The sequence below is a fragment of the Platalea leucorodia genome (assembly GCF_965183815.1).
Source record: "Platalea leucorodia genome assembly, chromosome: 8".
Classification (NCBI taxonomy): Eukaryota; Metazoa; Chordata; class Aves; order Pelecaniformes; family Threskiornithidae; genus Platalea; species Platalea leucorodia.
Window position 1 is genome coordinate 11423481 of NC_138830.1, and position 125395 is coordinate 11548875.

General features: G+C 41.5%; 4 protein-coding genes across 18 annotated transcripts; 3 read left to right on the top strand and 1 right to left on the bottom strand.

The window, feature by feature from the left end:
- Positions 1-411: 411 nt before the first annotated feature.
- ABCC5 (ATP binding cassette subfamily C member 5) lies at positions 412-54163 on the top strand. Of its 11 annotated transcripts, none has more exons than XR_014229055.1 (32): positions 412-500; positions 1900-2074; positions 18185-18345; positions 18590-18745; positions 19514-19661; positions 24336-24569; positions 24682-24855; positions 26204-26351; positions 26866-27014; positions 27663-27770; positions 29559-29909; positions 31411-31482; positions 31614-31738; positions 32358-32430; positions 32999-33202; positions 33879-34022; positions 35835-35937; positions 36650-36834; positions 37922-38068; positions 38414-38543; positions 39098-39251; positions 39398-39526; positions 40917-41103; positions 42430-42519; positions 44846-45035; positions 45775-45934; positions 46383-46461; positions 47358-47471; positions 48529-48693; positions 49406-49489; positions 52085-53189; positions 53811-54161. XR_014229055.1 is itself a non-coding variant. In XM_082320341.1 (32 exons), the coding sequence occupies exons 3-32, from the start codon at positions 1946-1948 to the stop codon at positions 52142-52144; spliced, it is 4353 nt and encodes a 1450-aa protein (XP_082176467.1). In that variant the 5' UTR covers positions 427-500; positions 1290-1496; positions 1900-1945; the 3' UTR covers positions 52145-54163. The 11 variants fall into 11 exon arrangements, 9 of the variants coding, with proteins under 9 accessions (XP_082176465.1, XP_082176468.1, XP_082176469.1 ...); XM_082320341.1 differs by adding an exon at positions 1290-1496 and having other exon boundaries at positions 427-500; positions 52085-54163; XM_082320339.1 differs by having other exon boundaries at positions 52085-54163.
- Positions 54164-54855: 692 nt separating this feature from the next.
- RNPEPL1 (arginyl aminopeptidase like 1) lies at positions 54856-76066 on the top strand. The gene is made up of 11 exons (XM_082320348.1): positions 54856-55751; positions 62876-63016; positions 63684-63835; positions 64275-64391; positions 65599-65834; positions 68176-68289; positions 69335-69447; positions 70397-70505; positions 71960-72187; positions 72492-72634; positions 73315-76066. Exons 1-11 carry the CDS (start codon positions 55035-55037, stop codon positions 73585-73587), a joined length of 2343 nt encoding a protein of 780 aa, XP_082176474.1. The 5' UTR covers positions 54856-55034; the 3' UTR covers positions 73588-76066.
- Positions 73819-95680, top strand: CAPN10 (calpain 10). Of its 5 annotated transcripts, XM_082320351.1 has the most exons (18): positions 73819-73906; positions 77263-80126; positions 80212-80376; positions 81107-81186; positions 81272-81479; positions 82846-82977; positions 83220-83416; positions 84604-84821; positions 85374-85515; positions 87030-87196; positions 87757-88040; positions 88521-88723; positions 90819-90871; positions 90989-91074; positions 92165-92364; positions 92958-93003; positions 94836-94861; positions 95080-95680. In XM_082320351.1, exons 5-18 carry the CDS (start codon positions 81336-81338, stop codon positions 95156-95158), a joined length of 1977 nt encoding a protein of 658 aa, XP_082176477.1. In that variant the 5' UTR covers positions 73819-73906; positions 77263-80126; positions 80212-80376; positions 81107-81186; positions 81272-81335; the 3' UTR covers positions 95159-95680. The 5 variants fall into 5 exon arrangements, with proteins under 5 accessions (XP_082176477.1, XP_082176475.1, XP_082176479.1 ...); XM_082320349.1 differs by having other exon boundaries at positions 90819-91074; XM_082320353.1 differs by lacking the exons at positions 92958-93003; positions 94836-94861; positions 95080-95680 and adding an exon at positions 92747-92893 and having other exon boundaries at positions 90819-91074.
- A 1213-nt stretch (positions 95681-96893) lies between these two features.
- LOC309594637 (cytochrome P450 2J2-like) lies at positions 96894-106557 on the bottom strand (the record flags this gene model as incomplete). Its single annotated transcript, XM_082320839.1, has 9 exons — positions 96894-97072; positions 98874-99015; positions 99878-100065; positions 100723-100864; positions 101099-101272; positions 102823-102983; positions 104470-104619; positions 105156-105318; positions 106387-106557. The coding sequence occupies 9 exons, from the start codon at positions 106555-106557 to the stop codon at positions 96894-96896; spliced, it is 1470 nt and encodes a 489-aa protein (XP_082176965.1).
- Between the last annotated feature and the right edge of the window lie 18838 nt (positions 106558-125395).

Consider the following 125395-nt stretch of genomic DNA (forward strand, 5'->3'; position numbering starts at 1 on the left):
CGGGCGGCCCGGCCCCGTCCTCCCCGCACTGCAAAGGGGCGCACGGTTGCTGCATTGCGCTGCATTGCACCGCGTTGCGTCGCGCTACGTTGCAATGTGTTGCACCGCATTGCCTTCGCGTTACAGCGCGCTGCATCCCACCGCTGCCGCGCTGCCCGGGGCGGGGGGGGGGCGGGGGGCGAACGTTCCAGACCCCCCAGGCTGCGGCACGAGCGGCGGGAAGGGACCGGGCGGGGCACGGCTGGGAGGGGCGGCCCAGCGGAGGTGGCCCGCGCGGGGTCTTCTGGGAAATGTAGTTCGCAGGCCGCAAGTCAGCAGGCGGCCGGGGCGGAGGCGCGGACTACATTTCCCGTGGGGCGTCGCGAAGGAACGGGCACGGCGGCCCCCGCCCTCCTCCCCGCGCAGGCGCGGTGGGGAGGCAGGAACCGCTATAAGGGATGTTGTTTGGCTTCGCGGCCGCTGAGTGGAGAAGCCGCAGCGGGGGCAGTCGCCGGGCGGAGGTGAGCGGCGGCCGCCCCGCCCGTTACCGGGGGCGGGTGTTGAGGTGGGGGTGGGAAGCGACCCTTTGTGTGGGTGAGGGGGGCCGCCGCGCGGCCGAGGAGGCGGCTTTGCCGCCCCCGCCCCCTTTCCCGTGAGGAGGCCGGTCGAGCGGCGCCCCCCCCCCCCCCCCCCCCCGTGAGGAGGGCTGCGCTGTGCCCCCTCCCGCCGGCAGCTCGGGGCCATCGCTGTCCGTCCCAGCCCGGCTGGAGCGGGGGGATCCCTCCCTCAGTGGGGAGGGCCTCTCTTGGTTACGCCGGTGGGGGGGGGAATAGGGGAGGGGGGGACTCCCCTCCGCCCTCCCCCCCCCCCCCCCCCCCCCGCCTTGGGTCGCCTGGGAGGTGGCGGGCGGGTCGGGGGAGGCTGGCTCGCATCCCTGCTGCAGGAGGGACGCAGAGCCGGCAGGGTGCAGCAGCCCCGGGACCTGCCGCTCTGCAGCAGCCCCGGGGTCGGGGAGCAGCGCCCGGCCCTGCAGGGCGGGGGGCGGCCGGTGGCCGGCGCTGGCTGCGGGCGGGCTGCGCTGGGGGGCCGGTGTCAGCCGATGGGGGAAGGAGGCCGTGGCTGGTGGCAGCCCAGTGCACCGAGCCCAACCTGCTGATGCAGGTTCTGACTAACGTAACTTAATCAGGCTTGTTCCGTCGTGTTAGTTTAAGGCAAGTGACGGAATGCAATAAAGCAGAGTTATAAAACAAAGTCTTGTAGCGGGAGGCGATTTTCTTTTCGGGACTCTGATTCTCCTTCTGACCTTACAGTGCAATCTGATAGGTTGAAGGAAAACCTGCAGCGCTGAAGATGTGACTCCTTCCCATGCATGTTCGTACTTAATGATAGCTCAAGCCTACGGAGTATGCCAGTAATACTATAGAGAAGGAATATATCTTTCTCTAGAGCATGTGTGGAATGACTAATTTTATCGTGTGATATCTCTAGAGAGATCAGTTTTGCAAAACTTTGTACTGGTAAGTTGTCGGATCTGTGCGACTTCAGATGCTAACAAAAGATTTCAGGGATCTGATCATCCAAGTCCAGTTTCTCAAGGTTTCAGCTAAATGCTGTAGGTATTGCTTTAATCTGTCAGATTGCATAATCGTATTCCAGAGTTCTAAGGGAGGAAGTATGACAGTACTCTAGTGCATTGAGAGTCATTGTACTATTTGGTTACCTCAGGGTATGTTTAAACTAGTTCAGGGGAAGTTAGTCTTGTGTGTTTCCAAAGTCACATTATTACAGTCCTGTTGTAATAAAACTTTTGTAATGGCTTTCTGATTTTTATTTCAAAAACAAATTTTAAAAATAAATGACTGAAAGGAAGTGGTGGGTTGGGTATAGCACATAATGAACTGGAACTTAATTATTTTTCAGATATTTGAGGTGAAAATACACGTGTAAACCCTGGCGTTTACAGAAGATGAAAGACATCGACATAGGAAAAGAGTACATTATACCCAGTCCTGGGTATAGAAGTGTGAGGGAGAGAGCCAACTCGGTGCAGCATGAAGAGCAGGAAGGGTCAAAATTTCAGCATGCTAAACATAAGGTCAGTTTATTTTTTCATTCTCTGTGTTGCAGTCTGTGTTTATTAAATTACATGCAGCAGCAGCCTTTTTGCTGTGCCAGCTCTATATAATTCACTGCATTGAAGGTCAATAATGAATATTCCCTTTTGTTTGGAAGAGGTCATTCCAAGGGGTACTGTAGCTCTCTTAGTAACAAGTCTGAGCACCTATTAAGCGTTTTTCACTTTTAAATGTGGCTTTTTAGTAATATTTGAACAAAACAGACTTTTTTTTTTCTGGTATTCAAATCTTGATGTGAATCCAGGAAATGCTTTAAGCTTTTGTACTTAAGAGAACCATTACAACCAAGTAAGAACAGTGAAGAGCTCAGCACAAATCATGCACCATTCAGTGCTGGCAGCTGAAAAAACTCTTAATCATGCTATGTTTTTCTCAAGGATTAATTTTCTAAAGCAGATGTCTAGCTTGCTCTAGTAGCAAGACTTACTTTTTTTCCCCTCAGATGGAAGTAATCTGTATTGAATACTGTTCCTTGTGCATCTGTGTATTTAACATGGTGAGGTGCAGTCATAATTACTTCTAGTATAATTTGAGAGCTGTGTTTTGAAATAACCACTGGCTTAGAGCTTGCATGCCATTGTTCTGAGCTTCTAATTTTTAGAGCTTGTTCTCACTGAAAAGAATGCATATACCGAGTGCTATAGGGCAAAAAAATGCTCAGATAAATGGAAACACCCACACTGGTGAAAGATATGGTCTGAAACTAATAACCTGTACAAGTTGAAGATGATTAAAAATATTAGCTGCACTGAAATATTTTCTTGCATGTCCTGCTCTTAACCTTTCCTAAAATACTAATGTAGAACTTCCTGAAGCCAAACAAATAAAGTAAATACTGCCTATGTCTGACTTTTGCAATGACAAGGTGCTTGCAAATGTGTTGCTGGGCATTCCATACAGATTGCCTTTGACAGCCCTGGTGTGAGAGGGTTGGAGATGGGGAAACTCACCTTATTTGTATGGAGAAATTGTGAAGACTGTTTTTAAAGGCTTAACTTTTGCTGCATTATACTAGACATTGAGATACTATGTACATCAGATAAGGCTTACCTTGTTTTGCTGGGGCTAAAAGGGTTTTGCCAGGTGTTTTTTATGTGGGCTAGCAGTGCTGCACTGCTGTTTTTTTGAGATTGGAGTGATCTGCTCTGCAGCAGGCTGAGCGCAGTTTGCACTTGCAGGCCCTGCAGCTCCTAGTGTCCCTACAGGCTCTATGACTCAGCAGACTATTGCTGACAGCCTTCAGAGGAAGGCAGTGTCTGATGCATTAAAGCAGGCACTGATGCAGAACTAAGAGACCTCTGGAGTCACAGTGCAGCTTCTTAATGGCATTTATTATGTTGATGTCATGGGCTTGCTGTCTACTTGTCACCATCCAGTAGCAAATCTGCTCTGTCACATCACTGGTGACAACAGTGGTGCTGTTGGTGGACAGCTTTGTTTCCTGACCAGTGGCAGTGGAGTTAAGCAGTAATCATAGCATGTTATCTCTGCCCGTTGGTCTGCATCATCTAATCGTGTTGATGCCTGGTTTAACTTTTGAGGACAAAATCCTGAGTTTACTTCTAAACCTTTTAAATGAATGAAATCAATCAAACCAGCATATTTGCCTTTTTCTGATGGCTGAAAGTGAGCCAAGTCCTGCACATCCGTACAGCATGGCATTAAAATCTCTAACTTTGAGGCAGCTTTAGGTCAGCTTAACTCTCTTGCTGCGGTCTTGTTTACCCTTCTACCTCGAACATTTGATTTGCTGCCTACAACTACAGGGTAGTAGACCCAGATAACTGATTGCTAAACAGAGATTCTGTAAAATTTGTGATTACTGATGCAAGAAAATGGCTTACCCCAGTTCTTACCTGGAACTTTATCTGTTTTGGTTTCTTTGAGTAGAGGAATGAATGTAACTTATCTTGCTGATGGAATTGGCTAGTTCTGACAGATGGGTACTGTGACATTTTACTTGCTTAGTGATCTTGTTCAGTATGCCAGGGTTGAGTTAATTTTTAGCTCAAATGTTGGTACCCTTTCTGTTTTGCTAGCCTTATAGCTTGGATGTATACAAGTCATCAACAAATTCAGAGCTGTTTGTGTTTCTGCATGTCAGTGAGATTAAATCCTGCTTACTTGCAAAATACTGAGGTTAAGTAAAAGGAGCTGTATTCATAACACCTTATCTAAGTTGCACGTTCATGTTTGTGTGTACCAAGCTTTTTCCTTCCTAGTTGAAACAAGCTCTGGTTTCAGCAGCATTCTTGGCCTTATCGCTTGTTGGGATGCTTTATACTTTTGGTAACAGGGATAAGCAAAGAATTCTCTTTCATAAGGCTGAGCTTTGCCTGTTTGGTCAAGCGCTTCCTCTCTGCCTGTAACAACAGGGTAGAAGCTGTAGCTCAACTGTTAAGAAAACTGTTTCAAGGGGAGAGAAGGGACTGTGTCCTTTACTACTTTATCCTTTATGAAACCTGGGATTGGGTCAGATGCCTAAGACGGCTTACTGGGTACATGTTGGCATGGCTGGTGATGGAACACAATGGAGGGCTGATGTGATGAGGAAGGGTAGGACCACAGTGGTTCAAATAGAGGAACCTGGAACTCTGTCATTTGAACAACAGAGTGCAGCGTACCATCAGTAGAGATTTTGGGACTCTCAAATGTCTTGTAGAAGACCTAGCTCTGGATTTGAACTAGCTTGACCAGAAAATGACCAAGCTGTAAGTATGATCTGTATTGCAAGTAACAGGCTGCAAGCAGATTAAGGCTGTTATTTCACCATTAACTTCAGATCTTTGTGGAAGGTGGGTTTGGGACTGTTTTATGGCAGACTTATACTGCATGAGGTAGACTTCTTGCTAACATGTTGTATAGGTACCTCATACCTTGTAGAGCAAGGTAGAACTGTGTAGGAAGATACAGGAACATGCTGCCTCTGGTAGTCACGGACCACTGGTTAATGGCCAGTGGTGATGACCACTTCTGGTGGGGCTACAGGTACGTTTGGCTGATCAATAACATGACTCATTGGTTTTCCTATTGCCTGTATTGCTGCGTTTTTATACATCCTTCTTGAAGTGGACAAGACTAGTTGCCTGATCAAGATCTTTATAGCTGAAAGACCTTTTTTACTACTGAGCCAAGGCCCCAGAGCCTTTTTGTATGTCTCTTCTCTTCTTTGTGTTCTATAAAGGTTGTATTCAACTTTGTTCTTTCTGTCCTGAAGCCTGGTGTTCAGGTTTCCTGCTGAAAGGATGCTGTAATGGGTGTTCATGACAATAATGAAAAAGAACTTGCAATTCTTTCCTTAGAGGCTTAAACGCTGTTTGGTCACGGCCCGAAAGATCACTTCTTTGAAAGACAGGAGCTTTTCAAATAGGCTTCCTGGAATCATAATTGAAATCATGCTGCAATATAAGTAGGTCTAATTCAGCATTTTCTGGTGCTTAATGGAATGTTGCTATAGAAATTTGGACCTCTGAAATAGGCACTCTGGGACTGAAATTCAAGAAACAATTTTTATTCGGCTTGTGAATGCCTATATTCACCTCATGAATAAGTTTCTGCAGTGTGTTCTTATATCAATTGATTTTTAAGTCTTTGTTGGAGGCCTTAATGTAGCTTACAAAATAGGTTGTTAACTACATGTTCCCAGTGCATAATACCATACTAATTGGGCTTATTGTATGTGGGGGCATGGCTGTTCTGAATGAAGGTAACTTAAAGGTGCACTTGCTACCTAGCACTGTAGTCCGTAGTCTTCATCTGTAAGAAGCTGTTATGTTACTAGAGAATAAAAATTAAGAGATGTTTTGAAATATTGATTTATACTTACACCTTTAGAACTTTTTGTTGTTAGAATGCTTGCGTGTCCTTCAAGTTGTATCTGAAGTAATTGTATTTAAAATGACAGATGAGGAAGAGAAATAACTTGTTTTCAAAGTGGTTTTGGAATAGGCTCTTCTCAAATGTAGACTTCATGTTTATTTGATGGAACGGCAAGCGAGTGAGTATTTTGCTCCCCGTTATGTTTGCAACAACAGAAGAGGATGTAGAAGCAGCTTGTTCTCATGATACACAATGCTTGAGAACTCAATTCTTGAAAATCTAGTCCCTGAAATTAACAATGCTAGGGCACTAATTTACAGATTGCACTCTAAGCTGTAATTGGTTCTGACTGGAATGTAGTGTTCAGGATTAGGATCTCGCTGCTGAAGCATAATGATTGCATCTGCAGCATCTGTGGTAAGCCTGAAGTGCATATTGCTGCACTGGAAGACACTGGGCAGTGTGGAACTGTAGAGATTTCTTTAAACATGCAGGAAAAACATGTTTCTAACTTCAGCTATCAGAAGCCCTACTAATACTCCTGTCTTCTCCTTGATCTCTTATTTTTCAGGTTTGTCTCTGACAGCTTTTGCCAAAGACAGCAGAGAAGGTGATCAGAACTTGCTGGAGTTGATGTAAATCCTTCAAGCACTGATCGCTTTGAAGTGATTTATCACTGACTGACTGTCCAATAGTCAGATCAACTCTGCCTCTCAACCTCTCTGGAGCATCTGAAGTGTCTGAACCAACTGCGCTGAGCAACATGTTCAAAAATAGGAATGTGAATGTAGCCTGCGTAGTAGAGCCTTGGCACTCCATGCTTAGAGCAGGCCTTCTAGATAGCTTAACGATAAGCTTTTAGTTGTAGCTGAAGCTGCTGGATGTCTCTGCGTTTTTCCAGAAGACATCATATTTTCATAACTAAACAAACACAGAACTTCAGGAATCACAGCCTCATAGGCTTTTATGGGCTGTAGGTATTCTGAATCAGTTTCTACACAGAAAAGTATTGCTATATGGCTGGCTCAGATTACAGCTAGAAGCTGCAGTAGTTTGAGCTGAGCCAGTCCTCACTGCGTGAGAAGGTGAAACTGTAGTTGACTACTTGATCAAGATGACTGGCAAAGTGCTAGACTCATTTTAATTGCCACCTAGCTGAGCATCTCCAGTGGTGTTGGGCTGCACTAGGAGAGATGTGCAAGAACAGAGCAAACCTGGATGTGTGTGTTCATGTGTTTCTGAAACTCATAACTGCTGCCATCATACTCTGCCTATGGCTACACTTAGCAGCTTGAGGATCTCTTGTCTGTTAATAACAGACTATACACAAGTGCAATCTTACCTTATTTCCTCAGATTATAGCTGCATAGAAGGTGAGGGAGGACTCAGTTTAGGTTGTGTTGCCATAAAACATGTAAAACTGACACAGGTGCAGGTATATAACAATAAATCTGAATTCTTTATAATAATTAAAACCTAGAATTAGAATTTCAGCTTTTGCAGTGTAGTGCATTTCTGTACTCTGCTGCAGTCTGACTGCAAGGAGATACTTATTTCCTGGGGCTGTTTTGATAAAATTGGAAACTAATGCCATTGTATTGTCATTGTTGCTTGAGTCTTCTGTGAAGTAGGAAAGAAAACAGTGTTTGTCCAGTGATCTTTGGAAGCCTTATATAAAAGGCTATGCTAGGTGAGGCATGTTCCTCTATGAATCCTGCTTTGGTGTCTTCTTCCCCTGCTGTGAACAAACTGCTGCAGTGTAAGGCCACTGATGGAGGGAGTAGGTATGATATGTTCTAAAATGAACCAATTCCTACTGACTAACACGTAGTGGATCAGACCTGTTAGTCTCTGTAACATCAGCTCTGAAGGCTAAAAGTCTAATGCTGTAGTTGAGCAGCTGCAGTAGCAGGGAGTTTAGGTGAGTTGATGATTAGACCAGTTCTGCAGATGGTGTCCATAAGACGTGCTGTGTAACTTTACTTTCCTTGTTGGTAAAGTTTTAACTGAACACTATATGGTATATAATGTCATAAGAACAAAGCATGATGCAGAGTCTGCAGCTCTGATACGACTTGTGTGGTGTCTGAACATGTGCAGTATGGTGGTTAGAAACACATTGTGCTAATAAACCTCTAAAATTATGTGGGGGGGTGAATTTCTGTTTCAGAGCAATGGTTTTCCTCCACAGCTCACTATTCTAGAACAAGTGCCTGGAGGCTGGGAGAGAAGCCACTGCTGGTACAAGCCACTGCAGGAGACTTCTGGGAAAAAGCAGCCACCATAATGTGTCATGCTGAGAGGAGGGAGATGGCAGGAAGGAGAGGGTAAACAGAGCCAAGGTCTTAAATATAAAGGAAAGTTAGAAATTAGGAGCATATAAGCCCCCATGCTGAAGGTGGCTAAGGTGAACAGTGCATGAAAGTAAATAACAGCATCCCTCAAACCCAGTTTCAGTGACTTAACTGCCCTGACAGTGCCTAAATATCTGTGAGTGTACCCTTGTTAAAAGCTGTAGAGAATGTTCCTGTTACAAATTTGATGATACTCAACCTTTCTAAGCAGTGTGCAGGAAGGAAAGGAAGGAAGATGGAAACTTTTGCCTTCCTTAGCATTTCTATTTTGGTTTACTATTATGCCATCTACAAGTGTTTAAGGGTTGAGTAGAGAGTGCAGCTGTATCAGGAGCATGTAAAATGCTCTTGGGTTCAATCCTGAGCTATTGTTCTGGAGATTCTTTCAGAAACTTGTCTGAAGATCCTCAGTGTGATCAGCAGAGTTGAAACTCAGGGATAAGCTCACATAATGAGCTCAAGAAGGCCAATCTAGACAAGTGAAGTGCCTACATACTGAAGGCATATTTTTTCTCTAAATGTTAACTACTTTTACTTTTTAAACTTAAATGAAAGCAGAACTTAAATCTGTCTTGTCAGTATTTCTGTTATCTTTGAAAACTTTGAATATGATTAGACTATGTGCAGAAGCAAAGACTCCTGTTGCTTTCTAAAGATGCGTTAATTCCATGATATGCCCAGAGAACTGAATGTATTATCTTGGTTAGAATCCTATCCTGTTGAGTTTTTTTTACCATTGAACTTCTGCTACTAAAGTACTCGCTAACATGACACAAGATCCTTGACTTGTTTTTTGGTGAATGTTTTATGATGATTTTCTAACCACTCTGAAGAAGTGATAGCTCTACCTTGTCTTCCATATATATATATGTATTATCAGCTGAGAAAGGAGCATATCCATCAGCCAGTCACGTATCAAAAGTTTACCTGAAACTTGGAGGGGAGTTAACTGTATCTGAGAAGATTTATAGTAGGAGGAACAAAAAGGCAAAATCCTTCACTGGGCAGAGACATTCTCCAGAGGAACATGGTGTTCTAGCTATTTCATGGCTTCCATTTAAAGTCATCTGTCATCTTTAGTGCACTAACCATCTTTTGTCTAAGTCCTAGCCACATGATAAAACCTTGGATCTGGCCACTTGCCAGTATTGTCTTTGACTACTGTTGGTTGGTGTTCCTTTGTCCAAACCAGATTTGTAAACCAGTCTGCTCACAACCAAAAGTGTGTGAGGAGCAGATTAACCATCAGTAAAGGAAAGCTTCTGGTATCTTTTCCATTGTAGTGTTCCATATTTGTGCTGGAGACATTCTGCCCTGTGGCTGTCTCAGAAACTCAGCGTACAGTTCTAAGAGTTTCTAGAAGGATTTAATGGATCTATCCAAACTACTGGAGGACTTAACTTGCAATGAGTCAAAACACTTATATGCAGGGACTTCTGATACTTTGAGACACTGAGATGGCTATTACTTTTTGAACATTCATATCGTAGTGCTAAGGAATAGTCATTTGCATTCTGAACTGCATACTGTGAACAGGCTGTTCCACAAACAATCTATTTCAGTCCTTTTTGAGGACTAAGGTTACAGTATTTCAAAGTCAACATGTCTGGAGCCCCAAGGTGTTTATTTTGAGTTTACTAGTTCATTTGCCACTTGAGTGGGGTGCCCCTTGCTTTAGGAAGCATGTGTTGGTACAGGAAGGTGAGTTGAATAAAAGCCTGTTATATTAAGCTCGGTAAATGCTGTGGTGTCAAGGCTTCTGCTGTCATTCACTTGTGGTTCCATGCCAGAGAAGTGTGAGTTTAAAAACTCCCTGGATGCTCCTGGTGTTGTACTAAATTGACCTGTGTAGCTTCTGTTGTGACCTAGCTTACACATGGCCTGAGCTGTGGCTGCTCACAGCTTGGATAAGTGCACTCTGCGCTGGGTTAAAAACTGGCTGGACGGCCGAGCCCAGAGAGTGGTGGTTAATGGAGTAAAATCCAGTTGGCAGCCGGTCACGAGTGGTGTTCCCCAGGGCTCAGTATTGGGGCTGGTCCTGTTCAATATCTTCATTGATGATCTGGATGAGGGGATTGAGTGCACCCTCAGTAAGTTTGCAGATGACACCAAGTTGGGTGGAAGTGTCGATCTGCTGGAGGGTAGGAAGGCCCTACAGAGGGACCTGGACAGGCTGGATCATTGGTCTGGGGCCAACTGCATGAGGTTCAACAAGGCTCAGTGCTGGGTCCTGCACTTGGGTCACAACAACCCCATGCAATGCCGCAGTCTTGGGGAGGAGTGGCTGGAGAGCTGCCTGGTGGAAGAGGACCTGGGGGTGTTGGTTGACAGCTGCCTGAACATGAGCCAGCAGTGTGCTCAGGTGGCGAAGAAGGCCAATGGCATCCTGGCTTGTATCAGGAATAGTGTGGCCAGCAGGACCAGGGAGGTGACAGTGCCCCTGTACTTGGCACTGGTGAGGCCGCACCTTGAGTACTGTGTTCAGTTTTGGGCCCCTCACTACAAGAAGGACATGGAGGTGCTGGAGCGTGTCCAGAGGAGGGCAATGAAGTTGGGGAAGGGTCTAGAGAACAAGTCCTATGAGGAGTGGCTGAGGGAGCTGGGGTTGTTCAGTTTGGAGAAGAGGAGGCTCAGGAGAGACCTTATTGCTCTCTACAACTACCCAAAAGGAGGCTGTAGGGAGGTGGGGGTTGGTCTCTTCTCTTGTCCTATTGCTTGTTACTAGGGAGTAAATGGCCTCAGGCTGTGCCAGGGGAAGTTTAGGTTGGATATTAGAAAAAAAACTTCTTCACTGAAAGGGTGGTCAGGCACTGGAACAGGCTGCCCAGGGAAGTGGTTGAGCCCCCATCCCTGGAGGTATTTAGAATCATAGAATCGTCAAGGTTGGAAAAGACCCTTAAGATCATAGAGTCCAACTGTTAACCCAGCACTGCCAAGTCCATCTATACCATGTCCTCAAGCACCACATCTATCTGTTCTTTAAATACCTCTTTAAAAGAGGGTAGATGTGGTGCTTGAGGACATGGTTTAGTGGTGGACTTGGCAGTGCTGGGTTAACGGTTGGACTCGATGCTCTTAAGGGTCTTTTCCAACCTTAATGATTCTATGATATCACTGGAAGAACACCTCCAGCGTATGGCAGGCTGGCTGCATGTGGTTCAGAATGGTAGAGCTTACATGAGCAAGTCAGGGGCCAAATCCTCAGCCTGTGCTGTGCTAGTTTGATCTGTGTAGTGAGCAGTTTGTGTCCCAGCTTTGTGGTCAGAGCATATGTAGGGTGCTAATTCTGTAGGGCAACTTGTAGTTAAGGCTGATCGTTATTTCCAATTCCACAGGACTCTGCTGTTACTGTACTGCTAGCACGCATAAACTACCCAGCTCCAGTGCTGGATGATCCGTGTACAATCTCGGCTCTGAATGAATCCTATGTCCTTTGATTATGAGATCATGAATACTAGCTTTAATGCAAAACAAAAGGCATGGATTTATTTATACCAGAAGCCTAAGCAGGTGCACAGCTGCTTCTCAGATGCAGACACAGCAGTTACTGTTGCAAAATCCTAAAATGAACACTACCTGTCAAACTCTGTGTTTCTTGGATTGCAGAAATAAGAGGATTTGCCTGGGAAGAGTTTAGAACATCTCACCTCAATGCTAACGCTTACCAGAATTCAAGGCCAAGGTCAAATAAGCAATGTTCCTGGAAGAAACTGATATGCCTGTCCTCAGCAAGGACTCTATGTGCATCAAGTAAAAGTGCTCAATATGTGACTAAAATATTCAGGCTCATCACAAACATACATACCCTGATCTTGTTTGGCTACAGAGCCCCAATATTGGTGCCAAGCACTACTGGGAGACTTCTGCTCTAATCTGAGGATGCATAAACTCAGGCTAGCTTTGAAACCATGACGCAAATGCTAATTCAACTTCTGCTAATCCTAGCCCAGAAGGACAACTGCAGAGGTCTTGTGTAATGAAGTCACATATAACAGTGTTAGAGTGAATGGCTGGACTTCAAGCTGTTGAATCTCTGAACTCTTGTGGCAAGTCAGAGCATGCTTCTGAACAGCTAATTCTCTTTTCACTTAAGAGAAATATGGCGCAGCTGCACTTATTCTTGCATTTGGATATATGGTTGGTGCTGTAAAGAGCTGTTCTTCCCTGTAGCAGAAGCTGGGAAGGCAGCAGAGACGTGAACTTTCATTTATGCTCCACTTATCAGGAGGTGGAAGAAATGGAGGCCCTAACTTCTTGACTTGGTTCATTGCAGCAGTCCTGGAAGCTGTAACCATAATTTCTAGGCATCTAAAGCTATCTGGTGGTCTTATCTTGGTGCTGTGTGAATTCAGCTGCACTGTCTGTACTTGGCAATCGATATATGCAGGTGTCTAAAGGATCAATGCCTCCTTCCTCACACCCATTGTCTGTGATCTAGCCCAGTGCCTGCTCCTTGCTGCCTCTCCTTCAGGGAGACAGCTGGTATGGGTGGATGATATGCCAAACTAGTCTTAAACAGGCTCATGTTCTAATCAGGCAGGGTATTATAAAGCATTCTAGCTACAGAGTAGCCTGGGAGTCTAATGCTGCAAATCCCCCTATTAATACTTTTGTAGATTGTGTACTGCATCAAATCTGGTGAAAGGAGAAGAGGAAAATTGCCTTAGTGGAATATAAAGTTCATAGAGCACTTGCTGCTTCACCAAGCAATGGCAGATTTGACAATGTTTGGACCTGCAAACCTATTTAATTTTTAGATGCTCCTGGGTTTGGTGACTTCCAGAAGTCGGGATGACAGTGCTTTAAGGGTTGCTTGTGCTACTTGCAAAAGCAGTGTATAAAACCCATGAGTACTTTCAAGTGGGGTTATGCTTGGAAAGAGGCAGAGAAATTTCTGGGGTTATGCTTGGAAAGACTCGGAGGAATTTCTGGGAAGAAGGATGTAATTACAACTTCAGAGTATCTCTTCCTAGACTTTTGTTTTGTTTTTGGTTTAGTTATCCTTAAGCTAAGTGGAAGAGTTGATCCTATTCTTCCCCAGCCCATACAAGCTAATCACTAATCTTGTTTTGAAACACCAGTCCTTTAATGAAGTCTCTTAAATATTTTAAAATTGCTGTTCATCCCGGAGTTGTAATATGGGGAACACTTTAAGCACTGAGCAGAACTGATGATCATATAATTCTCCTTCTCCCCATATGCCCCCCTAATCCTGATCTCTGTTGTGCTGGTTGGTTAGTTTCCCATTTGCCTCTCCTTACTGGGAACTTGAACAAAGGAGCGAGGAGGCCTGCTGAGCTCTGCCTTCTGAATGCAAGAGGTGGGAGTTCCTGTTCTGCAGTATTGCTAACTCAGAGTTCTTTACTACTTAAATAAAACAATTTTAACTTTATGTAATAGTAAATCAGTCACAGTAGCTTCTGTATTCTGTATGAGCTGCAAGAATTAATAAAAGAAGCCTTTATATATATGCTTGAGTTTCCTGTCGGGTAGCAGTAGAACCAGAAGAGATGCAGCTTCTTCCCTGCAGTGATCTCAGCCCTGGAAGATTTCTGCCTTATGGAAGAGAAGACAATAGTTGTTTGGTGGGTGGGGTTTGGGTCATATGTTGACTATATACACATCAAATTCTTTCTCTGCAAGATGAGTAATGGATGGAAAAATCTATTTTGCTTAGCCTCTAGGCTTGTCTTGTTTTGCTGTTATCATCTGATGGTACAGTTGTCAAGCCAGTAAATTGCTACCTTCTCTGTTAAATGAGAGATTGCCTGTGTGAAAGGCTAGTATTTCACTGTTTGTTTTTGTTGTTGTGTTTTTTTTTCCTCCCCATATACAACACAGCTGCCTCCTTTCTCTTCATCTGCTCCCTGTCCTCAGAAATAAATGCCCATGTTGGCTGCTTAGCAGGTTTTCAGAAGTGTCCTTCTATTTCACATATTTGCGTTTGCTTGCCTTTCTGTGTAATGTTCCTCATGCCCCTCTTGCTTCCTACTGAACTTCTGTCTTGCTTACCTCTGACATCATGTATATTTGACAGCTTTGTAGCTTGGCTCCTAATTTTTCTGTGTTTTCATGGCCTTCTCACATGACCTTGGTATGGGGATTGTGAATTTGGTACTGCTATCTCTAATGAGCAAATCTTTTTCCTTGCCCTTAAACAACTTATTCTCCTCACTTCACCCAGACTTTCTGTCATGACGTGTCTTGAGCCAACCGCGTTGTCTTTCTGGCTCTCACATTACCTTATGTGCTTACTGTTGCTGTGACCACTTAGTTGGACAAGGAAATCACGATAACAGGTGCTGGTAGGGTTTTGTTGCTCTCAAGTTGCAGAAGGTCAGAGGGGGCAGGTGTGCTCTGTGGTAGCAGCACCAGCTGTGCTTCTCTTTCTCTGCCTGTCTGTGAGCTGGCTGCGGAGGTAAAAGAAGACGAGATCATGTGTGTAGTGATACTTCCTCAGTACTCTCCATACTCTCGGGGACTGCCCTCAGGATTAAAAGTTTAACCGTTTTCTTCATCTGTTAATTTTCCCCGTCATCTATTGAATCATATCAGCCTGCACCCATGTGTGCCACAACTTCACAAAATGTGGAGTGCAGAACCATTACCCTCTGTTAGGAGCTGCCTGTGGCTTCAGAGAATCCACCAAATATTAATAAAATGCTGGGTAAATGATTGCTGTTGCCCTCTGTCATGCATTTAATAAGACATGATATGCTTATCCTATGTGAGTTTAGTTCTCCCATTTTTAGTCAATTTATGTATTTGAACTTTACATCATCCTATGACGGAGAATTCTAAATTTAAGTACGCCTTGTGTGAAAAACATTTATTTCACTGAGTGTCCCCAGTTCTTTTGTTGTAAGAACAGTTGGTGATCGTTCCCTAGTTCTCTTCATGATTTTATGGACCTCTCAAATACCTGTACCTTATCTTTATTATTCTCTTCTATCCAACTGAAAAGCCTTAAATTGATGCTTGTGTGGAAGCTGTTCCAATCCCAACTGTTCTCATTGCTTGCAGAAAGTAATTTAAGGTATAATATCCTTTTTGAACTGAAGTGACAGGGGACTGACTCTCGTGTTCAAAAAGGAGGCAAACCCCATTTTTTTTAAGTGGTATGGTAATGCTTCTTGCTTTATTCTTTGTGTCTTCTGTAACAGTTCTTCATTGTCTTTTGGCCTTTTTGATGATGCCGAGTAGCGAGCTGCTGTTTTTCAAGAAATGTCTGAATGATTCCCCCTGCCCCCTCTGGTTAGGGATATCTGATTTAGGCTTGTTTTGTTTCTGTGAACACTTCTTTAGATTTATCAACACCGTGTTGTATCACCTGGTTCGTTGCTTGTATTGGTATGTTAATAATTTGCTGAATTAGAAAAAGTGCTGTCTGATTTCTGTTTGGTAGCACAGCCATGATTTATTAGACGTTTCTTTCAAGAGCAGTGCTGGAGCCTGTTATATCACGTTGCTAATGACTTCTTCAAGCTTTTAGTTTCCAAGAAAACTGTACATGCATGCAGGCAATCAGGGTATCGCCAGTTGATGAACACCTGAAAAAATAGGGATTCAGAAACCTAAATTAATAGTGTTGGGGTTGTTGCTAGTTTTTTGTACTTCTTTTGCTGTAGAACTGCTTAGGAGTCTCATTTCTTCCTGATAAACTCTATGCTTTGAAGATTTTTTTAATGTGACACAGAACTGTATGGTCTTTCTTAGAATCTTAATTGTGCAGTAGTGCGATGCATTTGTTTCTTGATAGTCGTACGTGTGGGATTTTGACAGCCTTGCCAAGATGGAGATGAGCAGTGTGCTCGACTAGGCGTTTGTGCTTATACTTGCCTGTATGGCAAGATGTTATAAAGGCCTTTCAAAGGCAGTGCCCCAGTCTTTTATCAATGCATCTTTTCCACCTTTGCTGAGAGAATTCTATGGAGCAGCTCTGGAGAGTTTAATCATTTTTCACAGTGAGTGTTTAAGAATATTATCTTTTGGCTGCCTAAAAATACAGTATCTTGCAGTTGTGCTTTCTTATTAAAAAGCTATTCTTGTTTGTAAGTGGTGAAAAACTTCTTTTATGCTGACAAATACAGTGGTTTTTGTTTTGGAAGACTTTTTTTTTAACTTATAGGCACTTTTTGTGTGCTCTGAGAAACTGATTCTGCAAATAGCCTGTGGCATCACTTAGAAACAAGCATGTTATCAGCAGTAGGGTGTTTGGGCAGATCTGCCTGGGGCTCTTGCAAAGAGTAACATAGCAAACTAGCTACGAATTCCTCTGCTATAACAGAAAAGCAGTGGTGCAGAACTTTTCTCCACTACTGAGTCCTTTGAGACATCTTTGGCAGGTCCCTTATTAATGCTGATTTGGGTAGATTTAGTAAGGCGGTATTGCCCTTAGTGAGTCAGTAGTTTAATGTAAATTGAGTGAGAAGTCTTAATTCAGATTTCAAGTGTTGCATAGTTTTGAGTCACTCCATATGTGATAATGTTATTTTGTTATTACTTTGCTTATCTTCTTTTGTAATCATAGCTGTAGGTTTTGTGAATAAGTTTTTTGAGATCAGGACTGTGGATTGTTGACAACATGTTTAGGCGCTATTTAAGTACTTTGGTTAAATAAAGGGCAGATTTATGCTATTATAAATTTTCTGTTCTTGTCCTCCACATGAGTGGAAGCGATGTGTCTTAATGTGCTACATGCTTACATGGTAATGTAGTACAGACTAAGTCGCTGGTGGCGTTTCTGACAAATATTACATGATGCAAAGTTAGGAACCAAGTGCTTGCTATCAATACGCGTTTAGTGCTTTGCAGATACTGTGTTTTTAGGAGGCACCTACAGTTGCTGTTTTCAAAGAAGTAAAATAACCTTGCTCTGGGAAGGCAACTAGTAAGGGTAAACATAGTATCTGTTTGTGAGACAGTCAGGAAGATTTTTACCTCAGAACTGCGTTTTTTCCACAAAGTAGCGCCATTTCAAAAAATTAGAATACAAACAGGTAACATGGCACTGCAATAGATGGTCCATTAATTCAGCAGAACCAGTCGTGAGCCCTCTGTGAGTATAGATAGCAAGCTCATCTCCTCAGATAGTTTTGACACCTCTAGCTTCTGATCAAACGGTTTGTTCCAACTCTGCAACATTTTGACTACTCCATATCATTGCTGTTTCCTTTCTCCTTTAGATTAGCATTTAGGTCTGCCTTTCACTAGGCCTGTGGAAAAACTCCTCTGAGATAAGGCTTGCCTTTTAAGTGGTTGTTAGTAAAGTTGCTGAGCCATTGAAAAGCGCGGCTGGGAGCAGAGAAAATTGTCATCTTTGTTCCCTTTAGTTTAGAGAAAAAGCAGGAAACATGATAAAAGAAAGTACAATTCTGCTTAATGCCTATTGGTTTTTTGATCTAATCCAAAGTATTTTTGAAGAAGGGACTTTAGTAGTATTCTGAAGATAATTTGAGTTTTCTGTGGATAAGAATACCTAAATTACACTAAGAGGCTGTAAATTCATCAAGAATATATTTCTTAATTTCACTGCATAAGCCAGTCATTGATTTCCGGAACTGATGTCAAAGGTAGTTGATTTTGTAATTTTTCTCTTTTATTTCCTGTGGCTGGATGCAAGATTAGTCTGGTCCGTCCATTTATCCTTTGAATGCACAGGCACAATACTGGTGTTAATTTATGTTTTACAAATGCAGCAATCTAATGCAGATCTAGAATGTGTGCCTTCCATGTCTTTGCTGCCAGGCTGAAGCCTGTCCTCTAAGACATTTAAATGATAGTGATTGCTGTTGCACAATAATTTGCAGAAGAAAGAGGTGTGAAGTTGCTGGAGTCAGGAGTCATGGACTTTAAACATAGTTTTGAGCTCTGACTCTGCTGTCTTAATTGTAAAAGCAGATTGAATGCCAGGATGCCTTGGAAGCAGCTGCTCGGGCAGAGGGCCTGCCACTGGACACCTCCGTGCATTCCCAGCTCAGAATGCTGGACGAAGAGCATCACAAGGGCAAATACCGCCATGGCCTGAATGTGCTGAAACCCATACGGACTACTTCCAAGTAAGTCTTCAGGCTACAAAAGAACTGATACAGCATTTGCTTTTCAAACCAGTCACAAAGAAGGACTGCAGCTGTAGGTCTGCTGACTGATACTGAAAATGTCAGAATTTGTTTAGCAAGTGTTACTGGCCTGGGCCATTAGGTACTCTGAGTACTTTCAACGAAAGGAGGCTTTGTTTTTCTCAGGGATTTACAATTCTGTTTCCTTTTTCATTTGTTTGTGATTTTTTTTTTTTTCCTTTAGACACCAGCACCCTGTTGATAATGCTGGGCTTTTCTCCTGCATGACCTTCTCCTGGCTCACTCCTTTGGCTCACAGAGCGTACAAGAAAGGGGAATTGTTTATGGATGATGTATGGTCTTTATCAAGGCATGAGTCTTCAGATGTCAACTGTAGAAGGTAGAGACATCTTGTTCCTTATTATTTTCTTGTTTCCTTTTTTTTATTACATTTGTTCACAGGCAATGATGTAGTATTGCCCTAGAAAAGCAGCACTGATATTTTGTTCTGCCTTTTCTCAGAATAGTGAAATTTAGTTTTATCCTTCATAGACCACTTCCTCCTGCTGCACTGTCTCTATACTCTTGCCAGTTTCAGTGAACTTAGAGGATTCTGTCTCCAGGAGTGTTTTGCAATTGTTTTTCTGATTGTGCATGTCTTCAAACTATTTTTTTTTTTTTTTTATTAAAGCAAAGTTCTTTCTCAAGGCTACACTGAAAAAAATCTTGTGCTAAAATAATGAAAACGAATACTGACAGTAGCAAGGTGATTTGATTGAATATGTGTCAGATCTTGTGACCAAGCTAGCCTTTTATGGCTAATGAGAATATTTCTCAGGTTTTGACTCCACAACTCTTCTGTCAGATCAGCAAGGAAAGACTGTGACAAGTCAGTATATTAAGATTGCCAAAGAGACTCCAGCCAAAGCAAAAGGCATTCTGTTTTTCATTCCTCTCTTCTGGAGAAGTAACACAACATAGATATTTCAAGACACAGATATTTCTCTTTACCTCACAGAATGTACCATGTGTTTATTTCTCTTGATATCTAGTAATTTTTGTTGCTCTGAGCTAGGAAGTGCTTGGAATTTTCACAAAGTAGTACCTATGAGAGTGTACTTTCTCTGATGGTGAAAAATTTTTAACACAAGGCTTCTGTTTTTATTAGGCTGGAGAGATTGTGGCAGGAAGAACTGAAAGAAAGTGGGCCTGATGATGCTTCTCTCCGGAGGGTTGTGTGGATTTTCTGCCGCACCAGGCTCATCATTTCCATAGTGTGTCTGATGATCACGCAGCTCGCGGGTTTTAGTGGACCAGTAAGTAATATCCATCCTTTTTTTTAACAACCCCAGAGGGCTCCATCTCATGGCCAACTGTAAAATCTTAAGGTTTCATTGCAGAATCACTTAAATGTTTTGACTAGCTAGAAATTTTGGGGCAAAATTCCAGAGTGATTCAAGAATCCAAGATAGGTTTCCTACAGCTGGTGGATCAGTTGCTGAATACCGAGGCAAGTTCTTGGAGAAGGGAGGGGGAGTTTAGGTATCGTGGAGGAAATGCACACTTGTTTTTTCTCTTTGGTTTTGAGTATAGTTTAAAGTTCTTCCTTAACTGGTATGTGGTCTTTTTGCATAAAAGTCTTATGTGCAGGTCTTTTAATTGTTTTCTTTTTCTTTTTGCAATTCTGTAAATTTATCTTGGAATAAAATTCAGTCTGATAAAACACTAATCTTAGATTATTGGCATTAATAGCACAGTCTTCAAGAAGTGGAACGAAACAATTTTATTAGAGCACGACTTAAAAACTAATGTGAGCAGGTCTCAAGGAGTCTGTGGGTATAGTCTTTGCTGATCCTACAGAGAATGGTCAGACAGGTTTCACATAGAAGTGTTAGAGTATGTTATTGCCTCTAGGAACTGCTGCTGTTTGTTGCTATGGGTCGTTATGAAGATAACAACATATGGGACTTGACATTCACACCATTTTTTTGTCACCTGTTTGTTGCACGTGCTGTGCAGATTTACAGTTGAAATTTTGACTAAATTTATTCTCTACACATTTCCCTTGAGGAGTAGGAGCAGTATTACTGCTAGTAGTACACGTTTCAGTGTGCTGGTAAGCTGAAGGTTCATTTCTTGGGTAAGTACACTTGGGTGCACTGTTAGGTGAAATGTCATTTTAAAATGTTTTCCTGCTTTTAAATGTCTTATCAAAATGATGTTCTGCTTTTTAAGCCTTTTTAAAGTTTGCCTTGTTTCATGTAATATGAATAACAATAAATGTTTCTGTGGTATTGTTTTCTTGGTAATAATTTATAGTAGCTTGTATTATAAAATATACCAACATACTTTGGTAATTAACAATAAATCATGATTAAGGTTTTAACAGCACTAGCTTTCCCCAAGAAGAGCTTCTGTCATTGTTTCACTACAGGGCTTTAGTAGCTGCTTTTATCTTTAGCAAAGAACTTGCAGCAGGGTTGCCCCTAATTTCTGTAGTGTAGTTTTCTCAATTTGTCTCAGCCAAACTGCTGAATGAGAGAGAGTGGGAGGGGAAGGAGAAAAACAAACCAACTTGACTTGGCTGGGGGCTACCGCTGCAACTGACGCTCAATTTGGGTAATTTAAAATTGTCTATAGACATTTGCCCATGTACAGGCAACCGTATTAATTTCTCTGAATAAGGAACAATTCCCTTTTGGTTCCATCATTTGGCATGAAAAATAAGTCTTTACCATCCCTCCTCCCTGTTTTTAAAAATGGCATGCCTCATAGCTATGCCTATGCTGTCTCCTGAGAAGTATCAGTGCTTTCTGGTATTGTTACACCCTTTCAGTCACCTGAAGGTGAAAAGGGAGATCAGGAAAAGCACTTGACATGACCTCATGTATTGGTGAAAATTATAAAAATGGAGTTAAACACTATATTAAACTTCAGAAATTTTAATTGAATGTCTGTGACCTTGAAACACCAGCCAACAGCTGCGGCTTTGCTAATGAGCATTGTGATGGTTATAACTAGAAAGGAGCTGTGAGGTTTATTTTTTGTATCAGGTAGATCCTTCAAGGGTCTTCCTTTTTTTTTTTTTTTTTTTTATTTTGATAAATTCTGCATCTGGCACAGTATCCAAACCCGTAACCTGGTGAGACAGCTGCATGTGTCAGACTGCCTTGTAATAACCATCAGAATGTACTGGTACAGGTGAGATACTATTTATCTCCAGTGAATATTTGCTGCCATTTGATCAGCTACCAAAACTTTCAAGTTTAGATTGAGGAGCAAAGAAGATTTTGATTACTAAACATAATCAGTTTAACTCCAGGTCTGAACAATGTACTTGTTTGCAACTGTTCAGAGCTATTCTTCCTCTTTGGGAGATGGGGAAACTTGCTATCTTAGCGGAGTACAGCTTGACAGTTTGGTCAGTTATTGGAGGGGGGAGTGGTAAGCTATTGGAGGTAAGTTTCCTGGTTTCCCAGTTGGCTCCAGTTGCAGCCTGCCCTGTGCTGTCGCACGCTGGCTGCAGCAGGGACGCCGGCACTGCAGTGGGACCAGTGACAGAAGCTGTTCTTTAGAATTTTCAGGATGGCTGTTTTCTGCGTCAGAATGAGACAGTCCTGCTGGGCAGAGCCAACGCCAAGAGCAAAGGTAAGGTAATGTTTATTCAATGGGAATGCTTAAGACAGCCGAGCAGCTAGTACCAACTACTACGGTAATAGTCACAGGAGTTCGTTTTTCCCCATTAGCTTGAGTTTTAGTTTTTGTACTGTAACTTTCTTGTTTTGTAAATAACTTTATGCTGGATTCTTGTCATTAAACTAGTTTGAATTCAAACAGTATGTGTTCAGATGTAACTGTTAATTCTGTGTGACTTTTTTCCCCTCCCTTTTCAAAATTCTTTAATCTGCTGTTTCCTCTTTTCTTTCTTCCGGGAAAAAAAAAAAAAATGGGGGTATAATGTAAGCTGGTCTCTATTTCATCACGGGAGATGCTGAATCTATAAAATAGTGCTGAAAAATTGCACTAAAAAGTTTTGGGAGGAATGAGACCCCAGGAAACATCTGCTATCTTTATACATCCTCTCTTGGAGACTTTCAGCAATGCTGTGGTGTGCGAGAAAATGCTTGCAGTCTGCGACCATGCTGAGTTACAGCTCGTGAGGAAAAAGGGGGATTTTCACCCCAGTTGCTCAGTGACTCGGTTGCATATGTTGGATTGAATACTGGAAAAAGAAGTCAGTAATCTCCTTAGTAACTGCAAACCAACTGTATGCAGTTGTGGTCCAAACAGTCGATGTAAAACTAAATCGAAATAAGGAGAAAGTTGGAATGCAATAGGTCTGTGAATGTGAGCTCCTCACATTTGTTCAGGGATCGGTATGTAAATTTTCTCAGTGGCCACTCATAGAACCTGATGGACATCTGGCTTTAATTCACACCTGTGAAAAAGAAAGAGCAAAATTATTTACAGCATGTTTCCTTGGTTCTGACGTGCAGAATTATTTTCCTCAGAACAGATGAATTTGATCTCCATTTTTTTTTCTGTTATTTGGTGCTGAGCTATAGCTATCAATACCTTTGCTGAAGTAGTGGGGTTTTGGTTTTTTTCCTCTCTCTTCAAACTATACAGAACTCTTATTTGCAAAACCTGGTGTAGCCAAGAGGACTTCAACGGACTATGATGTGAAAGCCTTCTCAAATATTTTCTTTGGTCTCAGATTTTTTTTTTGTTGCTTTTTATTGTGGGCAAAGGTAATTCTCTGCTCTGTACTAGCATATCAAAAGCACCAGTATCTTAAAGCATCACTTGTTGAAAAGCTCTCTAGGAAATCTTTTGCTGTCTATGAAGCCTTACTGTAGGATACTTTTTAAACCAGATTTCAGAATTTGTGCAGCCTCAGAAGCCTCCTCTGTTGGCACCTGCAAGTTTGACTTCTTTTGGACTTCATGAACAAATACTGTTCTGTTTTTGTATCTTTATAATTTTGTGTGTAGTTTCAAATCTAGTTTATGTTAGAGGCTAAGACTGACTGTTAGATATTAGCTCTTTATAATTATCCTGTATGTGCAGACTGTATGTTTATACAATGCTCTACCTGTTGTACAGTGTTTTTGAGATGTTACCATTTAAGATGGCACTTTATTTCAAATAAAAGCCTATTGTTTCGCAGTCAATAGTATTTAATATTGCTGGTGATTGTGAGTTGTATGGTGTTATATTGTGCCGTTGGACCACAAAGAGCTGGAGGTGGGAATCGATGGTTCTGGGGGCTGTCCTCTTTCTGCAGGTGATGTTTGAAATGTGATTCCTGAGGTAAAGTGTTTATATTTTTGGGGGGAGAGGGTATGGGGAGGGATCGAATGGTTAATTTTTTGTCTTTTTTTTTTCTCCCCTGTCCCCAATGATTTGTGGTATTGCGTACCTTGTGCTTTCTGCTTGTTTTTTTCTTTACTATTAAACTGCTGATGTTTATTTCCAGGAATGTTTTGCAAATGTCCTTCTCACTCTTCCCCTCTACAACTGTAGGTACATTGTTCCTTTTTATCAAATAAGCACGTTTGAAGCAAACCAAAGATAAAATAAAAAAGGTCTTAATGTCACGTAAAGGAATGTTTCTTAATGTGCGCAGATGTATAAGTAGTGACTATATTTTAAAACTCTTCTATATGATAATGCATTGCTTTCAGCTAACTGACAGATTTATGTTAAGTTAGAAGACACGGAGGATTAGAAGCGTGCTGCGAGGAATATGGTTCCAAATTAAACTCTCTCTACTTACTAAATTTGACTCAGTGCTTGGCTCTCAGCAGGGCTTTGTGTTACAGTACTTCTTGTATTGACACCTTTTACTTCTAGAAAGAAGATGCTTTCTATTTCAAACGGCTCTTTTAAAAGCAAAGTAGCCTACTTATTTCTAACTTAACATAAAATTGTTGCATGGTCTTCTGGGATGATGGGGTGTTCATGCAAGCTTGCATTTCTTCCTGTAGGCGTTCGTTGTGAAACATCTTTTGGAGTATACCCAACAGAGTGAATCCAACCTGCAGTACAGCTTGTTTTTAGTTTTTGGCATCTTTATGACGGAAATAGTGCGATCTTGGTCCCTTGCGCTAACCTGGGCTTTGAATTACCGCACGGGGGTTAGACTGCGTGGAGCTATCTTGACAATGGCGTTTAAGAAAATTCTTAAGCTGAAGAACATCAAGGAGAAGTCTCTTGGAGAGGTAAGCTGCAGCGTCGTTTTGGAAATTGCAGTGTGAAAAGGGATATGCAATATATTCCTTTGAGAATGAGCTGGGCCTTAAATCTAAATAATCTGTTATGTGTATTTTTCAGCTCATAAATGTATGTTCCAATGATGGTCAAAGGATGTTTGAAGCTGCAGCAGTTGGCAGTTTGTTGGCTGGGGGCCCTATTGTGGCCATCTTAGGAATGGTTTATAATGTGATTATTCTGGGTCCAACAGGCTTCTTGGGCTCTGCTGTCTTCATCCTTTTCTACCCAGCAATGGTGAGTTGGAAAGAGTTGAGACTTGCTTCATTTTTGTTAGGTCAGACATATGTATAGTTCTGAATAGGAGGTATTGAAATGTGCTAGATTTAGCCCATTTATGGCACTGCATGTTGTTGAAGATGTTTCTAAAGATGGTGTATGAAGCCGAAATTTGGAAACAGGAAGCTTAAAATGATAAAGAAAATTAGAAAATGGAAATAGGAAAGCTGATAGATTTGACTGAGCTAAATATGCATAGCTAAATTAAACTGCAGAACGCTCAGGTGCTTGCGGTTGAGGTTGGAAAGACACGAGGCCTCCAGCTTGTGTACAGGAGCTCAGTGTTGCATGAGCACATCGCTCTTGATTTCAACAAAAGATGTTGAAAAGCACCGCATCTGGGAGAGGGTGTTCTTGATTAGTTACTCCTGCCTCTACTTCTGCTGAGCTGTGAAATAGGCTGGTTCAAGCCAAAATCTTCCTGCCTCTAAAATGCCCTGTAAGGCTGCTGAAGATTTGTTACTGTATTCATAATACAAAGTTTTAAAAGCATGGAGGCTGAATACTCCAAGGTCTGCTTTCATCCAATTTATCTGGCCAACAGTAAGGATTAAAATAATGGGAATTATGTTTTAAAGAGGGGAATGAGGAGTGGAGTATGATCATCTTTTCCAGTTCTTTTCAGCAGCCCTTCTCTATTGATGGGGACTCCAAAAGAGATTGCAGGAGTATGAAGAAGGGCAAGGAGCTGAAAGCTTCCTAAAGTAGTGTGTTGGTTTTGAATTTTTTGAATCCCAGGAATGGGATGAATGTAAGAGTAGCAGATACTTAGAAACATGTGAACAACTAATTATTTTTAGATTGGTTTAGTAAAAATGTTAAAACTGTTTTACCACCTTCATAGCACTGGCATATGGTAGAAATTGACCTGGCTGTGTAAAGTCCAGCTTGCTCTTTTGCCTTGTGGGACCAGGTTAAAAAGTTGGCTAAAATGGGTTCTACTGTTCATTTGCCATGAGGGTCAACTTGGTGTGGCTTTAGGTTAATGTGCTTGGAGCCTTTGTGCTTCAGAAACTTTAACAAATCTGGTACTATTCAACGTTGGTAAAAGAGAACACCTTTTATTTTCACAAATTTTATTCTTGTTGAAACTTACTATCGTGAGTCTAGTGCTCAGTGCAGATGGGGTGGGAGGATATGAATAGTGTTTTCAGCCTGACTTTTATGTTAGAACAACAGTTGCCTTGCCCCATGCCTGAATCCCTTTTTCAGATTCAAAATTGGCTTTCTCTGGTAATTAGGAGTTGAACGTACTTGCTTTTTCCGAGTTGTCATTAATGTTGCATGGTGTTGCCTTTTGTTTCAGATGTTTGTATCACGCCTCACAGCTTATTTCAGAAGAAAATGTGTATCAACAACAGATGAGCGTGTGCAAAAGATGAATGAAGTTCTTAATTACATTAAGTTCATTAAAATGTATGCCTGGGTCAAACCATTTTCTCAGAATGTTCAAAGTGAGTTCACACAATCTGTAAATGTTTCTTTTTGTGCAGATGCCCCATTGCTTAGTACCCTGGTGCACCCTCCTAGCTTGGTACCATAGATGCTGATATATGTGCAGTGTAATAACGCTTTCATCCTTCAGGCTTCCTCTTTGTTATGCACGATGGGTTGGACAAACAGACCTGCTTCTAAAGTTTACCCTTCTAGCATAATGACGTTTGTGGCTTGGCACTAATCTTAAATCTTTAAATTTTGTTCTACTTTTTATCATTTAATAAATGTGCTGGCTGCTCCATTTTTAAATAAAGTAAAAAGACCTCTATTCTTTTGGAGACTTACAGACCGTTATAGTTTGTTCCTCTGTAACTGCACTCTTTATAAGAAGGTATATGATGTGATAAATGCTAAAGTGTAGAGTTAGGCCTCTGTTACTCAGTGGTTATAGTGCTATGGTAGTGTCTGTTGTGTATGTACCCCCCGCCCCAAATCATATTTCAAATGTGGTGCTCCTATTTATATTTCTAGAAATTCGTGAGGAAGAACGTAAAATCTTAGAGCGTGCGGGCTACTTCCAGAGCATCACTGTGGGTGTGGCTCCCATAGTTGTAGTCATTGCCAGCGTGGTGACCTTTTCTGTCCATATGGTCCTTGGCTACGATCTTACAGCAGCTCAGGTAACTTACTGCAGCGTTGAAAATATTCTTTACAATATTGCGACAGTAGCTTTTCTGCTAAGCAATTTCTCGTTATCATATTCTTTGCTTTGTGGCTGTGCCTGTGTGGCCAGGCTGTAGCCTTGCTGAGAGAAGTGAACATCTGATGGGTGTGACAGCAGCAGACGTAGTCTTATATTTTGCACAAAAAGCTCTCGGTGCTGTTTCAGTCCTGACCTTCCCCAGAACAGGTTTTGAGCTGAATGTAAACGAGCGCTCCTGTTTGCTATTCAGATAGGGCATTGGGATTACTGGATGTTCTCATTTTACAGTGTGCTTGGATGCAAAGAGCACAAATGTCTTACAGCAGGATTTGAACTTGGGTCTTCACAAATAATAGGCTAATGCAGAATTTGCTAGCTGCTGCTTTCGGTAGACCTACAAACACTGAAGATGTCTGTCTTGGTCTGTTACAAAGCACTGGAGAAAGCTGGGTAGATCTGCTGTTTTCTGCTGTTCGAGAATATGTTGAATATTTAAGTGATTATTCTTGGACTGTGGGCCTTTTCTATGGCTTTGAATTGCTGCTGTGACATTTCAGTTTTTAGAAGGCTGGAGCTGTTAATATATTGCATCCAAATGTGATTTTCTTTCTTGTCTCATTTTTAGGCATTCACAGTGGTCACTGTCTTTAATTCAATGACTTTTGCTCTAAAAGTAACACCTTTCTCAGTGAAGTCTCTATCTGAGGCATCTGTTTCTGTTGACAGATTTAAGGTAAGCAGTCATTTGGCCTTGCAGTTTTAACTGTAAGTGTGGAGTGTCGTATGTGTATAATAGATGCTAAGGGAACACTTGGAAGAGAATGTTGTTTTAATGGCCGAGGAGTTTTTTTTCTTTGCACTTAGCACTCCAGATTATTAGATTCTGCAAAAGAGATACAAATCTAGTGAAGGAATATTAGAAGTTTAAGATAATACCAACGTGGGAAGCACAATATTCTTATTTAATCATTTTAGGATCTTGATGTCGGCCACTGTAAGAGATAGAATACAGGACTAGACGGCTCACAGTATAATAATTCCTAAACTCCCTTTTAAGACTACCTGCATGAAAAGACAGCGCAACATGTCTGCAATGAAATTTCATGTTTTGCTAATGAAACTCTTTGTGGAAACGTCATGTATTATGTAGGCAGCTTTGCACAAACCAGTAGAGTTTTATTTGTAGTCATGGAAAACTGAGGTTTTATATTTCCAGACCAGATTAAGTGACTGAAACTCCACTATATGAATAAAATACAGTTGTGATCTGATGAAACAGAATCTATAGCAGAAAATTAAAACCTGTATAACAAACAATCCTATCTCATCCTTCAGTCCCTGTGAAGTGAATACACTGTGTTTACTTTAGTATGAACTCAGAGGACAGGCCTTTATTTTGTATTCTCTCTTGAAGACAATAGTGCATTGCACATTGCAGAAATTTCCAAATAGGATTCCATAACCATTAACAGATACATGGACTCTGTGTAGTGCATTCATGAAACAAATCTGGGTGTGAGAGGACTGGGATCTGCCAAATGGCTTTGCAATCCCATTGCTTTTGAGCATTTTTGTTTCATCTTCTGCGTCATCCTAAATCAGGCTTTCTTATATTGAAATGCACTGAAGGGAGCTTTGGGGGGAAGAGAAGGAGAGGGGAAATTGTAATGTCTCCCAGTTTTACTGTAAACAGTGTAATCTGTGCAGGGAGTGTAACACAAGGTGGGGATACTCTAGCATCACAGTAAAAATATAACTGACTTTTTGGCTCTGTAAATCAGTATGAGCTTTCTTATGAATGTATGATTCGGGCAGAGCAATTGCAAGAGTAAATAAGGCTGAGAATTGAGAAGTCTTTAATTGCAAAAGGCTTCTTAGTTCAAAACATAAATTATGTAAGTGGAAAACATTTTATCTTGTAATTAAACTCTGTGAAAAATCTCTTCCTAATCTGTGTTGATTGTAAATACTGATGGATGTGGTGGAAAACATGATACAATGGAATTCATGGCTTACTTCTTATTGTTAAGCAGCCCAAGATATGTCAGCTAAATTTGTGTGAGATGACTTTTTCCCGTTAGAAAAGTTGAAGGGTAAGGGCTGAAATTACAAGTCATTCCATCTCCTTCCACAATGAGTTGGTGTGCAGGACAAATCAGTCACTTTCTCTCAAAGTGACCTCTCCTCTCCAACCCATGTATTCTATTCATGTGTTTTCAATCTGGAAATTACAGAGCTGCAGTTGCAAACTGTGTTAAAAGAATAACCCCCTATCGTATTGCATCCGGAGCATTGCAGTTCTGTAAAAGTCTTGGTGTATCTAAGTGCTTCCACCACATCCAGGAACGACCCGGCCACTTAGCAGGCCTGGAGTTAGTTTACACTAATGAGCTACCTTTTGCTCTTCAGCTTCCTCCTACTATATAGCCTGATGTGTTTTGCTGCGTGAGTGTGCCGTAGGCTTGTCTCCCAGTCTTGATCAGGTGTCTCATCTTTACACCTCTCTCACAACTCCTATCAGAGTTTATTTCTAATGGAAGAGGTTCATATGATAAAGAAAAAACCAGCCAATCCTCACACCGCGATAGAGGTGAAAAATGCTACCTTGGCTTGGGACTTCTCCCACGCCAGCGTCCAGAGCTCACCAAAGTTGACCCCCAAAGTGAAAAAAGACAAGAAAGTCACCAAGGGCAAGAAAGAGAAGATGAAGCTGCAGAATGAGGGACAGCAAGCTGTGCTGGCAGAGCAGAAGGGCCATCTTCTAGTGGACAATGATGACCATCCTAGCCCTGAAGAGGAGAACAAAATCATCCACCTGGTTAACCTTCGGCTTCAGAGGACTCTCTACAACATTGACTTGGAGATAGAAAAGGTAAGAGAAGAAAGGAGGAAATCTGAGCTTTCAAAAGGCCTCAGTTTTAGCCGTCCCTTGGAATACAGCGCTGTGTATTTTTGCATGAAATGGAGCATATTGCTTTTGTGCACTCCTGTAATATCCATGGCAACTGCAGTATCCAGGATGCAGTGTCTGATCTCGATGTAAACAGCTGTGCCATTTTAGCAAACTAGATCTTTGCAAACAGCCTAGGAAACAACTGCAGGTTGTATAGCTTTCACATCTAACTGGTGGTTTTGCTGTTTGTAGCTCTCAGTACAGTATATGAGCCACTAAACTTGAAGAATCAGCAGGGCAGCAGGGCTGTCAGTGGGGTATGGGTGGATGGTGTATTCCTGCAGCCATTTGATAATTTTACAGGGTTTCAGCTGTATTCTGGGTGAACATTTTAGGTGATTCGGTGTTCTAATGGAGCATAACAGTGCTTTTCATTGAAGAATGTGCAATTTTCTTCCTTGAGAATTTTTGTATGGTAGCAGGACACAGAGATTTTCAAGAATTTAGAAGCAGTTGGGGTCCTCATTCCAGGATGGGTAAAAGCATGTAAAATGTCAAAGAAAAAGCATTGAACTTAGTACATGACATCTTATACAAATACAAAAATTTTGCAGTCTGGCAGTTGGATGTTGTAGTAATGGGATCCATGCATTTATTAAGATATTTATGGTAAAATTGTCTCCGGTAGTCATATGAATACAGGGATAGTTTAAACTATTTTAAGCTATAAACTCCCCTATATTTTCAACTTTTGAGAAGGATGCATATAGTTTAAAAATAGCCTTGAAAAAGGAGTACACAGTTACTTGAAAATGTAAAGGCTAGTTTTCTGTCAGAAGTTTGTAAATGAGAGGAGGCCAGCAATGTGTTCCACAAATGGCTATATACCCTTTTTGTCCACTTTACCTTTTTGTACAAAAGGAACAAAAATAGTTTTGACGAATTCATTGTTTAATGTGGATATCAACCCGCCCATTTTATTGCAGAGAAATGCTTCACAGTGACTGGATTCTAGCTAGCCTTTTCTTGATATGTGTTCCTTAGCAAACTGCATCTCATAGGCAAGGAGTTTTACTGGACCCATATATCCTAAATTATGCTTTTCTTTCAGTCTTTCCCTCTTTATACCTTTCCTTACCACTCTCAGAAGCATCTTGGTGCATTCTCTTCAGGCAGGCCTTGGTGCTTTTGGCGGAGTGCAGCATTCTCTGGGCCTGTATCAGGCCCAGTCAAAGGGAAGCTGATCTTAAAATGCATTCATTTTTACCTGTAGAGTTGATTCAGTTTTAGTCCACTGTGGGATAGTATTCAGCCTTTATTATTTGCGAGTTAAAATACTGTCTTGCTTTGTCTGTTATGTCCCTTTTCAGCTGTCATTAATGCCCAACTGTCCCCTCGGAGGTATTAAAGGTAGTCCAAATTCTGAGAGGGATGGAGAATGTAAGAAACGAGTACCAGAATTTATTTTTTTTCTGTCTAGGGAAAACTTGTTGGAATTTGTGGCAGTGTGGGGAGTGGAAAAACTTCACTTATCTCAGCAATTTTAGGACAGGTGAGACATTCTGTTTTGACTACTACTGCTCTTCTCTCTCCTATCTCCTATTTCATTTATTTGTACGCTGTAGAAGAAAGTCTATTCTAAACATTGAATAGCATAATTTCACAGTTTATCTTTAATTTCAGATGACCCTGTTGGAGGGTAGCATTGCAGTAAGTGGAACATTTGCATACGTGGCCCAGCAGGCCTGGATTCTCAATGCTACGCTTCGGGACAACATTCTTTTTGGCAAGGAATATGATGAAGAAAGGTTTGTCAGAACTGTTTGCTGGTTTTCAGGAAAGCTTAGTAATTCTTGGCCCAAGTGTGGGAAAAATCTAATGCAGAGTACACTGCAGTTAAAGCCTATGTATCCTTGTAGAGTCTGTCTTTAAGTCTCATTTAAGAGCCTGCCTCTCTTGCAGGTGGGCACTGTGGCTGATAGCTGTCAGTGCGCCTGTCATTGCCCATTTGTTGTAGTGAGGGCTGTACCTCACGCTGGAGTACTGTCTGATCTCTGTTTTTAGCAGCTGCTGTGGAGCAGCACTGAATTGGCATTTGCTCTTGCTGTCCTGGCCTTGCCTTCTTTAAACACAGCTGCTGTTTGCAATGTACTGGCACCTTCCATGGCCCTCCCCCAGTGGGGGCCTTCCCTGTGGCCTGTGCTAGCTATCCCTGGAGAGAAATTGCCTCCTTACCTTCACTGTACTTCAGAAGTAGGTGTTTAATTATTATCCTCAGTTTCCTCCTGGGAATCCAACGCAGATCATTTGTTTTAGACTGCTGGAATGTCTGCTGTTAGCGTAGAAAGTGAGATAATGCTGTACTAGCTAGATACTTGAGGGGAAAAAAACAAGAGTGTTCTTACTACGTATCTAATTGTTCTTTAGATACAATACGGTGTTGAATGGTTGCTGTCTAAGACCTGACCTAGCCATCCTTCCAAATGGGGACCTGACAGAGGTATAAATTTTGCTTATAGTAAACTAATTAGTAGATGGAGAAAAGTAGAGTTTTGGTTCGGTAGACTAGACTGGAGTGAGGGGAACATCAGTCTGGTATGCATATAAGCCAAGCTGTTGAATGCAGCTTCTTGAGCTGAGCTTATCAATGCAGGCCCTGGGCCATTGAGAGTTGTGTCATGTCTTTGACTCAGATGTTGACAATCTGGGAGTTTTTTATTTTGTTGCAAATTTAGCTGCCTTAACAGGACCTTTTTGAACTCGATTTAAAATAGCTAAGAAAAAAGCATGGCTATGTTAATACAAAAAAAGTAAAATAAGCAAAAAAGTACTGCCACGTTTCAAGCATATTAACCTGGTGTTTGAATGTATAACACATTTCACAAAGAAGTGGACACTTAAACTAGAATATATATATATTAAAACAATATATAATATTATGGGGGGTATGTGTGTACATATATAAATAAAAATATTATGGTCTGCTTCGTTCAGATCACCTCTTGAGCTCTGAATGTCGGTGTTGCATGGTGCTGTAGAAATAAAATAATGGGTGTGTGTCTGTGCAGATTGGTGAACGAGGGGCTAACCTGAGTGGAGGACAGCGTCAGAGAATCAGTCTGGCTCGAGCCCTGTACAGTGACAGGAGCATTTACATCCTTGATGATCCCCTTAGTGCCTTAGATGCTCATGTTGGAAATCACATTTTTAACAGTGCAATAAGGAAGCACCTGAAGTCAAAGACAGTCCTTTTCATCACTCATCAGCTTCAGGTACTACATCTCTCATACTTTCTTTCTTGGACTTTCTTGAAATACTGTTTAGGCAGTTGCCTTCATACTGGAAATTTCTGTGCCCTGACCTGTTACAGCACAGCCCTGTCCGTCTATAGGATGCATGGTTTACGTTTACAAACTAGGTTTGCAAATATGCACGAAGCACAATCTAATTCTTTATTTGATACCAGTGCTGCTTGGTGTCTGGTCTGGACTGGTAACACTTGGCTAAAGAAAATTTACCAGAGAAATAAATACCTTGTTCAAAACCACTTTTGCTAACTTGCTGTAAAGCTAGCTCATCACATCAGAAAAACAAGATTTGGTGTCAATAAATCAGAATGGATGTATTCTGAGATTTTTTTTTTTGCTGTCTTCTGTGCATAGAAATATTAATACTTCGTATATCAGTATTTGCAGTGTTTAAGTATCCTGAATTGTGTCTTCCATAATAGATTGTTTTTGATAGAACGTAAAAACTTTTTATTTGTGTACAGTGAGAGTAATCATGGTGCTCTAGGCAACACAGGACCTTTAAAAATCAGATCTCTGTTACCTCGGAAGAGGTGTGTTGTGTGCAAGTGTCTATAAATTACTGAAAAGGATTGTGTGGGAGTGTGTCTGATTATTGGACATAATGATAAAGACTTGTTCTTACTGCCATTTTCTCCAGTATCTTGTTGACTGTGATGAAGTGATCTTCATGAAAGAAGGCTGCATTACTGAGCGAGGAAGTCATGAGGAACTGATGAATTTAAATGGGGACTATGCAACTATTTTTAATAACCTACAGCTGGGAGAAACACCACATATTGAGGTACTTGTTTCTTTATGTTCAAGTGCTCTGAATGATGACTTTTCTGATGAGATGAGCTAAATGACATAGTTGGAAGACTGGAAAATGGCTTCACATGCTCATGTGTTGATCTGACCAATAGGTTTCCTGTAGAATAATCTGTGCTTTGTTAGCACTTCGTATTTGCAGTCACAGTTCGTCTTTAGGGAATGCGTAGTAGAGAGAACTCTGCCAACGAGCTCATGAGTCAAACATGAAAGTAATGTATCGTCTCCTCTGGTCATGCTCAGAGCAGGAAGCTTGTTGTTTCTTTTATTGTACGCCTCACTTCTTAATTTACCTCCAAATTAGTACAGACCTGGACCAACCAGTGTCTGAAAAAATTCTTACTGGTTTGTTACTTCTTTTTCACATAGGGTGTGACTGAGGCATAGGGAAAGTGATCCAACTTGACAAAAGTTAGATGTGACATTTTTTTGGAAATGTAACTGAAAATGCTTTGTTTTGGGGGGTCTTGAGAAAAAAATTGTTGCTTGACACTGCTTCTGTTATGAAACAATGGCTTGGATTATGAAACAATGCAAAGTTGGATTTGTGCTCTAGTATTTTAGTCGGGGGAAAAATTGTAAATCTAGAAAATAACAAGAACCATTCAGTTGGACATGCAGTTGAATTTTCACAATTTAATTTTTCCTACCTTTCTCCTGTTTGTTTCCTAAAGTTATTCTTTGGAGCAAGCAACTTTACTGCTTTTTATTTGCTGATGATTTACTTTTCTAAGTGTTGTGTGCATTTTCTCTTAATAAGAAGAGATTAAAAAGCACATTAGTAGTTTATTTTTTAAGAGATGAGAGGCTGCTTATTCGCAAGTTGGAGACATGTAAAAAAAAAAAGTTTCTGAAAAGGTGGCATTGTGATAAATATAGAGATATAGAAGGTGCTTGGTGAAATTTTCTCCTGGGAGATGTTAGTGAAAGAAGCAAAAGAATGTAATGCATTGCTCTGCATATCCTTTCTGAGGCATGAAGATTATAGTTCTGCCATTTTAAGATTAATGTAATGACAATTAACATGAGATTCTCCAGTCTACATGCTTGGCTGACCTTCACTGTCTCTCTGTAAACACTAGCTCATGGAAGGAGCATTAATTTGCATTCCCGATGGGATAAGAAGAAATGGATGGTAAAGTTAGATTCTCTGTCGTTTGACATGTGTGAGATATCTCTTCTCACGTGAAGTGTGGGAAGAGGACCCTGAAGGTGCTCTGTAGGGGGTTTCAATTAATGTACGCTGTTTCTGAACAAGTAGTAACTTCCATTTGTGGGAAGATGGCTGGGTTTAGAACAGTAACTGTGTGGGCACTTTAGTGTTTGGACATTTGATTTCTGGAAGACCGAGTTAACCTGACTTTGTCCTTAGAGACATTTCATGAGAGCTTTCCTGAGTGAAGTACTAGGGTGTTTGGGGAAAAAAAGCCTCTTAATAAAATTGTGAGTTATTTTTACAAGGGACAGGGGGGTTGTACGTTTCTCTCAGTAGTAGGGGTCTCATTCCTCTACCATGTAGGCACATAGTGTCACTGATTCTGGAAATTAACCTTGCACACTACCAGTACAGATTGGTAGCGGTTCGGATTAATAGAGGAGGAGAATTTAATCCACCAGAGTTGGCAGTCATCCATAATAACAGCAAAGTTAATATCCTCCTTGATATGGATGCTAAGCTATTGAAAGCCTTTGTCCTTAGGAGGCAGCTTATAAAAAGTTTGGATTCAGATATGAAAATGTCAAAGCAAATTACTCCGGTATGTTTAGTGTCATTGTTTTCCTGCAGATTAATATAAAGAAGAACACAAACAGTTCACTGAAAAGACCCCAGGATAAAAGTACCAAAACAGGGTCTGTGAAGAAGGAGAAAGTTGTAAAGAAGGAAGAGGGTAACTATGTAATCAGATTTCTGGCTGTAATTATTTTATACACCAATAAGCTCGAAACATTTGCTTTCAAAGTGTATTATGAATGTACCTCTCAGGTTTTGAAAGCTGTCTCAAGTCCTGGTCACTCAGCATCGTTGATAGGACACAGGCAGTGGGCAAAGAACATTCATTAATTCATTAAATATGGGTGTCTGCACAATGTTTTTTAAGTTGAATCAGGCTGCTGCTGGTCAGATGCCATCGGCACAAAGGAGCTTGTAGTACCCTGTCTCTCACACCACCTCTCCCTCCTGTCCTAAGAGAGGAATGTGTATAGCTTGGTACTTGCAGAGTCCTAGGCAGAACATGGCATTTATGTATGAAGAATTGGAAGATCTGACCTCTGTTTTGTGGTTCTCTCTGTTTAATGTTAACTTTGAATTTCAGCAGGGTTTAAAAAGCAATAGTGCAGCTGATACCAGCCTAGTATTTAAGTCTGTGCTGATTACGCTTTTTCAGACATACCATGACATGAATGATTCTGCAGAGGAAATGTGACTTTGTGAAAAACTGTTTGAACCATTGAGTTCTACGTATTAAGTAATGTCTGTGTTTCTGAAAGTACTCTGTACAGTTTGAAAATGACTGCAGTTTCATGTGTGTTCACAAACTTACAGAAGTTTCATGGAACAGCTTTCTTTTCCTCACTGCTTCCTCCTCTTTTGTTTCACAGGCCAGTTGGTCCAGTTGGAAGAGAAAGGCAAAGGCTCTGTCCCCTGGTCTGTTTATGGTATCTACATTCAGGCAGCTGGAGGCCCCTTTGCATTCCTCGTCATCATGGCACTGTTTGTGCTGAACGTGGGCAGTACAGCTTTTAGCAACTGGTGGCTGAGTTTCTGGATCAAGCAAGGCAGTGGAGTAAGATAAATAGCTTTTCTACTCTCTTGCATCTAACGGGCAGGGGGTTGCTTTCCTAGAGTAATCCCAAGCAGTCCTGTGAGACCAAATGTTGGTTCCTAATTTAAGCAAGTTGTAAGGCTGCCCAGGAGGTGATCTCGCTAGAGAGCTCATCTCCAAGAATAAGAGAGCTCCACTAATAAGATAGATATAATAGCTCATGTGTTTTTATATTGCCCTCTTGTTCCTTATCTTGGTTAGTCTAAGAAAAGGAAGTGAAAATGTGAAAGGGGCCAACAAGCTGCAGGAGGAATTACTAATTTTAGTGCTGTTTTTTGTTTGAACGTGACCTTACATCTAACAGGATAATCTTGTTAAAGTATATGGCTTTAAGTCAAATGAATTTTGGGAGTTGCTTTGAAGGCTGTGATGACCTGGGATGGTTTGGGACTTTTCCCACTCTAGGGCCTTTGATTGCAAGTCTCATTGCGTTTAAAGATTCAAATATAACTGCAAGATTTTTTGGGGGGAGGAGCGGGGGGAGCAAACTACTAACCTCAGAGAGGAAATAATGAAGTGCAGATGGCCAACAACATTAAAATAAGCAACGAGGTCCTTAAACATACTTAAAGATTAAAAAAAAAAAAAAAGAGAATGAGAATGTACGACAGTGTGACAGTAAAGAATGTACTGCATACTGGCAGAAAATAACAACCATGTTTGATAAGAAGGCAATGTACAACTTATCCAAGGTGAATATTGCTGTGTAACAGGAGTGGTGGTATGCGAGTATCTGGCATTGTTCAGAAGAACACAAGAAATGATAAGCATGAAATGAGAGATTAGGAATCATATGAAGTAGGTATTGTAGTATTTTCAAAGATATTGTAGGAAAAAGGCCAAGGGCAACAAATACAAAACATCAAGTATCTCTGCTAGGGAAAACTTCCTGAAGTATTCAAAGGTCATTGAAGTACTTTATTTAAAGAAGAAATATCAAATATGGTGGGAGGGGACAGAGGACAGTTAAATTCTACCACGTGTAATGTGTACATGCTTAATCCTTGTCTTAAACTAACTCTTCACCGAAACCTTGAATTTTCTGCAGAACACCACCGTGACTTTGGGAAATGATACTGTCATAAGCAACAGTATGAAAGATAACCCTCACATGCATTACTATGCTGGCATCTATGCACTGTCTATGGCAGTTATGTTGATCCTGAAAGCTGTTCGTGGCGTTGTCTTTGTAAAGGTATGTGCCAATGCTGTTGTTTTCCTTATCTCCCCACCTCCTACTTCTGCATATTCCTGTCACTGTGGTTCTTTTGGTCACCTCTCAGGAGAGGCTTTTGAACCAGAGGAAGTCAGATCACGGATTGTGGGGTTTCTGTAAGTCATCTCTTGGGGCTGCACCATGCTTTCTGTTAAACTTCTTCCCAAATTAATAGCTTCCTTCCACTGGTTGGAAGCACAGAATGCAAGAAAAGAACCTTATGGTTGGAGAGAGAAAATGAGCAGAATGTTTTGGTGCCCAGGGGAGGAGCAGTGACAGGAAGGCAAACATTCTTTCATAATGCTACATTTTCTGCATTGTCAGGGAACTCTCAGAGCATCCTCAAGGCTCCATGATGAGCTCTTCCGACGGATTCTGCGTAGCCCCATGAAGTTCTTTGACACTACACCCACTGGGCGGATTCTCAACAGATTTTCCAAAGACATGGATGAAGGTACATCTCACCGTGTGCCCTGTAGATCCCACATTCAGACCTCCCAGTTAACTCCTTAATACTCTCCAGTCTCTTGCTGTTGGGGTCATCGTACCCTATATCCATTGCTAAATGTGTACTTGTAATAGACAAAGCAGGAATTGGGATGTACCTGGGTTATGATTCTAGAAGGCAGGTGATATCTCAAGTCTGGCCGTTCACTTATAAAGAAGAAAATGTGCAGCTGCTTTTATACCTACAGACGGCACATGGACTTTTAGCAGTTAATGCAGGGGGAACCTAGAGTGTCAGGGTGAAGCTGATGTGCAGCAAAGGTGGTAATTGGGTCAGAGTTGCATCAGTGCTATTTCTGCAAATGGGAATAATTGGAAAGACTACTAGAATCTCAGAAGATAAAAGCACGCCTGATGAAAATGTACATTTTTAATTTGAATAAACCATGAGAAATCACTGTCCTTGTCAATGATGATGTACAGCTGGACTGAATTGCTTTATATAGGTCGTTTCAGCTTTCTGTGCTCAAGATCTTCCTCTTTTCCTTCCATCTCTTCCAGTTGATGTTCGTTTGCCATTTCAAGCAGAAATGTTCATCCAGAATGTCATCCTTGTGTTCTTCTGTGTGGGGGTGATTTCTGGGGTTTTCCCCTGGTTCCTGGTGGCAGTGGGGCCCCTCATTGTCCTGTTCACGGTTCTGCATGTTGTGTCTAGGTAAGTGCATCAGCTGCTTTGACTAAAAGTAGGGAGGCTTTGATCTGTTATTAAGGACATAGGGTTCTTCAAATATATATGCATCAATGTAGTGGTTGGCATATGGTGGTTGTACATGTCACTTAAAAGTGCTTCTTTCCTTCCAGAGTATTTATTCGAGAGCTCAAGCGTCTGGACAACATCACACAGTCTCCATTCCTGTCTCACATTACATCTAGCATACAGGGTCTCTCCACAATCCATGCCTACCACAAAGGACAGGAATTTCTGCACAGGTCAGTCTGGATATCCATCTGAGAGTGGTGGAGCACAGGGTGCGACAGGTTTACATTCAGAAAGCTTTATTAATGGGATCTATAGCTGATGGCATACATTGGCTCTAAGAGTGAAAGTTACTTTTCGGGGGAAAAAAATGAGGGAGAACAAGAATGAGAAGGGAAAGGGAAAACTCCCCAGTAGCCAATGGGGAAGAACAGGGATGGGGTCCCAGGTGAATGCCTTCCTCTAGAGTTCTCTGCAGTGCAGCAGGTGGCAACGGTAATGGTGAGGGCAACTTCTTGGCCGTACTTTTTCCCTTGTAGTATATACTTTTCATCAGGTCCTGCTCATGCTTTCTATTGGTTGTTTCTCCTTGTGATGGTATTAGCATTGGTTAGAGCATGCTAAGAAAAACTCAGCGTGCATATTGATGAGCTGTTAGTCTCTGTGCACATGTATAATTGGACAGCATTTATCAAGTATTTAAGTGATTGTTAGCCGCCTTGTTGTGCACTGTATGCTCGGTTTTCTCTAGTATAAACTAAAGTCTGCAAAACAAATGTTAGTGAGCGAAAGTGAAACATTTCTCACGTGAATGGTAGTTGCTCCCCATGAGAACCCGCCATAACAATACGCGGCTTTTGCAGGTGCAAGGTCATGAGACCAACAGCGTGGGAGCACAGGGAAAATTGCCACAGAAGCTCTGGAAAGACACTGCTACACCAGCTTAGATGAAAGGTTGCAGAGGTGCAAATAGCAGTCCCTTAGCGTTGCTGGTGCCAGAGCACTAAGGCACTGCACACACTGTGCAACAGTGATCGGTGTAAAACTGAGCTGCATGATCAGAAAATCTAGTTACTGGCTTTGTGAATCTCTCAAATGTCTCCCCTTAAACATACTTTCTCAGCTCTGCGGTGTCAGGACTGTAAATTAAATGGTTATTGATGTGTTTTAATTAGTGTCACCAGTCACTTAGTGTAACTTTTACACTTGTAGATAAAATAGCACATATTTTTTGCGTATTCTGAAGCACTGCTGCTGTTACCCGTGGAGTAATTACTGCTCAATGTAGCCATTGAACATCCTCTAGGAGGTCTTGCATAGGTGAAGTTGTGGTGAAAGTGTGTGTAATGCCCCTGAATTTTGATTCGCCCCCAGTATAATGCATTGTTGTACACAGAAACTTGGTAGTATGACTTCTGAGAATTTGAGCTAAATAGATATCTGACATTATTCAGGGAAGTTTGTAAACCCTGCTTTCATGGCCTAGTTTGAGACTTTTATGTCAATGACGTACTAGTCTTCTCACTCTGAATTCTGATACTGGAACAGGGGTTTAAGTGGCTCTGCTATTTGTAGAACATCAGGCTCATGGAGGTCTACTAACCTTTCCTGTATTTGTTTCAGGTATCAGGAGCTCCTAGATGACAATCAGGCACCATTTTACCTGTTCAGCTGTGCAATGCGCTGGCTAGCTGTACGGCTGGACATTATCAGCATTGCTCTTATCACAACCACTGGCCTTATGATTGTCTTAATGCATGGCCAGATTCCTCCTGCCTATGCTGGGCTGGCTATCTCATACGCTGTGCAGGTGAGTATGTCCACATACTGTAGTATTCAATTTCTCACTTAATGTAGTTATTGCTAGTAAGTAAAAGTAACACACCATTGAAAACTTCCCTTAATGCACTAGAATGGAAAAAGATACTCTTACCCCTTTTGGTAATGGAGGGGAAAGCAATTCAGAGTCAGGACCTTTTGCTAGCAGCCAAGTTACAAATTATGAGGAGCTAGGTGCTTAAGGCTATTGTTTTGGGGAGCTGCCTCTTTTTAAATGATGAAGTAGAAACCATTTGAGGCTCTTCATATGCTGCATACTGCAATTTTCCTGGATATTTCCGGAAATTGGGTTGACGGTACATCAGACATCTGCCAAACTGATGTCGTAATGTGTTGCCTGCAGTATGTTTTCACAGCGAACAGCATCCAGTGTTGCAGCTGTGCGGCTTAGACTTCAGGGCTCAGAATGCTTGCTATTAGAGCTGTTGTTTGGCCTTTTCTGCCTCCTGGTGGTAGTAAGGTGAAATTACAAAACTTAGGCGGCTAATGTTTAAAGCTGTTCTTGTGGGAAACCTTCCTAAACTGCTGGCTTTCCAAGTGATTAATAAATTATGGTTATTTTAAAATTAACTTTAAACTAAAATTAACTTGCCTTGGGCACCTTAGCTATGTGGTGTCCAATGCCAAGAGTACTTGTATCAAGAATCATAGAATCATTTAAGTTGGAAAAGACCTTTAAGATCATCGAGTCCAACCGTTAACCCAGCACTGCCAAGTCCACCACTAAACCATGTCCTCAAGCACCACGTCTACCCTTCTTTTAAATACCTCCAGGGATGGGGACTCAACCACTTCCCTGGGCAGCCTGTTCCAATGCTTGATAACCCTTTTGGTGAAGAAATTTTTCCTAATATCCGGTCTAAACATCCCCTGGCGCAGCTTGAGGCCATTTCCTCTCATCCTATCACTTGTTACCTGGGAGAAGAGACCGACCCCCACCTCCCTACAGCCTCCTTTCAGGCAGTTGTAGAGAGCGATAAGGTCTCCCCTCAGCCTCCTCTTCTCCAGGCTAAACAACCCCAGCTCCCTCAGCCGCTCCTCACAAGACTTGTGCTCCAGACCCCTCCCCAGCCTCAGTGCTCTTCTCTGGACACGCTTCAGCACCTCGATGTCCTTCTTGTAATGAGGGGCCCAACACTGAACACAGTATTCGAGATGCGGCCTCACCAGTGCCGAGTACAGGGCGATGATCACTTCCCTGGTCCTGCCGGCCACAATATCCATTAGGGCAAATCTCTTAATCCAATAATAAATCACAGCTCTCTAAATTTGTCTTCATTTTCTCCCATCACTCCAGTTAACAGGGTTATTCCAGTTTACAGTCAGACTTGCTTCAGAGACAGAAGCTCGATTCACCTCAGTGGAGAGGATTGATCACTATATCAAGGTAGGACAGTAATACATTCAACTGCCCATTGTAAAATTTCTTGTTGCTTGTTATTTTGCTGGCATAAGAGAAGAGAAAGTCAGCCATAGTCTGCCTTAGTACAGAATGTATGTTTCTGATCTTGTAAACCCATTAATGCATGTACTGCAATACTGCAGAGTGAATTTGGTTTATGAAGCATGTATATGAGCATTGGCAGGATGAGTGGCACAAGAGCTGGTAGGTAACTAAACTTACAGGCATCACTTGCCTGGCATCACTGAAGTTACATAAGGATGCTGAAAGTTTGCTGACGTTCTCAGTAAAGAGTGAAATGTGTGAAAGGGGAATTCAGTACAATATTTTACAGTAAAAGGATGGGGTGTTCTGGCATCCTTCATTCCAAACCTAATGGAACTCTTTCATTTAAACACAGATAACTTTGTTATTTTATCTACATGTAATTCTGCTTCATCCTAAACAGTTTACTTCTTTTTCCACAGCTGTCTCATATAACATATTTCTATATGCTTAAAAAGTCAAGGAATTGCTCTCATTGCAAACATGAGAAGTGTGCTAGGCTAAACATGAGAAATGTGCCAGGCTAAATGCTTAGCAAGCTGCTGTGATTGCTCTGAGTATCTGTAACCCTTTCTTCATACCTAGGATTTGTGTATGCAGAACTGGGCGTAGGCCAGTGGGGAAAGTGTAGCCAGGAGAAAGCCTTCTACTAGGTCTGGTCTTTGAGGTGAAAGGCTTTTTTACTTAATGCATAATAAACATTCCTTCTGAGCTTCGGAGGGAGATATATATCTGTTTGGTAAATCTGGGCTATGTAGTAGTTGATATTTACAGAACTTTTTTTAGGCTGTGGATTTAATACAGAAGAGGGGAAAAAAAAAAATTAAAACTGCCCACTCCCCCAATCCTCTCATGGCATCTAAGTAGAAAACTTCTGTGTATGGAAGACTTGGTGACCACACAAGCTGAGAACTGTGTGCCAAATACTGCCTGGTATCTCTCACTGGGCTGAGATGGGTTTATCACTGTCAGGCCTTCAGTGGCAAAACCACTGGTTGCAGACTGTTTTGGTGTTTTTTTTTTTTTTGTTACTGTCTATCATTTTATATCACTATTAAGCAACACTTTCTGTGATTTTTCTTATTTGCATCTCTAGACAGCCATTTTATTATGAAACTGTAAAACTAGTTTGAATCTAAAGTGAAGGGGTGTGGGTGAGCAGTGAAACACCATGCAGGTTCTGCATCTTGCCAAGTCCCAGGCTTGGCTTCTTTCCGTGCAGGCTCCGAGGTTGCTGTTATGAGCAGCAAACTCGAAGAACTGGAGCACTATCGTAGAAGATCGCTGTTTTTCTCAAACCCTTGGGGTACAATTAATCTGCCTCTAACGAGATGTTGCAGGTGTCCACAATTGGCATAGTCCCTGTGGGATCTCTCTGTAGTCAGTGTAGGAAATGGCTTTCTCCAGAGGACAATTTATAACCCATTCTAAGTGTTTATATTAGAATGAGAAAAATCACACTCCAGAAACACTAGCTTCTTTGTAGTGACAATAAAGGAGTTGACGGGGCCTGGTTCAGTTGGAGATTCTTACTTTGTATGCATTTAAAGTTACATGAGATGAATCCCATGACAGGATTTCTGCCATTCCCTGAGGCTGCTTGTGCCAAATATGGGGAAGTGGCCTTGGCTTCATTGTAAACATGCTATAAAGGCATGTGTTTGGTTTTCACAGGTTCTGCTTTTCTGCTTAATCTGTGAACTCCTTAATGAGGGACTTATTAAAGGGCAGAGAAAAATAGTGAAAGTGAGCCAGCGAGAACTGGCCTGACTGACTCAGTGATTTAATAGAACAGGGGAGAATGAAGAAGAGGAGGAGGAGGGTAGCATTTCTACAATGTGTCACATTCTGTGTCAGAATCAACAGAGGTGACCTTGGCATGGCAGAGCAAATGAGACATGGAAATACAGCAGATTTTGCATCCAGAAGCATCCAGTCTTTGGAGTGCCACAAAACTCAATAGGATTGCACTCATAAATAGTAGGCCCAAAATATATTTTGAATTCCGTTGATGAAAAACATTGTTGTGTAGAAGGACCAATGTCATTATTGAGGCAACAGGAGGGGAACAGCCGTGTGGTCAATGTAACACAGCAAACTTCTGAACCACTGGGCCTGCATCCAGCCACACAGTTCATCACAGAACTGCTGTAAACTGATATGGGCTGAGTCTGCAGGGAAGAACTCCTGCTGAAAGCTGCAACTGATAATTTTCCTTTCTGGTGTTTTGTTTACTGGAAACTGAACTTCTGGTTTTGTTTTAAAGACACTTTCCCTGGAAGCTCCTGCTAGAATTAAGAATAAAACTCCTCCTCTGGACTGGCCACAGGAAGGTGAAGTTGTTTTTGAAAATGCAGAGATGCGGTACCGAGAGAACCTCCCTCTAGTACTTAAAAAAGTGTCCTTTACTATCAAACCGAAGGAAAAGATTGGCATTGTGGGAAGGACAGGCTCAGGTAAGGAAAAACACTAAGCAGAGTTAGATCACTACTTTTACAGAATGGGAATGGAATAGAGCGGGGCAGTCATTGGTTCTCCTCTGTCTTCTCCATGTTTGAATAAGTGTTAATCGCACAGGAGCGGTCCAGCAGTCTGTCAGTGGTGAATTCTGTTCATGTGCATACACAAGTCAGATCCCTGTACACAATAACAAAAACAAGTTTTCATTTAGAGGGATATCCTACTCTGCCTGAGCCAGTATGCTCATAATGTGTAACACCCCAAGCCACTTAGCAGCACAGAATGCTACCTACAACGTGCTCATTGCAGCTTATTTGACTCTCTTGAAACTTTTCTGTACTGATGCTGCAGCCGGGTTTGGCTCTCAGCTACCTCAGAAGTCTGTAACGTGAAGAATCAAAACCCCTGTTTGTGAGAGGACTTAAACCAGCTCCAAAATGTAGTTTCTAAAGAAGCAATTAATATTGCTGTATTTGGTTTATGTGGCAAGGTTTTGGTAGCGGGGGTGGGGCACCACTGCAGGGGTGGCTTCTGTGAGAAGAGATTAGGAGCTGCCCCTACAATTGCTTAGAAGTTTAAATGGTGAACCCCAGCATTTACCAGCATTGTTTGCCAGGACTTTGTGGTATTTTAAAACACTTTTCTTACACGCAGACAGCTTTTAAAATGCTTTCTCATCTCAAAGCTGCTATGACTGTAGAAACACTAGTATTGCTTTTCCTGTCTCATTTTTAGGGAAGTCTTCCCTTGGAATGGCACTCTTTCGTCTGGTTGAACTGTCTGGAGGCTGCATTAAAATTGATGGCGTGAAAATAAATGACATTGGTTTGGCAGATCTTCGCAGCAAACTCTCAATAATTCCTCAGGAACCCGTGCTATTCAGCGGCACTGTGAGGTTAGTGAGACCATAAGAAGGCAAGAAGGAAAAAGAAGGCTACCAGCTTATACTTGAACTCAAATAGGTGCCTGGTGAGACGTTAGTTCTCAGGCATCCTAGCTTCTGTTCTTTTTTTTTTTTTTTTTTTTTTTTTGAAACAAAAAAAGCACAGCTAGATGATTTTAGCTGGCCCAATCCAGAACTGGATGTGATCATCCTGTATGAAAGCCTTGCTTTCTGTTTAGATTTGCTTGAAGTTTTTGTATCTTTGTCTTCCTTCTCTACTCTTTTGTTCTTTGCCTACTCTAACCCCTAGTGTGCTGGGAGCATCTGATTTCCTTGGCAAGGAAATTCTGTCAGTGGAAGGCTAGATGGGAATCATCCATCCGGAAGAATTAGCACACTGCTGTTTTGCCATTCATTACTGAATAAAAATTCTGGTTATGTTTCCTGCTTCCCCCTCCAGATCAAACTTGGATCCTTTCAATCAGTACAGTGAGGAACAAATCTGGGATGCTTTGGACAGAACTCATATGAAGGAGTGTGTAAGTATTATGTGCCCTATGAGATACACGTTTGTGTTTTGGCTTTCAAACCTACGTGTTCTGTTAGTAGCTGCTTCAGAGACCTTTAGATAAAGCTTTTTCTTTGCAAGTTTTCTTGGCTATGCTTTATTTCTAGTAATGAGACTGAATTTTTGGAGAACGTGCCATATTTTGAATGCTTGCTTTTTTAGCATATAGCGTAGCAGAGTGTCGCTTCATCACAGGGACTCCTAGGGTGTTACAGTATTTCACGTGATATTTTTCTGTACGTGCCTTAGGTGTGCGTTCTACATTTACATTTGTGAGTGTAAATGTCACACATGCACATTTATACTGAACTTAAAATCTGCCTTTTGTGAGGCCCTCTGCAGCAAGTCTTACTGCCATGACATTTCCAGTTCTTTTCTTGTAAGTCAGGTGGCATGTATGGCTGTGGTACGTAGGCTGCAGTAATTCCTGCAGGGACTAAGGTCACTCTTTTCTCTTGGTGAGAAAGACTGTCAGGAGATCTCTATTCATGGTGATACGATTTCATATGTGGCATGCTTTTTTCTAGAAATCAAATATTTTGTACTTAAGTCATTCTAAAGTTGCCTGCTGAGAGGATATAGCTCTTCTAGCTTAGTAACTAGTAGTGTTCTCAGGAGCTATCACTGAGTCACGGGTATTTCAACCAGACGGAGCAGGTCTGATGTTGTATTGTTGATTTAGCATTAGTTGCTTGTAACTAATTTCCCCAAAAGAGAGAGGGAGAGATGGTCAGCAAAGTGTGATGAGTATTTTGGAACATGAGCAAAAATCAGATTTGCAGGAGGAGCAACTGTTTGTCTCGTGCCATGGAGATACAAAAATTCTGTGCAATGCTCTAAGATTTTTGCCTCTTCTTTTTCACACAGGTTGCCCAGCTGCCTATGAAACTTGACTCGGAAGTGATGGAAAATGGGGAAAACTTTTCAGTTGGAGAGAGACAGTTACTGTGCATAGCTAGAGCTCTACTGCGTCGTTGCAAAGTGAGCATAGTGCTGAGAGAAATAGCTGGAGATAGCAAACTGATAGCATTGAGCAAGCCTTTTTCGTGCCAGATTCATTCTGTCAGAGGAATCACACCAACGGTTGTTGCAACCCACAGGTGGTATAGGGTTAGAACAACTAGAAAGGCATCTGTAGCCAGCTGCAGAAAGGTATTGCTTGTTAGCGTTAATAACAGTGTGTCAGACTGGCCTAATCATTTATTCAGAGTGTCCTGTTACTGGTAAGCATCAGACTATTTCCTTCTTCCACCTTTTTGTAAATGTCACCCAAGTACTTTCCTTCTACGTGATGTTCCACTAAAACGTAGTCTCCAAGTGGAATTTGGGACCATGCTGTGCCAGTGAAGTTAAGGGTTTTGCAAGAATGGAAGACAAATAATAATTACAGTAAGAAAGGACATTTGGATTGAGATTGATTGAGATTCTGATTTTAACATCCTTTTTTCTTAAACATTGCACACCATAGTTTAAGGTTCCCTCTGCATCTGTTTTAAAGCCAAAGCTACTCAGCAGTAGTTACTGCTCTCTCTGCAGTACCTGCACAGACCAAGTCTGGTTTAGCTTTGACAAGACACCACTCCAAATCAGTTTGTCTCAGTCTGAGAGGAGGGGTAATTCTTTCCAGCATAAGAAAGTTAGTAAGCCTCGTCAGTATTGACTCATTCCAGAAGAACTGTCACCACCAAGGATGTATCAGATTAGTTTACCGGTAAAATTTGTATTTGAGATCTAGCTGCTGAATGTAAAACTGAAAGTAGTGGAAACTTGAGGCCCAGGTCAGAACCCAATCATCTTGTGGCTCTAGGATGTGACCACAAAATGCAAGTGTGATCCATAAGGTAACTTTGTTGAAGGCAATTACATAAAGAAAACTGAAAGGGTGCTTGTAAAACCTACCTCTGTGACCACAGCTCCATAATGATTGCCAGTTGTGACAACTCTTGGTCATGGTAATTCTGCCCACTCTACATATTTCTATGTTCAGGGAGGGAAAGCATTACTATGGGTAACAGCCAGGATTATGTGCTGCTTTCAGATTTTGATACTGGATGAAGCAACAGCTGCTATGGACACAGAGACAGACTTACTGATTCAGGAGACTATCAGAGAGGCATTTGCAGACTGCACTATGTTAACAATTGCTCATCGCCTGCATACGGTACTGGGCTCTGATCGGATCATGGTGCTAACACAAGGACAGGTAAGCAGAAAGACTTTTGTGGCTGGAGTTCCTGTTGCAGTCCGGTGGTGCCATACGTGTGGGCTGAACTGAAGGAACAGCTAGCATTGCAGGGTGGAAAATCCTCTGTGTTCATTCACATCCTTGGTAATAATACTGCAATAGAATCAATTATTGCCTGACCGTGACAAGATCAAAGAGGGCAAAATTTCTTTTGCGCTCCAAGAAAGTACCATAGAGTAACAGTGTCTCTTTTAAAAGTGTTCTTAAAACTCCCTTTGTAGGTTAATTCTGAGATGGGTAATAACGTAAGCATCTCTGCTGGGGCTCAGTGGCAGGTTCCCATTACTTTCATGAAGCCCTGTGCTATCAAACAGGCATGTGAGAGATACTTTACCCACTTTTCAGGCTTCCATGTGGGAGCCATAAGCAGTTAAATCAAATGTAAGAACATTTGGCAAGGCTCTTAAAGGTAGAAAAGGCAAAAAGCCATAGCATCTGCCTCTGTTTGCCAGAGCCACCAGAGGTTGCTTCCTCTGAGAAGGAGCTAGCTTGAAGCATCCCAGGTTACAGTATTTGTGCATAAATGCACGTACTTTCAGCGCTTGTTGTCTCATCTAAAGATTACTGCCATGTTTTGGCTTCTTCACTACCGTGTCACAAGTCCAAGGGGTGGGAATCCATTTTCTGCTGGATTTTACTGACATACTTTACCTGCCTTGTTTGCTTTTAGGTAGTGGAATTCGACACGCCGACTGCCCTTCTGGCCAATGAGAACTCGCGCTTCTATGCTATGTTTGCTGCTGCGGAGAACAAGGTTGCTGTCAAGGGCTAAAATTCAGGGCAAAGTCACTTTAATTTTGGAGAGCTATGCTCCCTGCCTGTGGCAGGCCAGCTCTTCTTCCTCATACTCCTTCAAGCAGATTATTGCCTTTTCATCTTTTAATTTTTAGCACAATGTGTCAAGCCAGAGAGATTTTTAAAACGGTGTCAGAAGAATTCTTCATGTTTTTATTATTGTATTTATTCCATAACCATATTACTAATTTTTTTGTTATTAAATGCACTCTACAAATGGCTCAGGGAGCCATAGTTAAAAATGTATCAGAGGCCTATAATGAAGCTTTATACATGTAGCTATATCTATACATAATTCTGTATATAGCCTATATTTACAGTGGAAATGTAAGCTGTTTATTTTATATTAAAATAAGCACTGTATTAATAACAGTGCATATTCTTTTCTATCATTTTTGTACAGTTTACGGTACCAGAGATCTGGCTTTGTTATCGGACTGTATCAGACACCATTTCGTCTTTTACAGTTGGTCTTTTCCTAGTGCCGGATTTTCTGCGTGTCTGAGTGGAAGTGAAGCTTTGCAATAGTGTCCTTTATTGTCACATCTTTGTCGTCTAGCGCAGGGGAGAAGAGCTCTGTGGTGTAACTCTATTGCATTGTAATTTATCAAAGCTATTTGGAGCATCGCTAATGTTCACCACGGTAGGGGCTGCTGCTTCCCATGATGCTTTCCCAAAGCAGGGTTTTTAGTGATCTCCTGAGTGGAGAACTGCTTCTGGGTCACGTTAAGGCCTCGTATTTTCTCAGTGTCCTGATACAGTATTTCTTACTGTGTCAGCAGGGTTTATTTTAATGCAAGCAAGCCCAAGCTCTTCCTGCTTCGCTGATCTAACACAACCAAAATCTAACTGTTCGTGGAATGATCTGTAACAAATTAATCATAAGGTTCAAATCATACCCTGTATGCTAGCAGGAAAGCCTTTTCAGAGTTGCTTCAGCTGACTGACTCCTTTATCTTGAAGCTGCTAACACTCCTCAGAGGTTTAGGTTGGCTTTCATTGGCATGGGTAACACTAACTCTTTGTTCTGCTCACTTATACTAAGGTTAAACAACATCAATGTTTCCTGTTTCTTTCTTGCACACTTGTTAACGAAACAGTCCCCCACCCCACGTCTTCTGGAACTTTAAACAGGTTCCTGTTGATCAGGATGTAACACTGGTGTAGGACATCGTTTTCTTACTGTAAAGAGACCTACCTCAGGTTACTAGGTCCTGCGTAGTACGTTGCCATGATCACTGTACACCATCCCTGTTGTACGGGACCTGTGGCCCGGGTGGGCACGGTCGCTCCTATAATAGCCGTGACTTATTGAATGGTCAGCGTTGCATGTCTTTGTCAACTTGGACATTTTGTAGCCTTAGCATGTTTGCAAAATGTCTCATCGAGGCAGAAATCTGAAAAGTAAATAAAACTATTTTGGGTTTTGTAAATTTTATTGGCTTAAGTGGTTTGTTTTGGGCACATAAATCACTTCTCACCTTTTGGAGCCCCAAGGGACAGTTTTTGCAGGCTGTTGTGGTTTGGTTTTTTTTTTTTTCTTGTCTATGCACCACGGCCTGATCTTTCTTCCTTCAGAGTGGAAGTGTTTCTTTAAAGGTGTAGTGGGTAATTTTTGTGCCCTCCAGCATGGGGGTGGCTTGCAACTTATGTATGTTTGTGTTGAGTACTACAGGGAGTTATAATTTATAGTGCAAGTATTCAAGCCAAGTAGCAAGGGGGGAGGTCAGATGGAATACAGGAGATCCTTCTTAGGCTCAGATTTTTCCACTCTTTACCTGCAAATGTTACTGTTCATAATGTGACCTGACTGCAAAGTCACAGCAACAAGCATTTCTCCCTACCAATACCACAGGCAGATCATGGCATTAACAGAGCTTAGGACTGTAGCTTGAAGGCAGCACATAAAGCATCGTTTGTTGTAGTTGTTCTTTAAGTCTTGTCCTAAGCAAGAATTAACTAGGACAGATCTTACCCTGCCCACAGGCCTGGACCCGAGCTTACTCTCTGTCAGGGACTGGCCGCCATTTTGCTCAGTGTTACTCAGTTGAAGGAACAGAGTGACTGTACGTTGTGGTTAGGAAAGGGAGAAGTAATGGCCTCTCCCCAGAGAACACCCAGCTAAGTGGGGCGTTCTTTTTTGATCAGAAACTTGAGGACAAAAAGAAACAGGGAAGAGGCACGAGGGAGCAGGGGTGATAGGCCAGAGAGGTAATGCCCTGCTTCTTCCCTAAAGCAGAGCTGGGTAGAATGAAGGCTGAATACCTTCAGGGGAGAGGGAGAGAACATGAAATGCATCTGCCTAAGGCTGTGCTTAAAACAGTTCAGTCAGTTGTCGTGTGCAACTCTGTCAAGGACAGGATTGTCTTGGGCCCCGCAGAACTGAGTTTACCCCACGAACTTCAGTATTTCCCTTGAAGAAAAAGGGCTAATGTACCTAGTTCTCAAGTGCCACTGGGGTCGGAGTGTGGCTTCACTTTGCAGCTAAGGCTGAGCTAATGGCAGTCCGGGCGGAAGGGGAGCCATCCTGATCTTGTCCTCCTTCTTCTTCCAGGCTGGGAGTTCCTTCCACTTTCCCGATGCCAGCACTGGCTCTTGCCTGGTCCAGCAGTGACCCAGTTCAGAAAGCTAACTTGCAGAAAGTTCACCTTCCAAAAGCAGGAATGCTGTACAAAGAAGGAGACAGGAAGGCACACCTGGAAGGGAGGTGAAGTGGGGCTGCTCTTCTCAGTAGGAGCTAACTGTAACACTAGCATAGGTATGAGGAAACTGCACTCAGGATTCACTGCGCCAAACTGCTGCTTCCCAGTTACGCTCTCCTAAAAAGGCGAAAACTTCCCTGCTGCTTCAGCGAGCTGAAATAGCTCAACAAGGGCCTGCGATGGAGCAGGCGAACCGTCACCTGCGGACAGCAGGGATTAGCTCAACCATTTTTGTTAAACCTTAGCTCCAGCATTGTTACTTTGGAATTAAGGAGACGGACTGCCAGAGGGAAATGTTCTTTCTGCTGCAATCACTTATCTGTTTCATTTGGCACTTGTCTCACAGGCAGTACAGAAATATTGCTTCTCACATGGGAAGCAGTAAATTTTTTATTGGCTTTTGTCCTGAACCACAGGAGCAAGCTGAGGCCTGGCCCAGGGCCCTGTCACTGAAGTGGAAGGAAGAAACACCGGTATTTACAAACGAGACTGAAATATCTTTACCTTTGAAGCATTCTACAAGAGGTTGACGATGATGGGAATTTTCAGGAATTGGATCCTGCTTTAGAATTTATAACGTGATATCCCAGAGAAGGCTTCATCCTGCGAGGAGCAGAGTAAGACTGTGGCATGAGGACAGAGGCTTTCCTTAAAGAGATCCTACCCAAAATAGCATGGAGATAACACATCCTTCCTAGTACATTGCAAAGGCTATGGCCCAAGACCAACAGGTGTGCAACCTGAGAGAGATTTGCCTGGGATAATTGGTTTCCTCTATTACCCTCGGGAATTTCAGTTGCATCAGTTTTACTTATTCTGCCCAAATGCATTGAGTGCAGCCGATCCCGATTCGTTATCATAAGCTTAGAGACTCTTAGGGAGAACGTGTTCCTGCTCATCTCATCTATCTGATGAGTGGAAACGTTGCACTTGCTTGGGACTTCAATCAAAACACAGGTAGGATTCTTCTCAAATTACCCAAGGGAGTTAACGTGCAGTTAGGTCGGTGTAATTAAGTCCAAAGTCAGGCCCTGAAGTTGTGCTAGCTTGAGCACCTGAGGAGACTCCACCATCGCCTGCACTGAAGATCAGGCAGGGTCAGACCCCGAGGGGCTGGGGCTGTGGTCTGCGTGTTATCCCTAGACGAAAGCCAGAGGGAGATCGAGGAGTCTCGGTACATCACCGGGAACACAGTTTGAGAAAGCACAGTTATTTTAAAAGGCAAATGGTGTGAGTGAGAGAAGGTATTGGAAGGAAAGGATAAATGCAGAAAATTTGGTTTATAAAAGCAGGACGTGAGAGAAAAGGTGGCAGGACAAAAAGTTTCTCTTAGAAGGGGATTGGGCGAAGGCAAAATCGCTTCTCGAAGGTGCTTCAAAAGAACATACTGAGAAGGTGCAGGGTGGCTGTAACGCCCTCACCAACCAAAGAGCTTTTCTGAATGCTGCCTTGTTATTTTTCACTGCGACTGCAGTGTGTGTTTTACTGTATATAAGCAATCACACAGAAGTTTTCTTTATAGTTCCAGCTTCAGGTCGGTCTAGGATAATACTGTTATTTGTTTTACCCTTGGTTCAGCTGGAGACAGCAGCCAAATTGTGCTGGGGCCACCGCTTCTGCCTCGAGTATGATGGATGCTACAGTGGAAACTCAATTGGGAAATGGTGCAGATGCCGCTGTCGCTAGCGTAAGGCTTGGGAGGCTTTTAGAATGTACCACTACGGGTTCCTTAAACCCACAGCCGTGTAATAAACGTTCCCGTGTCATCCAAAAGCCGTGCCTTGGAGACTCATCAGGTGGCTGAGGCAGGCAAAGCTTAACAGCGAAAATAACGTAGAGAAGCGAAGCGTCAGTGCGCGGGGCAGAGAGATTTCCCGTACGCTGCTCTCGGGCTGCGTGGAGTTCAGATCGCCGCCACTTCCAGCACAGCGTTGCCACACAGAGAAACAAGCGGTTGTGTAAAGATGAGAATTTTGTGGTTTCTGTCCTCTCTGGTTTAGGAAGGCAGCGGTGGGCGGCGTGCCATTGGTTGCCTCCGGAGGGAGGGCTGGGGGAGAGCCGAGCGCGCCGTGCCTGGGCTGGGCTCTGGGGCGCTTTGGGGCGGGGTTGGAGGCCAGCAGCCGGGGGGAGCGCGGGGGGTGCACGGGGTGCGGGCGGAGGGGGCGCTCAGGGCGGGACGGTGGGGGGGGCGCTCAGGGCGGGACGGTGCGCTGGGTGCGAGGAGCGGGGCCGGGGGCAGGGCGGAGGGAGCCACAGGAGGGAGCGGTGGGCTGAGGGGAGCGGCGCCGCGGGAGGCGGCGGGGGCGGCGGGGGCAGCGCTGCCCGCCCGGGGCCGCCCCCGCCTGCGGGGCGGGGGGGGGGGGGGTGCGGGGGTGCGCTCGCGCTTTACGCCGCCCCGTCAGCCCGGGGTGCAGGCGCGCAGTGCTCGCGCGGGAGCCGTTGCACGCTGCGTGCGGGGAAAGGAGTGGGGCGGAGCTCGGGCACGCGGGCGTGCGTGCGAAGCGGCGCGCTTGCGCGGGAAGGCGCGCGGGCGGGGCGGGGCGCGGCGGGGCGGGGCTGCCCTCGAGCGCCCCCGCCGCCCCGCGCGGCGCCGCCTGGCGGCCGTGGCCGCCGCCCGCTGTTCCGGTCCCGGGCCCTGCGCTGCCTCGGCCGGTGCCGCGCGGGGCCTGCGCGGCCCTTTCCCCCCTCCCCGCCCCGGTCGCTCCGGCCGCCGGGGCCTCCCTCCTCCCCGCCCGCCCATGGATTTCACATAGCAGCCGCCGCCTCCGCCGCCGCCTCCTCCTCCTCCTCCGCCGCCGCTCCATGGCGGCTCCGGCTCCGCGGCCGCCCGGCCTCTGCTGCTGCCGCAAAGGGTCCGCGGCCGGGCCGGAGGCGCCGCCGGCCCCGCCGCCGCCTCCCGAGCCGCCGCCGGACGTAGCGTCGGCCTCCAGCTCGCAGCTCTTCAGCCTCCGCCACCTGCACCTGGGGCTGGAGCTGCGGCCCGAGGCGCGGGCGCTGGCGGGCTGCCTGGTGCTGGAGCTCTGCGCCCTGCGGCCGCAGCCCCGCGCCCTGGTGCTGGACGTCCACCCGGCCCTGCGCGTCCTCTCGGCCGCCTACCGCCGCGCCCCGGCGGGGGAAGCGCCCTGCTCCTTCGCCTTCTCGCCCGCCGAGGCCGCCGCCGCCGCCCCGGCCCCGCCGCCCCCGCCGCCGCCGTCGCCGCCGCCGCCCTGCGCGCCGCCCTGCGCCGCCAGCCCGCCCTGCACCGCCACCTTCCTCTCGGCGCCCTGCATCGCCGCCGGCCCGCTGCCCCCCGCCGCCGCCCCGCCGGGGGAGCCGCCCGCCAGCCCCCCGCCCGCCGCCGAGCCGCCGCCGCCGCTGCCCCTCTTCGCCCAGCCGCCCTGCGCCGCCTGCCCGCTCGGCTTCAGGGTGGATCCCTTCACCGACTACGGCTCGTCCCTCACCGTCTCCCTGCCCGCCGCCCTCCAGCCGCACCAGCCCTTCCAGATCATCGTCCGCTACACCACGGCCGACGGCCCCGCCGTGAGTACCGGGCTGCGGGGGGCGGCGGGCGGGATGGGGAGGTGATCGTGGCACTGGTGCGGCCGCACCTCGAATCCTGCGTTCAGTGTTGGGCCCCTCACCACAAGAAGGACATCGAGGTGCTGGAGCGTGGCCAGAGAAGGGCAGCGAGGCTGGGGAAGGGTCCGGATCACAAGTCCGGTGAGGAGCGGCTGAGGGAGCTGGGGTTGTTTAGCCTGGAGAAGAGGAGGCTGAGGGGAGACCTTATCGCTCTCTACAGCTACCTGAAAGGAGGCTGTAGGGAGGTGGGGGTCGGTCTCTTCTCCCAAGTAACAAGTGATAGGACGAGAGGAAACGGCCTCGAGCTGCGCCAGGGAAAGTTTAGGTCGGATATTAGGAAAAATTACTTTACAGAGAGAGTGGTCAGGCATTGGAGCAGACTGCCCAGGGCAGTGGTGCAATCGCAGTCCCTGGAAGTATTCAAAAAATGTGTGGATGTGGTGCTTAGGGACATGGTTTAGAGGTGGACCAGGCAGTTCGGTTAACAGGTTGGACTCGATCATCTCAGAGGTCCTTTCCAACCTTAACGGTTCTGTGAAAAAGTGGGAAACTGAGCGCCGGGGCGGCTGGCGGTGCCCTCCCCTGCCCCCCGCGCCCTTCTGTGGCTGCCCGCCGGGGAAGCGCCCTGGCCCCGCAGTGGGGCTCTTCCACTGTCAGCCCCTCTGGCCTCCCCGGCCCTCCGCTGCCTCTTCCCTCCTCGCCCGACAGCCGCCTGCCTGCTGCTCCGCGGCATCTGTCCCCGCTGCCAGCCCACACCGGCCCGGCCGCCCTCCTTCCTTCCCCTATTGCCCTGGCCCCCAAAGTTTATTCATCCCCCATCACGACGGGTTCGTTTTAAAGTTTTTGGTCCTTTAAGGGCGTTGCCGTTGTTGGCGAGGAGCGTGAAAGTTTGAAAACTCCTGCTTCGACTGAATTCTTCAGGACAAGTTACGTAATCTGCAAATACAGGAGTTTCCCTGTGGGTTTTGCCAGGTGCTTACAAAATCAGGCCTTGCGCACCTAGGCGGACGTTCCAACGAGCCACGGTCAGGAGCTTTGAGAAGAGCAGGGGGAGATTCCGTGTATTCCTAAAAGTTATCTGCTGGAAAAAGGATGAGAAGTGGCCCAAAACACCCATTTCGAGGTGGCCGTGGGAGGTGCTTCCTTGACCGTGTGGATTAGTCGTCTTCAGTAGTGAGATGCTTTGTGAATTCTGTCATTGCTTTTCAACCCCTGGTATTTAGAAGCACTTTGTTTCTGGCCTTTTAGGTGCTGCCTGGCAGATCTTGTGCTTTTAAGAAGTTACGATAGTGAAAATATAAAGTTATCACTGGAATGTCAGTTCTTTTTGCTATTGTATAATCTGTTTGGGCTGGGAATTCAACTAAAATTATTTTTATTATGTGGTTCAGGAACGTGTTTGGAAAAGGAGTGTGTTTTTTTTGAGAGTCTTGCAACTTTGATGCCTCTGTGTTGCCTGATGGAATTGACTCTCAGCCTGCTGGTTCGGTATTGCTGTTGCATTGGTCAAACCCAGTAAATGTGTGGATCTATCTGACTACTACAATCTATTTAACAAGAACAGGAATTGAACATATCGATTTTGTGCAAAATAACCCAGTAGCGAGCATATACTAGGCCTTTCCTTAGGAAAGGAAAGTGTTGCTGAATAGAATGAGTTTGCTGGATCTTTTTCTGTCTGATTTTAATACTACATTGAAGCTCACAGAAGTAACTTCACCCTCAGAATGATCTGGATAGTCTTAATACATTGGCTCACTCGGAATAGTGAGTTCCACGGGAAGATTTTTATTGACAGAAGTTTCCTTTTGTTATATGGTGACCTTTTAACGTGCTGGTCCTTCCCGAAAAGTGCAATAATGAGGTGAAATTCTGGCACTTCTAAAATTCAGATCCACTTGTAAGTGAGGATGATGTTCCTTTTCACCCCTGGACCTCCTGGTTTTAATAATTCCTTGTACAATAGTCTGCTGTAGTTTTTCTGCACTGAAGAGGTACATGGGAGATGTCTCTCAGGGCCCACAGTCTGTTCAGAAGATTCTGTTCTTTCTTTATTTTTTTTTCCCCCAAGATTTTATGAAGAAACCTGTTTCTTTTGTCCACACTATGCCTCATTTATGGTGGGAAGGCTTTAAAGCTCATTTGGTGTTGCTGCGTATTCTATAATAATCATTCTCAGTCTGTCTGAGCCATGCCTCCTGAAGTGCACGATAACATACTTCCCTCCTCTTGAACAAATTGTTTTATTTTAGGCTAGCCTGTGCTTTCTCCTGGGTTTTGCCAGCCCTGTTGCCAAAGGGGCAGCCTCTCCTGCTGTGTGCATGGAGAAGTGATCTCAGATGTAATGGCGTACTGATCTGAGACCTCGGCTTTAGAAATGATCTGAAAGCCGCTGGAAGGTGCAGGGCACCGACTGATGTGATGTTCATTTAGTCTCACCTTGCATTAACACGTTGCCTCCTTGGCCCTGCACGCGACCCGGCGTGAACGTTACGTGGTTGAGGATGCTGGGAGTGGGGTGTTTTTTCCATTCCCTCTGTTGTTTGTCTTGCTTCCCCTGGATCAGACGTGAGCTAGCTATTCTTCATCCTGTCTTTTGAAGTCTTTATTGTACCTTTAACGGCGTGTACTGCTCCAGCTGAAATGAAGCTACAAGGGCTGGTGTCAAAAGGTTATTGATGGTTACAGTGTCAGGGGCATGCGCTGCCCTTTTCAAGCGATACTGAAAAGTAGAAGCAGGCGTGCTCACTGACATAAATCGTACCACGTTTCCGCGCTCACTATTGTAGATTTTGGCTGGCAAAATATTTGTCCTCGAGTAGCACCTGTTCTAGCCCTTCATGTTCAGTACGCTGAACTTTTTTTTTTTTTTTTTGGATCCAAAGTCATTTCGTGCTATTGTAGTGCTATCTGTCGTTGCTGTTTTTCAGCCTAGCGTTGCATTTTAATAGGGATGAGTAACCCATGTGTGTATAAGGGTGAACTGGTTTATACTCGTGTCTAGTACGTTTCCTCGCAGTCCCTTTTCTCTGCATGAGTGAAGCAACTTTACAGTGTTAGACCTCTCTCTTCTAAAAGATATATTTTCTTTGGCCTTTCTCTGAATAGAATCTCTTTAGGTCAGGGTTTATTTTCTATGGGACCCTTAGCATACTTGTGAGACCTATAAAGCAGTAAATTCATGGTACAGTGCAGCACAGACGTGTTGGCAGTAAAATCAGCAGCAAAGATAGTAGTCTGTTTAAAATTGGAAACCTGTTGCCTTGATATACTTGGTTTGAGCCATCTGGATATGTTATTTGACTGCCCCATTATTTCTCATGTGGAGGAAGGAGCCAAGATCTTTGGTTGTTTGATGGACATTGAGAGACAGCTGAGAGATTAAATCTGCCTTTCACAGAGCATTCCAGCTCCCTGTGCTCTTAGGAAACCATATGCTCGGTACGTCACGAATTCGCTTCAGAAGCAAGACTGTCATGAACATTGTGTGTGTCTCCCGGTGTGGGCTGAAGGCACACGCTGATCAGGTGTGTCAGTGACAGGAGTCGTGCTCTTCCTCCCCTTCTTTTCCCTCACCCCTTACTTCTTGGTCTTACAAGTAGTCTTTCAGAAGACTTTTTTTCTCCTTCCCCAGGGAGAAAAATGTGCATCTGTCTCTTACCCACTGTGTCACGCCTCTGATTTGGCAGCGTACATGTTAACACCAGTGCTATTTTCTTTCCATGACAGCCTTAAATGCAAACCCTGCTCTGTGTTCTGGTATAAAAAATGGTAGCACGTCCTCATCTTCAGGATTTAGCAAAAAGGACAGCCTTTTTTGCAGTGCTGGAAACTTCCCCGTCCTTCCGCTAGGTTTGTCCTGATTCCTCGGTCCTCCTAGAGCGACTTGCTGTCCAGGTGTGCCGTGCTCCTGTCACATCCTCTGCATGTCAGATGTGCGGTTTACTTTGTCATCAGATGGAGCAGCCTGTTGTTCTCTAGCCTTCTAGAACAGAAGCTGTGGCGTTGCAGCTCTTCTCGGGAGCTTCATCAATAATGCAGGTAGAAACACGGAGAGATTTAAAATTGACAGAGGCTTAGCTAATTGTCTTTGGCATTTGCTGGATTTGGGTGAAAGATTATAATCTAATTCAATAAAAATTATATTCTTGGCCAGTGCCTTATAAAGTGTGAGCTTCTTTGCAGTGTGTGGGCAGGGGGAAGCCTAGACTGTCCAAAACCTCTGTTCAGCAGAGGAGCTAAGCAAGATTTTTGCTTAAAATACTCCATAAGAACAGCTTTAATATGTGAAACATGAAAAACTAGATAAAAATGATGAGCATTGTAGCATCATGATGATGTCACGTATATTCCCAAAGGGGAGCACAGGAGGGGTTTGGATGTAGAGTAGGTGATATGGCCCCAAGCACCGCTCTGTCCCTGTGTGCTGCTCCACCGCCCGCCCCCAGCACTACCCTGCTCCTTGCACTCCTTTCTGGGATGCTGCTTATACTCATTTTCCCCAGTCCATAGTCCTGCCTCTGTCCGGCAGCATAGCCTGGTCTATTTATATTACAGATCTATTTATATTGTTTCAGGATAACTTTCATCATTGTTCCAAGAGCATCTGGAAAGAGAGACGGAGGCTTGCCATGTAGCTGCAGACATTAGGAAACAGGAGGGAAAAAAATACTTCATCCTCTGCAAAGGTTTTTCTCCCTCTTGGCTTGTGGGGCTGGTGCTTCATTTAGCTTCATCCAAATGTCAGATAGAAGGGGGACTGGTTGAAAAGAAATTGTCCTTAATTTATGGAGTTTCTTGTAAACAAGAATCAACTTCTCAGTCCCCCTTTGCTTCCTGCTTATGTTTTCTTCCTGCGCTGGTCAGGGAGAACTTCCCCTTATCTCTCGGCTCTAAAGACGTCGTCTGTCAACCCTTTTTCCTTCCTACTCTAGTGTTGCAACTTAGGTCTGGTGGTGTCTTATCTCTCTTTGTTAGCCTTTTCTGTCTCTCAAAAAGCAAAGGAAACAGAACCTTTTGCAGGTGAGTCTCTTCAGCAGGGACGACGATACAGACTGTAAGTCAGACTTTTTGTGATACGAGCACAAAACCACTGATCAGAGGAGTGTTTTTCAGTTGGCATTGGGGCAGATCTTTAAAAAATTAATTTTTGCACCTCCTTCCTGGATCATTAGAAAACTACTACCATGGATTAAAACATAGCAGTTGCATTTTTATGTGAATGTTATGTGTTCTCAGGGGAAGCTATTAGTTTCAAACTGTGGGTTTTAATGAGACGTTTATCTCCAAATGCCTTCTGGAATAGTTGTCCCCAGTTCCACAATGTCACATCGCAGAGAAGACATTCATTGCCATGAAATGCAGGTATCCATGGAGTGGAAATCTGTAGCTATGTAGTGCACCTCAGCTGTGACCTGAGAATTTTGCCAGTGATATGCTGAAATGCAGCACGTGGATTTGAATAGTTGTGTAGCCTTAGCCCCCGTGGTGTGAGTGAGGCAGGGTTCGTCAGAAGTCATGCTTTAAGCATGTTTCTGGCCCAACAGGCTTGAAACAGAAGAGAGTAATCTTAAAACAAATTTCAAGAGTGCTGCTCTGAGATTAATATTACTTCTAGATAAAGGTTTTAAATTTTGTAATGCCTCCCACCTAAAAAAACCCCATTTGCCAGTGAAAGTGTGAACCGCTATATGAATAACTGAAAGCTGCTGAGAGTATCTTTCCGTTCCTTACCTTTCACTAATCCCCAGGGGTGCTGCTGAAGTGGATGATTTGAGAGAGGAGCACACTGGCGTCTGAGGAGAAGGGTCTAAAGGCAAGGGAAGAAGATAACAAATAACAACTCTTACAGGACAGAGGGAGAGAGAGAAAACTTTTGACTTCCAGAACACGGAGAGGATAACTAGGAGTCAGAATTGTTATATGTCATTAAAACCAGAGCAGACATAGTACCCAGGCTTCTCTTCTCTAAGGATTTCATTGCTTTCTCTTGAGGACCAGAACTGAACTAGTGTCTGCACTAACTGCTGTTCCCTGAATTCAGATTTATTGGTTGCTTTGATCTAAGAATTCAGCAGACTCGGAAGTTTTATTCCTTGTGCTTGACTGTTCCCAAGACTTCCAGTGGTTCCAACTTTATTGCAAGTCTCACAATATTTGGTATTTTCCGTAAAAGTTCAGCTCCAGAGTTCTAGGATTACAAGAAAATCCTTATTTAAAATTGTTCCTACACTTCAAAGTTGGAGGCGGGGAGCTTGTGAAAGCATGAACATTACATTTGAAACAGAAGAAACAAAAAGGCAAATAACTGCACTTTTTCATGTTATTCTTAATCTGTTCTAATTATTTGCTGAGGGTCTGCCTCATGATTTATTTGCTGTTTGATAATGAAAATTGACGTGCTCGGTGGTGTGTTTTGTTGTTGTTGGTTTTTTTTGGTGACCACCCAGAATCTCCTTATTCTCTCTGTAAAAAGAGGCCTCCAGTGTCATTGACCAGATGTTTCTTACATCTACTAACTTTTTTGCATAGTGTCAAAATGTTTGATGCTTCAGCCAGCAGGGCAGTGTCAGGGTCAGAGATAATGTTGTGTACACTGTTCAGCCTCAGGGTTTTTTGGTTTGTGGGTTTGGTGGTTTTTTTGGCTGTTCCTTTTTTTTTTTTTTTTTTTTTTCTCCAGCTTGTGCTACCTGACCCCCTGACTGCTCCTGTTCATGTTGAATTAAAAACACGGAGATTTTCAGAGTACTCCCTCTGAGAAGAAGGTTGTGTGGATGTTTGTTAGGGACTTGTTATTAACCAAGCAAATCGATACAACAGAAATAGCGAGCGGCTGGAAGACGCTATGTTGTGTGGTACCACTCAGCGTTCAGACAGTGAGAAATTACTCTGAGTAGTCACGGCAAATAAACAGGAGTAGAAAGATGTATTGTTAAGAAATGGAAATGTGCCCCGTGCCAGGTATACATCTGGGGAGCCAAACAGCTCCTCCTCCACAATCCTCTTGATTCCAGGTTTTGTTTTTTGGCAGTTAATCCTTGTGGTTTCCTCCCTTTCCCTCACCTCTTCACATCATGTTTCAACAGATCTGGTGGCTGGATCCAGAACTGACGTATGGCAATGCCAAGCCATTTGTCTTCACGCAGGGCCACTCGGTTTGTAACCGGTCTTTCTTCCCCTGCTTTGACACACCAGCAGTCAAGTGCACCTATTCAGCTACTGTCAAGGTAATGGATACAAATGGTTCATGGCATGCTTAGCTGCTGTTAACTTGTGAAAGCGTAGTTACGTTGTGTGTGGATATGTGATATAAATTATTCATTGTGACAGTGTTATAAAAAAAATACAGGACTTTTTTAGATCCTGTTCTGGTTCTTGGGACAGAATCGGGGTAGTGCCACAAAGGCAACTCTGTTGCTTATCACGCTTGGGTCTTGCCTTTTCCGTTCTCAAGGTTGAAAGAGTAACCATGAAATGGATAGTACGAAAGAGAGAATTTGGCTTGTCGCTTCCAGTAGTGGTTGTTGATGATAATACTCAACTGTATTTTATCAATTCTTGAAAAGAAAAAAACCAAAGTTTTATGAAAGCAGCATCAAATACTGTTGCATTTTGTGTAGATGAAATAATCTGATATGCAGGCACTTTGGAGGCAGCTGGCGTAAGAACCCATGCAATATAGGAGGAGTAATGGTTTTGGTTGGTATGTTTTCACGGGCTGCGTAGATTGTGGTATAAAAACCCCACAGAAATCTTACGTTTTGTGTTATCTAAACGATTGTTTTTAATGTACATCCTCTTAGGCATAGATGAAAAAACCCCAGAGCTATCTGTGGTGTAGTCATTCAGCTGTGATCATCCAGTGAGGTGATGTGTACGATGTTGGTCTTCCAGGCTCCAGCAGGCATACAGGTGTTGATGAGTGCCACCCAAAGTACCTACTTAGAAGAGGAAGGTGTATATCAGTTTTACATGGAATATCCAGTTCCTGCCTACCTGGTGGCCCTGGTGGCAGGAGACCTTATACATGCAGACATAGGTCCGAGGTAAGATTTGCAGTGAGTCGATCTGCTTTTTGTGTCTCTGTGCAGTGCTTCAAGCTGTAAGTGGTAAATACTTTGAGTTGTGGATAAGGGAACAGTTGGGACCACGAGCTGGGAGCTTTCAGAGTTTGAGGTTTAGTTGGGCCTAAAGAACTGCATGGCACTGCACTGGCAAAGGTATTTTCCTCTTTCATAAATGTTGCTTATTGTCTCCTGTAGTCATTACAGCTGCTTGCCTTGTTGCCTTAAGGCGATTTAAGGGATCTTTGATTATCTTTTGTCATGTATCCATAAAGTGTTAGCCTAAAGAAGGCCTGAGTCTGATGTGAGACCTTTTAGCACTGTTACCATACATGGAAGTGTGGTGAGAAGTCAGACTATTTTTTCTAAGAGATAATTCAGTTTGCTGAAGTATCACCTGATGTTTTCTGTTTTCTGACAGGAGCAGAGTGTGGGCAGAGCCTTGCCTGCTGCCAACAGCCATCAGCAAGCTTTCTGGCATGGTCGAGCGCTGGTTGACTGCTGCAGAGAGTCTGTATGGCCCATATATATGGGGAAGGTGAGTTTAATAGAGTCTCTCAGGAATGTTTAATGGGAACAAAATAAAACAATCTTGAGAGATTATCATGCTTTCTCCCTACGCTAGCAATGGCAAGACAAATGAGCCCCTCAACTGGCAGCACTCTAGTAGTTGGAAACAAACTCTGAAGTTTTGTCTCTGCAAGTGGCAGAGAGGACCATGGAGGCACGGTGGTGTTTTGCCTGGTATGGTGGGCAGAACTGCAGGTTTCTAAACAGTGGATCTTCCCTGAGGAGTGAAGGTTTTTCATACTGCAGTGTTTTGTGATGCAAGTCCAACATTGGGCCAGACACCATTTAAAATGTATGGTGGTTTTATTTATTTATCTATTTATTTTTCCATATGGTACTTGACATATGATAGATTTATTGTGGTATGCCTGAGGATGCTGAAAACCTGACTCGGTACAGACTCATTGAGAGTCCTAGTCCCTAAAAACAACATTAATAGTTTCTGAAGTTAAGCTTTACTGTGTATTAAAAGAGAATGTTTTTGAGAGAATGCTTTCATTCTTTGGATGGGAGAAAATGCTTACAAAGGCTTCCTATATTTCTTTGCTAAAGGTAAGCAGGAAGAACATGTTGTTGTTCTTAATTTACAAAATGTTGCTTGAAATAATCTGAGAGCACGGCCCAGTGTGCCAGTGCTGATCATTGGTGGAGAAACTTAGAAAGCAAAACAAACAGTATTGTTATGTTCTGAAGTGGACAGACTAGAGTAATTTTGCTGACACTGCAGGCACACCAAATCAATTAATTCATTCGATGGCTTCTCAGCCTCTCGCTTTCCTGGGAGCCTCTGGGGACTTGACACTGTTTGTGTTAGTGTAGAGTAAACTTAGTGGTTCTGGCTCTCAGATATACAACTTGTGACGAGTTTACGTGTGTGAAGGGAGCATGGTACTTCTGGGAAGTGCTGGATCTGCTACACATGAAAAGAGTGTCTAGTCTTTAGGTCCAAATGTGAGCAGGTCCTTGGCCAACAGAATAAACTCTGTGATCCCCTGATGAGAAGAATTAGGCACCACTGGTGTAGCAAGTTTGTTCCTGAACTCACAAAAAAGTCTTAGAAAAGCCTTCCCTAAAGGACAAAAAAAAAAAAACGTTACTACGTGTGTCTTTTGAAATAGCTGTAATTTACCTATCTCCTTTCTCCTCTCTTCTTTCTTCTCTCTCCCTGATTTTAGATACGATATTGTTTTTCTTCCTCCATCCTTCCCTATTGTTGCCATGGAAAACCCATGCCTGACCTTCATAATCTCTTCCATTCTGGAAAGCGATGAGTTTTTGATCATTGACGTCATTCATGAAGTTGCCCACAGCTGGTTTGGAAACGCAGTCACCAATGCTACATGGGAGGAGATGTGGCTGAGCGAGGGGCTGGCCACATACGCACAGCGCCGGATCACCACCGAGACCTACGGTATAGCTGCAGAAATCCTTCTCCTTGTGCTATGTCTAACCAATAGTTGAGTTGGCTGCATAGAATATTTGCCTTGGCAGCTCAGAAGTCTGTAGGGAGCTGGGTTTCTTTTTTTATTTCTGGAACACACACAGCCCCAAACTTTGCGTTGAACATCATCTTAGATGCTTAGAGTCTGACGTCGTCTTGGCTTTGCGTGGAATCAATACCTGATACAGTAATAGGGGCTTTGAATGAGGTGTGTTAGCACAGCGTTGTAAGGACTTTGTAGGAACTTTGGAACTACTGTTGGGTACCAGGCAGGTGTTCATATGTCAGAGCAAGGTGAGCAGAGGATGCTTCAGAGAAAGATGTAAGAAATCTTATCATGGCTACATTGTGAAATAACTATCCTCTGAACAAGTGTCTTTTTAATCCTGATCAGTTAGTAGCTACCTACTGTTGGAAAGAATGGTGGCAACAGCACTTAGAAGAAAAAAAAAAAAATGTACGCACCTGTGTAGCCGTCTGTTTATCTGCTTCCTGTAGAATTGTAGAACTCTGCTTATATCAGTGAATTTCACAGGTCAATTGCATGGTACTGTCTTTAGAATATATAAGTAGTAAATCGTTCCTATTGCTTTTTCAGTTTAATTGGATTTTTATTGAAGTGAATAATGGGAACATACACTTCTCTAGTTTGTCCTGTTATGTTCTTAAAAGCTTGTACCATGTGTATTCTCACACGTCCGCTGTAAACAATCTTGGAAAAATTCCTGGAAATCTTGGCAGCGAGACTGTTTAGAAGGATGCCTTTGTTTTTATTCATGTATATTTTTTTTGGAGATGAGCTGATGATAATGAGGTTTAGGGAAAGAAGTGCTCTGAGCATATATGGAGATGTTACAATGTATATTATATATCTTTGAAAACTGTTTTATGTTGAGTAATTCTCAGTGGTTAGGACTGTTCTTATAAGTCACGTTATATTGTGCATGGCAATGATATGAACAGGTCAGAAGATACTGACCTGTTCTCTATCCTGTCTTAATCTGTCCCTCTGACATGGGACAAGATCCTTTTGGTATATTCTCTTGAATAGACCTGTTTGTTTCAAGAAGCAATTCTTCAGGAAACTAAGAAATGCCTTTCCCTGTGCCATTCTTTAGTAAGCTCTTTTTGCATTCTGGTTTGTTTCTAAGACAAACATCTGATCTAAATCTTGCCATTTCTGACATAATTTCTGGAGTATCTTCTGCTGTTAATAAAAAGGCATCTTTGTAATGACATTGTTTACAGAAATTGGAGTCCACTGGCTACCACACCTCTTGGATCTTGCTTAATCCTCCTCCCTGTAGCTTGAAGTAATTGCCCTTAACACTAGCTATCCCAGTTCTTGCTTTCCCCTGTGAAGCACATCCACCCCTTTCTCTACCAGTACAGGTTCTTCTCTCTTCCAAATATACCCTGGTTCTTAATTCTCAGTTTGCTTATATCAGATTCCTGTGTGCATACGTCAAGACTCTGAGATGTTATCTATGTAACAAGCCCTATCATTGAAGTTGAAGACTTAGCAAAGAAAGCTGAAGTGTTAATAGTGCTGGATGTTAAGTATCTTCTGAATCTGAAAATCCATTTCCTGCAGCTTTTTACATCTGCAAGGGCATAGGAAAGATCTCTTGACTTGCCAGTGTAATACAGCTACTTTGGCTTGAAAGCGAATGCTCTACACTGCAGTTAGATAGAAGAGAAAGAGTAGCCTACCCAGTCGCAGCTGTAAAAAGTCCTAATGGGTGGAGGGCGAAAACTGTATGATACGATATAGGTAGGATGCTAGATAAAGCTTAAAGATCCACAGGATCTGTAATATACCAACTAAATCTAATCCTTTTCTGTTTTCACCTAAGAGGTGACTTTTGCTAAGTAATGTCCTTGGCACTGAATATGGAACCGCGTGTCTACTGTTCTACCAGTGACGTTACTTTTTTGTAGCACGTGGTTGCTCCTTGGAAGTTACCTGTACAATACTTATTCTAATGCGGCTCTGCTTATCTTGCAAGAACTGATACGATGATGTCAAGGATCTAAACTTTAGCATGGTTTTCATGCTGCTTTGTTTTTCAGTTCAACCTGCTGCATAATTAGAGTGAGTAAATGCACTGTTTTAGGTTCTAACTTTCATTACAAATTGTAAGGATTTTTTTTACACTCAAGTTCCTCCACCATTACGTTACGGTGATTCTGTCTCGCTATTGTGTATTTCACACCTTCAGTAGCTTTTATTCTGTACCCGTGCTAGTTCTGCACAGGTCAGGTTTTGCTAGTCATTTTCCCACAACTAATAAGTTTCTTTCTGGGGTAGGAGCTGCCTTCACATGTTTGGAGACTGCATTCCGCCTTGATGCTCTCCACAGACAGATGAAGCTCCTTGGAGAAGACAACCCGGTCAGCAAGCTTCAGGTTAAACTGGAGCCAGGTATGGCTTTTGGCTGTAGCTGCTGTACACAAAATTTCTGTATATCGATGCTGGAATATAGACCAAAAAAGACTAATTTTTACATATCCTTTATGAAAGAAAGGAAAAAGAAATACTTGTTTGTAAACCAGTCTAAAAGTAAATAAGGAAACTTGCCTTGAAGTTTTCTTCAAAGTTGGCTAACTTATCTTTATAAATATTGTTCTGTTTAAGAACAGAACAGGCACACTGGGTAGAAACAGAGTGTGAAGAACTGCCTTGAAAGCTGTATGGTTTTGAGCTTCTGAATTTGTAAAATGAAGTAATTTCTAATGAAAAATATTTGGAAACGTCAAATAAAAATCCTGTGCTATTAAATGTTCCTCTTTTTATGTGTTCATGTAAGAGCTACATATGTATGCATAAGCCTGCAGATAAATATATGTACTTGCTCGCCTGTTGAGTGAGCTGTACAGAGGCTGTGTGGTTATCTCCTGAGCCAGATGCACGGCTGCAGTCCAGCATCATGTATCTTCTTCATTGATAGTTCTTTAGTTCTGTCGTCACCCTTGGAGGTGTGAAGCAATCTTCAATCTAGATGATATTTAAAACAACCGAAAATGCAAATGCAGATATTGGAACTAAATGGAATGGGAAGGCATGTGTTGGAAGTCTCAAAAAAGGAACAAGTAGTGATTACCTTATATTGATATCTTTACAAATTTGTGGTCTGGTAATTCCCTGAGTTTGGCACTGGAAAAAAAAAAAAGGATTTGTCTTCAAATTCTAGGTGTGTTTTCGGTGACTTCTAATTTGAAGTGACTTGTTCCATTAGGAATTAATACTTAGCTTACAATCATTGATTCCCCCCCCCCCCATCGTGTATGTTTGGACTGCTTCTGTTTAATTTGCTGCAGTAAATTAAATGTACTGACAACAGGCTTGGTTTGTTTTTAAGCCACTGCATCTCCACTGGGTGATCTGTAAGGGGTCTGTATATTTAGAAGGGTTGGAAATTAGTGTCCTCATTACAGTGTCTTCTGACATTGTTGTCTTCTCCTTTCAGGTGTAAATCCTAGTAATTTAATGAACCTCTTCACCTATGAGAAAGGCTACTGCTTTGTTTACTACCTGTCCCAGCTCTGTGGTGACCCAAGACATTTTGACTCCTTCCTAAGAGTGAGTGTGAATAAGCATGTGTTTCTCTTGAGATTTAGAGCTGCTTTTTTTCTTCTCAGGTGTTGTCACTGTGGCTACTTGACAGGGGTAAAGTTGAATACAAGTGATTCTTTCTATGTGTGACAGGTTTTCATTGAGATTTCTCTTAAGTGAATGTGCTCATGCTCTTCTTTCATCTCAGATTCTGAGCTTCTGAGGTGCCAAATACAGAGTAGTAGTATATTTTTGTTACCTCTTGCTCTGTGCTCCAAAGAATTAGAAATCTGTTCCAGCAGAGATTATCTATGACTGGAATGGTGTGACTTCATTCACTACTAAACGGTAACAGCTTGTGGTTTTTTTAGCCAGGGTGACAAAGGGCATGGTTTCCCACATTGGGGCAGGTCTGGTGTCTTGGAGCACATTTGCAAAGCCTATAGAAAATTATGTCAGCTGTTGACTTGTTTTTGAAAGGTGACACAACTCACTGCATTTTCTTTTTGCTCCATGTGTGTGTTTTCATCTCCTCTTCCTACCCATCCCATCTTTCTCTTATCTATAGTTACGTAAGTATGACTTCAGTCCGTAATCCATCAGTGAATAATACAGTGGCCAGCTGTGTTCTGACTTTTCACTAGTGTCAAGTACGAGGAAACCTTCCTGCCCTTGATATGTTAATGTATCTGTGATCTGTATTAGAAAAAAAACCTGTACTCAGCTGTCAATGTATTTGCAGCTACCCAATTTTTTTCTTATTATGGTGCTTTTCCCATCTGGGGGGAGGAGGGAGAATATTTTTCTTGTATTTTTGTGTGTTTTGTTTTTTTTTTTTTTAAACCTTTCAAATACCTGTTCTCATTCATCCATCTCTCTTTTTTTTTTTTATTTTTTTTTTATTGCACGCAGTGGCTCTACATCAAAAGGAAGCTGTCTTTCTCCTAACCATAGTTTATCCTTTTTACTGTTTCAGGCCTACATTGAGAAGTACAAATTTACCAGCGTTGTGGCTCAAGATCTTCTGGATTCCTTCCTCAATTTTTTTCCAGAGCTGAAAGAGCAATGTGTTGAGAGCAAAGCAGGTAGGAAATCTACTTAGTTAACTGTAAACACTGTAGCAAATCTGCATGATAAATTTTGTGCTTGGCTTGGAGGATGCATAAGAAAATGCTAAGGCAAACAAAACCCTTTGGCAACAGCCAGATCTTCGTGATAGAAATGGTTGTGGTGATTTATTGTTACTGCCTCCATGTTGGGGAATGAGAACGTCTTAAATTACTGACAATTTTGGCATTAATCAGCTGAGTGGCCCTTTAGTTAACTTTCTCGTTAACTCATCTTTCGCACTGCAGACAGAATGATCAGTATATGTGAGATTTACACATGTTCAAATGCAAGGAAAAGGTGAACATATTTTGAAATTTCATCTATTTTAATTACAGAAAACATGCTTTGAGAACTGTAGCTTTTCCCAAGGTCCTATCCATGCATATAAAATCTCTTCTGTAATGCTTCACCCTCCCTTATATCCCCTATTTATAGCTGTTGGTGGGTTTTTGAAAGGTCTGTAGTCTATTAGGTGCTTATTAGCCCATTTGCTTGAAGAAATGAGACTAATGTTATCCTGCCGTGTGTCCATCCTTGCGAGTAATTATTGAACCCATTGGTCGGTTTAAACCAGACCAGCAGTGGAGTACAGCTCTTAAGGATACTAGGTTCCTGCAGGCTTTGTGGAAACTGCCTGGGGAGAAATGAAGATGAGTGATCCTACTGTGGGAAAAGCTGCAGCAAGACCTCAGCAGTTGTATGTTTTATTTGGCCCACTGGTTGGCTAATGAGTTAACCACAGCACGGGCTAACTTTTGCCTGGCTAATATTCAGGGGATGCAGGAGAGAGGAGTTTTAGGATAGATGGTGTGGAACGGGGCGTACTGCCAAAGGTTAGGAAAGTGCTGAGGTGGTAAGGGGTCAAGGGGAAGAGCTCTGTTGTAAACCAGGCTCTGCTAGCTCTGCCGCTTGTGGAGAAACTTTTTTTTTGTTGTTTTAGTTATTGATTTGTATAAATAAATTTAAAATTGCTGGTGGGTAGGAGGAGTTTAGTCAGCCCTCTCACCTTTTTTTTCTGTTTTTTTAAACGAAGCAGGTTTTCCCCATATTCTTCAATCTTCCTCAAAATTCTGAGAAAGAGAAATGCATGCACAAAAAAGATCTTATATTAGAACATAGTTTGATCATAGATACTTGTTAGCCTGGCTGTCTTAAGAGCGTGTGTGTTTCTTGTACTTATTCACTGTAGTGCTGAGCTCTAGAAGACTCATGGTTAAATTTGGCAGAGGTGTTGCTGGCACTCCTCCAGATGTAGCGTAGGCTGGCCTGATGAGACTGCCAAGACTGTTATGTCGCTGTAACTATAGGTTGGTCTGACTTGCTATTGTTAGAACCTCTCTTAACTGTGCTAGAAGCAGTCCTGAACCTTGAGGCAGCCAAGCCACCTGCAGAGACTCCTGCTCGACATTTTTGGTGCTCCTCATTCCAGGACTGGAGTTTGAACGTTGGCTCAATGCTACAGGACCTCCGTTAGCTGAGCCGGACTTATCTCAGGGATCCAGTCTAACCAGACCAGTGGAGACGCTCTTCAAACTCTGGACCACAGAGCCTCTGGACTCTGTTGCTGCTGCCAGCAGTGTTGACCTCACTAAATGGAGAACGTTCCAAACCGTGCTTTTCTTGGATAGATTGCTGGATGGGTCACCACTGCCACATGGTGAGTACTCTGTCAGGATAGTAGAAAAGTATTCCTGGAAGAACGAACTGCATTCTAAAGAGCCTCACGCCACACTGACCTTATCATTCACGTAAAGTCAGCTTAGATGGGGCTTTGAGCAACCTGATCTAGTGAAAGATGTCCCTGCCCATGGCAGGAGGGTTGAACCAGGTGATCTTCAAAAGTCCTTTCCAACCCAAACCATTCTATGATTCTGTGATTTTTATGATTCATTATTCTCTGATGGCCCTCAAACTTGACAAAATAGGTCATGGTTCTTTCTCTGTGTATGTGCTCTCTTCAGAGGTGATAAAAAAGCTTTCGGAATGTTACTCCTCTCAGCTGGACTCCATGAATGCAGAAATCCGTATCCGCTGGTTGCAGATTGTAGTCCGAAATGACTACTATCCAGACCTTTACAAAGTCCGTCGCTTCTTGGAAAACCAGGTACTAACTGCTGGATTAAAATCACTGCACCTCTCAGTGCATGAGACATGTGCATGAGACATGCGACGTGAAAGACCTTGGAACTTCTGCTTCCTGGCCAAGTGTAGACCAGGTGTGTTGCGAAGGGGCCGAGCATGGCTCACCTGCTAGCGGGTGGGGAGGAATGGGCAGATGTAATTTGAAATGCCTACGGATAATCTCTGCTTCTCTAGTCTAACTCAATACCCTTGTCCCAGCTCTGCCCGGTGCATTTTTTGTGTTGCTTTGTAGCAGCCCTGGCTTTTCCAGACCAGAAATTTTCACACTACTAAATCATGTGGTTGTTTGAATATTTACACTTCAAGCAAGGCTAGGGCTCATCAAATTCCTTTCAGTAGTCTTTATTGTGCAGGAGCAAAAGGTTAATGCATGTGTTCACTGTGGCCTCTTCTCCTTGGCCTTTTAAAAATAGTTCTGTTATTTGTGGAAATAGCTCAGCCTTAGAGAGCAAATGGTTTTTTATTATCATTCATAAAAATCTTTGCATTAAACTTATGTAGAATAGGCTCGGCTGTCATTTGAAGAAATGTGTTGCTTGTCTCCAGTCTGAAGTCATTCAGGGCTGTTGGAGTGTAGCTGTAGAAGAGCTGAACCTCTTGACTTTTATTGCAGTGATATTATCCGGTTTTCTTTTTTTGCAGATGTCTCGGATGTACACAATTCCACTTTATGAGGACCTTTGCACTGGCACCCTCAAGTCTTTTGCCTTAGAAATTTTTTACCAGACCCAAAACCAGCTGCACCCCAATTTGCGGAAAACCATCCAACAGATCTTATCACAGGGCTTGAATCCACTTCCTGCCATAGACACTACAGCAGTCACTACAGACACACCAGCAATGGTGCTTGAGGACAAAGTCTCAGAGGCCACAAATGGTGCCATTTCACTCAGGGATGTTAATGTGTCTGCTTAGATCACCAGCTCATGCCAGCCATGAAGCTTGAAAATGGGGACAGGAGCAGAGGAAAGATACCACGTGTCGCCTCCTTTCCCTCAGCCCTGCAGCTGCAGTGTGTTGTTGTAACTGGATTTCTCTCCCAAAACGCAAAGCAAATGTGCCTTCAAGGATCCAGCGTGTGACACTGCCAGGTTTCAGAGATCTCCTTCAGCTGTGGGATGGATATTTTGATTCAGTTTATACTGGGCAGGGACTCCTGGGCAGTTGCTTCTCCATGGAAAGTGGATAGTTCCCTTTCCTGAGGCTCTTCTGGATGGTTTCTCCAAGTTTGTTGGTTGGTGGTTTGGTTTTTTTTTTCCTCTTTCTTTTTTTTTTTTTGTCTGAGGCCACTGAGGCATGTCCTAATTGCTGTCTGTACGTTGCTGGGGAGTGTATATGTGTCAAGCTGCCATTATCCTGATATTTGGGCTGAAGTTCTGCAAAGGAGAGACTCAGGAATTGTCAGTGGCAGCAAGCACATTTTCATGTTATGCTCCTTACTGTGACAGAGGTATTATGATTTGGGAGGTAGGGGATTAATGCTTAAATAATTAAGAAACTAATTTTAAATAGCTCCTGTTCCCCCCTGCCCCTAGGTGGCTAAATAATAATAATGCTTTTTATATATATAGAAATATATATATAAAAGAGCAGGGAAACCTTATGATGGATTTGAAATCCTTCTGTAGTTAACCCTACCCTCTCAGTTTTCCCTTTGCACTCAGTGGGACAAGCAATAAAGAAATGTGTAGGCTCAGATTTTCAAAAAAGTTGAATTTAGGTGCCCAAAGGCCATCAATTCTGGTACTAGCTGGATGCCTAAATCTTTTTAACTGTTTTGGCAAGTCTAGCTGCAACCTTTGTTAGTGTGTTAGGATGTGTAGCACATGCATTTGTCGGATGCACCATGTGTCTTCTATTCTGTCCTTTTGGAAGAATTAACAGGACCTTTAATTTAATTTTTTAAAAGATCCCTAGCGTATGTTGGGCCTGTAAGTCAGCCATGGAGATATCCATGCTAAAATTTTACTGCCTTGAATAATGTTTGCCTGAATAACAATTGCCCTGTCATATGATAGTCTGAGGGAAGCGCCCTCTTTCTTGATGTGAAACTTCAGCCCTGCTTTACCCAAGTCTGTTTTCTGACTTGTGGTGGTGGTGGTAAGATGCCATTTCATTTACACGGCATGCTATTTCTCTTGATCACTGGCCAGGCATGCAAGATGGGGAGATGCTCTCTTCTGTCTGCGCCGTTTGGTCTCAGGAAGCTGAGGGCAAAGCATCACTGGGTATTACAGGGCACGGGTGATGGTTCAGAGACTCTGTGCCACATGCTTTTTAACGCGTGGGTAGCTGCGTGCCTCTTGGTGAGCTCCCAGGAAGCATCTCTGAGCTGATGTATCACCAGGATAGAGGACTAGTTTGAATAAAAGGTGAAATACTTGGAAGAGGCTCAGCTAAAGGAGATGTGAGAGAGAATTTGTTAAATACTTTGGGGCAAATTTTAGCCCTGCTATGGGGATCTACATAGCACAGGAAGAGAGGAAATTCAGGAGATTTTTTTTTTTTTTTTTTTCCACCAAAAGAATCTGTTTACACCCATGTGTGGATGGGGACTTAGGTGCTGTTACTGGATCTGCATTTTCTGGCTTTAAATTAATTTGGACTTCACCGTAGCCTTAGCCTGGGCTGAACTGGGATAAAGCAATAATAAACTCAGGCCTCCGTAGTGTTTCATTAGTTTTCGAAATGGGTCATCAACATTGTTGGGCTTCAGAACTCCAAGCTCTGCTCTTTGTTCCTTGAATGGGATTATCTTTTTCATTCTGTTTTGTTTTCCCAGAAAGGATGGAGAATGATGATTTCTGCACAAATCTCTTTCCTTTTTATTTGTTGTTCTATTGAAAGAGATTTGTGCAAGCTGACTTTCCACTTCCTGAGTTGCCGCTGTTGGTGCTGCGTCTCCTGGACCCCACTGCCAGCAGCGGCGGCCTGGCCAAGACCAGTAACCACTAGCATCTGTTGGAATTCCAGGCCTCTGATTTTAACACATTTTATTTTGTGGGAGAATGTATGTGACCCTGGTGGGAATTTTTAATTTACATGGATGCCTTATGATGACTGTCAAATTAAACTAAGCTTTGTGACAAGTGTAGCCTTTTGGGCTGTTTTTCAGCGTTCCTGCTATAGATGTGTGGAAGAGCTGACTTGGTACATTGTTTTGTCCTGTGCTGGGGTGCAGCGTAGAGGGAGTTTGGAAGCTGTTTAAAAGCTGAACAGCAAGAAGTTGGAGAGGTGGCAAAAGCAAATAATCAAAAGTAAACATTATCTATTGTTACTACAACCGACTGAAATACATCAGATCAGCTGCGTATTTGCATATACATGCATCAGAGCAGGGAAATGCTGGCTGAACCTAACAGACTGTTTCCCGATTAAAGAACATGAGATTTAAGTTAGTGTTTCTGCTCTCATCCCTGTGAGATCCCATCAGATGGCTATTTTCATAAGACTTGTTCTCTGAAACACAGAAACAAAGCAAGATTTGTTGAAAGTATTCCATGCATCCTTCTTCAGGTACTTCTGCTCCTCCTGTGAGCAAGGAGTGCATTTTTATTTGGAAGAGACAAAAAATTGGCAGCAAGTTCATGGAGATAAGCCTTCCTTTTGTTGAAACAAAATAAATGAACGCTTCGGGCTACTTTCTGTCTTGATTTGTAGCAGACTTCACATTGACAGGCAAATTAGACTGAGATTAAATAGAAGCTATTTATTTGCCTTATCTTTGGTACGTTCATTTCTGATCTGTTTAAGATTAGTACAGCAAATCAGTTTTATTTAAGCAGATGCCAAGAGATAGGATTATCTTCCTTATTTTGAAAATGAAAGCTATTACTTTATTTCATTGCAGCCTTGAGCAGGGCGACATGGGATCCAGAAATATCACTTGTGGAAAAGCTCTGAAGAGCCAAACCCTTTAATGAAATGGAATATTACTAACTTAATTTTTTAGCATTTCATAGCCACATTGGTTAATACATGAAGTATAATTCTTGTTAGCTACACGTATTACTCTGTTAAGTTTGTATCAGTAATTTTGCTGTCATGATACATTGCAACATCCTAACCATGCACTCCATTAATCAAGAACAATTCTAGCAAGCATCCCAAACATTCTGATTTAACCAGAATTTTCTCATGTTCTCGCACTGCAGTGACCTTGGCCATTGCCTTTTTTGGATAACACAGGGCCTTCTGTACATCTGTACTAAGCACATGTACTGCACAATTCACTTGGGTCAAGTACACTTCTTCAGTCTGTTTTCCCTGTTTGTGTTTGTCCAAAGATAACGCAATATGGTCAACGCTTAAATCACATGACACTTGTTTTCACACTTTACTATAGATTGATAAAAGTTTAAAGTCGTTATGACCACAATATCAGCCTCTGTGTATAAAACAAACCACAGTAGAAATCACAGTGTGAGATTTATCAAGCCACTGTCCTCTGAGACACAGAATTATTTCTCTGTTGGGAGGACTCAATTTAAATGACACTGAATTTACTGAAGGCCCAGGTAGGTTGTTCTCGCTCTTGATTACATACGCTCCCAAAACTGCATACCTAATTTCTAGTTTGGATTTGTCTAGTTTCAGCTTCCAGCTCTTGAAGCTACTGGTTTGTTTGCGAAACATAAACTGCTTACTGTGACTAACCTCTTTCCCATGTAAGTACCTCTTAATTCTTAGAGAAAACGGATTGAGTTGTTTGGTGTCTTGCTGCAAGGTATGTTTTCCATACTTCATGTATTGCTTTAGCTCTGGGGTGGAGCGTGATGTTTCAGCATCCTTTTAAAGTGGAAATTGCTAGAACGGCACACTGTTACTCAAAAATGACCTCAAATGCTGCTGTGTATTCTGCACCAACTTAAAAAGAATTTTTATTAATATTGTGGATTTATCCTGTTCTTTCATTAATTACAACAGTAATTTGGGCACCAGTTAGAACATATCTTCCATGGACTTGGCAACCTTTTCTTTTACAGCTAAAGGGGTGTAGAGAAAAGCTATTCCGTACTCTGGGGGTGACCTTTTCTTTTCACTCTGTACAGAGGGAGACTAGCTGGTTGTGTTAAAACGATTGAGCCTGTGTGAACACCTCCCCTCACTCCTCTATGTGCATGCACCTTCTGTGCTGGAAAACTCAAGTCGTACACCTCTGATTTCTTGTCAAGAGAATTAGGATTATGTTGAACAGAGGTGTGCTCTGTGCCCCACAAGGAAGATGTTCTAATATACTAGAGACAGGTCTCTTTAAAATTTAAGAAATGGCATTAATAGGTTTTGCACAGCATTCCATCCTTTTCCAAAAGCATACTTAGAGGCAGGGTCTTAAGGAAGAGTGGGAGGTGACAGGAAAGGATGGGAGACGGGGTATTCTTCATGCTCTTGTGATTTGGTGGAAAGCATCACCAGGATTAAGTCATAATAACTGTTTGATATTCTGTGTATGACCTAGGGAAGCATCAGCTTTGTGCACTGTTTTGATTTTGTCGTCTTGTACCACCTTGTTCTCGTGTGCTGTGGTAGCCAGCATGGAAGTTTGGAGCTGTGCTCTGCCTCCAGGTGTGCCTGAGGTAACGAGGGAGATCTTTATCTAGCAATGGGAGTCTCCCTCAGGCCAAGCCACTCTGTCTTTCTGGAAGAAGACTGAGTCTGTCCTCCCAGTAGCTGAAGAGAGCACTGTGATACCAGGCTGCTTCTGGCTGGCTGATGAAAACCATCAGCAACTTCTTCCATACCATGCTCTTCTGAGCATAAACCCCAGATACTCCTTCCAAAATCTCCCTTACGCAAAGTGACATTCTGTGCTGCTCCTCTGACACAGCTCCGACACTCTCAGCCTAGTGGTATTGCAGGGACTAAGCCTGTGCCTTCCTAAGCCTGGTACCAGGATCCAAAGAACTGGAAGAGCTCCCCTGTGCAATTTGAACAACTTCCGTGTGTCAGAGTTTGCAGAAACAAACACACAGGTTGGGCCCAGCCACCATTGCTCAGATCGCTTTACCCATCTCCCTGTCCTTGAACCATCTGGAGTTGGAGACAAAAGCGAACGTGAGGTTGATGAAACCCAAAAACTGGAAAATGATCATAAAAATATCAAATACTACTCTGTCAAAGGATAGTCTTCATTCACATGGAAATGAGCTGGCTGTCTTAACTGGATGCAAATCCCTTTGAACTGTTTAAATTTCCGTAGCAACTGGACTCAGCCTCTCGGTGTCTGCTTTCCTCTTTTACAAGGAAACATGAAGCACCTATGTAAATTGCACTGAGCAGCAGATTGACAGAAAAGCAAGTGTCATTTTGTCTTAAAATATTCTCTTCAAGACTGGCTGTCTAAATAGACCTGTCTTTCTGTCTTCAGGAATATTTTAATCCAGCAGGATTGCCAAGAGGCAACAGAGAAAATTCTCTGCTTCTTTTATTCCAAAGAGTTTGGGGTTAATAGAAAAAAACCATCGCCAGCTGCATAATGGATGAATTTGCCCATTTCCAACTTTGCAGTGGGGCAAGAAAAGCATGTCAGATATCTTAGAGACCAAGAAAATGTCCATCTCTTTCCTTCTTCTAATAGCATCATAAGTAAATACTGCTATGTGTTTTAACTACTTCACTGTTCCAGGTTGGATCTACTCTATTTACAGTTAGAGCTCAACATTCATACTGCTTTCTAGAATCTGTCCTTTAATGGAATATATGCAGTTGTGATCTGTGATCGCCGTTTCCTAAAGAAAGCAGCAAGGGTGAAATCACACAGATGAGAGCTTCACTGTTCCTGAGACAGAGGTCTTTTTTTTCCCCTTTCTCTCCCCCAACAGACCTCTCCTGTGTCAGCTCACTTGCAGCCCGTGCAGCTGCAGCTCTCTTGCATGAGCTGTAGACAAGAGGGGTCCTTATTCTTAGTGATGGCAAGGTTTCCTTTGCTCCCGAAAGGGTCAAAACTTGAATGTGAAAAGTCTTGTTTGTTCATTAAATTTGCTGTATGCAGTGGAGAAGCCTTGTGTCTGTACAACGGGCATAAGCAAGGGGCAGAGAACGTGTTTATGGATCAGTTGGTGGTTGCAGGTACCCCTGAGTATTTCGATTCTGCTAAGGCAGAGGTTTGAGAGGAGGATTTCTGCAGTCATTTCTAATAGAAACAAATCAGACCAGTGTTTTCTGTGGATCTCTCTTGTTCTAAGACAACCTCTCTACCCAAGGACCAGGCGATATAACCCTTAGACTCAAACCCATCATTATAGGTGAGTGTGAAAAACAGCTTTTTTTGGTAAGCATCGTGTCCTCTCACGCCAGCTCAGCAGCCTGCTTACTTGACCAGACTTGAACTTCTTGAGAAACACTAATATAAAAGGCCCAAATACAAAAAAGAAAGCAGCCTGCTTCAGTATGCCTTGACCCAGCCCAAAGACCTTGGAACCAGCAGTGGTTTACTCAAGGATGGCCTGCAAGGGGTATTTCTGCGTTTCTTTCCTTTGTCATTGTTCTTCGTTTATAGCACATCAGTATTTTTTAATGTATTTTTTTCTATTTTACTAGGCAGTGGTAGTTATCAAAGTATAAGAAAGGACATCTTTCCTTTGTCAGTTCAGCCCCTGGACAAACTATCCGAAAACGTGATCTTTGCCATTATCTCAGGAAACTGCTTTGCACGGGTCAACAATTTCTCTGACGGTTCCTGTCATAACCTTCATGAAAACAGAGGTTGGTTTCGTTCTCCTCAGCCTCTAAGAGCTGTTCAGGTGACCATTAAGCTTTCCTCCTCCGGCTCTGAGGAGGAGAATTTCCAGTTTCTGCCAGGTTTTCCTGAGCGCCTCAATCCCGGGCCGCCCCGGACCCGGCTCCCCTCAGCGCTGGGCCCGCCCGCCGCGGGGCAGCCTGGGACCTGCCCCTTCCCTGCTCCTCAGGCCGCCGTGGCGCCTCATTGGTGGTGCGTGCGCCACGTGCCCGCCTGCCGCCTTCTCATTGGCCGGCGGCCCAATCCGTTACCTCAGGGCTGGAGTAGAGGTGGTGAGAGAGTGGCCGGCGTTGCCGCGGTAACGGCCGGCCCCGGCATGGCGGCGGGGCGTGCCCGGCGGTGAGGAGATGGCTGGGGTGGGATGGTGAGGGACGGTGATGGGGCAGGACGTCTGTGGAGGTGGCCTGGTTGAGATCCGTTGTGGCGCAGGGTGTCGGGTGGGGGGGTTGGGGGGGGGGGGGGAGGAGGAGGAGGTGTGTGGAGGGGGCATTGTCGGGGCCGGTTGTGAGGAGAGGGGTGTTGGTGGAGGGGTTCTTCTGGGGGGGGGGTGTGTGTGTTAGTGGAGGGGTTCTTCTGGGGAGGGTATGCGTAGAGGGAAGGGGTCTAAGTGGTCTCCTGGGTGTGGGTCTCCTTTTGGGGCCTGCTGTGCTGAGGGACGGTACCCAGGACCCTCTGACACCCCTTTCTCTTTTCCAGCAGAGCGGGGGCTCTCTAGGGTGGTATCAGGTGCTGAAAGAAGCCGGCAATGGAGTGGTTCAAGGTGCTCCGTGGAAAGAGTGAGAGGCTTTCTCTTCCTAAATAAACGTCTTGCTTATTTGTTTCTCAGTTACAGTTCCCGAGTAATGCTCATTTACATTCTAGGTTGGTGTTTGGCAATATAAAGTCATGGAAATAACCGGCAAAGCTACTTAAGATTGTGTTGAAAATGCTGGGAGAGAAAAAGCAATTAATCGCGAAAAGAGACCTTTATGCAGACCCCACGTTTCCAGCCAGTGATACCTCTATATTTTTTGATTATTGTACCCCGCTTGCTCAATTCAGAGGCGAGATATCTTGGTTGAGACCTAAGGTGAGTTTTGAGTTATAAAAGCCTATGGTTTTAGCAGAAGTGGACTTTAAGGTATTTAAATGATTTTTAGCATTGAATGACTGCTTCTGGGTGTTTTTATTGTTTAAAAATACAGAAGTGATAAAACCAATCAATGTATGTCAGTGTTAACAATGTCTATGTTACAGTTTTTAAGTCTGGGTGCTTGTTTGTAGGTTTGATTTAAATCCTGATGTAGAACTTTTGAATTTCTTAGCACTAGTAGAAATTCAGATATTTTATCATAAATATATTTCATTACGGAAATAATATCCATACCAAGTTAAAAATAGCATGATGTTATTCCCAAATTTTTCAATGTATTGTATAACTCTTGAAAACAAATAACTGGATTTTAGAGTTTTTCAGAAGGATATTGCTTTTTTTTTTGCGATTGTTGATTTCTTTGATAACAAGAAAGAAAACTTTTTTAAGGCTGTAACTTGTCATATGACTTGTATTGCTTTTAAAGTTTCAGCTGGGTTTCAGAGCAAGCCACATGAGAGCTAAAAAGTTTAGAATACATTTCTGCAGTACATTCATTTGAAATGAAGTATTTCTGATACTGTCTTTGTGTGGAGGGGGAAAACAGTCTATAAAAATGTAATGGAGAAAAAAAGCCTGTTGTGTTTTAGCAGTATTGTTTTTCTTCCGTGCATCTGGGGATGGCTGTAGAACAGTGACAGAGCTATTGATTATCAGATAGAATTGACAAACAAATGACTTCATGGAGCCCAGTGTGCAACTTTCTGCTTTTGTACCTTACACCTTGATTACTGCTAAGCGCTGATCAGTTAATTTCCATCTCTTGCAGTGTTTACAGGTGAGAGAAGAACCATTTTAAAAACTTACTTTCAGATCTCATTAAGTGTTCAGAACTTTGCATTTGAAATTAATTCTTGCTACCAAGTAATTTATTTTTATTTGCCCTAGGGAAGGTTTTTCTCTTACGCAAATTTGGAGATTTTCGTAACTTGGGATGTGCAGTGCAATGTGATTGGCACCTGTTCCATCACACTTGATCATACATTCCAGCAAGGAGCTGATGAATTTTGTTGTCTTTCACTTATTGGTGCCTCTGCTAAGGTTGCACCTGATGGTGACATTTGCGTACTAAAATCCATGTGGGAACTAGATTTGCTTCACACAAAGTACCTGCAAAATAGCCACAAGGCAGTAATTTGTTATTGTGTGCTTAGGCTGTGTCTGAAGAGTAAATGTTCTAGAGGTAAAAATGTCTGTGTTTTGTGAGAGGTCTCTGGAGCCCTCCTGTTTTCTGAAACGCAGACTTCCTTAGACTATCCTACAGGATTTGGCTTTATCTCAACTCCCGTTCTTTTAATTTTAGGATATTTGTTCTACTCCTCGGTTATTTTCAAACAATCCGCAGGATGTGCAAGTGAAACAAGGGATTTTGGGAGATTGTTGGTTCCTGTGTGCCTGTGTTGCTTTGCAGAAGAGTAAATACCTACTGAATAAGGTATAGAGAAGTTTCTCGTTTTGTATTTCAGAAGTTTTCTTCACCTGATTTACATTTGTATATTGCTCTTGAATCCCAGGCCTCAAAACTGAGTATCAGTTTTGTTATGCTTAGTTTTACTGTTTTTGTTGTGACTTTTTTCCCTGTTATTATTACAAACAGTTAATATTTAGCATATTTTAAACTGGTTTTGTTTTAAAAAAAAATCATTATTTGTCTTGATTTTGGCTTTTGTCATCTAGGTAATCCCTCCAGGTCAGCCCAGCTGGACAGATGAGTCATATCAAGGCTGTTTCACTTGTCGAGTCTGGCAGTTTGGGCACTGGGTGGAAGTGACCATCGACGATCGTTTGCCTTGCCTTGGTGGTAAACTCTGCTTTTCCCAGTGTCAGACAGAGGATTTGTTTTGGCTTCCACTGCTGGAAAAAGCTTATGCAAAGTATGTGAACACTGGTATCGAGGGGAGTAAAGGGAGGTACTATGCTTGTATACCTTCTGCTTACTTATTTTATCTGACTGCTTTGGGCATAGATCTGTGTATTGTTCAATGTAAAGTACAACGGCTGCTGGCTTTCCCATACTGGGTTGTGCAGAAGTCACTCTTTAAACTGTAGATCTGCAAGGTGTGCTTCTAGTTGCATATGAGGTAAGATAGTCTTAGGGAGAGAATTAAGATGAAAAGTAAGAGCTGCAGTGACTTACCAGGATTCAAATGACGTTCATTAAGTCACTATCCATTGGTCATCTAATTTATTAAAGGGAAATATTTTATTAGTGCAGCTGAGGGCTCAGTGAAAAGCAGCAAGCATGCAAATATTTTCATGGAAAGCAACAACATTACCTAAGTTTATGCTAGTTGAGGCTCTGGCCGTATGAGTTTCACTGCTGCTTTTGCTTAATTTGATAGTTTATTATTTTGAGAAGAAACAACCATATTGTTGATGTGTTTGAAAATGCAGCTATTTTATGTTTTATGACATATCCATCAAAATGCTGCCCAGACAGACAAAACAATTTGCAGACAGTGCACTGGTAAGATAGACATCAAATGTCCAAAAGAACTTGGACGACAGATTGTGTGGTTGCCAGCAGAGGGCAGAAAAAGACTTTAAGTATGAAGTAATTCAACTGTAGATATGTTGAGCAGTCGTTGTGAAGCAGCAATGGCATGTTAAAGCTTCTCTGTAGGTTTGAAGGTAATATTCTTTCTTTGTTTTCTGTGGAGTCTTACCATTCTATCTTGTCGTATCATTCTATTATAGTCTTGATTTCTTTTGCTATCTTTTGCATCCGCTGCATCAGGTAGGGTAGTCTCTTGATTTACTTAAATTGTTGAAGGACCTGCTACTCTGGTTCTTTGTGCAGCACGAACAAAGAATAATTGAAGAAGAAATGTTATTTATTTGTACAGAATGCAGTCAGTATATCGGAAAGATGATGTAGTGCACAGATAATAAGGTACAAATGACTAGTACTAGACTAGAGCGGTTTCTATATAGGATGGAATGAATTGTAATAAACTTCCCATGTACAAGTACATAAGAACCATGTTTCTTTAGTTCTGCTGTTTCTAGAAACGTTCTTGGGGGTTTTTTTTGTTTCTTTTTTTTTTTTTTTTTTTAATAGAGTGCACGGATCTTATGAACAGTTGTGGGCAGGACAGGTGGCAGATGCTTTGGTTGATCTGACTGGAGGAATTGCTGAAAGATGGACCCTGAAAGGCCCTGGAAGAAACGTGGAGAAAGAGAAGACTGGCATGGTTTTGGAGAAAGCAGTGTTTAGAAGATTAATGAATCTCAAGGAACAGTGCGTGATAAGCTGCTCAGTCCTCAATTCCAGACAAGGTAATAGTAAAATTCTAGACATTTTAAAAGTAAATGTCTCTATTTAACAGGGTTCAGAGCACAAACAGCCAGCAAATGCATAGTGCTGATTCTAGTACCATATGAGTTTCATGGTGCAATTTTATATAAACTTGGATAAGTAAAGATTTAAGGATGTTGTTGAGTTCAGGATGGAGGATGCTTTTGAGGAGTGCTTTTTACATTAGGTGCTAATATGGTCAGTTCTCAAAAACAAACGCACACCCCTCACCGCCCCGAAAAAACACCTAAAAACCAACCTTAAAAACCCCAATGAATTTCAGCACTGAGAATTTGTAGATGTTTGAGATCAAGTAGTGAGTTAATACGCTTTAAAATTTTCATTTATTTTATTTCTATATAGTCACAACTAAAATGAACTGTTTGAGGCTTTGTATGCTGTTTTTTACTGATTTAAAAACAATTTTCTTTTATCTCAAAATTGCCTTCTTTCACAGGATAGTTTAGTGTCATTCGTTGTAAAATATGGAGCAGGTCCTTTTGCTTACTTTTAAATGCTTTTTTTCTATTCAGGTGCAAGTGAACTCGGAGAATTTCATGCCTTTATTGTGATAGACATGTTGAATCTGTCTGAAGTGTCAGGCAAGGAAATCTGCCTACTACGAATACGAAATCCTTGGGGGAGGCGGTGCTGGAGAGGTCCCTGGTGTGAGGGGTAAGTTTATTTTCATTTGGAAAATCATTTGTGAAAGTTCTGAAGCACAAAGCATAGCTATGTATTGCAAAGGTGAATATTGCTGATAGGCAATAGCAGAGGAGAGGGACTTCAGTTTGTATGCAATCCTTTAGAGACTTCAGTAGTTCACATAGCTCGTTGGTTCTAAGGCTAGTAGGCTAGGCATTTTGATCTATTAGTTCTGGTAATTAAATTTTTTTAATAACAAATATTTCTTTTGTTTATCAAAGCTTCATATCTTTTCGTAGAGATAAACTTAAGATGTTGGTTTATTTTCTGTCTCTGATTTTTGTTCTGCAATTGACGTAAGTATCATTGCTCGTAAGATGTTTGTGACTTTTAAGTAGTCACTCGGCTTTACTCGGCTCTTCTCATTTGATCTTGTCTCCGTTGCAGAAGACAAGCAAAGGAGTATGTATAAAACAAAATACAGCAGAAGGAAGGATGCTTACATTTTTTGCTTGTGTGCTCTCATTTCTGTAGATTAATATGAGTAGGAGAAGCTGGAATCAAGTCAATATAAAGAAGAGATCTGTTTTAAAGGAAATGCAGAGATATGCTTAGCAGTTCATATAGCAAAATAACAAGAATGAAAGGGCAGACCCGACTGGCTTATTTTGACAAGTGTTAGCATATTTAGACTGCACAAAAGAACATGCAATTCTTGACCCAAGGAGCAAGTTTTCAGCATTAAAATGTGGTAACAATATGATCGTGTTAATAAACATTTTAGAGAAATAGGTTTTTTTTTTCCCATGAGTTAAAAAGTTGGCTTCATCACTTCAATTGAGACTTAAGATGGTTTTTGCTTTTGGCAGAGTTTTGGTTATACACTTGGTCTCTTGTAGTTTCTTTGCCAAACAATAAGTTGCCATGTAGTTGCAAGGTAATATTTCACTGAGTGGCCTTAGAGCCCTGTTTTATTCGAGTGCAGAACTGTTCTTTGTTGTTAGTGAAACAATCAAAAATGTTGTAAGTACTAGCTTTTAACGGGCCCTAAATAATGAGGTGTTTAAATTCTTGGTTTATCATGACTTAGCCAGCAGATTCATGGGGATAACCGGCTACTTTGTACCAACAGTCATTTTTGATGTTCACTATACAGAATTAAAATTCTTTCAGAACAGTCACTGTGCAGCTTGTTTTACTTTTTTTGTCACTATTTTTAACAACGGTTAAAAATCTTTATTTTGCTCTCACACTTGGGACTGTCCTGCCTGTTGTAAGCAAAGTAGCTATTTCACCTAGAAGCATGCTGCTGTATCCTATCTAGTGTTAGGTTGTTTCAAAGTTTTCTTTGGTATGTTGTGATTGATACTTTCTATTATCCCTCTCACTCACTAGCAACATGTGTGCAGAAATATTCAATGCAAGTATTTCACAATAAAATGAAGAAACCTCTTATTGTCCTGCTCCATAGGATATTTGATAGAACAGTGTTGTGGAACTTTATTGGGCAAAGAACTAAACGTTGACTTTTGTCTTATGTGCAGCGGTCAAGGATGGAGCCAGCTAGATCCAGCAGTTGCCTCAGAACTGCTCTCACAGATCCAAGAGGGAGAATTCTGGGTTGATGAAGAGGAATTTTTCAGGGAATTTGATGAGATTACCATGGGATTTCCAGTCAATGAGGAAGGACAACTTCAGAGCCTCTATACAGGTGTGGTATGAGAAAACATCTTTTTCGTACAAGTAACATTATGTCAATGGGAGGGACTGATTTGAATTGCAAATGCATGCAACTAGACCATAAGGTCTCTTTCTCAGCCTTTCCCTCTCCTTTAGACCCATATGCCCTTTCTGTCTCTACTAGGAAGAATAGAGGGACAAGAGGAAATTGAAGATCTTTAGAGGAGTCTTTGATATTTCTCCACGATCTAGTTACTTGCTAGTTGGTTGAGAGATTAGTGTTCTCTATCTATAAGGCTGCTGTTCTGGACAGCCTTGTGACTTTTTTTTTTTTTTTAATGGGAGATAAACTTCAGATTTCTAGAAACAGTGTCTTGCTGTAAAAATCATGTCATCAATCTGACATTACCAGCTGTGACATTCATTTTCATGCCTCTCAAAATCTTGGTCATGATTATCTGCTTGGAGAAGGTGTCAGGGCTACAACAGCATGTTTTCTTGGGCTGGGGGATCTCTGCCATATATCTGTTGTATAAAATTAAGTAGCCTCTGGTGTCTGAAATCCGCACCGTGTTTTTCTTATTTTGTTAGAGAAAGTGCTGTATCACTCGCAGAATCTTTTTGGATCCTGGGTGAGAGGCCAGTCTGCAGGTGGCTGCCGTAACAACAGCAGCTTCCCTACCAACCCTAAGTTCTGGCTGAGAGTCTGTGAAAAGAGTGAGGTGTGCATTGCTCTGCTGCAGAAACATAGGAAATACAGTGCTGACTGGGCCGGAAGAATTCAAAATCTGACTCACTTAGCAGAGGAAAATCTATCTTTGACTGACGGTGTACAGGGGAAGAATTATCAGGCTGTGGGATTGCATGTCTGGAAGGTAATACGGGAGTGACGTTTTTCTTTTTGCAAATAGAAGTTTTAAAGCATTACTGAAACATCTGAGTAAAATCATTCATTTCCTACTGCAGCGATATGATTCAACACATTTTACATCTCTGGTTTACGTTAGAATGATCCTGTTTATCTCACAATGCAGTTACTGTCTGTACAAACTATTAGTGGACTAGTACTTTCTTCTTATCGTTGAGTGCCACGTAGCAGAACTTTTGGGACTGTTCCAAACTACTGCATGACATTTCAGGCTGATTATTTGATGACTATTCCTAAATTTACTCCTCCTGAATATTAACTCTTCCTACTCCTCTTTGATGTTCAGCTTATCTGCTGATACTCTCCTCCTTGTTTCCTTTTGTAAATGTACACATGTTTAAAAATGTTTTAAACAATATTTGATTGTTTTTATTAAAAACTCCTTATTTTTCCTAAAACACCGCACATCATTATGCATCTATTCTAGGTGGAGAAGAAACGATTTAACCTTCCAAAGACCCTCTCTGCTCCTCCAGTTGTAGGTACCGTCTGCCATTCCTATGACAGAGAAGTGCATGTATGCTGTGACCTTTCGCCTGGGTTTTATCTTGTTATTCCCAGCACTTTTCTGAAAGATGCAGTAGGGAATTTCTTGCTTCGTGTATTTTCAACGGGAAGGATCTCTCTCAGGTAGGTTTAACACAAAACAAAAAATTTCTTCCAGTCGTTGTTGACATAAACAAATATATGAAGTATAGCACTAAGTGTAAATGTTCAAAATGTTTTGAAGGGTTGTGCAGAGTACCAAGTAACAGCACTTGTTTTGTCTTTGAATTCATGTAAGTAGTGATCTATCTCCTTGTTTTTTTCATGAAGCTGCTACTACCTCTTGTTAAAATATCAGTCAGAAGCAGTCAGATGAGTAGCATCTTGACTTTAAACGGCAGCCCAGTGTTTTGAGAAAGTGTGTGTTTTGTAAAAGAACTGAATAGGTTTGTGCAGAACATGTTTCTCAATATGTGGAAGTTCTTTCTTAATGTCTGGAAAAAATGAAGATGTGCCACAGAAGTTAAAAGCAGCTGTTATTGCAATCAGCGACAGAAAAGGACAGCAATATATTATCATATATGCTGGAAAACACATACTAACAGATTGTTATTAGTGAGCAGTACAGTTTCAAATGCAAATGGAGTGTCAGCAGTGGACTCGGATGACATAATGCTCACGGCTCATCTTTCCTGGACAGGTGTGGAAAATAGGACTGATGTTTATGCTGTCTTCTTTAGCTGAATGAAGAATTGTTTTTTGAATTAAAGCATTCAACACTGACAATACAGCTGAACTTCTTAATTGTGAAGGCCTCAAGAAGTTTACCAGCATTATGATAAAATTCTTGGAAGGATCACCTGCATATTGTGTTCTAGCTGATCTTTCCTCATAACTTGTGCCACAAAATAGACTTTTATAATAGACTTGGAACAATCTTTTCTTTCTGTTTAACAGTGCTTGCTTATCCAACAGAAAATATCAGGAATGTCAGTCCAGTAGCTTCTGATTACTTTTAATTTTTTTAACTGTAGCAGACTACCTAGCTATCTCAACACTTTAAAGGCAATTATTTGTGAGCAATTCTCTTGATGACCATAGCCTTGAAATAAATACTTAAGAAGACATGATGATGAGTACTTGTGTGGAGACAGCAAAGCTGTAGCTTCTCCCAATAAACCTGAAAAAATGTGAGGTTGTCTAACAGCTTGTGCCAGGTAAGCTATATGCAGAGGCAAAACGTGCTGTTGGCAACATGTTTAAAAGCTATTCAGATTTTTTGTAGTACACTATCAATTCGTGTCTCCTTGGAGAGAAGCTGGTAAATCACACTACAAAGCCAGAACATGCATTAATCATTTACTCTGTGGAATTTGGAAGCAAGATGGCATCAAGTTTTAGACCAAATAAAGGTCTGCAAAACTATGGGGCTAATTTTGCTGCATGGGTGCAAGTCGTGTACTTCTTACTGGCGATATATTTGGTTTCTGGACATATTTCATCTGTACAGCATGTTGCACTTTCAGTGATGCGATAAAATTTCTATTATTGCTGTTAAGTATAACACTTCCTCAGACTGAAATAGAGGTGCCAGCCTGGATATGTGTCTAGAATGGACAATCACAGAATAACACAACAGCTGTTTTATGTTCCCAACTGGAAAATTGGAAATAAGGACAGATGTTATGTTGAAATAGGATTTCAAACGCTGCACAACTGATAATGATACCAAATTGTTCATACGGCTGTGAAAAGCAGTGCTGGGCAAAGACTGAAATACGGGTTAACGTTACAGTGATCGTGTCAGAGGTAAAAGGGTAGTTTCATCTGATTAAAGATGTAGTGAATATAAAAAAATAATGCAATGTATGCTTTGGACTTACTGAGGTGCTGATGTGTACTCTAGAAGTTGCTGTCAGTTGTATCACTTTCAAATAGGACAAATAGCGCAAGAGTACTGAGGAAAACTGTGTAAGCTGCATTTCTTCATAAACGTACAAAAATCTGCCTGGTTTTAGTGCATGGTTTGTATATGCTCTGTTGTTCTTGTGGAGTTCTGTGGATTACCTAAGGACTTAGAATTGTACAATTCTCTTTTTCTTTATGCTGAAAGTTTGGAGGAATTGTATTTATGTAAGTTTATATAATACTAGTTCGTTTTTGTGAGCTGGTGTTCTAGATTTTGTGAAATCATACAGATTTTGTACATTTAGTTTCTTTTCTCTCTTATGTTTGATAGTGAGCTAAAACCACCACCTGCAGATGCTGCCCTCTGTGAAGAACTCCCAGCAGGTGAATGGGAGACAGTGCAGCTGCATGGATGCTGGAAAAATGGGCAAAGTGCTGGAGGTAGCAGGAACTTCCCCTCCTTCCATATCAATCCCTGCTTTCCCCTCTCCATTCCTGCAGGACCAGGAAAAAGCAGTGTGAAAGTTACCCTCCGGCAGCACTGCCAAGATAGCAAGTGTCGTCCAATAGGTTTCCATATATTCCAGGTAAGACTTCTTCTGGTCAGTTCGATTGCTCGTTTGCCAAGCGTGAAGGTAAGCCTGCCAGTTAGTTCAGTGCTTCTTGCACTTGGCAAGGGACACGCTGCTTCTAGGAGAAACACAGGCTGGTCCTGTGAAGTAATGCCTGTGAAAGATACGGAATAACTGCACACTGGGTAGCATGGTAATCAGATAATTGGTTCCACTGAATCCTTCCAATGTTCCAAATTAGTTTTAGAAATGATGAACTCTTGAGGATTTGCAAAGAACTCTCAGTGTCTTAGTGACTGAGGACCAGACTTTTTGGTAATTGATCATGGAAACTGACTTTCTTCATCTCTAATAATTATTTACTTGTCCATTGGCAAGCAGTGTTGGATCCGCAGACAGGATTAGAATTCAAAAGGACTTATATGTTGAACAGCTAATCTGAAACAAAACAAGATATGATTTGGTATGGACAAATACAACGTAATACATGTATGTGCCAGTGATCAACTGCATAAATGTAGGATGGGAAGCTTCTGGTTAGGTGGCTGTTTTGCAGGGAAAGCTAGCTTTATTTTCAGAAAACGTGCTTCAGAAAAGGTGTTGCTTAAATGGAGAGTCTAAAGTTGAGCGTTAGGAGTGATCATATAGATTCAAATATACAATATGTGAAGAAAGATTGAAAGAAGGACATTTTTCATGCCTATAGGAGACTGAGGAGAAGTCTACTATGAATTTTTAGTACAGGGAAGGCCAGTAGAAAGAGGAAAGACATAGTCTGTTCACTATATCCACGGGGTGAAAAACAAGTGCATTAGGCTGCAGTGAGGAAGGGTGAGATTAGACAACAGAAAAAGCTTTTGAGCTATGTGGGTACTGAGTTGTATAAACCGCCTGTAAACATGGTAGGAATGATTTATCTGTACTTAATACCGCCATTTCGGTTTTCTGGAAGCCTTCCCGTCCCTCTCATATAGCTCTGTACAGAAGAGTGAGTATTTGGAGTGGAATAGATATGGAACATACCATACTATGGTATACCAGGGATTTAACATTGTCAGGCTGGCAATATATGAAAAGATAGGCATGTTTTCATTCTTTTTTGCAGGTGCCTAACAGCAGCTGGAAACCACATACTTCCTCTTTTCTACACTTGGAGCCGCTGGTTAGCTGTGTACCCCATTGCTATTCACAGGAAGTAAGCCAACTTTGCAGACTTCCTGCGGGAAGTTACGTAATTATACCTTCTACGTACTTGCCCGATATGGAAGGCAATTTTACAGTGGTCATAGCAACCAAAATAGACAGGTAAAAATATGTTGCCCTCTATTTGCATTTCTAGTATTTTACTGCATGCAGTACAGGATGTTTGGAAACAATAACTGTAGTGACACGTTCTCACTTTTGATAGAAAATAAATTTTTTTTTTAAAGTCTTTGTATTGCTGTTATGTTTGCAAGCACTGCTTACTGCTTTGACTATGTTGGAAGAATGAGTAAAACAAAAGTATTTGTAATCTTCTTGTATCAGTTACTGAACAACAGATGTCTAGTGCTGGAGAAGATGGCACTACAGCAACTGAGTATCGGCTATGTCCAGATATTAGGATTTATGCTGAAATTTTACTAAGCTTTTTAGTAAACAGGGTTGTTTTTTGAGAAGCTGCAATCTGTTGCAAGCCTTATTGCAGGTAGTTCCTCCTGATGAGAATAATAACAGGTCTGAACCAGAATTTGTAGACTCCGTAAGACTGCATTAAGAGATTGCATCAAGATTCCATAAGGATGTGGAACGAAGCCTAGCATAACAATCTTCTCCTTTTGAAGTGAGATAAATGATTGATGTTTACAAGATCCCTCAATACTTTGTGCAGAAATAAGTGTGGTTTTGGTTTACAACAGGAAGCGCATTCACAGCCGGGAGACACTTGGACAAGTATTGCAAGAAGTAAGTGATATATTTTTAATTTCGGTTGTTCTAAAGGTGTCGCAGAGGCATCATTGAAGCTTACGTATTAACTAATAGTGAGAGTCATGTACTAGTGGACTGGACTTTAAATGTTCTCATTTACTTGCTGAAAACTGATAATCAGTAAAGCAGTTAATCTTTGGTTTTTTGTTTCTCAGACAGAAAAGCAGCATTTGTTAGCAGCTAACAAAATTTATCTTTTCGCACCACTCGAATATACGGAAGCTTCTATATGACTATTTTATAAAGTCATTATTTACTTCCTCCAGTCATTCCCCAGTGCCTACCTCTGCTGTAATGCCTGTGAGAAATTGGACTATTAGTGATGAATAGGTGGTTGTACTTGACTTTTACATTTGCTTTCAAGAATGTATACACTCTTTATGCATTTGGATATATTTTGATGTATTCATTCTTGGTGTCGCCATAGACCTGCTAGCTTTAATTGTATATTGTATCCTTCCTCCATCTGATTGGCTTTGATATTAATTTGGGATCCTACGTATTGTGATTTAGAAATTCTAATGATGATATAATGTTGTAAAGACTTAAGAGAACACAGCAAAAAGAGAAGAAAAGCAAACAGGCAATCCAAAGATTAGCTTTCACCACACTAGAGTTTAGTTTTTTATTTGTTCCCTTACAGCCAGCCCATATAGCATCCTACCATTATCATCCTTGGTGTGTGAGCCGTTCTGATCAAGTTAATGCCATCTATTTAATATTTTCTTATTGTGTTTTGCTTGATTAGATATGAATGTAATATTGAAGGGCTGGATGTGAATGCTGAGTACTTAATACTTATGGTATTTTTACTGGGTGGAGAGGAGAATTTTGAATGTATTGTTTTAACAATTGTTTAAAGATACCTGATTTGGTTGGTGGATCAAAGCATGCCCTTGATAATACTCTGCTTAGTAAGTGAGACCAAGACCATCTAGATACTTGGCTCTTTCCCTTTCAGGTTTTAATAAAAACAAAACAAAAATCTTAGGAACAACTCTTCACCCAAGATTAAAACTGGCTTACTAATTTTTTTAATCTAGGTCGTGTTGACCAATGATTACATTTTGTCCTTAAAACCACACAAACAGTATGGATTTTGTGTGCTTCGCAAAAATGGGCAAAGACCTGTATGTACTTTCCTCATGATGCTTGTTGTTGTAATATTTAGGAGCTGAAGTATGTAATGAAGTGCTTTATTGCTGTTGTTTTGGAAACAAAACATGGCAAGGCCATTATTACAGAAGGAATATATTCAAAGATATGTTTCTTATATTATTCCACGTAAATGGCTGGACTTGGGCAGAGGGTGCTTCCTGACATCAAGGGAACAAACAATTTAGATTCTTCAGGACTTGAAAACTTGAAGAATTTGGAAATGGCAGTTATCATTTTCTTATCGGTGGCAGAAATTAATGTCTGAAACTAATCTTCGACAGCATAGTCTTTTTTAAAGACTGGACTTCAAATCATTCAGTGGTTTAACCTCTTGAGGATCTAGGCAGTCTGCCTTACTGAGAAGCTGGGCTATTTATTTCTAAGGGGTGCATCACAGCAGAGCTGGATGTCAGTGTATTTTTCTAAAAGTTTGTCTATGTGTTTTCTAATGCCTGAAGTGATGGGATTTATGAGTTTTAGGGTTTTTTTAAGATGTTTCACAGGAGAAGCTTGCATTTTAGCCTTAACTTCTAAATCTTTCTTTTCTCTGATTTACTTTAATTCCTTATGAATTTCTTCTCTTTCTTGACAAAAAAGTTAACTCATGAAAGAATAGCTTTTTTTTTCCTGCATTGTTCATTTTCTTATAGATTTCATTTACAACTGTGATGAAAAGGTAATCTGGAACTCTCACACTGTCATTTTGAGAAACATTGGAAAGCCCAGGAATGCCTCACCTCTTGCTGTTTTCAGTTTTAAGTGGAATAACAAGAAGATACTCTTAGCCCAGCTGTTTTTCACTGGTACCAACTGTCAGGCCTACGGTGACTTCTTTGTAAAAATACCTCCTTAATCGTGTACACTCTGAATATTTGTTCTTCCCGTGTTTTTTAGAACCAGCATTGTACAGCAAATCTTCATAATGTACCTCAGTTCTTCAGAAACACAGGTGAAGAATATGTGCATGTTTTAACCCAAGCTACAGTTTTAGAAGAAAACCAGAAAGCATATGTGCATAATTAAATAATAGTTTTGGGGAAGAAAAAAAAAAAAAAAAAAAAAGGCAAGCTTACAGAATAACTTCAGGAGACCAAAGGGGCAAACGTAGAGGAAAGAAACTGGAGTCTTTTTTCAGGTAGGACATACCTCAAGAATCGTCAAAATACACTGGAGCAGAGAAAGTCCAAGCTTGTATCCTACACTGCCAGTCATGCTGCTGAGCACTTTATCATGGGCCCTTTGTTGAACCATGCAAATGGTGGATTGAAAAGAAGGATTTTTTTGGTGAGTTTTTCTTTAATGAACACCACAAAGGAAAAAGATAAGACTTGAAAACTTTGGTTTATGAACTATCATGTCGGACTGCTTTTGTAAATCTCTAAGAATGTTTTATGCAAGATCTGCCCTCACGGTAAGAAATACGAAGTTTAAGAGATTTTTCTTAATTTGTGTTTGAAAGTATTTCTTATTCAAGGAGGATTTTTTAGATGTTATATTTTCCTCAATAAAAATGGAATAACGTTGAAAGTTTTATGATGTCTTTTATTAAAAAGGTGAAAACTGTCAATGATGTCAAGTCTGCATTTGTTCTGCAATAGCAAACTTTACAGTGTGTTAGAGCCCTGGGGTTTTCACGAAATCGAAGGGAATAATTGGAAATATTTGAGAGAAGAATCAAGTCTTCCATTAGTGTTATGTCTGAGAAATATGTAATATTCTACTTCTGCTTTTAACTACATCCTAGCACAATTTATGCTTGCTCCTGTTGAACTTTGAAAATTCAAAGCATCTAGGATGCTTGCAGATGAATTTTAAGTGGTCAAAACTTTCCACATCTGTTGTGGAATGATGAGACGACAAAAGAAAACACCGTGAGTAATAAATCTTTATTGTGCCTGCTTTAACAAATGTTGGCATCTTTGTTTATTTTCTTCATTTCTTGTAAGGCTGTTCCTTTCCCTTCAAATAGGAAATTATTGGATGATATAATAGTGTTTCTAAACAGAAGAAGGAAAGGTTCATGAAAGCACCTGGATCCGAGAGTTGTGATAACATAGGAAACGGATACTGAGGAAGTAAAGAAAAAAGGTGTAAGGATTTCTAAATGGACTATGATTATAAGAGGCCCCATTCTGCAATCATTTATGCACATGTGAAGTTTATACTATAATATATAATGGGAGTGTGAAAGGAACAGGAGTCAATGCTAAGTGTGTATACTCTGTTACCTTCTGCAAAAGGGTGTAAAGAAAGACCACCTGTGAACACGGAGGAGTAACAGCATACTGAAGAAAATTGTTTTTTATTCAGGCACCCTTGCTGCATCAGAACAGCTGTGCCATTTTAAGAGTGTGATACCTGACTGAGCAGATATGCAGGAGATTGTGCTTCATAACAGATGATTTCTCTAAAATCCTACATCTAATTCATTGCTACTGTGAGTGTGAAAATACGGGTTTTTTTGTAACATGTTGATGTGTACTTTTATGTGCCTAAGATGCAATTATATGAGCTTGAGCAAGTACAATTATTTTAATTTCAAAAAGTTCAACTATATGAGGTCAGACCTCCTAAATAAAAACACTCTATATTTACTTGCTCTACTGAGCTACCTACATTTGAATACAATTGAGATAGTGATATGTGCTTTTAAAATATCTGCAATTACTGACTGGTTGAAGTCCCTCTGCATTATAGTATGCTGCAGACTAGCGTGGGATAGCACAGAGTTTATATGGATGTGGCTGCAGTATTGCACCCAAAATGTACTCCAAATTGATTTCCTTTACGCCCTCAGGGAGCTGGAATGTGAATGCCCGAAGCAGGTTGGTAAAGATGATGAACAGTTCAACTCGTGCCATCTGTTCCCCCAAACATACACGGTGCCCTGCAGAAGAATGGGGAAAAGAGTTAGTTCTGAGCTAAGTTCTGAAAAAGAACTTTGAACAAAATTCTACCGAGTTCCATACATTCTGTTAATGTAAGATAATTATTTCCTGTAAGGATAATTATTTCCTGTAAGATAATTATTTCTGTAAGGACAGAAGATGCCTTTGGAGGTGGGGGGAAACATTTATTTAACTGCAGAACTGTATACCTCTAATTATGTCGACTGGGTTTTTTGTTAGTTTAGGGGTTTTTTGGTTGGTTGGTGTTTGGGTTCCCCGCCCCCCCTTTCCCTGCAGCATGTACAAGATTCTTCCTTTTCATTTTTGCTTCTTGTTCTGTGAGAACCATTAATTGCTTCTCAGTTAAGAGAAGGCCGGATTTTAAAAGGCTTCATATACTTCAGAGTCTTGTCTTTGGTTGTTGAGGAGGGAGCACTGGAGCATTGTGGGATTCAATTCTGAAGCTAAGTAGAAGGATGTAATCGGGCTTTCTTCAATGGAAATTAAGGCAACTATATCGGGTCCTTGACGCCCAGTGTCCTCTCTCTAACACTGCCCAGGGGCAGATATCTAAGCTAAGGGAATGAAACGTAGGCGTGTGCAGTGATTTATAGACTCAGTGACTCAATTTGACGTATTGTTTTCACAGTGTATTTCAGGATATCTATATGTTCCAGACTAAAGTAAAGATATATATTCAGGATATATAAATACTCAGACTGTATAAACAGAAAACAAAGCAAGTTAGAAAAGAAAATTTCCTATGCCTGGGTTGAAATGGTAGCCTAAATTAGTTGTCGATTCATGTAAACTAGTGGACATCTGGTGAGTAAAGGAGGTAAGATGTTAAGTACCTGGTTTGTAAATACGATTTTAGGATTTACAGGCAATTTGGGCAAATGGTTTTAAAATATGGATTTATTGTGTTTAATCTGACTGCTTTGTACATTACTTAGCATACCATTTTCTTTCTATCTACAACAAATGTATAATAGTATAATCTGTCATAGTAACATATAAAACCCCCAGCTGTTTTCCAGTGTTTTTATTGTTTAATTTTTATATTTTAGTTTTCAGTAAATAGCACCAGCTTCCTGTTTTGTGCTGCTTTTCTTCGTAATCTGATTATTGGAGAAACTGGTAGTCTAGAGAAGCTTTCTGAGTTATATTTTGTACTGCTTTTTTTTTTTTCTCCCATGCCTTTGTATCACTGCATTTTGCATTGTAAATTAAGTAAGTTGTAAGTCATAATATGCTTTTGAAAAGTTAGAATTTTTTTTTTGGTTGCCTAATAATATTCTACTGAAAAGACTGGGTTTTTCTAGTTTTCTGGAGATACTAGAGAACCTGTTGCTAGACTGGTACTGTAGGATTTGGGAGACTGAGGTTTGGTTTCCTGCTTTATCACAGATTTTCTCTGTATATTTTGGCAAATCATACTACTTTTGTCTTTGGGTTTCCCATTTGTAAGGTGAAAATAAATTGATTTTTCTGATTTGAGGGTGTTATCAGGATTTAATACATTAGGGACTAAGGAGCTCGGATACCCTTATAGTAGGAACCGTACATATACCAAGGAGATAGCATTACATCTCTTAGCCATACTCATCCTGTGTTTGGATGTATAAAAAATATAAAATGTAAAACAATATTTGTGGTTCTCACAGCAGAACACGTGACTTTAAATCTTTGTGTCAAATATGGTTTTGTAAAAGTATGTTTTTAAAATTTTAGAATTTAGAAATGGTGTTCTTTAGTCTTCCTGCAAGACACAGTGAACAGGAATATTCAGGGCATTACCTGCTGAGAAAGGTAAGAATGCCTCTTTGTTCACAAAGTTGCCATCCAAATCAAGAAAATGATTTGGGTTGAACTTCCACGGGGTCGCCCAGTGCTCAGAGTCATACACAACGGAGTGCAGATTTGGCAATATGAGCGTGCCCTGCAAGAAGAAGCAGAGATTATATTTTCCATGTATGATTGATTCTTTTTTTTGGACTTTCCTTCTCTCTAATGGATAATATGCCATCCTGCGTCTGCAGCCCAGTGTTTGGATTCAATCTGGTCTTCTGCGCACATCCAGGCATGACAAACCCTTGTATCTTCTGTTTGTCATAACGTTATTACGTGTTTGCCTTTGTGTAAGTTGTCTCATGTCAGGACTACTGAAGTGTCTTCATGTCTAAGCTAGAGTGGAGCTTGGATTGTTTTACATACTTGCCAGACTAATTATAACACTTTCCTATTTGTTTTTTTTTTTTTTTTTTACTCTTCACTGGATCTTTCAATTCCATCACATCAGTTTTATGCTTAATATATTTGGGATGTTTATATCATGCCAATGTGACTGTCAGATCTGTCGCTGTACTGAGCTGCCATCATCGTAAGCGTGTAGGTTTTGTGTGTGTGTGTGTTTTGTCAGGGATGACGATAGGTTGCTCCAGGCTGGTCCCTTGTGTGTGAAAGTTAGCTGGCTTGACATTCATTAAACCTCATTCCTTCATCATTCCTTAAAACACATGTTCTGCTTTGATGCCCAGACCTCATCCGTATTTGACTAGTGGGAAGAAAGACTTCAGTTTTCCTTATGTTTGCTACTTGTGCTGTTAGCCTTTTCCCAAGCTTTCTTTTGCATCTGCTAATGTAGACTTAGCCCTGGTTCAGAGCACTCAGCTTTGTTTCATGTCTCTGACATGCTACCACATGCTCTCTATGCAAAGTTAGGAACTGTAGAAGCTAATGTCATATAAATACTAAATATTAATAGCTCAAAGCTTTAAGAAACATGGAGGTATACTCTGTACCTTTTTAATGTGAAAACCCAGCAAAGTTGTATTCCTCACACATTGTCGAGGGACCCCAACAGAAGTAACGTTGCTGTACCGCAAAGCCTCATGAATCACAGCATTTGTGTATGGCAGTTTTTTACGGTCTTCGTAGTTGATGAGATGGGAGGGTTCCAGAACCGCCTCTATCTCTCTTTGAACTTTTTCTGCAGAGAAATGAAAATATTTTAACTTTTTTTCTCCTTTTTCCCCAGCAGATTTCTGTATGAGTATGGTCCAGGACTGGGGAAAAAAAGAAATTATGTTGCTATGAAATGTGTTGGCATGTGGTTTAACTGCTGTGTTGGTTTCAGTTGATTAAGAAAGTGCATATCCCCAAAGCACAAGATGATCCCTCATTTAAGACACATCCCACTTGGTGATGAGGATAATACAGTTCTATGTTTTAAAAAAAGGATTAAAATTTGAAATTACGGGTGTTTCTGTTATGTTTATAAAGACACATCAGACCAGGTATCTTTTTACAGCTTTTCCACTTTGAAGGTTAGGAAGAGACTAGGTTGCATGTGAAATGTCTTTAGCTTGCTATTCTGCCTTTGCCATCCCCTTCTAGTGAGATAAAACAGTGGCTACTACTAATTTCTGCTAGTGTTGCTTCTTAGTGAACTGGTGGGGAAAGCGCATTTGTTTCATTTATTAAACTTTCATTTTCTAGATCTCAATTGTTGATGTACCGCCATTCATATTCATTGTTAAGGGTTGTTCTGATGTATTGCAAGTCACTGAGCCAATACTTAGACTTTAATGATGATCGTTATGATGTAATGTTGCATGCAGTTCCCTCTGGTAATGCTTTTGCTCACCTTGTATTTCTGGGTATTGTACCATATAGAGCAGTGCCCAGAGAAGGGTGGTGCTTGTTGTTTCTGTCCCTCCCAGCAAAAGATCAACCACAGTCTGAACCATATTGTCTTTATTAAACGTAGAAGTAGGGTCATCTTTGGTCTGTAGGGTACATTCACAAGAAGACTATGAAGTGGGTAATTTCAGACATTTTATCAGTCACATAGAAATTGTCATTGTTTAATGAAAACAGTGAGCAGCCCACCAAAACAAAAATCTTTAGTGCTAAACAAATAAGGTATGCATATAAAAATTCCGTAGCAGTTACTTGAACAGCAAGTATTTGTAGTAGGCATTGAGGCCAAGGAAGGGGCAGTGTGATAAACAGATACTTACTTTTGTTATTTGAGCTAGGTAGAAGTCAATGAGATCCTGTGGATCACGTGCATTCTCTCTTTCATGTGTCTGGACCTCCTTCATAACTAAATTGTGCATGAAGTCATTGTATGCAAATACTTGTTGATGAGGTCCTGGGAGACGGTGCATAAGCCATGGGAAAGCATCATACATCTGTGATTTTAAACAAAAAGGAAGAAACATGAGCTCCTTTAAACTGAGAACTCAATTCTGATTTCCTGATAACTCTGTGAAGTCACTGCAACACATGGGCTCCTAATTAGGATGAGAGGCAATAGACACAAGTCAGAGACAGATGAAATACTGGGAACAGGTTTCCCAGAGAGGCTGCGTGAAATCTCCATCCTTGGAGACTTCAAGCCTTGACCAGACAAGTCCCTAAACAACCTGATCTAATTAGACCTGCTTTGAGCACGGAGTTGGATTAGCTGACATGCAGAGGTCCCTTCCAATGTAAATTATTCTACGTTTCTAAGAGGGATTATGAAACCTCTGCATTGCCCTCTAAGTGAAATGGTGTTGAGGAAAACTTGTCTGATATTTGTTAATGAGCTATTAGTAATATGCAGCAGTCTAAATGGTTATGATCAAGTTGTCAATATTTAATAACCACACTTTCTATCCTTAATAGATAGGTTGAAGACTGAAAAGGTATAGAAGCTGACTTGACCTCTCAGTCTGAGAAGGCTTTCCTCCAGGAGAAACTGGGGGCATTCATTGAGGGGAAAAATAATTATTTTTGTTTCTTTGTATTGTATGTATTTTGTGAATGGACTTTACTCCCTAGGACTACTGGCAGAGCCTTTGTTTTATTTATGGCCTGTGATTAGGAATATATGGGCCAGTGCAGGCTTCTCCATCCCCATCAGCTGACCAAGATGTCAACATCATGTAATAGTGGATATCAGGTCACAGCAGAGCAGGAGAATGATTATATTTTACTTTTTGGATGCGTACTTAAAAATGCAACAGGGGCTTTTGAAAATGGGTGAATTGGAGTGCTGAATTGAGGGCTGAATCTGGCTCACAAGCAGATTTTCTCAACCTTGATTTTTACTCTGATTTTTTTTTTTTAAGGCATCTCTGTATGAAAGTGTTGGGAGAGCCTGACAGTGTTATAGAATGCCAGTGTGCCAAAATCTGCGCAACATAAGCAATAGGTAGGCTTTCAAGAACTTAAAAGTATTATTCTTGATGTGATGAAATTGTCACCTGTATCTTATAGGAAGCTCAAAATAACTCAGATCTTGGTGGTAATCTGAATTACATGAGAAGCAAGATATTTTCTCAAAAGAATAGGACTTAGAAGGCTTAGTCCTTATTAACTGCACTTCCGTATTCTCAAGACTAAATGAAAATTAAATTTTAAAAGTTGCTTTCATTTTAAGATTTAAGAATCTTACGTACACAGTACTCTGCAAATGATTAGTCATTTGAAATATGTTATATATTTTGGAAATCTGAAAACCAGTGATGATCTAGAATTTAAATTTTAGGACATGTGATTTACTGAAATAAAGAAGGACTGTAAAGCAGTAATGACATATACAAGGTATGTATTAATTTATTACTGCACAATGGCTCGCAGAACAATGGTAGGGAAATGTTTGGGAATAATCGTCGCTGACTTTTAGTTTGTTTCTTTTGACTTGTGAAGTGCAAATGCACTTTAAGGAATAAGAACAAGAAAATTAGATCCTTACCCTGCCCCAGACAGTAGCTTGAAAGTAGATCACAAAATAAACAGCTTTGATAAGCTTGCTGAAAGATTCATCCTCACTGGAGAAGCGATGACCAAAAACAACAGCACAAATTATATTTGCAATAGCATGGACAATGAAAGTGTGCGGGTCGAAAGGTTTGCCTGTGAATATAGGAGGTACCATGAATATTTCTGAATAGACTACAGTGAGAGAAATGAGGAAGACTTCCTTTTCCTTTTTAATGGTAAAAATAATAGTAGATGAGACTACTTTTTCGATAAATTTCACGCAAGTAAACTCTAGTTTAATACAAATTAACTGTATGGATTGTAAGTGCAGGCAATCTTTATTTTCAATCTGCCTTTTACTCTTGTAAATTTATAGTGATTATTGGTTTTGAGAAGACAAACATTAGGTCTCTCTTCCTCTCTTTGACTTGTGGTCTGGGTTGTGTGAAAACACAAGCAATTAATTAGAACATATACCTTCAAATCTGGAGGAAGATATTTAAGTTTGGCAATTAAAAAACAAAACAACGATCCCCACAAAAAAAAAAAAAAATCCCCTCCCCCTCCCCCCCCCCCCCCAAAAAAAGAAACAGAAAAAAAAAATTAAAGTTTTAATTTCTTAGTCATGTTGAAATGACTTGTCTCCTTTTGGTTTTCAAATAGAGCTTAACAATTCAACTGTATATATTTTTTTTTTCTCCACAGACTGAAAAGGCAAAACTCGCATAATGGAATGGAAAACAGCTCCCATTAAAAAGGGTTAAATCCAGAAAAAAGTAAATTAAGTACACATTTCAATGGCCAGGACAATCTTTGAATTATACTACTATGGAAAATGGTAGATTATGCATCTCTGACTTCAGTTCGATGCTTGTAGTCTTTCTTGGGAAGAGTAAATACAATTATTGTGTTTAAAATTGAGGAAGGATTGCATGGAAGGTACAGATTTGGGCTGTACAGGGACTCAGAGTCGACAGTTTGTTAATCTCTTACATTTTAAAGATCTGTGAATACGCTGTGCTCAGAAGAGAGACGGGCGACTTTGCTGTGTCTAGTGCATGGAGAGCTGGAGGGAGACCTTAGGCAACTTCTCTGTGTTTTCCCATTGGTATGGAACACGATATGGGTGAGGGATTTGGCTGTTCAGAATATTTATATTTGATTGCTTTATTTTGGCATCTTGCTAAAATTCTATTTGTTTCTATTTCATCCAAACCTTAAAAAGAAGTTTTGTTGGACAACTGAAGGATACATTCCTTGTGTTGGGGTTCTTTCTCTGCCAAATCCTAAAGGCCTGCTGTCCTAGAATGACTCGCAGCAGGTCACAAATTGTGTATTTTATGGAGAAGAACATAGGGTTTTTCTATACTCCTTGAATGTAAGAATTGTTACCAGCTGTCCCTGAGACTGATAATGTTGATAATAAACATTTTTTACTGTTCTTATTTGAAAAAACAATTTTATATTGCCCACTGTGCAGACAAAACATTTTTTTGTGAAGAATGCAATTAAGAAGCCAGTAAAAGTCCCACTAATATGAAAAATATCTATATTGTAAAAATCTATTGTGAAACTTCTACTCCCTTAATCTACTATATTTCAGAAAAAGCTCAGTGTGTTATTCTCCTAGTGAATTTACCTTTTGTGTTTGCAAAGATGTCCACAAGGTGACAGGCCTCTGTTTGAATTTGATGCTCCAAATTGTTCTTACCGAGTGCCAGGCTTCTTACAATTGTCATGCCAAAGCGTCTCTGTTGCTTCCAGGTGTACCCGCTTGTCAGAAAAATACCTGAAGAACACAGAAACATTTATTTCATTGCTGGGAAGGGAAATCCCTTCACTGCAGGAAGCAAAACTCGATTTAGATTAGGTTATATTTCACTAACAAAGAAGATACCATGTTTTCAGATCCTGACTTTTGGTCTCTAACGTAGGTTTTTGTGACTCCCGGCTATATAGCTGCTTATAAACCCTGGAAACTGAGTGGTAGTGGTTTTTGGTAAGGAGAGAACGACTTTGTCTATAGATGTCTTCTACGTCAACAGTCTTCTGTTCTAGAAGTGATACAACCGAAGGGCAACTCCTCTAGGCAAATATTCCTTTGAGTCTATTGGGAAGAAAAAAAGTCAGTAGTATCCTTTCTAAGAGGAGAATTTTTTTTGTTTTTTCCTTTTCTTAATACGCCAGTTCTGTGTGGGACCTTTTTGCTGTGTAAGCCCAGTTATGTACTTGTATAGCCGTAACTCATGTATGTGTGTATATATAGGAAAGCGTCTTTCTTCTTTACACCTTGTTCATATTTCAGTATTGTGTAACATCTTGTACCTTTCTCCCCCATCATATCCCTGTAGAATGGGGTGAGAGGTCTTCCGGAAACTTCCTCTGAATGGGTGACGATGCCATCTTTCACTGCCTTGTATCCGTTTAGTACAACCATAGGTGTCTGTCCCATCCACAATGTGTAGATATTTCCATAGATGTTGGTTAACTGAGGAGTTAATAACAGTAAATTAATAAATATAAACCAGGGAATACATATGCTTAAATACTAATTTAAGAGTTTTCTGTGGTTGTAACTAAACCCATTTGCTCACATCGAATTGAATTACGTGTTTCAGAAAAATTTAGCCTTCTGTCGTAATGTGCTTTGGGAACAGAAGATAATCGTACTTTATGGAATAGATCCTAAGGACATCTCTCGGAAGACCACCTCTGCAAGTTTCACAGAAAGAGAAACAGAGGTCTCCTCTGTCAGCTCAGAATCAAAGAACAAATGAATACAGGCAAAATCCCAGAGCTTTTCTGTTTATTTTATTAATGAACCAAAATTAGTTTTTTTTTCTTGCCTCTAACTTCCGAAGAAAGCAAAGAAATTTTTTTGCATTCTTTCCTATAGCTTCCATGTGTTTTCTTCTTACTTTTCTCTATTGTCTTTCCTTGGATCATGCTTGTATTTTTCCTTAAAATAATTTGAAGCAAGTTCCTTACTTTTTTTAAGTTTTAATTGGTTTATAAAGGAATCATGCAGTGAGCATAACAGCAATCAAATTTTCCTGCTTTGTATTACTAACAGTCTGTTTCTGCAGGCAATAAGTCTTTTTGCTCTACAGATAAGAAAAAAAGAGTCAGTTTAGAGTATATGTTTGGTCTTCTAATGGAGATGGGACCACTCGTGGCCTGGAGATGTTCCAGGGACTTTGGGATCGGGCAAAGGGAGTTCTACCAGAGGTGATGTACAGGGCTACGCATCAGCACAGAAATAGAGAATGAAACTGTCAATGGAATATCGTGATATTGACAGTGCTTGTGATAATGTTATGCACACGTGTTACTGTATCCAAAAGAGAGAGAAAATAACAAGGAGTAAAGCAATTACGGTGTTTATTACTCAGAAATATTTTTCATAATGCAGGGTCCTTGGATTCTTTGAAATTGGCTGATAATCTAGCTTGAGCTTTAAAAAAAATAATTCCAGGCTAAGACTGTTCCTATGCAATGTACAATTTAAGTTAAAATAGATTCAGACTGATTTTCAACTATAGAGATAAATAAATACCTTAGCGAGAGTTTCTCGACGAAGTTTGAAGTCCAGCAGCCACAAATTTCCGATGATGGGGAGGGGAACTGGTCCTGGAGGAAGGTGGGTACGCATCCATTGCAGCTTTAGGAACTGTAAAATCAGGAGACATACTACTAGAGCTATAAAAAACTCAGCAATCCCCAACATCTTATCAAAATTTTAATTTCTCACTGTTGTGTTTTTTTTTTTTTTTTTTGCATACAACTTCCTCTGAAAATTTGGAGTTGTGTAGATGAGTTTGCTTCTACTGAAGTCAAAGTCTTTCTAAAGAATATATGTCTGCTTTAACCATCTCTCTCTCTCTCTCTCTGACAATCTACAGTTTTCCCAGGCTGAAGTCCTTAGAAAACTGAAATATGTGATCCCTTGCCGTTAGCCAAACCACACCTACTCTCTTTTATGATCTGTCTCTTTTTTCACTTAGAATTTTGTTTCCTTCTTAGTATTGATACTGGGTCTAAATGCTAATTATTGAAGAGTTATCCAAGGATATCAAGTGTCTTGCATAACGGTAACACCTCATGCAGTTTCCTTAAAACACCAAGGATGCATTACTTACTACCTTGCTGAAATATTACAATTATGTGGTTTCTTTTCTAGAAGAAGAAACATCTACACAATACCTGTCTGTTAGGATATGGTCTCTGAGATGAAAAAGAATTGAATTCGTGCAGCATAAAGCTAAATTAATGTCTTTTAAAAAAAAGTGTAATTTAAGTATTAGGAGAATATCTACTTTCCCCTTTTAACATATTCTGTGTTAAGTTATGATATTATACAAAACACAACTGAGAGATTATTGTTCTGTCCAGTGGATTGTATGGTGTTTTCTAAATTTTATTTATGTTATTTTATTTTTTTGTGATAAGGATTAAAATTTCCTGGTGCAAATTTTGGAGGTGAAAAAATGCACAGGTTCTAGTTTACCTGTGAAAAAGAACAAATAAACTGAAGAAAAAAGAGGCAAAACTTTTAATCTTTATTGATTTGTGGACTCAAGCTTTCCAGGAGAGGTTTATACCAATATGTAGCAAATATTAACTTAAAAAGAGGGTTACTTTTCTTATGACTTTTGATGTAATCTATGGACTACAGGAGGTTGCTCTGAAAGTTTTGGGAATCTCCACCACTGGAAAGCAACCAGAAATGGCGTAACTCTGGTGTTTTGGGACAAGATGATGGATTTAGGTAATCTATTCAGTCTCCTTTCAGGTAATTTTTTTTATTATTATTCATTTGGGAGAGGATTTCAGACCTTATCTCCCATTTTATCTACTCCTATTGGGATGGCAAAATCTGTTTTGTCTTAAAGCTGCTTCTACTCTGTGCTTTTTCAGCCTCTAGGCCATGTAGAAATTGGAGATCTTGCTGATTTAGAAGTGCCAAAGCAAGTTGCAGCAGTGAACCTGGAGATGACTTAGGGCGCCTCTGTCTGGTAAGTGAATTGTCAGGAACCATCTCCTTCGGAATTTAGGAGGCAAAGGGAAGAAGATGTATGACTCTCAAACGTATGTGGGACTTCCCTGGTTGAGTCATTTTAGCGTGTACGGTGCTTCAGACTTTGGTCCTAAATACCATCTTTTAGCTGAACATAAGCCTTAACTACAGTAGTTTACATCCCTTATGCTGTGACTGTAAAACAGTTTTCTTTCTCTCTTGATTATTTGGTGCTCTGTTGATTTCTGTATGAAGTCTTACTTTGTGTGTGTGTATATATATATATATATATAAACTGATATATTACATTGGATTTTTCAACACTTTGATCAAGAACTCAGCTAAGGTTATGATTTGTCTTCAAGTACAGGAGATTAAGGGAATCCATACAATTGTACAAGTTGCCTGTTTCAAAATTTTATCATAATTTCTCTGAGCAGGCTTGCTGAATTTTCCAGTCTGCAGTTTCCAGCTCAAAACTTTTCAGCAAAATGAAGGTTATTGATTGGACTCAATGTACGTTATGATCATGAAATATAAAGGTTTAATGCTATCCATGGGCTTCTTAAGAACTCCTCTAAATTCCCTTAAACTTCAAGCAACTGTCTGAGAGTTACAGGTATGGACACTCATTTCAGTTAGTTTTCTGAGGAGTTTGATTTTTTTTTTTTTTTTTTTTTGGGGTGGGTTAATAAAGGAAAATGCGTTAAATACAATCTTGCATTGTTCAGCCTTAAAAAAAAAAAACAACCAAACAAACATGTAGATGAGCAGTTGTCTTTTTTTTTGCTTTAGTGGATTTTAATAATTTCAGATTCAAACATGAAATATAGGGCGGTTTCAGGGGGCTGCAGACAAGCAACAACACTGTAGCACTTGCTTGCTTTACTTTTCTGAGCAGCCACCACTTGACTTCTCTGTGCAGTATCATACTGCTCTTCTGCTTTAGTGGGCTGCATGTGCAGATGCTTTCCAGAAAGTGTGGAAGCAGAGAAGCCATCAGAGGGCAAGGAGCGTGCCTGTGTGCCTTTATTTTTTTCCTTTTTTTTAATCTGTTTACTTTTTTGGGCAGATAAGTGGAAACAGAAAAGGTTAAGGAGCATAATTTTCAGCAGCATGGTTTTACGAGTCTTACACTTGAAGAGTTAAATAGACAAAAAACTGAGAGAAGCAATTTGAAATTAAATACCTTTTATAATTTTATCAGCCAATTCTGACAGTTCCTGGATAATTCTTATGTTTGCCAAAAATTGCAGTGTTACTAAGTTATGCTATTGAGCAGTCATTTATCCACCATTTTTTTCAGGTTTCGACGCTATTTGAGACTTTAAAATGAGTTACCTGATGAGATTATCTAACTAACTTGACTTGCTGCTTGTATGCATCAGAACTTCATTTCTTCATATGTTTTTTTTTCCCCCCTTTTCACCCAGCCAGTCACATCTGGTTAAAAGGAAGCGAGCACAATTCTGTTTCTGTTTGTGCACAGAATCATTTGCCAAGTTTGCAAGTTTTGCAACAGTGAATGACCACTGAAAGCTGTTGATGCACGCATGCCATCAATGAGGATATGATTTATACACTTTAAAATTACCAGAATTAAGATGAGTTGAGCCTTGAAATTACCTATTAATAATGATGATGATGATGAAACTTAAAAAAGAAAAGAAAAAAAAATAGAGCCTAGTGTGAAATATTGAAATTGTAGTGAGCTTCTATACTGACATTTAAAATCACAAAATACTCTCCTTGTCCCTCCAGTCCACTTTTTTTTAAGAAATGTATTTTATTAAACCTTTTTTCTTTTTTTAAAGCTGAGTGGTCGGGCTTGGTGAGCATGTCATTGATGATTAATTTATGCTCTGTAACCCTGTTGTTTTTAGGTTACTGTTTTGTGGAACCCATAGGTGGCTGCGTCCTAGAGCAATCGGAAACCGTAAAGCGTTATTACAAAAATGAATACACTAGGACACTTCTGTATGGCGATTGCTTGGTGCCCACCATACTGAATGAGCAGCAGCTTTGCTCTGAGGTTCCTGCGCGGTTGCTTCTTGAAGCAGTTGCTGGCAGTTTCTAAAGACCGAGTGATGGATCTAATACTACACCTTTTCCGTATAGGTCTGGCATTGTACTCCATTTGGATTAAATTATTCAGTCATAAATCTGTGTTCTCGTTACCATGATTAGTTAATTTGTCATAACGCCTTCTCAAACATATGGGGCTACTCCATTACTAGCAAGGTCCCCTCTCTTTGCTGCATACTTTGCATCGCAGTGTTGCAGCATATTCCGTGTGAGTAGTCTTGCTGCTTTGGCAGTGACCCTCCCCTTCTGCCTGTTGTCTGCTCTCCTAGACCTTTCTGCAGGGTAAATCTGGGTCCTGCTGAGTAAGGCTGGGCCCAACAAGAGGCTTAGTCTGAGCCTGACCTTTTGGACACTGCCGGCAGTGTGTTTTCCTACTGCTAGGTGAGAGCTGTGGGCATGCTGAAGTACGGTGAGGCAACGTTATTTCAGAAAAGCTTAGGCTGATGTTTACAAGGAAGGGAAAAGCAAGGAAGCTGTTTTAGAAGAATTCAATATTCCTTATTTTAATATTTTCAGTATAAGTGAGCAGTAGCTCTTCACATAAATCTTGCCCGTTCTCCTCTGACACAAATGCTATTGCAAGAGCTCACCAGTCAAGATGACAGATGTTAAGTTTGGCTGTTTTGAACAGATGAGGAAATCTGCTTTTGTAATGAAAGTTTCAGGCCATAGGAGTGGGAAGCAAATGCAACAACTGCAGAGCACAGTGAAAGAACAGCGTCTTCAGAAAGCAAACAAATGATGAACGTGGTGTGCCGGGGGTGGAAAGGGTTCCCGGTACGCCTCTGCCCAGGGTGTGTGTCTTCTGCTATGCCATAAATGCCAGGGCTTGGTTTTTTTCTGTTGCAGAGACAGGTTCAGCGTGTATTAGGAAACACCGACTGGTTCCATGCTGTGTATGTATTGCTTGGCATGGTAGCGGAGACACTAGTTTGGATTTCTCAACTTAGCTATTCCTTCCTCCCCTGCACCCCCCGGGGTCTTTCAAAAGCTTCATAACAAGAGCTGTTAATTGGTCAGAATTTCTCTGTGGGAAGAGAATTCCACAGACACAGTGTGCCCAGGCAAGCACCGAGAGAGGGAGAGTGTTGCTTAGAGCACAGAGACAGACTGAACGCGAGACTGGGAAATGTGACCAAAGAAAGTTCCCATTCTGTGTTTCTGTTCAGTTCAGGCAAAGAGAACTTTGCTTACGTGCATTATAAATAAATAATATAGTTTTTTGCCTCCTACTGTCATCTGTGTTGTTGGGACCTGAAGATTGATGAGCTGTTCAGGTTGCATAGACAAAGTACTGGAATGGGACTTGGGAACTTCGAATTATGTTCCTAGATCTGTTCATAGCTTGTCTGGGACTCTCAGGAACTCGCTTTATCTCTCTGGGCCTAATCAACCCTGACGTTAACTTTTCAAAAGAGCTTTAAGATTGACTAATGAAAGCCAAGATGTAGATGGCAGCTGTGACTCTTTCTGTTCTGTTCTTTCCCTGTCCCCTGCATTTGCTTCCCAATCCTATGGCCTGAAACCTTCATTAGAAAAGCAGGTTTTCTGAGCTGACTAAACATCTCTGTCATCTCCAGTGGTGAGCTCTTGTAATAGTATTTGTCAGATAAGAATGAGCAAGGCTTGCATGGAGAGGTGCTTCTTGCATACAATGAAGCTATTGGAACAAGGAAAACTGATTTTCCCCAAAACAACCTGCTTGCAAAAAGCTTCTCTGTAAACAGCTGTCTATACCTGCTTGATCTCACCATTACTTTATTTGTATTTTGGTCCTTAATTCACAGTTCGTGCACAGTAACTGAGTGCATTTAAATACTATCACTTCTGCATTACAATGAATTGTAACATCCATCACTTTAACTCTTTCTGCTGGTAATAAGGTACCTAGTCATCCCAAAGTAAAACCAGATGGTATAAGTAATCTTAGAGAGATTTACCAAGGTTTTCTCAACACAGAATTGTAATTAATTTATTCATTTTCAGGCATATCTCTGAGGATGTAGCAGGCTGAGTCAGTGTGCATCACTGACACGCAGTGACAGCAGGATTAGTAAAAGCTAGAGCCCTAGTTACTAGGGAGGAAAGTGACTGTTGTAAACATTCCTCATGTTTTGTTTTTCCATTGCTTTTTGTTTTGTTTTTTTTTGTAATGCAGTGCTACTTAGGTGAAAGCAATGCAAACCTTACACAGGTGCTGTGGCACTGTGTATCCTAATGGCGTAGGAGTTACAAAAGTCTAGTGCCCTTTCAGTGTCGCTCTTTTGTGAAGTGCTGTATGCTCTTGGCAGCGCTCTGCAGTCAGCTGCAGAGGAACTGGAGAGACAAGAATTCCATAGGCTGAACCGTAGTGCATCAAGCCAGCTACCCTCTTCTCGCTGAAGGAAGAAGTAATTAATGTTGTGCACAGTCATATTTCTGGTATTTCCTAATGTTAGAGTATTTGCAGCTTCAGCATTCTTTTTGACAGTTTTTCAGAGCAGTATCTAGTAGCCTAGATGTTGCACTTGGAATGTCAGAAGTCATGGACAGAACAGAAAACTTGAGATAAGACTTGCTGAAATAGGTATTAGAGTTCTGTTTCTTCCTGAAAGGGAAACGGTAACCCTGAGTTCTATAACGCTATCTGAGAAATGTTCAGCTGTTTGTGTGTTTGAGACTGGAAAGACGGTAACGATGCTCATCTCATTTGCATTCTTATTCAGGAAGCAACCCAGGCTGAAATACTGAAGAGTTTCTGGTTGCTCGGGATTGGAAAAGATCCATTTTCAACAGTGTGGCAGTGCTCCACAGCTAAACAGCAGCTGACACAGGTCTATAGTGTCAGAGGACATTCAGAGAAGCTAGTAATTGTACATGTTCTTTTTGATAGATGGAGCTCATCTAGATGTAATTGAAAGGAAAAGCCCAACGTGGTGTGTGAGCTTTTTTTTTTTTTTTAAATATGTTTTGTGCTTAATATTATTTTTCTCCCACCTTTCTTTTGTTCTGTTACTGGATGTAACATACGGTAAGCAATAGCTGCAGAAATTCTGAAAAAGTTGCAGAGTAGAAACCTAGTAAATGAAAAGCCTGGAGGAAAATGTGAAATATTTGAATATTGTTCCTCCCTCTGATTTGAAAAGAAAATGAAAAAGTTAAATATTTAAAATTTGAAATTGTTTGAAACAACTCTCTTGCAAATATCCTATTTCAAAATTTATAAAAATGAAACAAGTTCAAAATCTTAGTGATCTGGGGTTTTTTTCCTCCTTTTATGACCACTTGCATTGCAACCTACCCTCACTGGATCACCTTTGTGCGGATATCTTTTATCATACAGAGAGAGACTCTGCCAGCAGAATATCCACAATTTAAAACTATAAAGGAATTATCTGTTGGCTAATACAGTAGCTAGCTGTGGTTAACGTGCTATTGGGCTAAGCATTAGTGCCTACCACTGCTCTTGAGACACTTTGAGTCTCTACCTACCAGACAGCCGTCAAATGGGGGAATGTCAGCCCCTGACACGCCTTGGATCCAGCTGGTTCTCAGTGTGACTGAGTTGCTGTCTTCCAGTTCTCTGCTTTTTAGGTTTTGCTCTTGTCTTGTCAGTTCTTTTCCTCATCAATCCTTGAGCTGCTAGCTATTACAGTCTCAACAATTACATTTATATCTGTTTTTACCTAGTTTGCATGGCTTTAGTTTATGTTCTTTCTTGCACCTAATTTTCTCAGTGAATTTGAAGCTTGAAGCTCACTGGTAAGAAGAATGTATCAAATGAAGTTTTGCAATTGGGGATCCTGTAATATTGAATACTTTCATCGATAACTTGTTTGATAGATGGAAGAGTGTGCTTATACATTTACAGCTGACATGAAAACAAGCACTATGAACTGAAAAAATGACCTGAAAAACTCATCTGCTGTTCAGTAAGGCTAGGGATAATGTAATTGTATACTGTGGATTATTTCTAATTATATGGTGAAGAAAGAAAGTATAAGCAGAAGCTGTGCAGATAAGGATCTAGGTTTTGTAGCAGATCACAAACTTAAACATGAGTCAATATATTACTCATCGAAAAATGCAAGCAGTTGTACCTGGTTGGGTTAAGTGTTGTTGTATTCTTCAGCCAAGTTGCTATCCATAATGTTTTCATTTAGTGACTAGCTTATTCCTCTTAGAAAAGGATGTAGAACTTTAAAAATTTCTTTAGAACTGAAGTTCTAAAGAACTTTAAAAACTTCAATGCGGTTTGACTTCTTAGTTTCTCTGAATGTATAGTGAATAAAGGGATGGTGACATTTATCTGCTATAAAAAACAGGACGATTTCCAAGTTAACTTAGACAAAATACCCTTAAAGAGACTCAAAACAAATGGGAAAATCTGTAAAATGTTTAAACTCAGAGAATCTGTACTTGGCAGTTACTGTTTTGCATGTGTAAATCTGGTGTTTGTGGGGACAGTTGACCAGCTCAGCTTTGTGTATGAATGACCACCGTCAGCTGTTATTTTAACAAGAGCATCTACTGGCTTCTGCCATGGGTCAGGCCTCTGCAGGTATAGGACTTTGCAGACACTTAATTAAAATTAGGTTTTGCTACAAAGACTACGGTAATTTAAAAAATGCAGAGAATATGTAGTGAAGAGAGCTCTAGGAGTGGAAGAAAACATGACACTGAAACAACGGGATATGGTAAGTTAAGTAAAAGTTGCACCACAGTATCGGGTGTGCAGTCTGCATGTGGGATATTTCAGTATCTGAGGAAGGTCTGCCTGTCCTCCATCACAAGGATACGCTAGTGACTATTCCATTTGTTTCCAGACCCATACAGCTCTAAATGTGGAACTCTTCTTCCTTGTGCTTGCAATTAGTTCTTAAGAAATTTGCTCAGCCTGTGTAGCTCCACCTCACAAATTTATCTCCTGAATTATCTGAAGGAAAACTGTTTGTTCTTTAATTGCAGCCATGATTCTTATTGTCATAGCATGTTGGGAGAGAAAAGCTTGTTGAATAAGCTCCAGTGAATAAACTTTCCTAGTAGCCTGGAAGGGTAAAAGGAGGTCAAAAGGGAAGATGATGAGATACCTGCTAATTCTGGATATGACAAGAACTCTTTCAGAAGTGAATGCTTCAGAGCAGAATAAAGTAGGTTCAGATGGTACATGCACAGCTGTTGCTTCCCTAGGCAGACCTCTGTTTTAAAGCAGAAGTGATCTGCTCTGTCAGTGAGGCTGTCATGTTCCTCGTCATGTCTCTCCTGACTGTACAGCTTCTGAAATTGCCATGGGTGCATAGATGCTTTCCCTGGGAGCTGACTTCATGCCCTGTCCTTGGAAACCTCAGGCAGGTGGGGTTTAATGCAGCCTATGACACTCTCCATACAATGAGGTGCATGTGAAATTATTACTTTTAGCTGAAATGATTGACTGCTATAACTGGATAAAAAAACTGTTATGCTGAGTACTGTAGACCTGAGAATCAATTTTTAAGAGACTGTAAAAGCAGGGAGAAATAATGGCATTCTTCCCTCCCTGATGGCACCTCATGAAAACCTTACCTGTTAGGAAGGGATAAACCACATTATAGTAAGCTGAATTGCTACCCTTTACTTCTATGTAGTTATGCCAATGGTGCTTACTTAGGGGTAGGTACTATGGAAATGTGGACTAACCAGAAAAATCTACCCTGAGTTCAGAAGAGGGGCCCCAGCTGAGGAAACAAAATGCCAGGGGCTTCTGGGGTTAAACCAGAGGGAGATTCTTTGAGCTATTAGCATTTGCTAGGATGTGGGAATAAGCTGCTGTGGGGAAACCAGCCTCAGGTGCCATGTGCTGCCTTTGTTTGCCATTATAGGCAGGCAAAGAGTTTGCCATGTGAAATGTCTGCACTAGTTAGAGGGAACTGGAGGAAATTTAGGAATTAATTTGCAACTCTGAATTATTACAGCTTGACAACGAACTTTGTAAAATCCTGGAATTTTCTTAGCTCCCTTGTTGCACTGGAGTTTAGTCTTAGACCAGTCATGGTGGGGGGCTGGAGGAAAAGAGAAAACGGCGCTTGGGGCACACTGAGCCATGGTCCGGCCCTGCTGGGTCTGAAGTAGCCCTTCTCAGTCCACTTCCCTGAGTGTCCTCTGCAGCGTAGGGAGCTGCGAGAGGCACTTGGCTGGCTTCTTCCAGGTGCACTGTGCTTGCAGGCCAGCCATGGGTGAGCTCCGGTGTGTAGACCTGAGGAGCTCAGAAAAGCATGGATCAGGGGTGCAGCCAGGCCTTTGGTGGGTGGAAGAAGATTTTGATTCCTTAAGAATCTTTCCAGAGAAAGTTCAGGGGTGTCTCCTGAGATGTGATGCACTTGCTGTTTCTTTGCATATGAGATCTGTTATGCTTTTTGTCAATAGTACTAGCTATGTTTGATTCCTCACTGTGCTATTTGCAGTTCATCTGTATTGTTTACTGTGAAAACTCAGATTACAGCGCGTCCTTGCTCTTGGTTCCCAAATCCGCATTTGCAAACGCTCTTCTACAAGGCTACTGACTGCCTCCTTTTGCCTCCGCCCCGAGAATGCTACCTGGTGAGTGCTCCTGTCCTTGTCCGTGTGCATAGTACCTGGATGATCGCTGCAGTATCTGAGCTCTTGGCTTGCATGTAGTCAGTGCTTTGAGTGACATGTTCTATCAAACTGATTGCTCAAAGGGATGTTTCTGAATGCAACTTCTATGAAATGCCTCCTAGCCTCTATTGGATCTGAAAGTGATGGTAGCTATTAGCCTATTGCAGCATAGTGATGTATTAAACACACTCAAGAATGGGAACACTCATCATTTTCTGAGCTCAGGAAGTGTGGTAGGAAAGAAGGGGGGAGAAAAAATCAGAAAGCTTAAACGTGACAGGGAATAGTTAAGAACAACAATATTGAGTCATTTCAACAGACAGATTCGTAGCAGTTTTCTCAGTGACAGAGTAGTTTGGAGGTGTGAATTGATGATAAGTGTAATTCTCATTTCCCTGGTTTTGTTTCTTCTGAGTGCGCAGTTCCTGAAATTGTAATGGAAAAGTTGTGGATATCCTCCTGGACCGACTCCATTTCCCATCACTGGAAGCATCTGATGGATAAATTTTAGAGCTGATCATGGGAGCCTGAAAAAGGTATGCATTTGCAGATGTGAACTAAAGAGTTATTGAGGGAAAAATTGTAAAAACCAGTGATGGCTGTTGATTGATAGGCTAATGTGGAAGCCAGGAGAACTTAATCCTGAGGGAAGGTGAATCATGGAAGTTAAATTGAGTGCCTAAACACGTTAAGTAAAATCTGCAGAGAGTCTAATTCATGTGAAAGCTAATATATGTGCAAGTTCAACAGAACTGAGGACAGTAATTTTGCCTCAAATAAGACTTCTGTTTTTGAGGGAGGCTTTTTGTCTTGGAAAAAAAAAAAAAGTGTTTCTTAGATTTCCCACCACAGGCACATACAGAAAATCTTCTAAAACAAGGTGTCTTGAATTCAGAAGATGTGAAAAGCACACCAGTACGTCTTCTGCTGTCATGGTATGGGAACAAGATTGTACCCCATATGCAGCCAAAACCTTAGCTCCATTGTTTTTCTGAAGTCCAGTCTCAGAGTTGCTCCTTGCAGATGAGCTAAGGATGTAAATGATGGTGAAAGGAAGGAACTGATGGGAAGAATTAGGTCCATACTAAGCATGTTAATACATGTTCTTTCAGTGCTCAACATTCTCCACTGAGCCAAAACTTCACAAAAGAATCCAATGTGTTGATATACTTTTCAAGTTGCAACCTTTCCTTAGGTGCTAAGTGCAACCAGCATGTCAGGGGGGGACCTGGCTGCAGCTGGAGAATGTTGGCTTCAGGAAAAGGGAACTTAAAAGACCTTGATGACAAACTTTTCTGATGGGCATGTGTTCATCACTGTGGGAGGACAGAGCTGTATGGTTTCTTTGCCTAGAGTCAGGGACTTCATCCTTGCTGAACACCCGCAGGGTTGCCTGAGAGCAGTCCCAAAGCAGAGGTGGGATCTGTGCTCAGATGCCTCGGCTGGCAGTACTTCTGTATAAGAGGGGAAGAGGACCTGCCCTTGAAACTTGAAATCTGCGGTACTAAAAGGAGCGTTACACCTGGAATATGTAATGTTAAGAAGTTCTAGTTGTTGGCTGAGGAAATGAAATATGGAGTTGAAAAATGTAATCAAGAATGGGCAGGTGAAGTTTCATGTGAAACCTAATATGGATCTGTGAACACTAAGATGGGGGCATTTTCCTGATGGTTAATATTGCAAAGGCAACCCAAGCCAAGTTTTAAAAAGGGGAAGAGCATCTGCTCTTCTGTCAGTCACATTGTTGTGAATAGTGGGTTCCCAGAGAGAGCCCAGAACCTTACTGTGGTAAGCACTCTCACTGCAAAACAGAAACACCATCCCTTTTCAATTCCTGAACCCTTGAGTGATGTCATGCTGGAAGAGAGCAGCCCATCATGTGTGCATTTTGGTTGATGTTTCTCCCATGGGTATTTTTTCTGGCATTGATCTAACCTACAGCTGGCAAATATCTATGGCAACATCTGTACCCTGTGGCAGGGTCACAAACCTATGGTGGTGCTGTATGGATTCCAAGCCACGAAGAACGGTCTCACCACCAACTCAGAGGATGTTTCCAGGCAACTACAGACCTATGTCTTCAACAGAATGGCAAATGGAAAGGGTAAGAGGTTCGTATCCGTGGAAGGACTTAATCCTTGACTGACTTTGTTTCTTCTCATGTTTTCCTCACTGACAAGCCCTTAGTTCCCAATTCACCTGTTCTGCCTGCTCGGGGTGAATGATATAATTCTGCAGCATTAGTCTAAGTTGTCTCCAAAGTCCCACTGTCACACATGTATTTCAGAATCTCATCAGAGCAGCAGTATTTGTACCTAGCTAAGTCTTGCTTTTCCATTCGTAGTGTTGTCTAACTGTGTGTCCTGATTTGAAATAATCTGAAGCTTGCAGCCTCCTCTGCAAGCTGAGGCTAAAGTAATTCTTTATGCTCCCAATGGTTTGTTTACAGCAAAGGCTGCTGGAAGGAAAGCATGTACAGAGCTGCTGAACAAGGTCTAGCCTTTTGGGAAGTCTGAAGGCACAGGAAGGTCACTGGAGCTTTAAATGTATTAGGCAGACTGTAGGTGCAACATATTTTTGTTCAGAGCTTCTTATTGTGCTATCATTTACCTCAGACACTGCTGAATTGCGGTGGATGGAGAATAAAGAGGGTGCTGCATTTAAAACAGAAATCATTGAACTTGTTTCCACCAGCCTCTTACCGAGAGGATATAGAGCAGATGCCTTTATCCTCAGTCAGGCTTTGTTGCATGTGGACTGCAATCTGGAAAGCTTTAATTTATAATACTAGCTAATGTAAGTAGAGAAAAACATCTTGAAGGAATAGAGATGATTAAGTCTGGGGCCATTTCAGTCCATTTGGAAGGGTCTTTATTGCCACATTTTATCTGGGTGATGTGGCGTAAAGCAGCTGGGCTGTGACAAGCTGCCCTAGCACTAGCAATTTGTAGCAGGGATGGCTTTAACGTACAGCTGCAAGTTGGCAACTCTGCAACACAAATACCTGCCTCTTGGGTTGGCTCCTTTTCTGCTGGCCCAGGCTCCCAGGACAACAGAAGGAAGAGGGGAGAGTTATTCCAGGCTGTGGTCAAGCAGCTGTCTCAGGAAGCAAGCTGGCTTTCCCAGGGGAAGCGTGGGTGGAGGGAAGGGATTCCCCGCCATGTGGATTAAATGGTTCATGCTGAGCTGTCTGCTAGAATGAAGACTCGTGGCACAGGGGCCTGGGATTCCTTCCTGTCCCACAGTGAGACCTCTGGTCCTAGGAAGCTGTTTGTAGGTTGGCTAAAGCCTGCTCTTCCTACTCTGGTTCTTGCTAGATGGTTCTTGCCCTGGCTTCGTTGTCTTTCCAGGAGGGGCCTGGACCAGGATGAGAGTTTGATATCTGGTGTAAACAGCCTGGTAAAAGCAGGATCCCCTAAAAGCCAGAGACTGTGTAGCACAGACAATGTGCTCAGAACCTTTTATCAACTCTAGCCATTAAAGAGTTTTTCTTTTTGAAGCACTACCAAGAGGGATATGCGATGATCTCCAGAAGGTTTGCGTAAGGTCAAGAAGCACAAGCATAGGAAACGCCCAGACCTCCCCAATGAGCTCTGCAGAAATCTCTGTTGGCTATGAGTGGCTTGGTGAGAGACACCATCATGTGTCCAGGCGGTAGAAAGCTGAATTTACTGTTTGTTGAGGAAAGCTGTCTTTGCCACTCCTGCAGAGCTGACATGTGGCAACATCTGCAAGAACACAATGGGGATGTTGGCAAACATAGCTTACAATAAGTATTAATTGTATTAGAAGATTGTACAAGATAATAAATGAGATCTTGTCAGAGCTTGTCCATCAGCTGGGCTATAAGCCTTTCTACGTGAATAAGGGTTTAAATTCATTCCTGCTCCAAGCATGGGCAAATAGAAGGCAACACCAACCCACACTGTCTTTGCAACTCGTAGCAGGCTGCTGGTTGGAGTTTCGAGTAATGACCGCTGTTCTTGGATGCTTTAGAAAGAATAGGACCAGTTTTGGAAGGCAGGTGTGTGAGTCCTGAGATCTGAGTGGGCTTTTTGCAGGGGTGGGAATATATTAACCAAGGTGGTTTCTCTGCCTCTAACAAAATACAATTAAAAGGACACTGCCCTGATGTGGCTCTATTCTTTATGAGTGGCAGCATGATGAGAAGATGACTCTTAGTGTGTATGTCATTTATTATTATACAAACATTAACATGACATAAAATTGATTCTTGATGGCTGAAGAATCCTGGTCTTAAATGGTCTCATCTGGAAACATCAGAGACATTTTGGAATTGGAGCTCTCCAAAAACTGGGAACGGGGAATAATGGAAGGGAGCACGAGATACAAACTGAGGCCTGTTATCTGGCCAAGTTCTTCAGGGACAAAGATGGTATGCCATTGACAAGGTGCTTGGGAACTGCACTGGGGCTTTTGACATAGCAGATAGTCTGCATGACTAGATTTAGAGTGCAATCAAAACTGTTTGTACAGTCAGACCTCAGCAGTGTGTATTTTGGTATCAACACCAAGATCAAGATTAAAAAAAAAAAAAAAAAAAAAAAAAGAAAAAGATAAAAGAAGGCAGACAAAAACCCAAGGTTGGGAGTTAAAGACCTGAGGCCTTCCCGTCCTCATTTTTGAATGAGGTTTATCTTTTGTTATGTTTGCCAGTGAATTTTGGGTGTTTCAGTGTACCAGTCTAAATAGCATAGAGGACATCTATTATAAAATGTCATTGTGCTCTTGCTTCCAAAATAGCAAAGGAGATAAAGAAAGTGCTTTGGGGATGAATGCTTATCTCTGCCTGCAGGAAGAGCTGTCGCCCCTTCCTTCCCCATTGTTCGTGCTGTCTCTGACATGATCTGTGCTGTGGTTTTTGGACATCGTTTCTCCGGAAAGGACGAAACCTTCTGCCAGCTGATGGAAGCATACGATTGTATAGTGGCTTTTGGGAGCAGCTACCTTTACTATATGAGAAAATGGCTTATTTAATACGCAAATTATTTGATTATTGAGCACATTGTTGATTGCACTATTATGCAATATAATTATATTATTATATATATTATTATAGTTATTGCATTATTTAACACACATTAAATGCTGATAAAAATTCTGACTATGAATATGAACTGGACCTGCAGTGCTTTGGGTTTGACATCATTCAATTATTATATTAATATTATATTAATAATCTTTATTAGAATTTCTCAGCAAAGGCGATGTGCTTGGGATGCTGAACTTTTCTGTAATGGAAACAGCAGTATTGTTACGGTGAAAAGGCAATACTCTTTGTATCAGAATAAGAGAGAACGATTTTTTCTGTATGCTAAGGTAATATATACAAATGTTTATTAATACTAAATTTATTAACATTAACACATGTTAAATCTATCTGCAAAAGTGGGTTCTTTTGTTGGTGAATTAATAGGGCAAATACAAGTAGAGTTATGCAGTAAGGATAGGAAAGAATCCAAGGTGGAAACTGTGTTTTCTTTAATTTGTGGTTTTAATGTGTGTCCATGTACTCAGCATGTACCCAACATTTCTCTTTGATGCTACAGTATTTTTCTTGGATAAATTAATTCAGCAATTTAGCACCCAAAATGTCCATGCTGTTTCTCTGTAACAGCCTCGCTCATGTCATGTAACTTACCGCATCTATGTTGAATGCTGGCTCCACAGATGTGTGAAATTTTCCCAAGGGCTGCAGAGCGCCTCCCAGGACGTGCACAGAAAGCGTTATTTCCCTGTGATTTCATTCGTTCTTTCATAAGGCAGGCAATCAGCAGCCACAGGGAAAGAGGAATAATAGATGAACCGGGACATTTCATTGACTTTTACCTGGATCAGATAGAGAAAGTGAGTAATTTATGCTGTGTGTGACACAGATCCTATCCTAACGGCTTCCCTGCACCTTTCCTGCGGTTGTCTGTACATAGCAACGTTATTACAGAGCTCTACAGATACAGTTTAAAAACTCTGCTGTCAAATTCAAATATGGACTTTGAATAGTTCGTTTAATAACTTGAACTTGTTTTAGAAGTATAAATTAATTACATTGGTTCTTTGTTATACTGTGGAGGCCTTAGTGCAGGCTGGGCAGTGGGCAGTAGGGAGGACTTTTGAAAAGGTGCAGATATTTGGATGGCTGTCTAATTCCGATTCTTTGTGTCGTAATATTTGCATTTATTATCTTTGCGCTTCGTACTGAGCTTTTGTGTGCTTAGTAGTGCTGTATGATTGTCATAACAATCTTAAAATGATGGCAGTCTCTGCTCTGAAAAAAGCATAAATCTTTTAAAATGATAACATATATATGCAATAGATAGCTGAAATCAGCAAATGTGCAAAGAGTGGCAAGAGTGGGATAAAACTACTTTGAAATGTTTTTTTCTGATGTGGAAGTTAGCAGCAAGGCAACAAGTCACTCCAGAAGGCAGCATAACAGGACCTTAAACACCTGATGCTTTCAACAGCACCTGTAATTTAACAGTATAAATGTACTTATTTGAGGAAAATCTTTGCATAAATCTTTGTTTTACTAAATACCTATATTATCTCCATCCTCTAGAAATACTGTTTGTTTAGGTACGGTGATTGCTGTCTGTGTCGGTGCTAACTGTTACGCAGGTATACCCCATTTTACCTTACATTTGACACCTGTAGACTAAAAATATCCCCAGTTCTACATTTGATGAAGACAACACGGCGCAGTCTGTTTTTTACCTTTTCCTGTGTGGCTCAGAGACCACCGCCACCACTCTGTGTCGGGCTCTGCTCTATATGGTAGCTTATGCTGACATCCGAGGTCAGCTGTAGACACGAAAATGGGTATGTTTCAAGTAGAACAATTGTCTGTTACACAATTTTATTTTTTGGTTATGTTCAAGTTTTTTTGAAGATCGTTTTCTTTTTTTTTTTTTTTTTTTTAAGATCACATTTTTGAGCTTTGCTTTTAAGAAGCCAGTGAAGTAGAAAATTATCAGACAGATTTTTAAATAATTTCAGGGATATTCAGTTTCTGATACTGTATTTTGCCTTGTTGATTTTTGTCAGACTGTTTCAGTACTGTAAGCATATAATGGAAGATACAGTCGGGCTGAAAATACTCGAGGTGAAATATGAGCTTGGGTTAAGGAAGAGGGACACTTTTCTGGTATCCAGAATGTGTAATAAGAATATATTATTTGCACGCATTAACTGAGACAGCAGTTGTATTTCTGTATAAGAAGTATATTTATTGTTACGTATGGGAATGTTAAACGGAGAAGGAAGACAATAATGGGAAGACAAAAAGATGACTGGAAAATTCTAGACAAGGGCATAGTTGCACACCAGTTTCAAAATTTTTGAATGATTTGATACAGTGCTTTCAGAGGTGAATTGCTCAGCCAAGTACATGTTCTTGACTCTCAGGTTTAGAGCTAGAAATCCTTCTTTTCGTGCTTTAGGTGCTAGAATGCTGGAAGAACAGAGCCCTGTGCACACATACCTTTCAAGGTCTAGTGAAATAAAAAGCAAACAAAACCTCTTAGATTACTAGCCTAATTTTTAAGCATGAAATTTGACCCTGAGCCCTCCGAGACTGTACAAGCTATGTTACTTACTGAAGCCTAAATAACAGCCAAAAGAGATTAACTGTCGGTGATGGTTTGGTAATATTATCCTGTTCTGGTTCTCAGCATTACATACGTGTATCAGCTTGATACGATGGCTCCCTTGCAACGTGCTGATTAGTGTGCTGTGAGTCTGTATTTAGCTGGAGTAAAAATAATAGCCTGAGTAACTGAATTGATCTCTTAATAAGAAGTTCTTGTTTTATTTGCAGTTTGCTCCCCTTCCTTTAACTATGAAGCTCAATAAATCTGTTGGGCTTGTGGAAAGACGATCTGAACGTAGAACCTATAAACTGGGATATACCAGAGTGTAGTAAAATAATAACTAGATAGTTGTATAAATGTATTTACATTTTAAGATACGGTAAGTATAAATTATTTACATATTGTATTTTTTCTATCACTGCTATAATCCAAAAAGGAAATAAAAGCTCTGTTTCATGCACAACAGCATTATTGTACCTATAACGGACTTTTTTTTTTTTTTTTCAGAGCAACCATTGCAGAGGCATAGGCTCGACCTCCATAAAGGAAAAGCAGCCCACAGCTCCCAAATGGGGTTGCTCAGTTGCATGCCAGCGCTTGTGAAAGAAGCTTACAAAGACAGTTGTATGTCACCTTTACTCCTGCTGCAGGCAATGCAGCGGGAATTAGCTGAGAGGCAGCTGGAGGCGGTGAAGAAATTTTGCTTTCTTCTTGCTCATGAAGACCTTGCAGCCCCACTTACCTGTGCAGCTGCATAGGGGGCGTGTGGACACTTAGGTGTTATGCCATTATAACCATCAAACTCTTGTTATCCAGTGACAGATCAGAGTCTTTTTTTTTTTATGTGCTCTAGGCACAAGATTCAAAGGTCCGGCCATCTCCCAAAGAGCTTATGATTTAAACCATGAGGAAAAAACCAAAATATTAAAGGAATAGTGGAGAACATCAGAATCAAGCAATAATATGAGGAGAGTGAAGGAGCAGTGCACGTGGTTGATGCATGTGATGGCTCATGATGAGCCTGAACTTTTCAGTCATCCCACTGGCCTTGGGTGTGTAGCCGGCCTTCAGGAAATTTTTTTTTTATTTCTCTGTTCTTGGAAGAGGCTTTTTATGAAACCAGTACTGCCACCGGGGATTTTTGTCACAGCAACTGTCACGGCACAAGGAGGCATATAATTAACACACATTTTATATCCCTTGAAGAGCTGACGATTGTGAGATTTGTAGCTGCAATATAATGGAATGATGTCATATAT

Excerpts from the sequence above, each read along its gene's own strand:
- ABCC5 (XM_082320339.1), top strand. The coding sequence starts at position 1,946 with ATGAAAGACATCGACATAGGAAAAGAGTACATTATACCCAGTCCTGGG. Across the intron at positions 46,462-47,357 it reads GAACTCATATGAAGGAGTGT|GTTGCCCAGCTGCCTATGAA; the intron begins GTAAGTATTATG and ends TTTTTCACACAG. Across the intron at positions 49,490-52,084 it reads TTGCTGCTGCGGAGAACAAG|GCTGGGAGTTCCTTCCACTT; the intron begins GTTGCTGTCAAG and ends TTCTTCTTCCAG.
- CAPN10 (XM_082320349.1), top strand. The coding sequence starts at position 81,336 with ATGCTGGGAGAGAAAAAGCAATTAATCGCGAAAAGAGACCTTTATGCA. Across the intron at positions 84,822-85,373 it reads AGTCCTCAATTCCAGACAAG|GTGCAAGTGAACTCGGAGAA; the intron begins GTAATAGTAAAA and ends TTTTCTATTCAG. Across the intron at positions 93,004-94,835 it reads TTGGACAAGTATTGCAAGAA|ATTTCATTTACAACTGTGAT; the intron begins GTAAGTGATATA and ends ATTTTCTTATAG.
- RNPEPL1 (XM_082320348.1), top strand. The coding sequence starts at position 55,035 with ATGGCGGCTCCGGCTCCGCGGCCGCCCGGCCTCTGCTGCTGCCGCAAA. Across the intron at positions 69,448-70,396 it reads ATTTTGACTCCTTCCTAAGA|GCCTACATTGAGAAGTACAA; the intron begins GTGAGTGTGAAT and ends TTACTGTTTCAG. Across the intron at positions 72,188-72,491 it reads TGGGTCACCACTGCCACATG|AGGTGATAAAAAAGCTTTCG; the intron begins GTGAGTACTCTG and ends TGCTCTCTTCAG.